Source organism: Gymnodraco acuticeps, unplaced genomic scaffold, assembly GCF_902827175.1.
Source record: "Gymnodraco acuticeps unplaced genomic scaffold, fGymAcu1.1, whole genome shotgun sequence".
In the NCBI taxonomy this organism is placed as follows: domain Eukaryota; kingdom Metazoa; phylum Chordata; class Actinopteri; order Perciformes; family Bathydraconidae; genus Gymnodraco; species Gymnodraco acuticeps.
In genome coordinates, this window is record NW_022991436.1 from 171,296 (window position 1) to 315,474 (window position 144,179).

General features: G+C 42.6%; 3 protein-coding genes and 1 long non-coding RNA gene across 13 annotated transcripts; 3 read left to right on the plus strand and 1 right to left on the minus strand.

The window, feature by feature from the left end:
* The first annotated feature begins 20,220 nt into the window (after window positions 1-20,220).
* On the plus strand, window positions 20,221-68,476 carry st3gal3b (ST3 beta-galactoside alpha-2,3-sialyltransferase 3b). Of its 8 annotated transcripts, none has more exons than XM_034196221.1 (14): window positions 20,221-20,375; window positions 22,090-22,225; window positions 25,675-25,821; window positions 32,516-32,578; window positions 33,045-33,086; window positions 34,423-34,465; window positions 35,969-36,061; window positions 42,844-42,938; window positions 47,575-47,638; window positions 47,736-47,831; window positions 49,646-49,832; window positions 60,564-60,710; window positions 62,260-62,406; window positions 65,350-68,476. In XM_034196221.1, the coding sequence occupies exons 3-14, from the start codon at window positions 25,704-25,706 to the stop codon at window positions 65,437-65,439; spliced, it is 1,185 nt and encodes a 394-aa protein (XP_034052112.1). In that variant the 5' UTR covers window positions 20,221-20,375; window positions 22,090-22,225; window positions 25,675-25,703; the 3' UTR covers window positions 65,440-68,476. The 8 variants fall into 8 exon arrangements, with proteins under 8 accessions (XP_034052112.1, XP_034052111.1, XP_034052113.1 ...); XM_034196220.1 differs by lacking the exon at window positions 20,221-20,375 and adding an exon at window positions 21,724-21,860; XM_034196222.1 differs by lacking the exon at window positions 20,221-20,375 and having other exon boundaries at window positions 21,795-22,224; window positions 25,673-25,821.
* Window positions 68,477-72,271: 3,795 nt separating this feature from the next.
* On the plus strand, window positions 72,272-91,988 carry LOC117532751 (artemin). 3 transcript variants are annotated; one of them, XM_034196228.1, is made up of 5 exons: window positions 72,272-73,357; window positions 73,977-74,288; window positions 88,220-88,290; window positions 89,467-89,680; window positions 90,347-91,988. In XM_034196228.1, the coding sequence occupies exons 2-5, from the start codon at window positions 74,177-74,179 to the stop codon at window positions 90,850-90,852; spliced, it is 903 nt and encodes a 300-aa protein (XP_034052119.1). In that variant the 5' UTR covers window positions 72,272-73,357; window positions 73,977-74,176; the 3' UTR covers window positions 90,853-91,988. The 3 variants fall into 3 exon arrangements, with proteins under 3 accessions (XP_034052119.1, XP_034052120.1, XP_034052122.1); XM_034196229.1 differs by having other exon boundaries at window positions 72,272-73,353; XM_034196231.1 differs by lacking the exons at window positions 72,272-73,357; window positions 73,977-74,288 and adding an exon at window positions 79,289-79,304.
* A 1,286-nt stretch (window positions 91,989-93,274) lies between these two features.
* ptger4c (prostaglandin E receptor 4 (subtype EP4) c) lies at window positions 93,275-94,836 on the minus strand. The gene is made up of 2 exons (XM_034196277.1): window positions 93,994-94,836; window positions 93,275-93,871 (listed from the first exon to the last, which is right to left on the minus strand). The coding sequence occupies exons 1-2, from the start codon at window positions 94,834-94,836 to the stop codon at window positions 93,275-93,277; spliced, it is 1,440 nt and encodes a 479-aa protein (XP_034052168.1).
* A 37,749-nt stretch (window positions 94,837-132,585) lies between these two features.
* LOC117532768 lies at window positions 132,586-133,651 on the plus strand. Its single transcript, XR_004566916.1, has 3 exons — window positions 132,586-132,670; window positions 133,025-133,116; window positions 133,499-133,651. It is a non-coding gene; the product is annotated as an uncharacterized LOC117532768 (long non-coding RNA).
* The last annotated feature ends 10,528 nt before the right edge of the window (window positions 133,652-144,179 follow it).

The window sequence follows — 144,179 nt, forward strand, 5'->3', positions numbered from 1 at the left end:
GGCGGGACAGACGCTGACGATGACGGAAAATCACCCAAAGTGAGGAATTAACAGGGCCTGAAAGGAAAGACCAGAGGTAAGTATAAAATAAAACAGGAAATGGGAAAACGACACATGACATGAAATAGGCAGACAAGACATGAAGTAACAAGAAAACCTGACTCTACATAGAAACCTGACTAGACTTGGAATTACATACTTGACTAAACATGAAGTGACAGACATAAAACAAACACGACTAACACAATTGACGAGACACCACAACCTTAGCCAAATTCTTCCCTGTCGTTGAAGACACCTCATATAGACCTACAAAGTCTTCATGAGGGATAAGGTCATGATCCACATAACGGATACATTGCCTCTTGTTCAACTCCCGAAACATCCTGAGTTCCATCAATAATAATGGAGTACTGAAGTGCGGGCAACCCCTGTACTGTATTTGTAATCCTCCTAACAATGGAGTTGGCCATGATATTCAAAACCTCATTTTGAATTACAGCATTTGTGTAATTGTTTGAGGGCTTACTCAGCCATCTCTTCAGCACATCATCATCTCCTGATCTGAGTCGTAGATGCTGCCATAGGTTGCCTTCATCACTGTCATGGCCACGCAGAGCTAGACCCTGACGAGCAAGAAAGCAAATTGACTGAACTACTTTGAGCAGACATGATCTCGCCTCTCTTTGCTGCTGTTCCTTGGCTGTGGACAGCTGAGTTACAACACTTTCTTGTTGGTATGTGTGTGTTGTGATTGTAACTTTGTGTGCTTGACTCAGTTGGTGGGTTGAACATTTCTCAATTGCTTTTCTCCAGTTTTGAAAACCAGTGAACACAAAGGCTTGATCCATATTTTTTGCAAGTGTGCTACTCTGTCTTTTGAAGGCTTCCATGCAATAATAGCAGAATACGCCATTTTCCCTAGGAGAATAATGAAGCCACGGAAAGTCCCTGAACCACTTCTCCTGAAATCTTAGCGTCTTATTTGGAAGTTGCTGGGGTGGAATGACTCTTGGGTCAGGATGATTTGGCTTGCTATATATCTCAGCCTGGCTCTCACTCTCGTCCCTCTCAAACTGGCTCTCACTCTCGTCCCTCTCAAACTGGCTCTCACTCTCCTCCCTGTCTAATCTTGCCTTCTCTTCTTACAAACAAAAGTGAAAAATTGAATAGGCCATACATTTTTTATACTGCCAAAAACGTAATATTAAGGATCCCCTGTGTAAGATTTTCATAATTTCTAAAACATAATATTTGCATTGTGTAACATATGTTGACGCCGGGCTGTGTTTCAAAGCACTTGATTACACTCTCTGCCATTGTGTGTAAATAAATTACAATGATTTGAGGGTGCATTGTGGATTTACAGTTTGAAAGTGAGCATAGCCTAGGGACGTATGAAGTCAGATCAGTCTCAATATTAATAAATGCACACAAGGATTCACAGATGTATTTCGGGATTTATATATAAATGACTCTCTCCACAAAAATATTTTTCAATGCACACAGAAATATTTATTGTTGTATATAAATGTAAAAAAATCCACAGATAAAAAAGTTTCACAAATATAGGCATATTTCTGACATATAAATATTTCTTGTTTTAAGTAATGTAAAAGAAAACCACAATTAGTTAGAATTTCCATAGTTTCCTGTTAAAAATATATGCATTTGTCATTTCCGTCAGGGAAGTCTCAAAAAAACAAAACACAAATGCAGAGGTTCACAAGAAAAGCAGTTTAAATACCCATTTTTTGTACATTTATATACAACAATAAATATTTGTGAGTGCATTGAGATATATTGTTGTGGAGTCATTTATATATAAATCGCAAAATACATTTGTGAATCCTTCTGTGAGCATTTATTAATATTGAGACTGATCTGACTCCATACAGATTAAGTTAAATTAAGTTAAGTTCACCTAGGAATGTATCATTGACTTAAATGTTGCTCTTCTGTCTATATTGGTCATATGATGCCCCTTGACTGAAATGTTTCCTGTTCAATATCCCCACTGATTTCCTTACAATTCTGGGATGAGAGTCCACATCACAATTTCCTCTAAACTGTCATTTCCCTTTCATCACTCACCTCAGCAATGGACCTCTCTCCACTGTCCCTGTGTTCTGCCTCTGACTCACTCTCAAGCGCCTATGTCAAGAGAGGTGGTGAAGTGATCATTATTTATTGAGCAGTATACTCTTTCACATTGAACCATAACAAGTCATACTGAATGTAAATACAACTGACTCTAAAGTAAGTCCCAGTCTGTGACATTGGACATTTTGAAGACTCAAAGTCCCAAGCAGTAGGTAGAATATTAGCTAGTCTATGTAATGTGCACAAAAAATAAATAGTTAACTGAATACTGGGATGGAAATAGCCTATAAGCACTCAGTAAAACATAAACACACACAAAAAGCTTCTAAATGATAAGAAGTATAATTCAAATATAATGCACATTACCATTTTGAGAGAGAGTACCGAAGTTAAAGAACTCAGAAAATAATCTCTTATCGAACTGAGGCTCCAGTAAAACACACTGAGCACAGAGATCGGGTTATTCATGTTCCCTGTTTACATGATAAATACTAGTAACCTGGAATTTCGATGCCTTTTCTCATCTAAACTATTCAGTATTTGTATCTCTCTATCATGACATAAAGACGAAACTCTTCTCCAGAAGTGAGACGCTTTTGCCGCCATCACTGTTAAATGATTAACTGCTACCAGCTGATGACTTACTTTCCTCTTCTTCGAAAAAAATGTTCTTATGTCCATGTTGTCTGGGGGAGAAAACATATCAAACCAAGAGATCGTCAGCTTTGATTTTCGCTGTATTAACCATTTCCTGAACATTTGGTGAGTGTGCCTTACCTCCGCTACCGGCATCGCTTCATACAACAGATCTGGGGCCTCATTTATAAAGGGATATACGCAGTGGCGGCGCCAGGGTATGGCTGGGGTACGCTATAGCCATACCAAGAAATGGCTTAGCCCTACCTTAGCCCGACCATGAAAAATTATGTTAAAGTAAGCATGTTGAAAACACGGATTGCCAAAATCTACCGGTCGTGTCCACAACACACAAACTGATCCTGAAGTGCACGTTACTGACGCAATATGGTTGAGACCATTTGGGCGTATGCTAGAGGGGTGTAAGGAATAGTCTAATGGCGCGTTTCCACTGCAGCGGGTAGCTCGCTTTAAGCGTGCCGAGCCGTGCAGGGCCCATTTTTGGTTGCGTTTCCACTTGGCCTAGTTTCGGCCCTGGGCTACTTTTTCACCTTTTTTCTGGCCCGACTAAATCGTGGTTCTAGGGCCAGGAACAACCAGGCTGAGTATGCTAAACTAGAGAGAGAATCGCTGGCAAGGGGGCTACAACTACAACAAGATGAACATATTTGACCGTGATTTAATTGTAATACACGTTTCAAAATGATGCCGAAGTAACAACATACTGATACCGGTTAGTAAAAACCATGAATTAATGCTTTGACAAGTCTGCAGACAGACGGCAGGCGAAAAACCCTTTTAAAATGCGTGTTTTCTAAATGTAACTTGGCTAAGCTAACGTTATATATGCTCCGACCGTCCACTCACAACAACGGCCTATACAGACATAAATAAACCAGCGACTGTATTCGCCATGACACAGGCAGTCTGTGGTTTGTACTTTGTACAACTTTTGTCTAGTTTCTGAACAGATATGAGGAGCTGTGTGCTCTGAGTGCTAAGAGCTAACGGCTGTGTTGTTTTTCTGGGGCTCTCATTTAAGATGACGTCACGGTTCCGCCTACACTGCGTTACTATAGTAACTGCCCCAGTTCCTAAACTGTAATGGAAGCGCAGCATTAAAGTGAGCCGGGCCTAATAAGGCCTAACCAAACCGAGCGAGGCCTGCAGTGGAAACGCGCCATAAGCAGTGAGGGAGTTTTAAAGGTGTGAAAATTCTCTCGCGTTATAATATCAGCGCGGCCGCGGTCAGATCAAAATGCATACGAATTCAATTTTGAATAGACCTACAGCCAATCAGAGCAACGAAACGTTGGGTCTGCTGCGTCATGCATTACTGATTCACGTTCACAGTGAAAAGTCCCCAAACTCGCGCCGAGTAAATTGCAGACAGACAGCAGAACTTCTAGGATTAATTGTATATTTCGGATGGATAGATTTGTTCTTAAACGCCCTCGCATTGAGGTACAACAAGTCGAACAGGCGCTTTAATGCGACCCTACAAAGATGACTTTACGGATGTACACAGACTCATATGCATCTCCCTGACTGCGCTCTGCTGGCGGAGAACGCAGCTTCTCCTGTCTCCGTCGCATCAATAATTATCTAAGAAACAGCAGTGGTGATGCACGGAACAGCAACCTGGGCCTGCTGGCTAATGGCTATCAATAAGCAGAGGAGTAGGCACTGGATGTCCAGCGTGTCATTGACATTTTCGCTTCCAACCACAACAACCGGCGGATCGTGCTGCTTTGAGAACGTCAATAGTGAGTTTTGAATATATTTTGTAATAATGGGTCATTTGAAAAAGTGGCCACCTGTCTCCGTGTCAATTCTATATGCCAACTTTTCTTGTTTCTGCCGCTGCGTAGCATGCTGTAACAACGTGGAATTAGCAGAATAGGCTATTGTATTGTTTAACTCACACCTGTTGCTCTCGATGTAATTTAGCTGATAAAAGCTAATAAAAGCCTCACGCGTGGCGTTTCACTGTCAATGGGTGCGATCGTGCGATATAGCGTGTATGTAATATTACATTAGGCTACAAATACTGACTTGAGCCCCACCACTGTATGGGTTAGCCCTACCATAGACTACCCAACAAAAATACTCTGGTGCCGCCACTGGATATACGCTCAAAAAATGGCGTACGCCAGTTTCTACGCAATGTTTGCGATTTATAAAATACTAATTTGGCGGGAAAATGTGCGGTCCTCCCTTTATATATACAGTCTATGGGTCCTCCACGCAAACTCTAACCCAGGGGTAGGCAAGTCAATTTGGCCGTGGGCCAACTTTTTGCTGAGCCACAAGATGGCGGGCCAGAACATAATCAAAGCCTAATTCAAGGAATTGATTTTGGTAAGATCGCACATCGCCCCTGTTCCCTGGCTCTGATATCGCTGATAACCCTCCCCATCAACACTCTGATGCGCAGTCAGATCCGCTGATTGGTTCACTGATGATATAGGTGCCCAATCCAGAGCCTCTGGCTAGACCCGCCCAAAGGGAGGCTCGTCCTCTCTAGCCCCATTTCAGTCCCAAAGCCAGGGCTATTATCTGTATTTTAACAGACGTATCTTTTAAATTGAGGTGTATTTATTGTTCTCTTCAAAGTAAATTTTTCTCTGAAATGGTAGGGAGGATGGTCCTCCCTTTCCTCAATGGACGAGCCTCCACTGAGTAAAGTTATTAACTAGGTAGCAGTGTTATTTAACATACTTTTATTCTGATAAGTATTGTCAAGTTCTCTGGGTTTTTGGCATTTATTTGAGTGTTTGCCCACATTTGAGAGGCTTGAGGGGCGACAGAGGACGCATGGACTACTCAAATCCTTTTTCCTTAATCTTTATTTCAACTTTTCAAGGACACATTAGGATTCTTTCAGGTTGAAAACCTTTAAAAAATACCAAAGGACAAAATAAATCAATTACAGCATGTTTTGCTTTGCAATTTAATATATTATAACCTAAATTAATCAGTAACCAAGTATTTTACTCAAACTCAATGTATTTAATAGTTAAATAAGTACTTTAATTGACCTGGTTCCCCACAACCACACATTTGCCATATGTGACCCGCTCTATCGAAATCAGTCGAAAGTCGCAACGGCTCATTTCAAAATAAACGTGGATTTGCGTAAAAAAATAGTTTTTCAGGGTTCGGGTGTTTTGTTTGATTTTAAATAAACAAAGTCTTGGCTTTCAGAATATGAAACTTTTATTTCCAAAATCACACGATAAATACATGTTTGAAGCTTGTAAAGGGAAGATGACAGCTCTCCCTCGCCACTCTGCTCTTCCACAGCGCCACTTTCCCTCCCTCCGCTGACATTATGAATGTAAGCGGTTATGTCAGGACAGAATTTATTTTACCGGACACATTTGAAACTTATCGGTCATGTTTCAATAATAATAATAATAAGAATGGTGTAGCAAAGTTTCCGTTAGCAGGTAATCACCGGACTATGACCGGATATGCTGATGTTTAAAACTCAGTTAATGGGGCTCATTTTTATATTTCTTCAGTTTATAATCGTTACAGATCGAAAAATTCAGATTCATTTTTCAATAAATGATTCCACAAACAACAAACAACATAATTATTACATTCAAACAAACTACTTTTAGTAGATGAAGTACATTATTCAAAAGTTTACATTAACTTTGGATAATAACACGGGAGAAACGGATCCTCTCTTTTCCCCTCTCCCTCCCTCTCTCTCCTGACAGCCCGTCAGTTTCTCATGCAGCGCGCTAAATAGTGGGCGGGGCTTCAGGTGATTATGCAGCAGCTGATCTGATCTCTCTCTCGGTCCGGTTACACTTCACTCGCGTTTATGTCCATATCGATCAGATCCAGCTCTCCTGATCGGCCTTTATAGAGAGCACTGATCAAACTATTAAGAGTGAATATCGGCCGATAATGACCGGCGGCCGATCGATCGGAGCATCCCTAATTATTACCAGACATTTTGACCAGCAGGTTTTGAATTTACCGGGTTTTAATGTATTTTACCAGATAAAAACCAGTGATTACCGGCTAACGGAAACCCTGATGTGCGACTCTCGGTCCTATGTTGTTAAAAAAAAGAGAACATTTTTTATTTTATTTTTGATTCTCAAAATTACGGGCCAAATATTATTGCTGGTGGGCCAACAATGGCCCGCGGGCCGCCTGTTGCCGACCCATGCTCTAACCCATGCGTACGCAGTACGCACTAAGCACAAAAACGGGAGAGACGAGAAACTGCGACACCGTTGGCAGAAGGAAGAATGGAGAGAAATATGTGGAAATAATACCATAAACAAAATGTTACCTCTCATTTGTCATATGAATAATTCATTTTAAAACATTGATTAAAGCCAATCTTAAAATGATTAAACAAACGCCTGTTTGAGACTAAATAATAAATAAATACGGATATGTTATTTAAAACCACCTCGAATATGTTGTGTTAATGTTATGAAATGTTTTCTCATAAATGATGCGGTTTTGCATTTCTATAGGTTGTACAAGCATGGTTTTATATACTATCATGTTTAATCATGTTGTATGCCGTTTGCTAAGACTTGATAAGTTGCTCATAAAACACAGGAGGTATTCTTTCACACACACACATACGGGTTTTGGGCCGAGGGCGACACCGTCCTTCCGGTATCCGCCATTTCACGCGAGGTGCAAGCAGAATATCATAGTCTATTGCCTTAATCAATATAGTCAACTCTAAAATACCACATATATGCATTGGCATGATAATATTATTGTGACAAGTGGGGTATTCACCTGGGGCCTCATTTATAAAGGGATATACGCTCAAAAGATGGCGTACGCCAGTTTCTACGCAATGTTTGCGATTTATAAAATACTAACTTGACGAGAAAATGTGCGGTCCTCCACGCAAACTCTAACCCATGCGTACGCACTAAGCACAAAAACGGGAGAGACGAGAAACTGCGACACCGTTGGCAGAAGGAAGAATGGAGAGAAATATGTGGAAATAATACCATAAATAAAATGTTACCTCTCATTTATCATATATGAATAATTCATTTTCAAACATTGATTAAAGCCAATCTTAAAATGATTAAACAAACGCCTGTTTGCGACTCCTCAGTGCACACAAAAACATAACTTGGAGAAATAAATAAATACGGATATGTTATTGAAAACTACCTCGAATATGTTGTATTAATGTTATGAAATGTTTTCTCATAAACGATGCGGTAAGCAGAAGGACAGTATTACGTCTAAACTGACGCCGTTTTGCATTTCTATAGGTTGTAGATACGAGCATGGTTTTATATAGCCTACTATCATGTTTAATCGTGTTTTGTGCCGTTTGCCAAGACTTGATAAGTCGCTCGTAAAACACAGGAGGTATGGAAGCTAAGAACACCATATGTGGTAAATCGTACAGCTAATATAACACAACACATTAGTTGTATTTCCTTTAACTGGTGGATATAGGGTTGCTGCGGGGGGGGGGGGGGGGGGGGGGGGGGGGGTTGAGACGCAAAGGCTGCAGTGGAGACGCTGCGCACAGCCAGTGGCGCCTCCAGAAATGTTTCATAGGGGTGGCCAAATGGGGCCACTGAAAATCTTGGGGTGGCCCACCAACACCAATAATTTAATTGTTGTAAAAGTATAGACTAGATGAAAACAATGGCAAAGAGAATCACCTACTGATATACTTTGGTTTCTTATGTTACATTTTCTGATACTATTCATCTGAAGTGAATATAATACGGATAGTTAACATTTTACTTCAAACAACATTTAAAAGAACCTTGTTTTGTGTTATGTATACATGTGTTGGTGATTTATTGTTTTGTTTTTTATATATGCTAGTTGTTCTTTCCTTTTTAAAAAGACAAATACAGCTTAATTTAATTAAGTTCCTTTATTGTAAGGCACAAAATGTTCAGCATTCTCAACACATACAATACACAACAGCAACACAACATGTTCTTCAGTTATATTATGTCTCTAGGTTATAAATTGTTTTAGACTGAACAAAGCTGTTTGTGTCACACTGGGATCAAAGATGATTGACATGACTTTATTAAATCAAGTTTTAAAACATGACTATTGTATTTCAACAGGACCCAAAAACACAAGGGGTATAACATGGTAAATACATACTGTGATTGAACACAAAAACACCATCTATTATTGACCTTTATTGCAAATTCAAAACACCACCTTTTAGTATTAGACAGAAAATAGGTGACGAGACATATTGCTATTTTTTTTTTAGATTAGTCCACTGTGGTGAGAGTAATACATATAGCTTGTATTCCATTTGTTTTGAAAATGTATATTTATACTTTATAAACAAACTGGTTACCCTTTTTTTAATTAGCATACAGAACATTATGAAAACAAACTTGACTAATGGTCGGCTCATAACCTCTGAACACAGAAGAGGAAAAACTGCATAGATTCTCGTTTCATTTTGAAGGAGCTGCAGACCTAAAGTGTGTAGAAGACTTAAATGATTACTAAGGTCACAATCACATTAATAAAACTGTACTTAGGTTTTAGTTTCACTTTTACAAAACAGAGTTCCACATGTACTTTCTAGCATGTATGGCCATCTCCTCACTACCCCTATGCTGCTGCTCCCCTGCCAGCTCTGTCTCTCCTTTACTCATCTTCATCTTAAAATAAGAAGAGATGTCTGTTGACTTTCTCTTCATTTTCTGCAAATTGACATTACACACAGCAGTGATTAATAGTAGCCTACGCATTACACCAGCCCAGCATACTAACATCAGCTAACGTTAGCTTAGCAAGCTAAACTAACGCTAACTAGGATAGCTGCCAAAGTGTGTTTACAGACGAATTATACCTGAAGTCAAGCCAGTCTTTACTGAGCCCCGAGCCTGTTTTCCAGGTCTTCCAGCGTTTTTCTCGTTTTAATGCCATTGAACACAATATTTGATCAGAATAACAGCTAAAGGTAAGCATATCTCCGTTTTTTGCTACCTAAAGCTAACACACTAAAGCCTAAAGTGTTGTGGGGCTTAACAGGAAACAAACTTATACGACCTACCTTCTAGAAGTCTGGTGGATTTTTGTCAACTCCAGTCCAGTCAGTAGAAAGAAACGTTTTGCTGCAACCTGCTGCTGTCTGTGCGAATCTCAGAGTGGTGCGCGCAAGTATCAGAGTTGTGCGCCGAGTATCAGAGTGTTACCATGGTAGCAGAGGGAGAGGGAGGGGCTGCAGTATGAGCGTTGGAAGCTCAAATCAAGCGACTCGCTGGCTGTATATTTGTTGTTAAATATCAGATAAACTACTGCGCATACGTGACTGGCGAGGCGGTGTGTGTGGTGGGGGGGCCAACAAATATATCAGGGTGGCCATGGCCCCCTGGCCCCCCCCTGCTGGCGCCACTGCGCACAGCTGGAACACAAACCACCAAATACAAAAACTAAATTCAGATCCAGTCGTCATGACTCCACACCGGGGGGATTCCCCGTTCACTTCTTACAGTTTCTCATCAAGGGGGTGTCTCCTGTCCCCGGTACAAACACACTGCCTGAGGAAGGCTATGTGTATTGTTTTTGTCATTAACATTTTTCGGGCCATTTATTTATTTATTTTGGTGATGATCCGACCTCCATGCTGCTACTCTGGTTCAAACTGCATCCACCAAACAATATGATAAATCATATTGTTAGAGATAAATTGATCTCGACCTCCCCAAAATAACCAAAATCTGATGTCTTTTTTTAGCTGTTCTGTCGTCATTTCCTGCTATCTTCTTCATAAAGTCAGTCAAAATGAATGAATGAATGGGCGTTTCTTTGACTATTTATAGGCTAATATGGGCGTTACGTGAGGCCCACAAAAGCTGCACCGCATTTCGAGTCGGTTGTGATTTATAAAGGGAAACCGGCGTAGGAAGTGCTGTATGCACTTTCCTCGCCGGTGCGCAATGTTTGGTGAATCGGAAAATGTCGGAAAATTTCTGTACCTATTTTTTAGATTTCTACTACATAAGCAACCTTCCCACGTGAATCCTACGCACGGCGTTATAAATGAGGCCCCTGGTGTTTCCAGAAGATAGACGTAGATGCTGCCAAAATCGACCGAAGGCCACTTTCGAGGGTTGTAATTCCATACATTGTAAGGGCAATCCGACAACCCACACAGCTCTAGTTTACTCTGGTAACGACCTAGAGCACACCCCTCAAGTCCAGAGATGTAATCCGAAGACATGCAGCGATTTATTTGGTCTTAATTCAGAAAAAAAACCTAGTGCGCTCTGCCTGGCAACGTTAGCTAGCTGTTTATATTAGCACCTCCAGGATTTTTGCACCTCCAGAAAAATTGTGTATTTATATATACAGTATATATATGGCGCGCGTTGCATTGTGGGTAGCTCGTGACGTCACTGTGTGTGAAAGAATGGAAACTAAGAACACCATATGTGGTAAATTGTACAGCTAATATAACACAACACATTAGTTGTATTTCCTTTAACTGGTGGATATAGAGTTGCTGCAGTGGAGACGCTGCGCACAGCTGATCGACAGCTGGAACACAAACCACCAAATACGAAAACATAATTCAGATCCAGTTGTCATGACTCCACTCCGGAGGGATTCCCCGATCATTACAGTTTCTCATCAAGGGGGTGTCTCCTGTCCCCGGTACAAACACACTGCCTGAGGAAGGCTATGTGTATTTTTTTTTTGTCATGAACTTATTTATTTATTTTGGTGACGATCCGACCTCCATGCTGCTACTCTGGTTCAAACGGCATCCACCAAACAATATGATTTATCCCAACCTCCCCAAAATAACCAAAATCTGACACGGTGTGAGATGTATTTTTTAGCTGTTCTGTCGTCATTTCCTGCGATCTTCTTCATAAAGTCAGTCAGAATGAATGAATGAATGGGCGTTTCTTTGACTATTTATAGGCAAATATGGGCGTTACGTGAAGCCCGCAAAAGCTGCGCGGCATTTCGAGTCGATTGTGATTTATAAAGGGAAACCGGTGTAGGAAGTGCTGTACGCACTTTCCTCGCCGGTACGCAATGTTTGGTGAATCGGAAAATGTCGGAACATTTCTGTACCTATTTTTTGGATTTCTACTACGTAAGCAACCTTCCCACCTGAATCCTACGCACGGCGTTATAAATGAGGCCCCGGTCCCGGTTTCCATTCTGGAATGGATTTGATAGTGAAGCACTGACACAGCGCTCTACAAAGTGCGGCGAGTGGATAGACCGATTCACAGACTTTCCACATGGTAAAAGTGGGGGGTCTAAACTAGTGTTGTCACGATACCAACATTTTGGTTTCGATACCGATACCAAGTCAAGAATTGCCATTCCGATTCTTTTTCGATACTTTTCTTAAAAAAAGGGAAACAGTCTTAAATGTAATTATTGTGCTTTATTTCACACCAGAACCATAACCATAACACACACTTTTAAACAATGAGAACAATAAACAAAATAAATGACAAGAATTCGTATTAAATAAAATTAAGCATCATCTAAAACAACTTTTTTGTTTTATAAAATATAATTTTTTTATATTATATTAACATGTAATAGTACAGTAATATAAATAATTATTGACAAAATGTATATTGCAGATGTTAGCCACATTGGTAAGTTAGCTAAAAAGATAGCCATATTAGACCGTTATCATTGCCATTAATTGCCTCGTCAAACTACGAAAACGTTCGTTTGTCACAAAATAAATTACACTTGTTTGACTTAGATTTGAGGGCATGGGCTGAGCATGATGTAATTATGTTATCTATCACATTCGCTAACCTGTCTGTCTTTAAATTCTTTAAACAGCTCTGGATTCCGGTCGGCGGGGTGCTTAGCCAAGTTTGATGTGTTGGCTCCCTTGGTTTGCAGGGATTTAAAACGTTTCTCACAGACAGGCCTCGTGGTGTCCGTAGGCTTGCCCTCACTGTCAGAGATATCGCTCAAATACTTCCAAATTTCGCTTCTGGCGTCTTTTTTGTCAACAAGCCGAGGCGCAGCGGCAGTTGCACTCCCACTTGCAGCCATGCTTCTCCTTTTCTCACATGCTCTGGCAGCTAGCGCGTGCACGAGAGAGGGGAGGGACTTAGAACGTGCTTGAGAGGGGCGGGACTGCAGGCACGGCTGCAGTGCAGGGAGTGGAAGCAGAGCGCTGAACACACACGGCTCTTATTAAAACAGCGCTTTCTCACCGGAGTACTTTTCCCCGTCATTCTTAAAGTACCGATACTAATGAAACGGAGGAATCGTACCGTTTTTAACGGCAGGGTATCGCGGTACCTTTCAAGTATCGGTACACCGTGCAACACTAGTCTAAACTAATCATTTCAAAAAGTGGGGGGGACTTGTCCCACCCTGATATAATGGCTGCGACGCCCGTGGCTTAAGATGCCCTCACAAATGGCCCGTTGTTGTTACGATCAGAGCCGAATTTGAACATTTCCTTTATCGGGTGTCAATTTCGGGACAGTGTGACGCGGGCTTAACAAATGTTTCTGGACAGACTGTGCTGCTTGTGTTGAATCGGTTTAATCTGTGACTCCTTTTCTCTGTTTTGCAAATAGTCCCTGTAATTGGTTAACTAATGTTTGCAGAAAAGAGTAGGAAGGACAGTGATGACATTAAAAGTTTGTTTTTAGAGAGACTGCTGTATGTTGGTGTTTAATCATTTATTCTGTCATCCAGGGGCACTTGGCTGTTTGAGACTCTGGATTAAGGATTTGACAGACTAGGAGCAAACACAGTAGTGGTGGCTTAAAGCCCACCTCTGCTCCACGCCGTCCGTTAGATGAGCCTGGTCAGATTTAATAAAAGAAGTTCAAAACACCGGCATAAAAGTTATAACAATAATCTGATTTTAATGGTAAAAAACACAATACGAAATCAGTGGCGTAGCCAGGAATTATTGTGTGGGTGGGCCTGGAGAAATGTAGGTGGGCCAGGGGGAGACATATTAAGCGTGGGGTCTGAGCTGAAACTTCATTAATGATTTTAATGATTTTTTAATGCACTAATAAAACATAAGGATAAATTAGCAGTGAAAACAAAAAACATAGGCACGGCGGCCTCAGAATGTGAGTAAAACTGACATCCACATAGGGTACACAACGGTACTATTACTTTTATCGATAGCGCTTATGCTTATGCTCCAGGTTCAGTACCAACCACATCATAAAGTATGCGGACGATACAACAGTGGTGGGACTCATCAGGGACAACAACGAACAGGCCTACAGGGAGGAGGTGAAACATCTGACAGACTGGTGTAACACCAACAACCTGATCCTGAATGTCGATAAAACAAAAGAGATCATTGTCGACTTCAGGAACAAAAAGCACCGTCACCCACCACTCCACATCAACGGCACAGCAGTGAAGACTACAGACAGCACCAAGTTCCTGGGGGTGCATATCACAAGCAGTCTGACCTGGTCCACTCACACTACATCACTATTTAAGAAGGCACAGCAGCGCCTACACTTCCTGCACAGCTCCCCCCTCCCATCCTCACCACGTTCTACCCTCACCATAGAGAGTTTGCTGACCAGCGGCATGTCCATCTGGTCGAGAGACTGCAACGCCAAAGACTGGAAGTCTCTGCAGAGAGTGGTTAGGACAGCAGAGAAGATCATCGGAGTTTCTCTCCCTCCCATCAGAGACACCGCTCAGAAACGCTGCCTGACAAAAGCCCAGAACATTTGTAAAGACCCCACTCATCCTCACCATGCTCTGTTCTCCCTGCTGCACTCCGGCAAGAGGTTCCGCAGCATTAAGAGCAGAACAGCCAGATTCTGCAATAGCTTTTTCCCCCATGCCATCAGACTGCTGAACAGCAAGTAGACCAGTAACACAGAGATTACATTACGCTGTGTAAAGAGCACATATTTGTTATATAGTATGTCTATTTTATTTATATGTATAGTAAGTCTTTATATTTTAAACGCACACTTTATCTTTAATTTTATCAGCACCACGTCACTATTATTTATTTATATGTACAATTTTAGCAAGTTTTTATATTGTCCTCTTCCTGTAAGCCAGTACAATGAAATTTCGTTTTAATAGTACACTCTGTGTCTTGCTGAAATGACAATAAAGTATGTCTATGTCTATGTCTTATCGATCCGGTCCTTTAACATTACTTTTATCGGTTCTTTTGGAGAAAAACATAAGGTAAACTAACTAAACAAATTGTGAACAAAACTAACATTGCTTTTTATTTAAATTAAATACATAATATTTCACATCAAAAGAAACAACAATGTTTTAACAAATCGTATTAAATAATGTGATGACAGAATTGTAAACAGAATAGCTGAAACTTTAACAAAATAAAACTCAGTTACCTCTAATCATTAACCCATGTTTGTATAATGGAGTTAACTCCGTGTGTTGCTGCTAGCATACATAACATACCTGACGTGGAAACGTTACTCGTGGATGGGGCTACAGAGCTACTAGAAAGACAGTCGAACCCGGTGCATTTCTCCGTCTGAATGTGGTGCACTTTTGCTAAATGTTTAGATAAATTGCTCGTGTTACCGCCCTGACATGCTAAACACTTATTCCACTTTTGGTAACGAGTATTGTCCACATCGACACGGCTATAGTTTAACCACACCTCGGAGCGCGTTCTCTCCGCCATCTCCTCCGTGTGTGTGTGTTGCTGCATGGAGCAGCTGCGTGTGTGTAAACTGCCCCGCCCCCTCGCTCATTCACTCACGGCAAAAGTTACTTTACTTACTATAAAAACTCACGGTAAAAAAATGCACTCCCTATTCCATTGTCATGAAGGTGGAATCTAACTATATCCAGAATAAGTTTTATTGGATCCAGACTAGACACATGTTTATTTCTGCTGTAAAGTTGGGCATTTTAACATGGGGGTCAATGGGAATTGCTCCTTTTTGCATCCATCCCCTGTCGGCCACTAGATGAACTGCAGTTTGTGGCACTTCCTTCTGGGCTTCCCGGCTCTGCGCTATGAAGCGCAGATTGGCTGTGGGTGGGCCAGACGTGCATGTGGGTGGGCCCACCCACAGCTACGCCACTGTACGAAATACAGAGTGCCCTGTAACAGAGCACTCCGGGCTCCCCGCTCTACTGCCGTGCGATACAGATATCGGGACCAGCCAGTCAGAAACAGGGGGCATTTTTGCATGAATAAACAACAGTATATAGACATATTTGGGGCGGAGTTGTGTGTCGGCTCTTCCGTCCCATTTTACTCCTAAGCGAATCAGAGAGTCTGTGGGGAGGAGTTGGGTCGGTTGCTCACTCCCCTAGGTGTTCTTACTGGTTGGATTCACTTTGGGTCGGGCCCAATACAGCGAATCAGAGTTCTGGGAAAAAGTATTTTTCTTCTGAACAGAGCGTGAGAGCCTCGGAAGTAAACAAGGTCAGAGTCACTTTTTATCTTATACCTGGGTTCACTCCTTTACTTTCCCAAGGAATATTTCACACAAACTCTATTCTTTCCCAGACAATCAAACATTGTACACAGATATATTAGTACATTACTTCTGAACAGAGCGTGAGACAGAGTCAATCTTTATCTTCCACCTGACTTCACTCCTTTACTTTCCCAAGGAAGATTTCACACAAACTATTCCTTCCCAGACAATCAAACATTGTACACAGATATATTGGTGCTTGAGATTATATTGGCCCCAGAAAGAACCTTGAAAATAATGTGTGTGTGTGCTGGTGGGAGGAGGTGTATGTGTGTATGTGTGTGTGTGCTGGTATCTGGGTCAGTGAGTGTAGGTGAGCAAAGAAAATGTGTGTGTGCTGGTGGAAGGAGGTGTATGTGTGTGTAGCAGGGTATCTGGGTCATTGAGTGTAAGTGAGAAGGTTTATATATATAGGATTACTTTAATACAGTTCAAGATAATACATGTTCACTTTAATACAGTTCAAGATAATACCTGTTTACTTTAATACAGTTCAAGATAATACCTGTTTACTTTAATACAGTTTAGAACAATATCTGTTTACTTTAAGACACAACTAAAAAGGGTAATGAGTGTTTACCTGTGGGGAATTTTCGGGTCATTAACAGAGACATATTTAAAGAATTAAACTTTAAACCATGGCAATATCAGGCAGACATTAAAACCACGTTCTCATTATTGAGGCACCACTCAGCTAATCCATTCATATTAAACTATCAAAATAAGAAGGGTGAAAACAAGTTCAAGATAAAAAATAATGCATATCATATCCTAGTGTTTGTTTTTCTGGAATTTCCCCCCCCCCATGCAATCTGTTCAAGATACAGTATCTACACAAGGATAACTGCCTAAAACAAAAACAGGAATTCTTTTTGGGCCAAGAATGAATGCATGACCTTGGCCGAGTGTGGCTTAACACAAAGAAGAGCGACTCTGAAAGCAGTACAGCTCACAAGAGAGCCACATGTGACATTGTCTATTTTCCAGTGATTTTTTACTTTAACAATTCTCACATTTTGGATGATAGTCAAACATTCTTTTAAATAAAACGTACAGATATCTTTGCAGGGGTTTTTAGGAAGGGATGGCCTTTTTATGGAATGTTATTAATGCTAACTTCGGATGAAAATTAACTGCATTATCAGTATTTAAACAAAAAATGTAAACTTAATATGTTGATATATTAGTGGATAACCTATAAGTGTATAACCAAGACCCTTGATTTCTTGTGTTTACTTTAGGCGGATCCTTAATAGATAGGACACATAACTTTTGTTTAATTAAGTCATGCATGGGAGAGAGATTGGGTGAAATAGTTGGAATGGGAGATAACAAGATACACTTTGAAGGAGATAAACAGAGAGGGAGTAGAGAATGTGAATCTCCCAGGTTATGCCTTTTTAAAACTCTTAACATCACTTAATTTGTGAGATTCCTGACTTAAAAAGGTATTTATATTAAAGTGCATTAAAACAGTATCTGGACATGTTGATCCCTGAGTATGTAATACATGACTGTGTTTCCATAAAACGCCTGACCTAAATTCTTGCAACTCTAAAAGGGAGTTTTGTTCATATCAATTGAGAGAAAAACGTCAATTATTTTTACAGGATTTTGTCTAGTAAGATAACTTTATAAATCCAAAAGAAATGTGCAAGCACTAAATAAGTAGGTGTAGTCAAGACAGCGTGTAGCCCAGTAAATATATAGAATAAATAAGAAGTGTATGCAGTCAATACATTTTTCCCCTGTAGGATCTATAAGTATCCCATTAGGACTTGTCCTGCTTCCTGCTTCACAGAGCAAAAGCCACACTATTGAGCAGATACTTCATCTATGATTCAGGATGACAATAATACATTATTTATATTTTCCACAGTTAAGTCTGGCTCTACTTTTACTCAGAGTTTCAATCAGACAGATAACACGATCAAATGTTACAAGTCGGTTTAAAGATGTGGATATTCTGTTGAGCAGCAAATATCAAGTTACTTACAATAAGAGTACACATGTTAATGGTATAGTTCACCAGCATTTCTCTGTATGCTCAATGAGATGAATCCATAATTCAATTGGGGATTAATGACTTTGTTGATACAGGGGTCAGAGGTGACTGTGGGTGAAGATATGATCAAGGTGTTTACGATCTGAGTTATCTGCAATATAGCTTTTGCTCAGGTGTTATCTTCCAGTGTTATCACTTTATGGTATACCATGAAAGCCTTAAGGAAACAAAAAATACACAAAGGTGTTTTAATTCTCCTAATGATCTCATTTGTTTCCATTCCCCATTCATCTATTGAACCTTCCATCTTTTGGTGCAAACCACAATTTGAATTGGTGTTCTGATGTGTAAATGTAATTGTTCATAATTGAAGCATTGGTGTGAATGGGGTGTGACAAAGGAAGAGCTGGAAATCAATCAATTGTAAATGATTGAGTCAGGTTTCACATCCAGATGGATCAAACTGGTTTGTGTGTGGTTTTAGCAAATGCATTACAACCCGAGGACATGTAAGAAAACAGTCCTTTCCCCTTCAGATACCCGGTTCTTTACAAGTAGACAGACAAATAACAGTGCGCTTCGCACTACGGTACGAGAATGGAACATTTCAGCTCCTTGCATTGTTGTTCTGTGGCCATTGATCCTTCCCTCGTGTAAGTGCGATGTAAATGAATGATCTGTGAGCCAAAGGCCAGGAAATGGAGCCAAGTTACCAGGAGTCCCACAGAGCTTTGAAAAAAAAAGGAACAACTTTAATAGGCTTGTGTATTACCCCCTAATCCCACCAGGAGCGTCTGCGCTGCGCTGCGGCGCGGCGTTTTTTAGCGATCGCGGCCACTCTAGTCAATGGGTGCTATTCCACCAGACCCGCTGCACCTCGCTGCGCCGCGACTCGAAGCAAGGAATTTCTAAAAGATAGGATGAATCCTATTTTTGACGCGGCGCAGCGCAGCGGGTCTGGTGGAATACTGCGAGGCTGCACACACGACGCTCCGCTTCCGCAACGTTTTGAAACGCGCCTGGTGGGTTATGACGCAGGAGGAGGTCGCGGCGCAGCTGCAGCCGCAGCAAAGACGCAGCGCAGACACTTCCGGTGGGATCAGGGGGTTATGTTTGTGTGTGTGTTGGTGTTTTCTTGTGTTTATTATCCTGGCTCCTGCTGATCTCCTGACCCCAGATGGAGAGCAGTGGGTGAGCAGATTGTATTTCAATCAGGAGAGACTTAGTTGAAGTTGATAACATTGTATTGCCGTGTGCGCAATAGTGTTTTTGGAGATTAGACCCCATCATACTGTGATTAATTAGGGGGGAGGGGAAGCCGACTAAAAAGAGAAACCCCCCCGGGGTCTAGACACTGGTGGTGGTGAATAGTATACTAATACCTCATTCACACCAACGCAACTCCGGTTCAAGCTCCGTGCTAGAGCTTTTCAGGTTCAGAACCGGTTCTTCGGTTTAGTGGAGGCTCTTTTCACACCGCCCAGAGTCCGACTGGTGCTGCGTCATTGCGTCATCGTTTGCGTCATGACGTAACCGTTTGCGTGCCTGCTTCATAAAGCCAAACCGCACGGAAACCCCTCACAGCTGATACCGACAACAACAACAATGGCCGATTTTGCTCCAGCTTCCTCTGTACCTCTTCGGAAGACCAGATTCCCAGTAGGTAGCTGGTCTCTTCAGTGGACCACTGCTGTTTGTTAAGTTTCTCCATCGTTGTGTACAAGCTGGATAAAACGCGGGCTTCTTGTTGTTGTTCAGGAGTTGATCCCGCCCCTGCCCCCGACTCGACGTAAGCGTGACGTATGTGGTGCTTTTGCTCTGGCCGGACAATTTTTTGGTGCTTGAAACGAACCGGATTCCGGAGCTAAGAGGCTGCTCCGCTGCGGTGTGAAGAGGAAAACCCGGTGCTTTTCAAGCTCCAGCTCCGAACCGGCCCCGAAACACTGTTGGTGTGAATGAGGTATAAGGGAAAATAAAATCCGGATTGATGAGGGTTCTTCTGGGCTGTCCTGCCTTGGATCTGAACAGCTGGAGGTGGAGGAGGGTTGCATCAATTCTCCTGAACGATGCTGACGGGGGAGAGAAGAGCGGATTTAAACGTTTTGCCTGGTGTGCTGATTGGCTGTGAGAAATGAGACGCAGCCGATTGGTTAGCTGGGGTGAGTTGCGCCTTTTGCTAATTGAGAAAGGGGGCGAGTGAGTGAGGGAGAATTGTGAATGAGAGCGTGGGAACCAGTCTTCCTGAAAGAATTTACGCTGAGCTTCATTTCCTGCTTGATTAAATATTAATAGATCGGTGTGCTTCTCTGCCACACTCTTTGCAGGGCAAAAATGAAAGACGGTACACCCCTCACCCCCACCCCCCCCATCCTACCTTGGCTCTCTGCCCAACAACTGCTAATGTAGAATATGAGGCCTTGTGTCAGGGCACACATAAGGTGTAAGATCCGGGAGGAAAACTGAATTAGCAGAGTAACCTGAGCAGGTGGGAAGGAAGGGACTATGAATTTGCAGCCGTACAACAATCAGCCACATGATAGGTCCCCGATGGGATTGAGGATTACACACAAGGCCTGCAGGCTCCATGTTTTTTACGAGCAGAACAGATATTATTTACATATAGTACTATTCTTAGAAGCTTAACAAACATAGCCTCTTGTTTTCGGTGTGAACAGTTTTGAATGAAATTGACAGCTTTGAGTGAGGATTGCTTTCAACTTCAGAAAAGTGGCCTGAACTTGCCTGTACATGTGACACAGGAACCTGTTCTGAACATCTGAATTATACACTTACAGAATGTCCCTATACAATAATAAGTGATGGCATAATGTGGTTTAACTTTTTTTGGCAAGATTTTTATAAAATAATAACAGAACATTTGAGGTATATTTGTATTATATCCCAAAAGAATATTGGTTAAAGATTCTCAAACAGTTTTCTCAGTTGAAATAATGTTTTAAACATCTATCATCTGGCATTAAAAGAGCTATATTTGAATAAAATAATCTTCATTAATCCCCATAGATTCAGGTGTTTGAGCAGCACAAAGACAGAAGGCAAATATTTTTGCTATAGTTAACCCTGACAGCGTTGAGTGATCCCTGTTACTTGTTACTTATGAATTAAAGTGTTAATTGTTTTCTGTATGGCTGTGTGTATATCCGAATGAGTGAGATCAAAGGGGCTTTTGTAGACTTAGGTGTAAGTAATGATTGTGTGTAGTCCTCTGAGGGATAATTAGAGTTTAACATGTCAGGAATCCAAACTAGTGCACAGTCACCAATGACAGTCACTGGTTGACGGTGTTTTCTATATTAAGACTGTCAATGCTTTTAAAAGGTCTGTTCGATATTGATTTACAGTATTTAACACGACAAACAACCTGTGATAGTTGTACTGTCAATTTAAAAAAAAGTGCTGAAGGAGCACATCTAATTTACAGTGAGGGGCAGGCAGTTCAATCATCTATACAACATTACATCTCTTTTATTGCTTCTGAGCAAGGAATGTTACATTTGGATGGTGGGTGGGGGGCGGGTGGTTTTTACTGTCTGCTATAAATGCAAAAGAAAACACCGCTACAATGCAATTTGTGACATCTGACATGCTGAGAGTGAGCACCACGTGAAGAACCAGACGAAAAGGTGCATTCATGTTCCTCTGTTAAAATCAGGAGTGGGCATAAGAATTCACAGAGAAATACCTATACCTCATGTGACTCTGACCAACTGTGTTGCTCCTGCCGCTGCTGATGAATATGTTGATGGAGGGGGTTGCTTGTTCGTCTTCTTCTGCCCGTCTTGATGTGAACTAGAGCTGGTGGTGAGACAGGAGGGGAAACACGCAGTCAGAGTGGTTGTCTTGTGCTTTCAGAGCCAGGGCACTTTCACGGATTTCATCACGATGGCTTGGAGAGGAGGGAGAACACGGCCGTTTTATCGACACATTCCTTATTTAAACTAAAGACGGGTGTTGTTTCAGACCCGAGGACTGAGAAGAGAAAAAAAAGGTAATGTCTATAATCAACTGGAAATTACCATAACATGTTGCTACGCCGTGTTTTATTCGACAATGGTGGTGGTGGTGGTGGTTCCTATAGGGAAACCGGTGCTTCTCCTAACCTCCGCCGCGATCACCACAGCATTGTTCTCTTGTTGACTTATCAACAGTGTTTTTGCCTTTTATGTATCCTACATGTGTGCGCTGTTTTGGTGAATGATTGATTTAGATTTTTTTCTAGCCACACATTTCCACATTCAAAGGTGTTGTTACGCTGCGGGCCTGCCGACTGTATGAAGGCAAATTCCCCCTCGATGCCAACGTAGCGTTGTTAGCATAGCGACAGGCTAAGCTAACCTTAGCCGCTTGATAGTCGTTGGCGGTGCTTACCGTTACTTCAGCCCTCTGTAAATAAGTGGTAACCGTTAGTCATGCTAAAAATGTACCATGGCAACTCCAGCGCAATCGTAGCCTTTAAACTAATATAAGGTAAATGTTTAATATTGTATCTTGAGAGACTGAGGTTAGCTTTGAGTTATGGGACATGAAAGTTCCGTTATGTTTGTCTTGCTAACTTGGCTGCTGCGTTTCTTTACCTAGCATAGTGAACTTTTTTTTTTCTTCAGCTTAAGTTTACACGACTAGCTTGATAACGAAATAAATTAACGCCAGAGACATAACCCTCGACATGGCCTGAAATACAATGCTTTTGCAACTGCACAACAAACAAATGTGATTTAAATGGACAGCCACTGAGACCCTGACAGTGTTGTGGTGGAGTTAAAAATCAACCGTTGTGGTTTTTCTCTCCTGTTTGATATTTCCCTGTCGAAAACAGAGGTGGAAGAAGTAGGCTACTTGGATTGTGTAAAAGCAGAACTACCAGAATGCAGGATTATTCAGTAGTAAGAGTTCTGCATTAAAGTTTTATTAAGTGAAAATACAAAAAACTCAATGTACAGAAAGTAAAAGTACTCATTGTGCATATTGGCACATTTAACAATGATATATATTATATGTTTTGATTATAATTATTGATGCAATAATGTGTTTATCACAGCTGCTAAAGGTGGAGCTAATTGTAATTCCTGTGTATAGTGCAAAGTAACTTGTAGATATACTCCAAAGTCTTATTTAAGTCTTGAGTACATTTCGTATCCAAATCCAAAGTTGCCTCTGAATTGTAGTGGGGTAGAAGTACTAAGTAGCAACAAATGTAAAGTACAGGTCTGTCAGAATTGTACTTAAGTACAGTGTACAATTGAGTACATGTACTTAGCTACTCAACATCACTGGTTCGAGAATATAACCGTTTGTAAAAATCCATTGAGTTGTGTAACGTTAATGTGAACAACATATTCTGTTGCAAGAGGTTTCTAGAAGGGCAATATCTGTAGGCGTAAATTAAACCTGTGATTGTACTTGACTCCCTAGAGTTGTACCAGTATAAGCTGTTTGCTTGTGGGTACTTTTTTAATATGCAATGGATGCTGTCTGTCAGTTAACTCTTAACATTGTGTGTGCAGTTTAACTAGTTAACCTAGAGAATTACTGGTTGAAAAGTGGAACTTTCTGTAAGCAATAGTATCAACAGGTTGCATTTTATAAGAGTGTAGGCCGAGTATTTAAAAGTGTTTTTTTTTTTTATCTTGTGACTCTATTGCCTCAGGTGGATTATAAACTGCCCTTTTTCAAATGGGTGTTCTTTCAGATATATCACATCTGAGCTGAACTCTGGTCTGACATCCCGTGTGCTAAGCTTCATAATTCCTCATGTATACTTGCCTCCAGATGGAATTTGATATAGGGTTTATTTAAAAAAAAATTAAACCTGTCACATCTGATCAATTCTTTGCAGCATGCTGTTTCAATGGGGGCTGTTTTTATTTGTATTAAAGCTTTAGCTAAGGACAAAAACATCTGTGTTGAAAGCAGTCGCAATGCTGCTGGTTTTCTTTTGATAAAACATTAAACAACCCAAGCTAACTAGCCTCACAGATTACATATGTGTTATCTTCTCTGCGGTCAGGCGACTCTCACTGCACAGGATTCACTGCCTGTATTGCGCCATGTTTTTGTTCGTTCGATATCTGTATAACCTAGATGTTCCATAACTAGATCTTACATGCCACAGACAGGGTAACTGATATGCAAGATTATTGGATAAATGGAGATGTAATTGTATATGCATGTTTATGAATCAACCAACAAAAATAACAGGGGGACATGGATCTTCTTTTAAGCATTATGCCTTCTGCAGCAGTGAGGGTGTGGTTTCCTGTTAACTACTAATAACATTACTGTATTGGAGATGGGCGTTTGTAACGGATGCTTGGCGAACTGATAAGTGTCAACTACTGTCGAGACTGTTTCACTAAAACAACATGAACAAAAGTGCTGACTTTCTGAGTCTCCTTTTGTTGAAACAGGTTTATCAAGACTCAAAAACAAGACAGCTTTTGTTAAAATTAATATCTTTTTTATTACCTAGGACAAGATATTTACTAACTGTATCCTCCATTCCACTCTTAAGTTATTTGTCTTCAGTTTTGACTCCACCCTTTCCCTCTCTACATCGTCCCTCCCTGTGTGTGTGTGTTTGATAGGTTACTCTTGTGGGATGTATCAATTAGGGATGGGAACGATTAATAAAATATTCGAAATTATTCAGGTATTCGAATATGAGTTATGAATTATTTTTTTTAGGAGGGGTGCCTAAGTTGATTACATATAATTCAATGTATACGACAGTGTCATAGCTAAATGTGTTAGGTCTAAAGGTGTGTTTTGCTCCGCTCACCGGTCCCTCACAGCGGGCAGAGCTGCAGGTGCTGATCTCTCTCTCGCGTCCGGTTATACTTCACTCGTGTTTATGTCCAAATCCATCAGATCTAGCTAGTTCTAGCTAATAATATGGCTGCTGCCCCTCCCTACACGCAGATCACGCAGACTCAAACCTCATCTTATGCCCAAATTCCAGCTGAGAGGGTCTCCTCTACAGCTGGCCTGATTGTGAATCGCCTCCGCACCCGCCTCTCCCCTGAGTAGACATGCTCATATTCTTAAAGAAGAATGAGTATTGAATAGCTGCATTCTGTGCATAGGCCCTGTTATAGGTTGCTGATCTCTGTTGTAATAGGGTTCGTGTCTGATCCCTCTTTAACTTAAAAACCAAGTTATGTTTTAAGCATAAAAGCTGTAGGCCTATAGCTATCAACTGTTCAAACTGTGATCACCAGTTCAATACATTTGACAAAGTCGACTCTATACTTATTTGAACATGTATTTATTTATTTTTCCAAATTCTTATTTATTTATTTTTCCCACATTTCTTTTTGTATAGGATATGTACATTTCGGTTAACTGTTTTTTTGGGGGTTGAATATTCAAATATACATTTGCTTTCAAATTCCCATCCCTAGTATCAATACTATGTCCCTGCACTCTCTTGTCCTTCAGGTGATGAGCTGGATGGTGCCATGTGAATAATGAAGACCATGAAGCCCACACACAAGGCGCTGTTCATCCTGTGCCCCACGCTGGTCCTGGGCTTTATTTACTACTCCTCCGGGAAGCTGCATCTACACGTATGGGGCCCGAAGCCTCGTAAGTGACATCTCCAGTATGACTGTTTGTAATGTGACTCATCTCCTGATAATCCATCTGGACTCGTTTAAAAAAAAAAAAACTATTAAGCAAATGTGTTTGACACCTGTCTCTGTTTTGCTTCTCTGCTGACTGCCTGTTAACCGTCTGCCTATTTCCACCTGTTTATTTGGTTTTATTCTACAGTCTTTCTGCTGAACCGTATGTCATGCTGTGTTTCTCAAAACCTGTCTCTGATATTGATCATTCACATCACCAGAGAACCGGAAGTAGTGGGGAGCGTTAATCAGGTTTTCTTGCCGGTTGGGTTGCTCTATCTCTACTGAAAATCATCCTGTGCAGGTCGTCTGATGGAAATCTACTGTCAGCCCTATCACTCGGCTTAGTAAGAACCTATGAGTTAACCAAAGAGATGGAAACCTTTGCTGACTGTCTTAGAGACAGCATAGCATACTACATGAGTAGGCAATAACATCTTGAGATTTCCACACTTAGATGGTGAAGATTCTGTTTTGCAGTTCCCTTTATTACATACTAAAAAGGCACGCCCTTTGGCATTGCATTTAAAAATAACCATGACCTGTTTGTGGTGTTGGTTATGAGTCAGTTGGATTTCCTTTTAATGTTGGATATCCGGAGGATTTGAGTTTATATTGAGAACTGTTTGCGGATGATAGACCTGGCCTTTTTCTATTTGACTTTTACCTCATTCACACCAACGGTGTTTCGGGGCTGGTTCGGAGCTGGAGCTTGAAAAGCACCGGGTTTTCCTCTTCACACCGCAGCCTCTTAGCTCCGGAATCCGGTTCGTTTCAAGCACCAAAAAATGGTCCTGCTAGAGCAAAAGCACCACATACGTCACGCTAACGTCGAGGCGGGGGCAGAGGCGGGATCAACTCCTGAACAACAACAAAAAGCCCGCGTTTTATCCAGTTTGTACACAACGATGGAGAAACTTAACAAGCAGCAGTGGTCCACTGAAGAGACCAGCTACCTACTGGGAATCTGGTCTTCCATAGAGCTACAGAGGAAGCTGGAGCACAATCAGTCATTGTTGTTGTTGTCGGTGTCAGCTGTGAGGGGTTTCTGCGAGGTTTGGCTTTATGAAGCAGGCACGCAAACGGTTACGTCATGACGCAAACGATGACGCAATGACGCAGCACCAGTCGACTCTGGGCAGTGTGAAAAGAGCCGGAGCTAAACCGAAGAACCGGTTCTGAACCTGAGCTAGCACGGAGCTTGAACCGGAGTTGCGTTGGTGTAAATGAGGTATAAGAAGTGATAACCGACACAACAGGGGTTTGGTTTCCATCACACTGTGTGGGCACCCTGAAACAGCTAGTAAACTCCACCAGAGGGGGCTAGAATATTTCTAACACCTCTTTGCCAGTGCCATATATTTTCTATGAAAACATTCTCAGGGAGAGCTTTTGGCACGGAAAACACAAATATTAGTGTTGATGGCATAGCTAAAGGGACAGTGTTCTGTCAAAAGTGTCATGCTTTTTCTTCCTGGTATTCCTTTATTGATGCCTATCATTGTTCACTACACACTTCTTGTGCTAAATTGCAACCAGTATGTAAATGTTTCAAATATTTGTATTGAGAAGAAGCACTTAGTGTAAGCAATAGTACAGACTTCTTTGGGGTGGAAATCATGCTTCCCTTTTTCAACATAGAAGACAAACAGAACAGCCAACAAGAAATAATAGAGAAAAACATGGCATGACAGGAATACCATACATAATGACATACATAGTCCTAGTGGGAAAGAACATACACAATAGTATATATAATACAAATAAATAAATAAACTTAAGGGGTGCAAATGAGCCCAGACGACCCCCCCACCCTTAACCAGTATGTACATTAAACCATTTCTACACATTACACTGCAAAATAACTTCCAGAGAAAGCTCTTCTTCATCAATGTCATTACTTTCCTTTCAACTCATCACTTTTCTCCATCATTGCTCCCACTGTGGTCGAAGTAGGGCTTCACATTTCTCCTCATATTATATGCCAGGAATGCAAGCATGGATTTTCTCTGTGTGTGTAGAAGTATGCTGTTATATTCGAACATGGAGCTCCACCATAACAGACCTGTGTGAAAGTCCAAAAAAGCAATCCGAATCAGATGTGCTATGTTGCCGTCTGAAATTGCTATTTAACCAGCACTGAATATGTTTTAAATAATGAGTCAGTGCTTAACATGTTTGCCTTTTTCAAGTAAGAAGCGTTTCTTTAATTGCAAACTGTTGATAGAGGAGGAGGGATGAATCATGTCACAATGTGTGGGCGCCCTGAAACAGCGGTTTAAATCTCGTTTTCCATACACAACAAAATCATTTCATGCCTGTTCCAGCATGTGATGAACTTTGTCCACATTGGGATGGCTTTTGAAAACTGCCTTACATAAATGTGTCTGGATTAATGCTGTCAAAATTATCACGTTAACGGTGGTAATTAATTTTTAGAATTAATTGCATTAAAATATTTAACGCATTTAACGCATGTGCAGAATTGCCCGCCCCATACATCCCACCAGTGGCAGCGCCAGGGTATGGCTGGGTAGGCTACACCCATACCAAGAAATGGCTTAGCCCCACCATGAAACATGATGTTAAAGTAAGCAAAATAAAGTCCGCCAACTCGCGCCGAGAATTGCACAGACAGCAGAAGATTGATTTCAGCAGCCACTTGTCTGGAAATACCGAAGACCAGAAACGGTTTTGAAAACTTTTGTCACGTAGTGATCGTCTTCTCAATTGAACATCTTTGATAATGTCTTCTGGCCAATCAGAATCACGATAACGGCGTGGTGTTGTTTCAGGAAGTCCCGACGGAGAATACTTTTGCTGTAGTACAGGGGTGCACATAACTGGTACGCAGGTTATGTGCGTAATCTGAAATGCGTACCGTCACTTGTGTCACAAAGCGCATTTGCGTACCGACGTACTTGTGAAGCTTTTCCAGAAGGCGGTTAGATCACCGGACGACAGAGTCGGTCTCCGTGTGCACAGACAGGGCTGCTGTTAACGTCGGTCTGTACAACGGAATTGTGCCAAAACTACGCCAACCGGCTGCGGAGGGAGACTCCCCCCCCTTCACTGGAGAACTGCGCTAAAACAGCTGATCACAATGTTCACACTCTGTGGTCACGAAGTACTCCACTAGCCCCTCCCCCGTCGACTTTCCTGAAGTACTCTCCCGTTTGTAGAAATCAACACGTAATGAATTAAGACCCCACGGTTTGATGATTGATAGGTGCTCTCTTTCATTTTGACGCACAGAAAAATGTTACAATAAACATGTTAAATGGATATATCCGCCTTCTTTCATTTATCTTTCCATTCCCACAACAATATACATAAAGAAATGACATATTTTGGACATAGTTCGAATGGTGATTAATCATGATTAATACATTTTTAAGCTGTGATTAATCTGATTAAAAATGTTAATCGTTTGACAGCCCTAGTCTGGATATTACTTAATTATTTTATAACATTTTTATATACTTCTACTTTTTTTGGAATAGTTGCTTCTTTCTAACATAGCATTTGTCTTGATCACTTTAACGCCTCCTCTTTTTGTATAGGGCACCACTGACAGTACGTGTCAGCTGTCCTTGGCTGCGTTTCATATCTGATTTCTCAAGCTGTGACCAAGGTCTCTGTATAACTAGGCTCTTGTTTTATGTTGTGAGTGCGACACTTTCCATTTTGTTCTTAATGCATGATCAACATGCATAACTCCCTAGCAGTGAAGTAATATGCTTTCAACCTTGTATGGTCACCTGCATGGGACTGAAATGAGAAGCAGTACGTTTATTTTAATAACAGCTTGACTCACCTTTTGATGTGAAAAGAATGGGGCTTATTTCTTTCTGACTTGCACTTCAATAGCACAAAGCAAAAGGAGAGGAGCTTTGATTGCAGTGGGAAATATTGGCTTTCTCCCTTACTGTGGTGCCAGATGTTCGGCTTAAAAAAGGTCAAAGGAGAAAGAGGAGAATGTGGATGCTCTCTCGCACCCTCTGTCATGGTCAGCTAAGCTGCGCTGAGAGGATCACATCTGGATGGTCTCTTTTCCTCGTTCTTGAATTGTAATGGTAGAGACTCAGTCAGCGCTCCACAGACAAATGGAACATATAGAGGATTATCTCCTGCTCGTCATATCTGCTTATTCATCGGGCTCTTAGTTTCTGTCTTCTTTGCAGCAGAAAACAAAGGATTGTGATGCACTATAGTATGACATCCAGGTGAAATATCTGGGTATTGAAATTGGGGTACAAAGGAAAGTGATATTTCATCAGGGCCTCTATATCTATAGATCAGATCAGCGCTGAATTCTGTTCCCTTTTACTATATTTGTGTTCAACCAAAGATCAGATTCAGTGTTCCCATGGTCTGTTTGTTTTACGCTATCTTTTGACTCTGCTCTAGAGTGTCAACATCAGAGCAGGTTCATGTGACCATGGTCATTCCTCTATCAGCTGCAGTGTTTGTCTCTCGTAAGCTTGGAGTGTTGATGTCAACTGTCCACTCTTCAACAATGGTCCTCTTCTCTTCCCCAACACATATATATTTGATCTACTAGTTGTACTTATGTGTAGCTCCTAGGAGGGCTCTTAGTGAACAATTTCAAAATGTTGTGTGCCCGACACACAAGAGCCTCTTATCTGCCTTGTTCGCTGGCTTCATTGTCTCATTCAACTCAAATGAAAATGAAAGCCCTAAGATGAAATACATGAATACAGCCTGCTCAATTGCTGTGTGTGCATTTAAAATGTAGATGTAGAAGCAGTTCGATGATGTCGGTCCGCACAGACATGAACGTTGTTGTTATTGAAGCAAACATTCATTTGCCGCCAGATTATTTTTATGGTCAATGAAGGCAATTACAATACAACTGTTGTCATTGATCCGCTTTCATGTTGCGAGTTTTAAACAGAGATTTCATTGACTTTTCCAGTTCAGCAGGGCATGGATTATTGTTGACCTTGTTAGAGATGTGTTAGTGGACACTAAATCGAGTATTTAACTGTATTGATGCATACTGTAAGGGATGGAGGCTACAGAGATAGGTTTAAAATAGCCGAGATAAAGTCATCATGTTAACCAGATAAATGCTGATTATATATTGCTGTTGTTCTACTTCCTAACAATTTGCCAGAATTTTCCGCCACATCTCATGGGTTTTATGGAGCAGATGGAGTTTCAAGCCTCTGTTTTTAAAAACGATGTACTTGTTACAACATACGAAGCATTGTATTTTGGTCATGTGATAACAGGTTTTTGTGTTTTAGAAATATGGACGGTGTAGAGGCAACATAATGTCGTATACTCACCTTGCGTTGGGTCCATCTTTTATTTCTTAGGGCAATCATTGTTACCGTTCTCTTATTGTGTTAATGTTTCAAGTGTGGGTGAAAAGCATCAGTTTAAAGAGTTAGTTGAAAAGTTGTTCACACGTAAATGTTGTTTTCAGACTGTCCCCCGTTGTTGCACAGATGTTCCAAACAGATTGGCCAACACTTGTCGTCTTCAACCTTTGACAGAAGCGTTGTTGTGCCACACTTCCGTTTGAGTTCAGAGCCACCCAATAGTCGCTTAAAATAGTTTGCTTTGAGGTTTGTAACGGGAACAGTACCTCATTGGGGTTTGTCCTTGAAATGAACACCTGCAGGGTGAGAACTACATTTCTTCAACCAGCCAAGCTGCATTTGCACTTGACTAAAGTAAAACAATGAATTTGCTCATAGAGATGTTATGACAAAGAAACCAGTTGTTGGTTATAACAAATCTCTAGTATTTTCCTTTATGTCATTTTCAGGGCTTTGTTAGTGGTGATGTCTGAATTTGCCTAGGGAGCAGTCTCTAATTATTTCCGACCCAGTTTGGTTTTCATCATCAGGGATTGCCTTCTCTCGTGGTCAGCAGGGATACGCCTATACAGTTTCAGCTGGAACGGAGTTTGGCGCTTCCTAATTGGGGAATTTGATCTGCCAGAAGCCCTCACACGGAGAGGGTGTGTGCTTACTGCTTTTAATAAAAGAATGCCGTCATATTTGTTCTTGCTCTGTTTTCTGACTGGGCTTTGTAGTTTTGCAATATGTAATCCTGGATAAACAACGTGGTAGCTGTCCTCTGATTGTCTTGATTGAAGCGAGAGACATTTTTGTCTTTTTTACCCTCTAATACCTGTGTAAGGTTTCTTGTTTGTATCCATTCGATAAAGGAAAGTAAAATGATTCATCTAAAAGGGGATGTAGAGTAATAGCAGTTTCTTAATTCACCATAATAATCATGGCTTTTAGGATGTTCAGAGTAAGTCACAGTCATTCGCTGTGGGTCTGACGGTGCGGTTCCCACAGCTTCTTTGCAAAAAAAGTGAGAAACTCGTTGTTCTGAGATACTTTCAGATTCAGATTCAGATTCAGATACTTTCAGCTAGTTCTCCATGAATGTCTACTGTGATGGCAGACATTGGAGGATCAGCATTAATCCTTTGAAGTTTTGTGTCCTTCATCTCTGTCTGCCTTTTGTGTGCATTTGTTTTTGTGCGATGCCACAGTCTGTGTTTTGCTGACGATGTTGTTGCTTTTTTTTAATAATATTCTCAGTTCTTTGGTCTTGGTTAATAGTTGCTTCCACATCTCCACAGTGACTTAACCCCCTTTTGTTTTCAGAGAGTGATGCAGAAGAGACAACTGTAGTCCTGACTAAAGGGGCAGAAGTGAAAAGAATTCCAGGTAGAGGCACTGAGACCCTGCCCGTTTATGACTGGGTGACTGTCAAACAATTTATTCGGGCGACTTTACACTGGGCTGTTTTATTATTAAAAACATTTCTTGGAATAAACATCTCTGCTAACTCAACCATGCAGGCTACAATTGCTCACCACTATAATATATTTATTTAATTCAAAAATATTTTAGTGCTCAATCACTCATTGACCTTAATTGGAATCTTTCAATATACGTTTGCCATGATAATCTCAAAAACACAATGAGGGTTATTTCCCCTGCATTGGACTTTCCACCTTTGAATAAGATTGACAATTGGTAGCTTTAATCCTACTGGGCTGCCTTTTTAATTCTACTATCTCCTCCTCTTTCTCTGTAATGTCGGACATTTGCAGTTGGCTTTAATTTCAAGTCCTTTGCTGCCATGACAGGCTGAGCTCAAACGGTGCTAACTGACCATTTTGTGTTTCAGAGTTGGAAACGGAAATCACCGGGGGACGAATAGTAGGCTCAGGTACATCTGCAGGCCCACCAACCGAACCCCCACTCATCTAATTCTCCCGCAACCTTTTAAAAGAAAATAACAAAACCTCTTTTAAAACCCTGCGATACTTCAGCAGCCACATTTGGCTTGAAAAGCTAGTCATTTGCATCCAACAGTTACTATCAGGGGAAATAATTCAAAGTCAAATCTGACTACTAGTGAGGAACTCAACATCTGCTCAGCTCTTTCTCCACATGAAGTGTGATACAACACTGCCCTCTATTGTCCTGGCTCAGTAACAAAATGGTTGGCAAGTGAAGCAGTCTGCAGGCGTTTTGATGCATAATACTGTTTCCACACAACAACATTTGTGTTACTGGTTAGGACCCTGCCGCTTTGATTTCTCCCAAGCTGCTGCCTCGGCTTGGCCCTCTGGCTGCTTTATGCTTCTCAACAGAAACATAGTACACACACACACACACACACACACACACACACACACACACACACACACACACACACCACACACACACACACACACACACACACACACACACACACACACACACACACACACACACACACACACACACACACACACACACACACACACACACACACACACACACACACACTTGCTCTTCTTGGCTGCTATGGCTAAGTCCCAATCCTCCAGGGCAGTGCTTGGATCCTTCCCTAACCAGCCGTCACGCATTCCCATTGTCTTTTTCTTTATCTTTCTCCTCCAGCTTCTCTGTGAAGACAAGATCCGCAACCACAGGAGTAATACCACGCTCTTCCTACTTTCAACTAATACCCATCTTAAACGTAGCCTTCGTCATGCTAATCACAGCATTTTACTGACAGAAATTCATATAACTTGTTAGCACTTTTCTGATCTATCAGTATAGAAAACACAGTATAGATGCTCAATCGATAACATTGAGAATAACGTTCTAATCTCCCCATACATATTTACCTCTGTGCTTCTCTGTCTTCTACCTTAACGCTTCACCAGGCACCTATTGGCCGCCCCTTTGGTTGTCTATAGGTGATCTCTAACTTCTTTTTTTCTAACTTTATTTTCAACAGATTGTTTTGGCTGGCTTCTCCCTAATCGCGCTTGTTTTTCTTTCCTCACAAATCCTTAATTCTAATGCTTTATTTTCTTTTACATTCGCCATTTTGTTTTCCCCTGTGAGCGATGCACAGGTTGTTTACAACTACAGCCAATGAGCTGATAGTTGAAAACGATGTACATTGGATGAGCAGTACTAATGTTCCGACTATATAACGTTTTCAGATGCCGTGCTTTCTATCTTTGTAGATCTGTGCGATAATTTCTATCTCTGTCTGTCTTTTCCAGTGTATGATAAGCAGGGCTTTCTGCTGCAGCTGGACACAAAACTGTGAGTACATGTCTTTCTAGAAAACATTTCTGCCATTTCAAATATGGTATATTTATCACCTAATATATTTAGAGCAGTTGAATCCCCAGTTGCACTTTGACTCCATTAATTTGGATTTGTTTAACAGCTTGCTCCACTGAATACTTATTCATGCCACTTCTAGTTGATCGATTGGAAACATGAAAACGTAAATCTTCAACCAATGAATCTTTAGTTTTTTTTTTTTTTTTAAATAAACATACATCAGTTCATTGGTGTTCTAACCAAAACCTGGTGACAAATGCACACGCTTAATTTGTGCTCTGAGTAATACATAGGAAGATTTGTGGAAATTGAGATGTAGTTGGTCTTTTTCCCCTTTTTATTCCAAACCGGCTGTAGTTTGTCAGGCTGAGAACATGCTACGTTGAGTCATTACCCAGCTGTCATTGTGTCAGCGTGTCTGTTGATATGTGTATAATTCCCTGAATTGGTTTGACACTCTGGCTCTAAACTGCCACGATAAGGCCCTCTCTCCAGCCCTCCCATTAGCATGCAGGCAACAATCGTAATGCTCCCCTCACCACCCCGACTCTCACAGGGCACATCTGTCCACACTCTGCACCCCCACTGTAAGCACTGTGTCAGCACACACGTTAGGGTGGTTTTCACATGGCTTCAGTTTATCTAATACTGCTCCTTACATTATATCTACAGTCTCATTCATTACTCCGTTAGAGCACATGTGTAAAATGGGGCAATCCATCTTAAAACTCTTTATTAGTTTTTGTGAGTTGTAATTCCTGCTGATAGCCTTCATTCCTAACAAACCACATACCAACTTAAGGCCAAGCTTTATTGTAGCATACTTAAAAATATTAATTTAGTGCAGAAAAGTTTCAAATTTGTGCACAAGCCCTCTGCCAACTCTGATTGCAAGGCAATTTATATAGCAACTTCAACAAAAGGCAATTCAAAGTGCTTTACAAAATTGAAAATCGTTAAGAGCAAGAGCTTTAACAAAAAGTGTAGCGAAATCACTACAAAATGGCTTTTAAAAACAGCCATTAAAAATAAAATAAACATAAACAAGCTAATATAGAGTAATACAGCTATAAAATACATGAATGAAAGTTACAGTGCATACATAGTTCAATTAAAAGCGGCAAAAAGACAATTCAATTGGGAAGGCCTCACACAGTGCCCTGACTTTGGACTCTCCCCCTTCTCCCTGTTTATTTGAACTAGATTCATGGCCTTCACCAGGTTATTAATGATCATGCTAGTAATCGGGAGGTTCTAGCTTTAGCACCGCCTGTGTGATTATTTGAACAAGGCCCCTCTGCTTTGTCTTGCCACACACAGGTGATGCTGAGCCCTCCAACTTCCTAAACCACCCGTTTTTCTCTTGAGCACGTTGTTTGACAAGCTCCGTTTTCGAGGCTTAGATATATGTCAGTGTAATTGATAATCAGTTATCACAATGTGTCTGATTAATCGCTCCCTCTGTTCTTTAATGTGCAGGCCACAGGAGTTGGCGTACAAGTATGGCAACCTCAGCGAAGGAGCGTGCAAGCCAGGATACGCAGCAGCCAAGATGACCACCATCTATCCTAAGTGAGAAGGATTTTTGCTTGCATAACTGTGTGGAGATAGATTTGGATCCTTTCTTTAAACTTGCTCTAAGAACTTCACATACAATCACAAGCTTCACACAGTAATCATTCTAATTGGTTGTCAGCGTAGAAAAAGCTAAAACTGTCGGACATACCAAGAAGCATGATGTCACTCCTCCAAGCCAACTTGGCCTTAAGGGTTTTGAGTCAGACACAGAGAAACCCACACATTCCTCTCCAATCTTTCCCCGTTGTTATCATGTTTCTATCATCTTCTCCCCGCGACAAAACACTGACTGTGTTCTTGTGACCCCGTTGTTAAACAAAAGCACTTTTGTCACACGAGGACAAGATCTCCCATCTTTCTCATATCGCAGCGGACAGCCTTCGAGGCTTTCTTCATGAACGGCACCGACCAACTTCCTGTCTTGACTCATCACCAGCTTCCTGCTACACAAACCACACAGTCCACGCAACCCTCATCGACCCTTTTCTGATGTCATTGGCTTTTTTGAGTTTTATATTTTCCACTACTTGCCACCAAACAGCTCAATCTATAGAGCATTGTCCCAGCAGGGGCTAAGCTAGTAGAGGGGCGATTTACAGCATTGCTGAACAATAGTATGTCAAAGCCAGTACAGAACTAGTTATAGGATTTGACTAATTTCTTAGAATTAGTATTGAACAAAGGATGTATCTATTGACTGAGGATGAACAATTACGCTCATAGCTATACAAAATAAAGTAAAGAATATTTTCCTTTTCACTTTTCTTTACATATGGCTTTGTCTCTCTGCCTGCCTATTCTGGCCTAATATTCTGTTAAAATAAGTTGATCTCAAAGTCCTAAGTTAGTCTTTTCAAACCGTATGGCATTATATATTCAGTATATATCAAATTCATTGACAAACCAACTTTAAAACATCACCCTCAGCCGTGCACTGTCAGCTATAATGTGCTGCTCAACAAGACTGAAAGCAGTGGAAATGCGCCAGGGCCTCGCCCGGCTTAGTGCGGTATAGTTAGGCCCATGGATGTATAATAAGAACTGGATACAGCGTGGGAGGCGGGGTCTCGTTCTTTCCTATGAAAGCTGCTCATAGGCACAGGAAGACAAAATGGCCCAACTTTTGAGAGAGCGAAACGTCACAGATTACCCATCATGCCTGGCTTTCAGAGAAGAAGAACCTGTATGTGCGCTCACAGAGCATAAGCCCCGCCCCCCGAGCTCCCACTCTCGGCTCAGTAGAATGAATGGAGACAGAAAATAAATCTAGATTCGGCTTTTAGTGCATTTTACAACTTTAAGGACCTAATGATTTTAATAAGGGCTATAAAATAGTCCATACTGGGTAGTTTATTTAGTTAAAAAAAAAGTATCTGCTGATTTACAGACGTTTCTTTCCCGATGTTAGTCAATGGGAAAAAGTCTTTCTGGGCCCAATGACGTCACGGACTGATACGGAAATTGTAGTACCGCCGTTTGGACACAACGAATATTTTCATCAGAGTCCGGCGCACTTCCTGGGGGCTTGCTTGGTAGGCCAGGCTCACTTTATGCTGCGTTTCCATTACAGTTTAGTAGCTGGGGCAGTAACTATAGTAACGCAGTGTAGGCGGAGCCGTGACGTCATCGTCAATGCGAACCACAGAAAACCAACATCAGCCGTTAGCTGTTTGCATTCGGAGCTCACTGCTCCTCATATCTGTTCAGAAACTAGACAAAAGTTAAAGGGGACCTATCATTCACTTTTGTACGTCTTTTATATATGAATACAGTTGCAAGAAAAAGTATGTGAACCCTTTGGAATTACCTGGATTTGTTGGTCATAAAATGTGTTCTGATCTTCATCTAAGTCACAACAATAGACAAACACAGTCTGCTTAAACTAATACCACACAAACAATTATATGTTTTCATGTTTTTATTGAACACACCATGTAAACATTCACAGTGCAGGGTGGAAAAAGTATGTGAACCCCTAGGCTAAAGACTTCTTCAAGAGCTAATTGGAGTCAGGAGTCAGCCAACCTGGAGTCCAATCAATGAGACGAGATTGGAGGTGTTGGTTAAAGCTGCCCTGCCCTATAAAAAATACACACCAGTTTTGAATTTGCTATTCTTAAGAAGCATTGCCAGATGTGAACCATGCCTCGCACAAAAGAGCTCTCAGAAGACCTACGATTAAGAATTGTTGACTTGCATAAAGCTGGAAAGGGTTACAAAAGTATCTCTAAAAGCCTTGATGTTCATCAGTCCACGGTAAGACAAATTGTCTATAAATGGAGAAAGTTCAGCACTGTTGCTACTCTCCCTAGGAGTGGCCGTCCTGTAAAGATGACTGCAAGAGCACAGCGCAGAATGCTCAATGATGTGAAGAAGAATCCTAGAGTGTCAGCGAGAGACTTAAAGAAATCTCTGGCACATGCTAACATCTCTGTTGACGAATCTACGATACGTAAAACACTGAACAAGAATGGAGTTCATGGGAGGACACCACGGAGGAAGCCACTGCTGTCCAGAAAAAACATTGCTGCACGTTTGAAGTTTGCAAAAGAGCACCTGGATGTTCCACAGCACTACTGGCAAAATATTCTGTGGACAGATGAAACCAAAGTTGAGTTGTTTGGAAGGAACACACAACGCTATGTGTGGAGAATCCAAAGGGTTCACATACTTTTTCTTGCAACTGTATGTGTTCCCGGTGTGTCAGGGAACTCACCAAGTGTCAGAAAACACAACCCTCTCTCTTTTCCTCCATACCCAAATCTCTAAAAACGGGGCTGCAACTGATACAGACTGATCCAGATTTGAAATATCTCTGACGTCAGAAACGAGGAGCTCCGCCTATATGGGCAACTCTCCACCTATCAGGAGGAGACAGCCACGGCCATTGCCGTTCGAATGCGCTGGAGACGCTGTAGTACATATGCCAGGCCTGTAAGTGTTGATGTAGTCTGCCACAAAAGCAGCGAAGAAGACTTCTCAGATTCAGCCCTTGCAAAAACAGGGCTAAAAAAGAGCAAATAGAGCGAAATGAGGCATGGCTAAAATGCATGATCTGTTTGGTATTTTGAAAAAAAACTTTGCAGACATGTTTTATATAGGTATGGCCCTACAATATTATTCAAATATAGCATGATAGGTCCACTTTAAACAAGTAAAAACCACAGACTGTCTGTGTCATGGCGAATACAGTCGCTGGTTTATTTATGTCTATATATAGGCCGTTGTTGTGAGTGTGGACGGTCGGAGCATATACTGTGTTAGCTTAGCCGATCTCCATTCAGAAAACACACTTTTAAAAAGGTTTTTCGCCTACCGTCTTGTCCATGGGAGCCTGCCTGCAGGCGCCAGTCTCAGGACACCTCCACTCTCAGGACAGGAAGTGCATGCACGCTAAGAATTACAAAATAAAATCGCCACTATCAGTACAGCACCACTTTCCGAACAGGAAATACACGCTAATACAAAATGCCGGGAACCTCCACCCCGCTGCGGGACCCGTGGTGGGACCCCTAAGTCAGACGGTGCGTCTTGGTCACGCTTCATATCGGCCGGCCCGGGAAGGAAGAGACACGCAGAGTGGGGGGAGTCCCCCACCCCAACGCAGCACACCCTCCTGGCCATCAGAGTCGAACCCGCAGTTCGGAGGAACAGACCGCCAGAGCACCGGCACTAGGCCGGGCCGGTGGACGCCCTCCGATGGTGGGTCGCGTTTGCTTTTGAGAGGAGAAGAGAAAAATGTTAATATATGGATGAGTTGAGGGGGAAACGGCTGGACACAGGCTGTGGGGGGACACCCGAGACTGGGCAGTGTCCCCGGTAGAAGGAACCAGGTGAGAAATAGGGGGAAAAGTGAAAAAAAAAGTAAAATAGCCACTCGTGAGGCGGGCAGAGTCCCCTGTCAACTCCCGTTACATTCCTCCATGGTGTCGTTTGAGCGAAAAATGGCTAAGTCAACTTTTACGAGAACCAGATAGGGGGGGTCAAAAGGGCTTGACCAAGGCCGACCCAAAGTGCATGGTGAGCGGACTCATCACCTCCGTGAGGAGTCTCCATTGTGATTTGAAAACTAACATCAGACGAGTCCTTCGGGGGGCGGGGGAAAAAAAGCGTTCGTCATGGATCGTCACTTCCTGTACAGAGAGTGGAGGTGTACTGAGAGTGGAGCCTGCACCGGAACTGTCCTGAGAGTGGAGGCCTGCAGGCAGACCCCTCTCGTCTTGTCTGCAGACTTGTCAAAGCATTAATTCATGATTTTTACTAACCGGTATCAGTATGGTGTTACTTCGGCATCATTTTGAAACGTGTATTACAATTTAAATCACGGTAAAATATGTTCATTTTGTTGTAGTTGTAGCCCCCTTGCCAGCGATTCTCTCACTAATTTAGCATATTCAGCCCGGTTGTTGGCCCGGAAAGAACCTGGATTTTGGAGAGCCAGAAAAACTGTGAAACAGTACTCGTTAGCCGGAACTACCCCTGGTGGAAACGCACCAAAAACGGGCCGGGTTTGGCACGGCACGCTTAAACTGTGCTACGCGCTGCAGTGGAAATGCGCCATTAGTGGACTGCCCTCTACCTATACGAGAGGCTACTTGTTAACAATGTCCTCCCTCTTAATGACTTCCTCTAATCAGCCGCACGTGTCAGATCAAAGTTCTGCACAACAATGAGCCTCCACTGGGAGCCCGCTGATTACCACCACCTTCAACCCAGTCACACATAGGTCAATGAGCACAATTAATGCAGCGCTTGGTGTATGTATGTGTTTGTACGAACGAGTGTTAGTGTATGGTAGAACCTACACAATCCGAGCAGTTTGTGATTAATCACGTCCTGTGTGAAAAGGAGTCAACCAATTAACATCTTGTTTGTTCACTCCGTCTGCATTGTATGTTTACATGGCCAAAACAATTTTTAAAAGTCCTTGTTAGCATTTTGTTAATAGGTGTGGCCCAGAGTTCAGCCGTTAGAGAAAACCTACTTAACCTCTCGCAGTGAGGTCCGCTTATGGCCCTTCCTCTAATCATCTCCTGCTTCCTCCATGTTTGTCTTCTCTGAAGCCCTCTGCCCTGCAGAATCCAATTTATTTTCCACCCCTCACCTCCGCTTTACCCAAAACTGTTTGTATTGAAGCCCTAAATCAAGTGTTGGCAGTGAACTTGAAGAGGCACGGTTATGAAAATATTGCCTGTGAGAGATAGACCTAGCAAAGGAAATGAGCACAATGCGTCCGTGCCTGTTGGCTGTTTTGGGAGCCCTCTCTTTTGATCCAACAACAGGCAGCCCCCTGTCTCTCTGCTCTCTCAGGATGTCAGTGACTGACTGTCAGTCAGGGCTCAGTGACTTGCAGCGGTCCTGTGTTAATTATAGCCACTTCTGGCCTCAAAAGTCTTGGGTTGAATGAATCTCCATTTGTTTTGGCAGGACAGACGTCTCTGAGTGGTTGTGCCCCTGTTGGGTGAGGAGATAACGCCCTCTCCCCTTGTGTCATCCCACTACTTTCAAGCTTTAAACCTGGAGGATGATGAGGGTATCAAGGACCGATTAGGGTGCTCGGAAGAGCTTTAAGCTAACGGGAAGGCTTCCCAATAATGTCGTCCATGTTTGGTCATTCACAGCTCACATGTATTTCTTGTAAACCCATGGAGGTATTATGGGAACGAGCTATCCATGATTCCTGCTGAGAAACAAGGGAGTGTGATCCGTCCTGATTCCAGTTAGAAATGCCATTGCATTGTTATTGCATAAGAAGTCTTAATTTATGGTTGGTGTTAGAAAGAACCGCCATGCGAGTATGTTCGTGTGTGTGCAATTATTATGTCTCTGCTAATCTCTGTGCAACTGTCTTCTATTATAAACAAAATAATGAAAACCAGCTCAATAGATGTCTCTGAGGCGCCTAGCATTGTCTTTTCTGTGTGTCTCCTGATTGATTATTTAGGTCTGACAAGGAAAGGCAAAGAGCTTTATGCATGTTAACGTTAGACAAGAGACAACGGAAGAGGCTGTCTCCCCCCCCCCCTCCAGCTTTACAGCAGGTCATAAAAACACACATTCATCCTGGAGCCACACTTGCAGAAGTGGCACGTAGCCCAGTATTCGGGTCGCAGGCGTGACTAAGAGGAAATTGATTATTTTGATTTCAGAGCTGAAATGAATCAAAGAGGGACACACACGCACTTATACAGACACACAGGATGAGGAAGAGGCATTGCTGGAAGTAGCCTTTCATGGGGCGTTAAGAACACAGTTACAGACGTGTCTTTGAATATAAAACTCAATTCGTTTTTTAATGTGGCAGAAGTTTAACTTGCCTGTTCTTTGTCATGAGTGAAAACAAACCCCACTTCGAACACTCACATTCAGTTTGTATAAACAGTCTCGGCTCAAATCATTTGAGGAAAAGCATTCTGGCAGGAGTATGATGTCCCAGCAGATTTATTGAAACCAAGTGTCAGCTGTGATTTAGGCCTGGGTGGAGAGGTTATGTTGATGAGTTTTTGAGCACACACACACACACACACACACACACACACACACACAGTTGTTTTTATGACTTTAGCAGGCAAGGTGGGGATGCGATTCGATCAATGACAGTGGAACAAGGGATTTAATGTATCATGTTATGGCTTAAACGTTGCCACAGTCAATATAGCTACTGTTCAAGGTGGAGCTGGTTTCATAAAGAGGAGCAAAGGTATGCGAGGGAACGCACAACAAAAAATAATAACTTCCCTTTCTCCTTCTCCTTCCTTTCCTGCGTCTCTTTGCAGGTTCATGAAACCAGCACCCATGTTTCTTGATCGAAACTTCAAACTTCTTGCAAAAGTCAGCAATTACTTACCTCCATTTGGATTCAAAACACAAGGTAAGAATGGTTCTTGCTATCTGTTGCCTTCTGTTTGTGATATCTACTGTACTGTCTACTGTATTTGTTTAACAATGCCTCAAAGGATGTTGCCTATACAATACAATTACTAGTATTAGATTTGATCCGGTGTGCTTAAAAGCTCAGAAGTGTTGATACAGGAGTTTGACATCGGCTGCATGTTACAGTATTTTGTGCCTGCGATGCCTGGCATCTCAGAGTAATAAAACATCTGATTGAGTTGGCACCAAGCCCAGATTTGTGTGTTTTTAATATTGCTCAGATAATTTACAGTTTTATCAAACAAGTCCAATATTTGTATTTAAGTAAGGGCTGCCAACCTTGTTCCCGTATCCTTATTCATCAGCTGGCTTCCCCTACTCTATCTACTTGTCGTCATTGTAAATTCTGAGACTGTTAAACAAACTGTGAACGTCTCTTATGAGGCAGGTTTTCTATAGTCTAATGTTCCCACTGAAATTCATTTTGTTGCTTCTTTGAAAAGATTGTGAGTAGCTATTCAGAAGTATGAAATCAAGCTGGTTATTTTGTCCAAATACTTGCTATTTTTAAACTCTCCCCAAGGTTTCACGCTGATGGTTCAGCTGCTTGGAATGCCAGTGTCACCACTTAGCACTTTTCATTATTTGTCATCGTTGCAGGGCTGATGCTTTTGGCAGAATATAATCTGCCTAAGGTTTCAGTTTGTTACTCTGCCTTATCATAAATTAAGAGTAAGTGAGACATGTCATCCATTACGGTGTAATTGAACTCACATGCAGTATTTGCCAAATGTATGCTATCACGAAAAATAAATGGGACTGGGTTTGTTTTTGAAAGCTGAGATTTCAGGTGAAATGGCTAAACAGTGCAAGGAATTTTCTAATATTTTCAGTATCCATGTGTTATTGTATTGAATTTTGGATCCAATTCCTGGTTGGCTAAATACTCAGAATTGTAAAAACCTGATGCTAGCTTTTCTCATATCAAGCCTTTTATCGGTCGTCACGCTTTTTTATTAGCAAAGAGCAATGGAAAACAGAGAGGCAGCAGGCACATTCATTTAGTAATGTTCTTTAGTTAATGTAATTTCTGCAGCTGGTGTCTGTCTTGATCAAACATCACTTTTGAGTGATAAGAAACATGTCTCTGTAGCACCTCTTGGTCTGAGTGGACTGTGCGGGGTTTTTTATTATTCAGTAATGAAGTGACAGTGGAGACCCTTTTTAAACTAGAAAAACGATCTGATCGACTCTTCAGCTAAATGATCTCAATCAGGACCTTCAGTTTTTTGAGTTAGTAGCAGAGTTAGTGCAATTAGTCTACAGCTGTTTATTGAAGATGTCAGATACATTTCACTAACCTTTCAAATGTTGCTCACCTTTGAACTAACCTGCTATATATTATATTAAATGGATGTTTTACTTTGGACAGTTATAAGCCTCAAACTCTGACTCGGCTGATTCTATAACCTTCTGACGTAAATCTTAAGTTCTCTTAATAAAGTGTAAAATGTATGGCCCTTATTGATATTCATTTGTTTCTTAGATTAATTCTATCTTTGGACCAGGGAACAACACTCCAGCTTTAATGTTTCCACACACACTGCGTGTACTTGTTCCCTGACCTTAACACACTCCAGCACTTCAGATATCAAACCAGCACACAATGCCATGGGAACTGAAGAGATAACATTAAACTGACTTCAGTGACATGCTCTGTCACATATTTTCCAATACTTAGAAGGTACAGTGAATGTTACCTTTGTGCTCTGTGCAAGTTCTCCGCTGTCACATGAACACACACAGACACACACAGTTTGAGTTGCTATCAAAAGAGCACACCCTGTGTGAGTGTTACACCTGGTTTCTGTTTTCTCCACGGACTGCCATGGCACTGGGGTTTCCCTTTTAGTGGTACTCATGTGGAGAGAGGATACGTGTAGATCCTGAATAGAACGCCACAAAGGATTCCAAATTGGGAACATGGAGTGGCGGAGGTGGACGGGAGATTTATTTTTACTTTTTATTTTGCCATGAGGTATCTTTGGCTTGCATCAACCACATCATCAACATTAAAGCTGTTTTGATTCGGTCTCAGAGAAAGAAAATAACGTCAGCTCTGCAGGATGCCAGTCAGCCACTGAACAGTCAGTTTGAGTAATAGGCTATATTTTGCACCAACTGTTACTTTGGTTTGTTACTTTTTGTAAAATGAAACCAAATGATATCTCTTTCTGAATTTCATCCAAAGAGAACTTTAGTAAATAAATAAAAAATAATCAGCAGGCAAAGGATTATACAGAAAAATGAATTGACTCAATATATTTGGAGAAAATCAACATTTGGCTAAAGAGATTTAGCTAACGGAAATAAGCCTTTATGCATTATTTCCTTCTAGCAGTTGTTGAGTGCAATGTTTTATTTATTTTGATTAATAATTATAGGAGTTTGATGTTATTGCACTGCTTTTTCTTTTGTGTAACATGAGACGAGAGCAGGTGCACAAATCTATGAGTACATTCATAAAACCACTGTTAAATATATGAAATAGTCACCACAAAAAACAACACATTTGCTTAATTTCAATAGGGCCTTGAGTATTGAACCTAAATGTCTTTTCAATAACAGTTTCTCTTAAATTATTCAGCAGATCGATGAATCATATTTCTGGGCAATTGGGTTTTCACTGTGGATGCGATTGTTTCAGTCTCAATTTCCCCCAAACTGAAGTCCCAAACAACTTTAGAATTAGTAAGGATGCAACATGGTCCAGCCAGAAAGATGTTGAAAAGTGCTACCATATTTTATTTAACGTTTTTCGGCGTACGTACAAAGTTCAAATAAAGACTGTACCACTTTGGTCCCTACAGATATGTTTCAAGATTTAGTTATCATTATCTTTGATAAACGAGTCAACGCACCACAGTCAAATTATAGATGTTTCCCATTTTTAACCATGGCAGTTGATGCTGAGTAAAAAGTCTACCAAAGAGCAGCTCTGACAAATATCTCCCGCTATCATCACAATATTCAATTCTATTGTTTAGACTACGCTCTTCCCAACAATGTGTCTGTGTTTATGTATCACAAGATGCTTCCTATCTTCCACTGTTACCACTAAAGATTTTTGCCATTTCAAGAGTTCCTTGTTGGACCAAAGTCTGAACCTACAGCCATTCGTCTTCGGCTCTACCAGGAGACATACTTCGCTGAAATGTTTACCCCGGGTACTTATAACAATTAGCTTCCATGTCGTCCTCTGGAAGAGAGTCCTGCCCATTGTGATTTTTCACTTTTCACCCGCTTGGATCCAGGTGTGGTCCTCGGCGTGTGTTTATGCTGTTCGGGGTGATGCTTGATGCCAGACATCGACACCACATCCAAACAATGGGCTGTTGCTCTGCTCGCCTCTCCTCGGCAGGTTAATCATTAGGATCGTTAGCTCGGGTGAAATATGCTGCAATATGTCTCTCAAACTGCTCGGAGGCCCCAGTCCAAACTCTCGTTCTCACTCTGCCTTGACTCTCACTTTTTCTGTTTCTCTTGGCCCCCTTTGCAGACTATGTGCTATATGGTGATTATATTAAGTGAAGTAGAGAAAGCCATAAAAATGCCTTTTAACTTTTATTAAATGTGACACAGGGAGATTTCTTTTCATGCAATAAATAGAATAGAATTGATTGGAATAGAAAACCTTTATTGTCATTGTACTTAAATATACAACGAAAAATAAAGGACGGATGATTAACTGCTATAATTCAATCCAAAGACAACCCTTCTTTGGTGCTTCCGCATAACTGCAAACGTAACTTGGATCAAAGATAGAAACAACTGTAATGGATTCTGCACATTTTGGACGTCGCGATGATGAATTAAAAGCATGAGGCCTAAAAATGGTCAGGAGGGGGGGAGAAATACATGTAATATCTAATACAGGAAGCATGAGTCGAGCAGCATGCCCCGTAGAACATGGCAGGAATGGCTAAACATCCCCGATTCTCACCCTGCGATCAGAGGGGTGCTGGCCGCGCAGGGAGACGAGCTCCACATCGCCCACTTAACCAGGAGAATGTTCTTGTTTGAAAACAGCATTCCTCCCAGAGTGCTTTTATGGGAGAGTTTCTACACACACACGCATACCATCCCAAACCCTGTATGTCTGTTTCTACCAGATCCACTCCCCTCAAGAACACAACAGCTTTCTTCTCTCCATCATCCCATCAGCACTACTTCTGTGGTGCTGATTGGTCGCTCCTTATCTGTGACTGAATAAACGGAGAGAGGAGTTCTCTCCTCCAAAGGTCTTCAGACCACCTAGATTGCTTTATTTCTAGTGGTATGTCAAAGTCCTTGGCAAGGAGACATTCCCTCACTTGTCTTCTTCTCATTTCATTATTAAAGTCCATAAGGAGTGCTTAAGGAAACACCTGTATTTGGCATTAGTTGTACCAAGTCTCCAATTCATTGCCAAGAAAGCAATTATCCACCAATATATAAATACACAGACTGCTGCGGAGAAAGAAATGACCTGTTTAAGTATTTATTTTTGGCACGCTCATGTAAGAACTGAAGGTGACATGTTATCTGAATTGTCCTCTCACCATGGATGCTCATTTTTTTCCTTTCCTCTGCAGAGAAAGTCATAGACAGCATTCTCACTGCCACAAAATATTATGGACTCGGGGAGCATCTGGACAGGTAATTTTTGCTGCTCACCCAACATCAGCAGAAAAGTCCTGTTTAGTCTATCCATCACTTCTTTATGTTACTAACGTCTGACCCTGCTTCCCTGCAGTCTCAGCTGTAAAAGATGCATCATTGTGGGCAACGGGGGAATCCTGTTCAACAAGTCTCTGGGCTCCCGTATAGATGAATACGATGTCGTAGTGAGGTGAGAATATATATTATATATACTGTATTTATTATGATATATCTTGTTTATTTTCATACTGTCAGTCATGCACAACCCTAAGAATATTTTGCACATAAAGCTACCCAGCTTTCCACATTTCATTACAATACTGCACATTTTATTATATTTTTCTGAGTCATATTATACTGTACGTAATTTTTGTAATATTTCTCTATATTCTAGTGTTATCATTTAAAAAAATAAATATTTTGTATAATTGTTTTACTTTTGGGTCGTTTTTCTTAAGCTTTATCTTTAACTGTGTTTATGTTTGCACCATATAAATCAAAGCTAATTCCTTTACACAGCTTTCCGCTTTTAATTTAATATTCCACATTTTATTTTATTATCCCGAGTATTATGTCATTTTAAAAAAAAAAAATATTTTCGTATAATTGATAAAAATGTTGGTCGTTGTCTTACAATTTATCTAGTTTAACTGTGTTTATGTATGGACCATATACATCAAGGGAAATTCCTTGTACGTATTAACCTACTAAAATGCTTCGAATATGAATGTTTCAGCAATTTGTCGCCATACACATTGTGGAAACACTATACAATAGGGATGCTCCGATCGGCCGCCGATCGATATCGGCCGATACTCACTCTCTGCCGATCGATCGGTGCTCTCTAAAAATGCCGATCGCGAGAGCCGATCGCATGACGTAAAATGATGACGTAAAATGATGATGTAAAATACATGACACTTTTCTCTGTGCGCGGCAAAACAAGCTCGCCAAAATGGCTTCACCGGTCTGGCAATATTTGAAGGTGTCAGAAAAAGACAATAAAATAGCGGTATGCAACGTGTGTGTGAAGCAGAAATCCTGCAGCTCCACCCGCTGTGACGGACCGGTGAGCGGAGCGAAACACACGCTAACGGCCCGTCCACACAGCGGCGCGCGTTGATAGCTTCACCACTTTGAATGGGGTGACGTCACTTTTCGCCGAACTGCATTGTGGGAAGCTGAGCTTTGCTGGCGTGGCTCGTTGCAAAAGTTGAGCAATGTTCAACTTTTGAAGCCTCGGCAGAAGCGTAACGGCCCGTCCACACAGCGGCGTGCGTTGAAGCTTGCCGGCGGGGTGTCTGAAACTCGACCAACAACCAATCACATGAATCTCCCGCCCCTGACACACAAGCAAAAGTTGAACATTGCTCAACTTTTGCAGCGAGCCACGCCAGCAAAGCTCCGCATCGCTTCCCACAATGTAGTTCGGCGAATGGTGAAGCGTCAACGCACGCCTTAAGAATTAGACCTAACACACTTAGCTATTTTATCTACCTCTGGAACTAGCTAAACTAGTTATAAATATATTTATTACTCACTGTCGGGTCGCTCATTACTGGATCAGCGAGCTGCATGAGACGATACTGACAGGCTGTCAGGAGAGAGCGAGAGGGGGAGAGAGGAAAAGAGAGCGCTTCCGCTAATTTCTCCCGTGTTATTCTCCAAAGTTAATGTAAACTTGAATAATGTACTTCATTTGAATGTAATAATTATGTTGGTTGTTGTTTGTGGAAGCGCCAGTGAATGAGCCCCATTAACTGAGTTTTAAACATCACTTTAAATGGAAGATCCCCATAGGCCCCGCCCACTCGATTTGGGGCCGATACTGATTCCGGCGATCGGAGCATCCCTACTATACAACAAGGCAACACTTTACCAATATGTGAATGAACAACAGTTGATAAATAAAAAGAGAAAACATCCCAGGTGCTTAACTTCTGTGCAATGGGCTTTTTTAACTCAAATCCCAGTCACTAAGACATTGTTTTGTTGTGCTGGCAGGTTGAATGAAGCCCCGGTAAAAGGTTACCGCAAAGACGTGGGGACCAAAACCACCATTAGGATTACCTATCCAGAGGGAGCGATCCAGAAGAGCGACAACTATGAAAAAGACTCCCTTTTTGTTTTTTCCGCTTTCAAACCACTGGATTTCAAGTGGCTCAGACAGATGGTCTTCAAGGAGAAACTGGTAAGGATTTTTCTTTTTAAATCATTAAAGGATAAAGAGAAAATCGTGAACACATTAAACATGCATGAACACAACCCTGAAATATAATCGGAATGATGACTCACAGCACTGCGTCTCATCAGCTGTCTTCCTCATTCAGCATTCTTCCACATTATGTCTGTGCTCACGGAATTACACTTTAGAGAATTTCTATTTCTGAATTTTTGAGTTATGTGTTTTGTTTTAGCAGATCATATCGTTCCAACCCCAGATCACATTCTGTACATTCCTTCCTGTGGAAATGTAAGCCGTTTCGTAAATAATTTGAGAAGACGACTTGAATCTAAACTAGATGATGCAGTGTTTTAGATGGTTTGCTTTTCTGTGGAAAGGATAGTTGTATACAAGTTATGTTGTCTTCTTTCTCCGGCACCCGAGTAGATTTTCTTCATTATCCTTTGTCGTTTTCTCATCAATAATAATAATACTGATTATTTCTTAACCTGTTCTCTCACATTTTTTGATTAATTTACCTAAAAAATACAAGACCATGACTCAAAAATACTAAATATTCTCAGTGAACTGGCCTCTTAATCTCGAGGGTCAGACTGAATGACAGAGCTGGCTTATCTTTTTTAAGTACAAAAGGCTTGTCTGTCCTTTTTATATCCATTGTCACAAAAAAAGCTCCTATCAGCACTTCCATTTGTTCTTGTTGAACAGTCTCTAGTATCACTAGTGAGGTTTTTTTGGGTCTATTCAACTCCAGGATGGCAGGAGTACTCAGTTAAAGCTCTTTATGAAATAAAAAAAGCATTTTAATAAAATGTTTTATAGATGGAAGGACCATACTAGTGTCTTGCTTTAGTCCATTTACTAGAACTGACTGTTTTCAAAAGAGTGTTTAATATCTTTAACGTTTTATTTCAAACCATACCTCTTCCAATTTATCTTAATGACATATTGGTTTCCCAGTCAATTTAAAATATTAAATGTAGTATAAAATAACCTTACATCACAGGTGCTGTGTAGCAAATGGGCTGAACCATTTAAAAACATATTCCTAAAGGTCCATACAGGCAGAATAGCTCAACTAATTGACCCCTTTCTTCGTGAGGGATGCCTCCGTCTAATATGGCAAACGAGAATTCAAGAAAAATGCTTTATTTTCCAGCACAACTGTGTGACTTTAGGGAAGCAGCTGCCAGCTGGGGATTTCACAAGGTGACATTTGTCATAATCGTATGAGTGAGGGAACGGGGAGAAAGGAAATATAGTGGAAAGCACAATACTGTTATAATAGGCGATGGAAAGGGAAGCTCAACCAAGAAATGGTGTGAAGCTGGATTAAAGGTTGAAAGAATGGAAGGAAGCTAGATGGAAAGGATAATGTGAAAAGGGATAATAGCTGAGGAAAAGAAAATGAGCAGTGGAAGGTAATAGTAAAGTAAAACGGAGGAAAATAGCTTGGCTGGCTGATGGCCCCTTCGGCCTTTGATAGGGCCCAGATTTGTCTGGTGTGTCAGAAAGAGAGGACAGTGGAAATGGCTGCCCGGGATAATTGATCCGGCCCCCGGCGCCTGACTCAGCCCTCTTTGATCTGCGGAGGAAGGAAGAATGTTTCTCATGGGTTAAAAATCAGGGAACAAAAAAAAAAGTCAGTGTTGTTTGGTCAGAGCCTTGATGATAACATGGAAGAAGAGAACTGACAGATGTGCAAGGACCCAAGCGGACCTATTGATAGTTTTCCACAATAGGTAGACATTATGAACATTTTGTGTCGTACATACACATAGAAACGTCACACACACATCACACAACAGTTTTTACCCCACATACTAAGACTCTAATGGCAATGTTGGTCAGTTGCTTAAATGTTCTGTATTGCCTTTTATACCCTGTTACTTTTGCCATTAGATATTCTGTTAAAGTATAGGTGCGATTTGTTGTATCAGATGGTTTGTGGACAACTGTATGTCCAAGTATTTATTTTATAACGGTAATAAATGCATTTTGTTGTAGGGCTGCAGCTAATGTTCTTTTACATATCGATTCATCTGCAGCTTGTTTAATAATTAATTGTTTAGTCTATACATTGTAAACATGTGTGAAACATTTCCATTTCAGTTTCTGAAAGTCAAAGTTCAATACAATGTTTCCTCAGTAAAAAAATATAAATATATTCAGTTTATTATAATGAAAAAACGGTCAAAAGTGGGACCTTTTCAAATTTTAGGAGGGGGTACAGCCGTTTCTAACATTTTTGTATGAAATACGAATTGAGCAATTTCATTAATTGATTAGTTATAAACTCATTGCCAGTGTTAATGAGTTATTTCATATAATGGATCATTTAGACAAACTCATTTAAATGAACACATTACTGTTTCATTCGTTCTGATTCAAATTGATCACTTCAGGAGAACGCACAAAGAAACAAGCACTGTGTTAATGTGTACTTTAAAGCAGCATGAAGGCTGACAAAAATGTTGAAATTATAATCTCTCTTAAAAACCACATGTTACCGGGGCAACGGTATGTGTTGACTATGGAAAGTGGATTTTCAGTCTCACCACAACATGAAGGGAACTAAAGTCCTTAAAGACTGTTATCCTGGCTTCATTGTGTCAGACTTACACCTAGCCCAGACTAATGCAGTGGAAACACACACATGAAGAGGTGTTTATGTGTGTATGTACATTTCTTATTTTATTTTTAACTCGAGGGACACTTCTCCAAAAAACAGTGACTCATACATGTTTTATTTTATTACCAGACAATAGTTATCCTAATCAATAAAAGCAAATTAGTTTAAAAAAGAGATATTTCATTCATTAGGATATGCAGCATGACATTGTCACTTTACATGACATTGCATTTAGCTGACGCTTTTATCCAAAGCGACTTACAATAAGTGCGTTCGACCAACAAAATACAAACTTGAAGAAAACAGAATCATATAAGTACATCAGGTTTCATAGAGCCAAACATTTCAAGTGCTACTCAACTGGCTTTAGATAAGCCAGTCCTTTATTAGTATATAAGTGCTTTGTTAGTACCGTAATTTTCGGACTATAAAGCGCACCTGCATATAAGCCGCAGCAGCTAAATTGAATGATGTGTACATATATAAGCCGCACTGGACGATAAGCCGCAGGTGTTTTAATGTTTAATTACCATATGTAAGGGTTCGTGCACAGAGGGGATTGTCGGGAAAGAGATGGCTGTTTGAGGAAGCTCCCATTTATTAACATTTCAACAAACAAGTTGCATATTTGCATAACGTATTCAAGTGTTACCATTTAGTGCAATAGTAGCTACAGAACATGTACTGTGCTGTGTAAACTGTACTGTATCACATAGCGTTTCAGACACACACATTTTTCAACTTTCAAACTTAAACGGTGCGCTCCCAGCGCACGGACCGGCAGGGTTTGTGCATGAAAACTTCCTTTGCACAAACTGTCTCGCTCTCGTAATGTCTGTCTGTCTTGCTCTCGTTCTGTCTCTCGTACCACTCTCGGTTCCACTTTTACTTTGGCGCGCTACCTGTCTCGCTCTTTTCCGGCCTCCAGCTTTTCCTGCTGGAGCCCGCCGCTTAAAGGTGGCGGGCGCGGACCGGTCATAGAGCCCATAGTGTTAAAGGTGGTGGACTGTAACCTGTAAAATCCATAGATTTAGGAGGTTCCCTAGTGGCCGTTAGCTGTAAAAATCCATAGATTAACCGCACCGTTATATAAGCCGCAGGGTCGAAAAAAGGCGCGGCTTATAGTCCGAAAATTACGGTAATTCTATCGCTCGAAGTGGAGTCGAAAGAGATGAGATGTCACCATGTAACAACAAGCATCTCTTCCTTGAGCCTCACATCCATTCAGTCCATCCCAGACAGAGACATCATGTGACTCAGGACATTTGTCCTTCGGGAGCTTTTACTTCTCTCAGTCCAGCCGAGGGATTTCTTTGTGTACGACGCACACTTGCAGCTGTGAGGGATGCTTTTCACTCTCCTTCTGCGGTTATGAAAGCAAGTGTATGTCCTTCTCTTTTTAAAAGGTTGGTGGGTGGTACACGGTTGTTTTGAAGCCGCAAGTGACTCACCCCATCCAGTTGTGAGAGTGCTCGACTTTCCTGCGCTATTGTGCCTTTTTTCAAATGCCTACAGCGCGTTCTTGGATGGCTGAACTGAATACAAATTAGCGAGGCAGTTTCCCAATCTGTTATTTACTGTTTTTGTACACTCAAAAAGACACACTCAAGAACTCCCATTCACTCACACGCACAAGTCTGAGATTTGCAAACTTGACCTTGATCAGATCTCTGGCTTGCAGAAGCAGCTCTGTCTCTGTCTCTGAACGTGTCTCACATTTTAGATGAGTGAAGCTCTTTGCTACATATACAATTACATAGCTGCAGCATCAGAAGGCATCCGACTTCCCTTATCCCTCATTACTGCAGGTAAACCTGATTACCACTCAGCTTTGTCACCCCGCTTTAAAGTCGGACCCCACAGACGCAGCCGCCTGGTTGATTGCGCAACTACGCGCTGTTTACAAACGCACTCAAACACGATTTCCACAATTGTCGATATTGTCTTTATTCCTATAAGTCTAGTTTTCAATTTTGCACTCATGCACAGCAGACCCTCGTGGTTCATGCACACACAGCCACAGTTGTTTGTATATGCGGGGATATTTTCAAACAGAGCCAGCGAAGGATATACAGCCGGTGGTAAACACGGGGTTCCAAGGTGGAGTGCCGGTGTTTTCGCTCTGCTGTTTGTTTACAGGAGCTCTCGCTGCTAAATGATGGATGGAGACAATTTAAGGAAGAGACTACTTCAACTTTAATAGAAAAACAGCCACGGGTTATTAGTCAGAGGTTTGAAAATATTGTAGTTAAGCCAATATTTGATAAACACTGCATGTCTCTTCGGAAGAAATTGAGCAAGGAATTACCAAAATAGCCAGTTGCTCCACATCACTGATAATTCCCAATTTACTCCTTTCCCACAAGAATATTATTATGAATCGTATCCTTTTGTTAATCTCAATATAAAAGCCATGAATTCTCATTTTTAAAGACAGCGTTTTAGAAAAAAGATGGTATTCTAACTCTCTAAGGATGCACCGTGGGACAGAAATAACCGCTATAAGGCTCGTTTCTTTTTTTACGCCCAGACATCTGTGCAGAAGCCCAAAGTAGCATGCATACATGCATTCATAAACATTTACATACTTGTAAACATGGTTTTTGAACATGATCCAAGTGACTAACATAGGATCCGGATGTCACTGATTACCGAGTGTTGTGTTTCAAAAATGAGTCACCTACCTACCCTTCAGTGATCAACACTCCCTGCTTGTGAAACCATGTTGCTCTTACAAGTCTTCAGGGTCACTGTGCTGTCAGGTTTGGGCCCTGTTTGACGTTTGTCGTCATGGGAGTGTGGAGACAAGGGTTTCACACACTGGGTATCCTGCGAGAGGCCAAGAGTGGAGAAACCACCATGACCTCGATGGGTGCAGAGGTCTTGGTATGTGTCAAGAAAAGCAAAGGCAAATTGGTGAATGCTTCAGATTCCTGTGTAACAAACTGCAATAAAATAACCACAGCTTTCCAGAATTCCACCTCTAGGATTTTAGAGACTCTTAATCCCAGGCTGCTAAACCCCTCTCCTTTTCAAACATTCTTTGTGAAATGGTTCTCCTCCAGTGGAGCACTTATGTGGTGAGACACTGTAACTTGTAAACTGAAAGGTCTAACATGTATACAGTGCTAATCACCTCCAGAACAACCTTAATTGTGATCCTTAAAAGTTCAGCGCTGCCGTTTTTGTTTCCAAAACTGCTTTAAGTCTGCCTTCCGGGATTCAGTCCTCCTCTCCTGAGTCTTCCTCTCCACAAACACATCCTCAGACAGCTAAATTGTATGATAGCTGCCTGTCAAGGAAGGAAGGGCTTCTGTGTCATTGCAGCCATATTATGAGATGATCCTGGTCACACATAGGAATAGGTTGAAACTTTGAAAATAGACATACACTGTATCTGGTGACAAGATGGTCTGGCTTTACTACTTGTGGCTAACTGAAAGCTGGGGTTTGTCTGTATTTGTTTACACGTAAGGGCTTTGAAACCACCTGTAGTAACCGGGCAGATGTGAAACTCTTTCTTCTTTCCTCTCGTATTACAGCGCTCCACTTTTCTATATTTTCACTCACTCTCTCGGGAACTATAAACTAGCTTCATTCAATGCATAGACAGATTTCTGTTTAAAAGGTGAGTTACATTTTATTGGCAACACTGAAACAACCACGCTGAAAACCATAAACGCACGTTGGAGAACTCCAGGCTCTAAATCAAGCTGTTTCTTATTTAGGCAACTTCCATTTGTGAAGTGCAACTGTGTCGTTTCTTTTTTAAGTTTTCTGCAACTGGAGAGGGATGCATGTCATCACTTTTATGCCAAGCCTAATTTTAGTCTTTCACCACCACAAAACCATACTTATTTCTTAGTAGTTTCCCAAATTACCTCCATTGTGTCAAGATGTACGGAACAGATACATGGCGGAAATCAAAAGGTATTTACTTTTGCATATTCAGGAAGCTGTACATTTTGAATTCAGTATAAGTATTGTTTACTTCTGTATCTCTCAAATAGAGCTACACTTTGTTATTATCATTACGTTGATAATCTGGGGTTGTCTTTTCCTGGGTTTAAAGAATACAGTAAAAAGAGGTCATTTTCTGAACCCACGAGATTCTTTTTAGCTTTGCTATTATTTGCCTTTCCTCCCTTTTTCATTTACACAGTACTGATGGTTACTTATCAAAATGCTCAGTGTGTAAATATTTAGTGAGAGAACCAATATCCACCCTATCATATTGTCTCCATCAAACAAGAATGTTGTGATATTTGATTTGCTTCCATATCGCCCAGCCTTTCTTAGTCTGCATCACTTTTTCCATGTGTTTGATCCCTCACTTGTCTTGGCTCACAGTAGGTCTTCTCCTCACCCTCTCACATTGCCTTGCTCTAATCCTGCGCTTTAAGCTCCTTTGGTAAGGGTTTGAATAGCTGTGATTTTCCTCCTGCTGTGAAATGACAAGACACTCAGCCTTTGCAAAAGCTTCTGTTGTAACTGACAACACTGACAAAGAGTAACTCAGCGCTTCTATGGTCTAGCCGACTCTAAGTGATGCATTAACGGTTTGTATCAATAACACTTAGAAAGCAGAGAAACTAAAGGGATGTCGTCATAAGAACGATAATGTCATTACTCGAGGAAATATTTAACTGGCTAAGAAGTTTACCTCTTAGTGTTTGTTCAAGGCTCCTTAATACTTAAAACAACAAATATGGCCATTAAGTGTTAAAAGGTCAACCCCGGATGTGTTTCCGTCCACTTGTTCTCATTTCTAAATGTGCTCATTAAAAAACCTGAGTGGATATGCTGCTTGGAGCACATTTTTTAAATAAAACGATTTTGAAAAAAGCTTTGGCAATCCGCTGAGGTGAATAAGTTGATGTCGAGTTAAACGCAACATGTGACACAGTGCAAATGAAACAGACTTAGGGTAAAGTAACTTAAATCTCCACTGAAGCTTGCATTCCAAGAAGAAACTAAAATGTGTGAAAACCAAGAGAATTGTTTGACTGGAGTCTTTTGAATTACTTTGACTCGTTGCACCCTTTCTCTTGGTTTCTGTGCAGTAGTTTAATGACACCTGACAGGAGGATTACTGCCACCATGTTAGTGAGGAACCTCCTAATATTCACATCACAGTAGTGGCTGGAAATGCATATGACTTGAAAACTTATTTTGCGCTATATTTGGATGGAAACTTGACTAATGTCAACACAAGGGAAATTGTAACGTCTCCGTTTACTTTCTTCTGACTGAGTGATGTCGACCTCTCTCCAGTGTATCCCCTTCCATTTCAAACAATTAACTCTCCCAGTTCAAGATTGTTTTAACAGGTGCCTTATTGGAACACACAGCCTTGCGCACACACTTAAATCTAATAATCCAGACCAATTTAACCATAAAGCTGTCGCGGGAGAGGGGAAACAGCCATTTCCTCTCTGACCAAAGCCGGGCGGCAGCGCCAACACCAAAGCCGCACACTTCAGTTCACCTTTTGAGCTGTGTATTTGTGTGTCAGGGCTTAGGGAGTATGTGGTGCAAGAGCACTCTGCCGCTTCCTGCTCTGTAATGGTCAAATGCCACTGGCTCAACAGTGTTTCTCTTGACAAACTAATACACACTTGTGGAGAGGTCAGTCCCTAGTGGAAGCCACATCCTGTTCACTGGAATTGCTTTGAGTACTTCAGTGCTGTGTAACATTTTTAACGAAACATTTCCAGCATTGCTCATGAAGTTAGTTAGTTTGAACCTTTTCGTTTTCTCTATTAAAGCTCACATAGTATACTTGCAGTCACTCTACAGCTCCCTTGGAGTAGTTTGAGGGTTAAACGAGGGTGGAGTGTTAACTTTCCCTCTCTTGTCCATCCTAACTGGTGGAGGTTTGAGTTGGTGACCTTTCAATGTAAGCAACTTCCCACATTCCTAAACTCCTAACAGCACCCACAACGCCCTCCCTCCTCACAGGCCTGAATCCTTACATACTAATTGCTCATCCATTACTCAAAACCACCTGTACTCTGCCTGTTGTCTGAATATGTTCAAAGAGATCCCCACCCTGTGACATTTGTGTCTACGCACACACCGGGTCATTGCAGTGTAAAGCGGAGGGGCGTGTGTTGTGTGTCATTAGCTTCTCCCCTTCCTAGAATAAAGAAAAAAAAATGCATCACTCTCTTTTATTCGGAGTACACAGCCGCGCACACATCCAAACAGCGCTGCTAAATAGATTCCTGGCAAACACAAGCTGTGTTGACAGGAGAGATGAGCTGCTGTTCCTGTCGCAGCTTGCCGAAGGCACAGAGCCGGGCCCTCGTTCAAAAAGAGCCGCCACTGTTAAAGCCACAAAGCCAGCAGACTTGTTGCTACTGCCTCTGCCAACACACACAAATACAAACACACACACACACACACACACACACACACACACACACACACACACACACACACACACACACACACAGTCGTGCATAGCTGCATCAAAGGCGGTCGGGCGGGTGTTTGACTATTTGAACAGGTGATTCCCATTTACATCTGCTGACTGTATTGGCTTCATGCCTTTAGGAAGTCACACCGTCAGGCGAGTCAATCATGCACTCCTAGTTGCACGATCGTTTAGCTTATCATTGGAAGTGATGTAGTAAAGGGGACTGATTTGTTGGAGGTGTAATCTTCTCAACTAAATTGAGTTAAGAAATCTGAAATGAGTTTTCATTTGCAAGGGCTATAGATCCTTTACAGTTTTTGTAAGTTACTCTCTTGTCTGATCAGTGGCTGTTCTTCTAGTATGACTGAGTTGAATAATTGCATTTCCCCCGAGCTTCATCATTTTATTGAGATGGATTCGTCGGCCTATCTGACAGATGCCCTGGTGACTGATGATGATTGCCAAGTTGTAATTTGAACCATTTCCATTCAATTGCCATATTTAACAACGCATGTTTAATTGGGACATGGTTTTTGAGGTTTTGGATTTCCCAACCACACACCACAACAGCAGATACTTAATGTAGGCCACGCAACATCAACCTACACTCTACTGAAGTTTATGAATGTGCATCCTGTCTGATGGGTGCACACGCTGTGATCAAGAGGCAATCAATTAATATTTAAAGCTTAAAGGTGGGGTAGGTCATTTTGGAGAAAGCAGCTCGAGTGCGCTAGAATTTGAAAATACACAACCGGAACAAATCTGCCACTTCCTTACAGAGCCCCTCCTCCAACACACACGAACGCGCACATGACCAATGAGGGCACGAGATAAGTTTGTGCACAGATGGAAGGCTGACAGGCAGGTAGGCCATCCAGTTACTTTAGCCGGGCCGGCTAAAATGATTGGTCGTGCTTTTTACAGTACCACGGCTTCCACAGATGACATTTTTGTATGGATTTTTAGTCAAAGCACTTAAGATATTCATTGCTATCGGGATGTTAAGAGCATTCCATGGAATATAACAAAAGTGTATCTCGAGCCGGTTTCTCAAACTTACCTACCCCACCTTTAAATCATTTTTCTCTCTGGTGACTGGTTTCAAAACCGATGGAAACAATATGCATAGTAATTTCATTTATTTTAATTATTGAAAATACGTTTGTATCTGCTGTTACTTGAAAGATACTACACTACATTTTCAAAAGTGTTTTTGAATAATCGTTTTTTCCCTAAAACGAGACAAATAATCGTAAAAACAACAGTAATAATAAGCTCCTACATATTAATCAGTCTGCAACCCTTTCCCCTACAACTAATGAAACCTTTAAAAGGTAGACTGTAAAGCACTCCGGGGCAGCTGCACCCCTCACCCACTGCTTGATTCCCCTCCTACCTCAGTAATTACCAATGTCCTGCGAGCCCCTCACCCTGACTTCATCCATTAAAGGCCCAAAAGCCATTTCCCTAATCAGTGCTGGTAGGGGTCTGGCTCCTGGTTGGCTTCTGTGTTTTATGTCAGTGTTACAGAGGATAATCTCACTTTGATGTTGGGTTGGTAAATTGCAGTTGACCGTCCACCGTGGACGTGCCATTTATGTATTTATGTTGAAAACCACTAATTCACAATGTACTCTTTTTTCCCCCCATGTTCCTGTCCATTTCCTTACCTATAATTCAGAAGGGGACAGAGGGTTTCTGGAAGTCGGTGGCTCACTATGTGCCTCGGGAGCCCACAGAGATGAGAATCCTTAACCCCTACTTCATCCAGGAGGCTGCCTTCCAGTTCATTGGCCTGCCCTTAAACAACGGCCTCATGGGCAAAGGGGTAAGACACATGCAGGCATCAGTGTAACAATATCATTTAGAATAATCTACAAGTGATAGTGTTCAAACTTAACTATTGAACTGAGAAATGTGGATGCTGGTCTGCTGTTTCATGGTGCATATGTCCTTTATTTGATCAGGTATGTGTATCACTCATGTAAGAGGGAAACCGTAGTACCAAAGCTATATCATTGGGATGCCGTTTTTGTCAAGTTTCACAATTTTTCTAAAGTTCTAAAGGATCTGCTCGCCAGTATTTTACTCTAGTATGTTTGTCCTTTAGTTTTTGTTTCTGGAGGACGTACTTTACCTCTGAGTGGCAGTATTTCTTTCAGCGTTATCAAAATAAAAGGAGAACGAAAGTACATTTAAGAGGAAATACCAAACAATTTCTGATTGTTGACATTACTACAATATAGAAAAACCTGCTTCAACCCTTGTTTGAATTGTACAATACTCCATTGTTTTTTTTAATGTTAGAAGTTAAGGTATGTGCTTTGTTAATGAAACATGTTTGTCTGGACTTGAGATGGTGACTCAGGTCTTGACCAGAGAACATTTTGTTGGATAAATACAGTTTCTTAACTGGTGCCAACAACCAGGCTGTAGGAAAATACAATGATTATGAAGATGTAATGCTAAAGGGTAATATTAGAGGACTAACTCAGAGAATTGGAGAGATGTGAGGAGTGTATCACCGTACCTTTGCCCTCTGGGGCCACCAGAACACCCCTGCATGAACTCCGCTCCGCAACATGTGTTCAACATGTGGGCATCTGGCCTAAGAGTGTGTGTGTAGGAGAGAGAGTGAGAGGGTCATTTGTGTGTGCACGTTTGTATTTGTGTCTGGGTGTTTGCAGCGCTGTCTCATTCAATACAGGCTGCAGAGTTGTATGATTTGGCACATTCTCTCCCCAGCACACTCTCCTGTCCGTCTTCTGACCACCGTAGTTTATGTTTATGTATGTGGAAATTAATGAGCAGGCCTATTTGTTATCCCAGTGTTTATGTTGAGTGTGTGTGCGAGTGTGTGTGTAAATTCATCTGTATTAGAACACGCAGTAGGAGGTTGGCCAGCTGCTGGTTCAGCTCCACCTACCCCGAGGGCTGCAAATCAGGGTAATGATTTAAATGGGGCCTCCCTCCGCTCTTTCTTCTGCACCCACTTTTTTTTTCCAACATCCACACACACGGCCCCCTGTACCCCCCCAGATCTGTGGCAGCCCGAGGCGGTTAGGAAGCACAGTTCAACCCTGTAGATCAGTGTGTCGTAGCAGGGGTCGCGTCTTAAAGGTAATAGTTAATCACCAAGTGCTCAAAGTCAGTTAGCCGCAGTGGAGCAGAACAAAGACAGAGGTACACGGGAGGGGGGGGGGCAGATACATGAGAGGGGTCGGACATCTGTCTCTGTGTCAGAAACCATGATCAGTTTCAAAACGGTCCTGAAAATGATCATACTGCACATGTTTTTGTCATCATTAATCATATAATAAATCATAGAAATGCTCCTGGCGTATGACAGACTGCATCTCTGTTTTATTTTATTCCAGAACATTCCAACTTTGGGAACAGTTGCTATAACGATGGCGCTGCATAACTGCGACGAGGTTGCGGTGGCTGGTTTCGGCTACGATATGAACACGCCCCACGCGCCTCTGCACTATTATGAGACCGTCAAGATGTCTGCCATTAAAGAGGTGAGTTCTGAGCACCGCACTTACTTTTGATGTGTTTCGGTGAGAGCCAATGAAAATGTACAAATCTGTTCTACAAGAATGGCACATTTGTACGTTATCACGGCACTTGGCTGTAACATTCTCTCCATGCTAATGAGAACAATATTTTCTGGCTTCTCCCTGGCCACTGTAGAATAACTGAAGAAACAAATGACTGTAATCTTTGATGAGGCGGGACCACCACTCCTGTGGAGGAGAGGTGAACTGGCCTACAGCCAAAATGCATTCACTACAAAGCCCTCACTGTTTAGGCTGATGGTGATATTAGTGTAAGAACTATGCATGAATTGAACTTCTCAGCTCTTGTATTTGCATCCAGAGATATGAGCGTTTCAAAGTTTTCAGCATGAACATTGTAGCACAACGTGGGGAGTCGCACTAATAGCATCTGTCTCAGGCTGATCAGATGCTCGTTCTGACAGATGAAGTCATTCATACATACACAATATAACTGTTAAGGTGGGAGGGAAATGATCTGCGGTGTGTTGCAGTTTCGCCTGTAGTGCTTTTTCTATATACAATAATTGTTTTATAATTTAAAGTATGCATTAGGGCTGAACGATATACCGTGTTTGGCTTGGGTTTCAATTTAAAACAAACAAACTGTGGGGTAAACGAAAACTTAAAGAACAGTTACACAAGGTGTAAAAGCTGTACCTGGTACATTGAACTGTTTAAGGATCACGGCCAAGTTATAGTATCAACATATCGGAAGCCTTTTTGGCAAGCTGACATTTTAATGAAACATCTATTATGGTAAACATGCAGGAAAATGCCTGAGCGAGTAGTTAATCAATAAGAATTCATCTTTACGAAAACAAATTAAAGGGGCCCAAATATCATTTTGGGGTTTTTCCTGAAGTGTGTCATATAGGTATTTGTGCAATGGTCTGCAAAAGTTAAAATCCCAAACTTCCCTCGAAGAATCGCCTCGATTGGACTCCTTTGTTTACTTCTGTTAGATTGTGACATCACTATATATGACTCGCGTTTCTATTGGCAAGCGCTCCAACACATTGTACATCACGTACAGGTTAAGGGGCGGGATATTTCTAAGCAGTTGACCAATCACCACAGAGCCGGCCAGCTAACCAATCAGAGCAGACTGGGCTCTGGTTTCAGACAGAGGGTGAAAAGAGGTGCTGTAACACAGGCAGTATGAGACAAATAAAGAGCTTTTTGAACATTAAAGCATGGACACATGTCACAGTGGAGGCACAAAATACAAATATTAAAATATAAGAAAATTAGCATAATAAGGCCCTTTTAAAATGTTGACTAAATGGGAATAATATTATTTCAAATATAATTGTATAATGCAAAAAGTTTAGTTTTCTAAGGTATAAGGTACATAAATCCTGCTGTTTTTTATTGTGTGTGGTTGTTAATGTGTTTTAATGTAGCACAGGTTTGTTCAATGCTATATGTGCATCTTTTTGTATTCTCTTACATTAGGGGTACTGAGGACACAAAACTGTATATTACACTAAAACTGAATTTAGTAACTCTAATAAATAAAAACTAACTATAAGAAAAAGGTCAAATCTGTATTTCCCCCACGCTGAAGCGACACTGGTCTTTCATCAGTCGCTGCATCGTACTCTAAACGGGCTCATGACGGATCTCTCTCCTCTCCATCAGTCAAGTCTTCCTCTCGGTGTTTACACTGAAACCCAGTGGAATCAAAGATGTCACCCGTGTGCTGACGTGTGTAAACCATGAGCTCAGTATGATGATAACCTTTGTCTAAACTCCCAGTGAACCTTTGGCATGTATTATCATCATCAACATGGCTATCATCAGACACACATGGTTAATTAACGGGAATACTTTTTTGTTTGGAAAACGTTTAACCACCGCCACTCCCTGGGGCTGTTTGATTCTCTGGAAGCACGTGAAGCGCTCCACTCATTGTTCCACTTCTCTGGAGATTTCTGGACCGATGCTTAAATGCTCCACGGAAATTGTGTAATTATCCAAGATACACAGAGATTGATGATTAAATGCTACATAAATCACCTTATGCAGCGCGATGCTACTAAGGTCATCTCTTGTGGTGTATAAGGCACTCCATTTACCTCTGTTATAGTTTGTGTCTCTACTGTGACATGTTTACACGCTTTAATGTTCAAAAGGCTCTTTATTTTTCTCATACTGCCTGTGCTGCAGCACCTCTTTAAACTTCTAATATCTGTAATTAGTAATTATATGTCAGTCTTGTATACACAGCTTGTTTCTGACTTTCAGACCTACCTCAAATGATAGCATTTCTTTCTGCTACAGCATAAGGATCTGCTCTGTAGAAACCTTAAGTACCAAATTGGAGAGATTAACATTTTAGATTTTCACAGTGTGTGGTTACCAGTCCAAATAATGTCTTTCCTGTATCTCATGTCGATCATGTCCAATAAAACTGTAGCTTATTGTTCCTTGTGGTCCTGCTGCGACCCATCAGGCAGTGGTAGGAGGTCCGACCCAGACAGGCTCAGTAGGAGAGGACAGAGCCGAGGCAGCTGCAGGGCCCAACCTCTCCAAGCTCTCCACTTTCTTTCCCTCTTCCTATTCCCTCCTGTATGTTTCTTCCTCCACCTTTGTGTCCTTCATTTGCTCTCTGGCTGTTCTCTGCATCCCAACGCACCACACAGGAACCACCGGCTCTGATTACATGTCGGCCCACCGGACTGGATCCTCATAGCACAGCAGGGAGGGAAGCTGACCCAGTGTGGCCTTTCATATATATATGCACATATGAACACCCACACATATAGACACTGGGAATAGGAACAATCCAATTCTAACCTACAGATTTGAGTGCATATAGCTGTAACGTTGCATTCTCACATGGATCACAGGTTATTTTCTCTATCGCTCTTGATTAGTTTTTTCTTTCTGTTTGTCCTGCAGTCATGGACACACAACATATCCAAGGAGAAGGAGTTCCTGCGCAAGCTGGTGAAGGCCAACATCATCACAGACATGACCAACGGTATCTGAGTTTACAGTCTCCCCTCGCCTTCCCCAAAGGACTATGAAACAGGAAACTGAGCAATGGATCGAACCCTTTAGAATCCGGATGGCCTGTCTTTTTCATATCAAAGGAGATTATTTAACAGGAAAAAAAAAATACAGATACAGGAGGTTTTCTGTGGAGAGATGTGCCTTCTGAACCAAAGACTCCTGCTGATTGAAGCAGGGAGCGGGGGGGTGGACACGGAGGACTGGTCCTGCCTGTCGTATCGAAGGACAGCGGCAGCAAGGCTCTGTGGCCCGGCGCCCTAAACGTTTACCACTTCATCCCCTGGAGTATCACATGAGTGAATAATAAAGAGAAGTTTGACAGATGTCGGGATCCAGCTCACTGGCTGACATGTTGAAGGGACAGAAGAGAAAGGAAAGAGGAGAGCGTTGGGGGGGGTGGGTCGATTATTAGCAGTGCCAAACGTACCTCGTTCGGGGGAGAGGCCGTCCTCCTTTTGCTGCCTGAATGTATTCACTTTCCTCAGTGTAAATATCAAAGATTTTTACTGTGCTTTTTAACAAGCTGGAGCAGCATCCCCCCCCCCCAATTGCCATTTGTCCATTCATTCACTTTTTTACTGCCTGTCTAGGGTCCAAAATGAACACTTGCCAAACCAGTTGACAGTAGATAAATCAGCGGGGGTCACCTGCCACACAGACTGCTGTCACTTCGAGTCGCTAACAGTCGAGTGGGTTACATTTGTTCTCAGTTTTCTCTGTAAAGTCTTTGTAAGGGAATAATATCAGAGGCTGTGTAAATGAGTTCTTTCTGCGACACAGAGCGGCTGTGTGAGTTATCCCCGTGTGGCTCTCACATTAGGTCCCCAGAAATATGAAGCTGAATGAGATTCTCTACACAGGGGAAATGTATATGAACTAAATTATTTTTATTTTGGGATATTTAATTTAGACGCTCCGCCAAAGTTAAATTCAGACATCTTCCTCTCTCAAGTCTCTTTGTAAATCCCTCTTCCTCTCTCCCCGGCCATGTCACAGTACTGCCTTCATCTCTTCATCAGCTGTAGAGCCTCCGGGCCGCAGCGCAGCCGCACAGCAGCGTGTCCCGCCGCGGTCAGGGAGAACACGTCCTGTATCCCTCCTCCAACTTCCCGTTGCTGCACATTTTCTTGTTCTTGGGTTAATGGTGAAATCTCGGATTGTAGAATGTAAATATATATTTTTTTGTTTTTCAGTCAATATTAATTATTTATTTTGTATTGTTGCGAAGTCTCAACTTCTTTCGGTCACAGACAGGGCTGCTTTCTGTTGTTGTTGTTGGAAGAAAAACAACAACATTTAGAATTTTCTTTTCACCACCGTGTTTCCACAGACGGCATCATCTTTTAAGTTTGTGGCAGAAGCAGTGTTGTGCGCTAACATTTATTACTGAAACGATTTGGCTAGACAGCTAACCTTTATGACCGTGTTCTAGTTAACTGGAAACATAGAAGCCCCTTTCTTTAAATCGAGGGAATCTGGGTTGATAATTTCCACGCTCAATCTCCAATGAGCACGATAGACGTGCTGAAGGTCTTTGCACTTTGCAGATGAAGGTACCACACTCATTTTAGTATTTCAACTCTGCATGCACATAGAAAATGTTCAGTATTACACAATCAATCAATGTGGTAATCATCTTTACAGTGATGGTGCATTTGAATACTGCTTCATCAAAGCAGGGATTTAAATCATCTAAATGAGGTTTTCTGTTTCTACATCTTGCATATTGACAGTACACACAGATTCTCTTCCATTCCTGTCAATCTGCTGCAGTCTGTTTCATTGTTCCATACGTTCCTGTTCCCTTACACTCTCTCTCCGCTGGGCTGTGCAGCAGCGTGTGTGTATGTCTGTGTGTGTGTGTGTCCCCGGTCCCTGTTGAGAGCGAAGGCACGGGGAACAGCTGACCATTGCACTATCACGAGGCGCTCTCAGTGCCTTACACCTCATCTCCTGGAAACTAGCGAGGAGAGCCGCCGCAGCTGATCCAGTGTCTGAGATCAGCTCCGGGTTAGGACTGGTCAGTCTTCATTTCTGTGATTTGGGACCAGTCCATTTCATATCTGTGCTGTATGTACATTATATACAGTGTGGGAAGACCTGCAGCTCCGTACTTGTTGTTTAGTGTGTTTTAGCCCAACTAAATATTCCAGTTTCTGATTACGGCAGCTTTCATGATGCGAGAAATGACTAAACCAGCTTCCTCTGTGGTTCCTTATTCCTGATTTTAGGCAGCATACATTATAGGGGCACTACACCAATGTACCAGCCTGTAGGAATCTGTAATGTCTGTAAGGTCTGAGGAAATGTAGCATATTTTGTTTGTTTGGAGTTTAACTCATATTGGGGATTTAAAGTCTGGATATTTTACTCTCTGCTGCTACGATTTTGATTCAATTCCTTTTTTAAATCGGTCTGTTGAGAGTGCAATGCCAGATCACGGGAGAACCTCTTGAATTCTTGAACGTGAACACATAGTCTCTGCCGACTGCCCCAGGACCGTATCGCTATAATGTGACTTGACAAAGAAAAAAGGAGACTGTCATAGAATATGTCCAGCACACAGGTCAGATGTATAGTGTACTGAAATGATTTGAAACAAGTGGCTCCTTTGAAGGCAGAGAAATCCATCTGAAATATCATCGTGTCTTTTGGAAAAGGTCATTAATAAAGCATGTGAAGTCAGTGGGCTAAAACACACCAAACCACCAGTACGGTCTTTAACGCTCTGAGACTAAGCAGACCCTCAGTTGGAGTTTCTTCTTCTGTTTCTTCTTCTAGGTTATGAATTTGTACGCATGCTGGAGGAGTTCAAATGAGTTGGACCCAAATCGCCTCATCTTCATAACCTGTTCATGTTAAAGCAGAATGTATTCGCTTTGATCATCGATCATATCTCAAAAGATTTTCTTTTTTTCATTCCTCCATGATCAGAAGGAAGTCAAAGTGTTACCGTTTTTTTATACAGTTATAAATGGCTCTGCAACCTAAATAAATATGTTTGTAATGGATATTTGCCTTTGCATGTTTGCATCTTTTGATCTGTGTTTTTTGTATGTGTCTTTGTATGTACATATTTCTGTACACTGTGAATTTTCAGTATATATATATATATATATAGTAAATATTTTTGATGTATTTAGTCTCTCTTTTATCTCCAAAGACATTTCCTTCTTTATTTAGTATCCTCAGAAGTCTTCTCAAAGCACATCGTGGCCTTAGGTGCCATGTATAGTTGAGTTACATCAGGTGTTCTTCTGTCTGTCACTTAGTGTCTTTCAGAGGTTACAAACGGCAGGAAGTGCACAGTAAAGATGGAGCAGCGTGACGGAGGGGATTTCCTCTCCTGCTCTGTATCTCCTACCTGCAGAGCCAGAGGAAATCATTTTTCAGTCCTCTATCAACCGGACTTCCTCCCTAATGTACTCTCCTTTTTTTCTCTAGTGTTTATATCTGTCCCTCCTGGACTCTCACTCCACTCCTCTTCACTCATTCTTTCCATTCTGCTGTCTGTTCCCATCCCGGTGCCGTGTGTTTCTTTCTGCTGCACTCTGAGGCAGATCTGGTTTCATTGCTGCAGCCACGAGGGGCCTATTGGGGACACACACAGTTAACACACATGCCATGAATCTCTCACTCACTTTCACACACCACAACTTCACCATAAACAGAGGAGCTTTACAGAAAATGAGTGAGAGCTGGCCGTCCAGCTGTGGCTGCTGTAAGTCAGTTTTTGATGTGAGGGAGAAGACGCTGAGGGCCCTTAAAGTGCCGCTGGGCCGTCCCATCCTGCTGTTAATGGGGTGCCAGAAACTCTCAGTCATGCCTCGCCGCTCACCAAAAGCACCCGGCTACTCTTGACTCGACAGATTTCATCCACAGGGCTGGATCGAATGCTCGCTGCAGGAGGATATGTGCCACCTGGGATCTCGCCGAGGCAGCTGTCCCGGCTGGAGGCGGTCGTTCCCGTTTGTCCGGCATTCAGGGGTATGAGCACGCCTGCACCTCTTCAGCCGACGGGCCTTTTATTCCCTGCGACAGGTTCCCCGCCCCACCTCCTCTCAGTTGGATTGGAACGGAGGGGCCACGACCTCCGGGGCCTGAAACTTGAACTCCTCGTAAAAAAGAGTTGGAATGAGGAGAGAAAACACCCTTTTCAGGCACCCGTTTCTTCCCCTCTGTTTACTTAATGTCGGGTCAGCTGAGATGTGGGAAAACAACATTCCCTTATTTACACAATGTCCCACATTCATCTACCTTTTGTCTGCGGACGGGACACACCTACAGGCCTGTCCTGCACATGTATCACTCAAGGGCTTGTTCGCCTGTCAGTGGCTCAACTTGCACTTCTAGACGATATATTTAGATGTATAGATTCAGAATTACACACAAGATTTAAAAGACAAGAGGACTGTTAAAAGATGTCAGTGTTCCTGATCGTCAGTCTGCCTGATTGGAACACAAACAAGGCCTCAGAGGCAACACATACGTCAGAAACATCTGTAAATTAGGAAACACTTCTCAGTCAGCCGTGGCCTTTAGGATGAAGTATGAGGAGGAGAAAGTACAACTACATTGTTTGTACAACTTTGACAGTAGTACAGAGTACTTTTTGCCACACCTTGCATAAAATACGGCAATTAAATAAATAAATGTCGTTGAAGTTTTAATCTGCCGTTCAGAAGCTTCAGCAGACATGAGTCACTTACGTCATTGTTTATACATTAAATCGGACAGCTTTTGCTTTTATTGATGCACTTATATGTATGCCACCTGAACCAATCTTGATTTGTTTTGGTGCAATATTTCAACATTTACAGGATTTCCTGTACTTTCATTCAGGTATTTTAACGCACACATTGACACTGTGAAGCTCTAGAAACGTGTCTTTTGTTGGCATGTCAGTATATAGGCAGAAGTAAATCTTTACAAACTCAGTATTGTTTCTTCGAATATACCCAAACGTTTATTTTATTCAAATTATCATTATTGCTGTCCATGTTTGAAATAGGACTGAAGCCAGAGAGACATCTGAAGTGTTACCAGTAGGCCTACACACTGTTGTACTCTCTGTGTACTCTGCTCATTCTCCATCCATCCGCATAATAACGCCTCTAATCAGGCCATGTGCCGACACTTTTCTTTATGGTTTGTTTATATGAACAGGGATACAACAAATATGCACGACGCCTGCAAGAACGCGCCTTTGAAATGCTTGGATGAAAATATAAATCACAGCAGATTTATCCGTGCTGTATTCACTCGTTTGAGCTAATGTGAAAACACGTTGTGGAGTACACATTTGTGCAGCTCCAGTCTGACGTTGACCCACAGGTTTGGCTTTTGTTTTACAGATATTGGCCTGAGGGTTTTGGACAGTGCTGGATAAGGGGAGTTCCTTGAAAAGTGAAAACAAACTTTGAGATCTGGATCAGGCCCAAGAAAAGGAAGGCACCTTAAGATGGAGAGGCACAGAAGAGACTGAGACCTGTGACCCAAAAGAAACACGAGGAACCTCAGAGGGAGTTTTAAATACAGTTAACTGTCCATCACAGCTTTCCTTAGCTTCACCAGCCAAAATCAAAATCACTCACCCTGTCCCCCATCAGGTCCTCAACTTGTAGGGACTAAGCAGCTCCAAACCAGCACCCTGCTGTATCCATGGAAACAGCTGTGTATATACCTAACAGTCAACTTTCACCGACAATAAATCAAAATATAGCGTCTTCAATTCAATTCAGTTTATATGCTTACAAGGAATTGAAAAATGCCACAGCTGCCATCATGTTCCTGCAGCTCTCAGCAGACCAAACCTGTGAATGTACTTGTGTGTTTGTTTGTGTGTGTGTGCATGCTGGAGATGCGTGTGTGTTGTGCTTGCATGGGGTGTACAAACAGTGTCATGCTGCAAATCCCTCTCACAATGCCGTACAAGTTCTTCGGCATTGCTCACCGTGATGGATGATGTAGACACACTTCTGAAGTTGTGGCCCTGGTTGCAGTGCCGTGCCGTCTGCTGGAACACAGTTTACACAGTGACTCATTTTATTGAGGACATTTTGCTCTGGAGGTTATTATCTGATCTTTTCAAGAGGAGGACTGGTATTTTTGGCAGCCAACTCGGCTTGATGTGTGTGGTATTGTGTGTGTAAGGAGTAAAAGGGGCTCTTTCTGGGTTATATTATAGGTGTACAAAGCCATCTTCTACTAAACAAGTCCCAAGTCATGGCCCTAGCAGGTCTTTCGTCCATCCTGTTGCTCTTGGGCTTATTCTTATTATGTGACGGTACATTCCTGCATGTCATGCACCTCAGCTGTGTGCATTGTTGCCTTGTTGGTTGCTATTTATAGCATCGGTGCAGAGCTCAGGGATCCTCCCTGCATTTGTCTCTGCCTCGGTGCGGAGAGTGGGCCCATGCAGAGGAGAGCGAGGAGCTGTTTACCAAGCCTTTGTGCTCCGCGGGCCTCAGTGTTTGCCCTGCAGGGAGTGCCTCAGCCGGAGGGCCTTTCCGGGCTTTGCAGGGTGGCAGGACGAACCAACCTGCAGGGTGGAGGGGGGCCGGGAGCTCAGCTGGTGGGAGGTGTGTGGCTGCGGGTGCAGTGAGCAGAGGGTCCGTGGTCCGTCTTTACTTCACTCATCCTTCAGGCCTGACAGCAGGTGCCTGGTAAAAAGGTCAGGGCAGGACTCACTGAGCAAATACATGAAGCAGAGTGGCAAACATGCATTAGTGTGTGTGTGTGTGTGTAGGCCTACAGCTGCGTGCAATCAATCACAAAAGTTCACATGGGAGGATTTCTATAAAGGTTCTACTGGGAAGGGTCTCAAGGGGTCAATGGGCCCTCAGGCCAGAGCCTCTGTTTGAAGCGACTGACTTTCAAACGAGAAATACTAACCATCAATTAAACAGGCACAGAGAAGACCAGAAGAACAGACTCACAAAGAGACACCGGCAACAAAGACACACAAAACAACCGCAAAGAGATACAAATTGACCACAAAGAGACTTGGCTGCATCTTTTGTAGTCGATCCGTGTCTCTTTCAGTCAGTCCTGTGTAGGAAGGGTGGGGGCCTTTTACATGTCTGTGCCCAGGGGCCCATTGTATCATTATCCACCCATTCATGTATATATACCCATGCTCCATGCACATGTCTGTAGTGTGCCTAAAAGTGGAATATAGTGAAACTCTCTAAATGTATGAGTCAGAAAGTGTAAGTCTGAAGGACAGATGTCACTTTCTCCCACTGGAAGTATTTTCCAGAAACGCTCCATGACCGTCCTCCTGTGTGACAATCAATCCTCTCCCTCCTCCCAGCATAGGAACAAAAAGACATCTGAGCTATGTGTTTGGATGGGGAAGAGAAATCGCAGCACTTTGTACAGCGGCCACCGCACTCCGGTTTCACAGAGCCTCTGACTGGCGGAGCGGCGCGCTGCTTTTACGCATAGCCTCCAGCCCTGCGAGGCATTGTGAACATTGTTCAGTCACTGGGTAGTAGACTCCTGAGAAGACACCGGAGCGGCACATCTCTAATAACTGGATACCTGCGGCCGAAGGAAGAGATCTTTGGAATGGAGACTCGGACTGTGGCTGCGTAAAGGCATGATGCTTGGATTTTTTACGTTTAAGTTAATATCCTGACGCGTTGTTCTTCTAGATTGAACTCCACATTTAAATCCGCGTTTCCACAGGCTGGCGCGTAAAAGAAGAAGAAAACAAGACTTCGGTTTTTAAGTGTTTCAGAGTCGTTCCTCGGACCTTTTTGAAACTCTGACGACCTTGACTTCTCTTTAAAGTGACGCAGGACACGTTGTGAGAGATTTCCCGAGTTGTTATTTACTCATTATTAACCTGGCGAGCTGTTTGGAAGCAAGACTGAACAAGTTACTGTAGGTAAGGAAAGGAAAGCGGAGTCATGCCTGAAAAACTGGCTCTAATGCATTAAACGATGGTTGGATGTGAGTCAGCAGAGACAGCACGAGCTGCTATGACAAACATTGTTTTGCTTTTGTGAATGTTTGACTTTGACTTCTCTCCCGGTCACAGTGTTGGAGTATTTATGTCACCGCATACAAACTTCTAATTAGGTTTTATAAAGGCGTCTCTCTGCATTGCTCCAGTCAGTTGTAAAGTTTCTTTTTACCTGGTCTGGATAGCCTTCGGTCTGCAAGAAGTCCATCTAAACAAAACATTCGGTCTTATAGTAAATCTTAAAAAATATATTTCTTTAGAAAATTGAAATAGATAACTTCACATATTTCCAGTTGGACACAAGATAAGCAGTGACAGATGAACACATTGACTGCTTTGCTCTTTATTTGCTTCAGGAAATGTGTTGAATTTGTTTTTATTTAAAATTAAGTACAGCCAGGTTGATATCTCGCTGGAACCATAAATCACACTTTTTAAAAGTAGCTTTAATGTTTCTTTAACTTTATATTTCGTTGTATGACATCAATTTAGATCGCAGCTTAAAATATTCCCAATCTTCCCTCTCTATGTGCTTGTCCAGGGTGCTGAGACTCTTCATGAAGCCGTGACAGGACACCGTCCAGAGAAAAAAGGATTTTTGGCCGCGCAAAAAACGAGGAGGAGGAGGCGCCTCTCGCGTTGAAGCAGAACCGTTTTAGATGGATTCTTCATGTTTGCTTCAGCCTCAGTGGAGACAGCCTGCTCTGAACACTTCCGAGCCGTGACAATAAGGTGTAAAACATGACACATCGCAGCGTATGGATAGCCAAAAACATGAGCTGCTCCCAGCGTGGAAGAAGCGGCTCTGTCCTATCCGGTGCGCGCTTGGAGCAGAATGCGCACAGGACATCTGGTAAGGGGCCCTTCAGATTTTATAAAGTTGCCTTGAATGTGATTTAAACCATTTTAAACAATATTGCTGGATATTTTGTTCATCAGTAATGGTGCAGTGAAAGCATACCTCCTCTTGTCTTCTGTGTTTGCTGTGACAACACTCTTTGATGTTTGACTTCTTTTCACGTCTATGCCTTTCTGCTCAGCACACGCACCTGCCAGCTGTCTTATAGGCTCCTCTGACTCTGGGGGGGACTGTGACCTGGATTCAGCGTTGTAATTAATTTAGTGTTTATTGGGAGTGACACGCATCCCAGGAGGAGAGTGGTGGAGGTGTTTGTTCTCTGTGTTTTATGAAGTGAAGTGTTATGGTTGAAGTGTTTACAAAGCGCCACGAGGTGAGTTGGAATTGTGTGTGTGTGGTGTGTGTGTGTGTGTGTGGCGTGTGTGTGTGCGTGTGTGTGTGTGTGTGTGTGTGTGTGTGTGTGTGTGTGTGTGTGTGTGTGTGTGTGTGTGTGTGTGTGTGTGTGTGTGTGTGTGTGTGTGTGTGTGTGTGTGTGTGTGTGTGTGTGTGTGTGTTGTGTGTGTGTGTGTGTGTGTGTGTGTGTGTGTGTGTGTGTGTGTGTGTGTGTGTGTGTGTGTGTGTGTGTGTGTGTGTGTGTGTGTGTGTGTGTGTGTGTGTGTGTGTTCATATGGATGAGGAGAAAACAGTGGCTGCCAGGAAGTGTTCAGTGTGATCCTCCTCACACACACATACATACATACATACACACGCACACACACACACACGAGGAAATTACATTGACTTTACATTCAAATGCAGTTTTCCCTCAATATATGAAAAGATGTCTGTCCCCAGAACACACACACACACACATACCATGTATACATCACTTCAGGGGACATTACATTGACTTACATGCATTTCCTGGAGACTTATCCTAACCTTAACCATAACCAACACATGCCTAACCCTAACCCTTACCCTAATCCTAACCCTAACCAAGTCTTCATCCTAAAATTAATGATTCCCCTCATGGGGACCTCCAATTTGTCCCCATAAGGGAGGCGAGTCCCCACACGTGACTGTGTAAACAGATTTAGGTCCCCACAAGTATAGTAATGCTAGGCCACACACACACACACACACACACACACACACACACACACACACACACACACACACACACACGGATCAAGTCTTTAATCTAAAGGACTTTTGACATGCTGGAAATTGAGTGCATTTCTTTCAAGTTTCTGAAGAAACTGAGTTGATTGTGTGGAGGTATATCTTTAGCTTACTCGACCTAAAATGTGCAATTAGCCAAGATTGATCCTTTCACTGATGCAGGAAAAACTGCATGATGCGTCAGTGAACTATCATGCTTACTCTCTGACTCAAAGGCCCTGAGTCACGAACACACAAAGTCAGTCCTGCACGCATAGGGGGCTCGGCCACAGGACGGAGGCTTCTGATGTTCAGAGCTGAATCCTTCTTTTGATCCTTTTCTTGTCTCGTCTTTGCATCTCAAAGCTGTTGTAGTTGATGTCTGCGTGTGTGTGTGTTAGCTTTGGCATCACCTGAGACATGTCACACTTCTCCAGAAAGCGCCTCTTAGCGCCAGTAGAATGTGTGAAAACATGTCGTGAAACAACCTTGTTTTTCTTTACCCATGTCGTTCGAAATTGCCAGTTTGTTCTCAGGCGGAATATAAGAGCGTCTCCTCTGCTTCAGGCATCTCACACTCCCCCGTCACGCTGCCACAGCTTTCACTTCCTCCAGTCAAAGGTCAGGGGGTCAGCGGCCCTGCTGAGGGTCAGGTACGGCGTGTTTCTTCGCCAGCAGCCTCCCGATGTGTGGTCTGGTTTGTTTAATCTGGCATGTGGCTTTACGAGAACTAGCATGCCGTGTGTTGGTGTTCTAGGTTTCTCACAGTGAGCCAGATGAACACTCGTAAGCATCCTCATAAACACCCGGTGTATCTCACCCAGTGGACTTCATAACTACAAGCTTTCAGTTGCAGAGGTTATTTAAAATATAACCTATGTATATATATTATTAAAGACTTTGAGACATATTGAGGATAAACCCACTCATTCTTTGGATATTACAACTCTGCAAGATTGCATTTTTCTCGTCAAATTTGCCAAGAAAACACATAATTTACTTCACCCTACAACAGGAGTCTCAAACTCAAGGCCCGGGGGCCAAATCCGGCCCGCGACTTCATTTTATGTGGCCCCACAAGAGCTTGCAAAGAATATAATAAGTGTATTATATGGTTACATGCCACTTTACAGAAGCAGGTTGCCCATAAACTACATGTCCCACAATGCATCTCGTTTTGTGACATGCTACCAATTATTTGCCCTGGACTTCTGCTTTCAGACGTAGTTAATTACTAAGTTATTATCCTATCCCATAATAATCCAATTCAGAGGCAATAATGTAATATAATACATTATTTTATATATATATATTATATAAAATAATATAGTTACAATAGGCCTTTGAGTGCAACCTTTATGCGAATGTGGCCCGCGATGAAATTGAGTTTGACACTCCTGCCCTACAATGAAGAGGAATGCATTGGAAAATCAGAAAGAAACATGCAATTCAGTTACTTTTAAAGCTCAAAAAACAACTTCAAACATAAACAGCCTTTTTCCAAATACTTTATAATTGTATGATAAAAACATGTCTGCCTAATTTCCAAAAAAAGAACACTCATTAAGTGTAAACGTAACTCCTAAATGATCGCTCCCCACTTCTTTCATGTTTCTTTTAAATCTTACATTGTTGAGCAACATATTCAATTGATCCCCATGAACCACATTTGCAAAACATAGTTACAAAATAATGACCTATTGTTATTGTTAAATAATCAAAATTAATACACAAGTTACAATAAATAACCTTAGCATTCAGCTAGTATGGACTCATCTTTGTTTATTTCTGATTTACATGATTGTTATCGATTGTTTACCTGCTAAGACCAAAGGTGCCTTACCTGTTGTATTTGATTATCTTCGTTTTTTTACGTCACTTTTGGGGAAATTAAGCTCAAAATGTGCACTCAAGGTTAACATTGGTTCATCTTGAATCTGGACTTCTTCATCCAGCATGTGCGTGTTGTGAGATTTTAAGAGAACAAAGTAGTGTGTGATTAATTCGTAAATTCTTTTAAGGATTCTGCAAACATTACACTATAGTTTCAAAGTTATACTTGCGCACACAGTGATCAAATACATACAATACAATCCAAAACAGTTCATACAAGACATGACCAAATCACTATGCAATTTAGGAAGAACACAAAACAGTCAGACAACATTAAATTCCTTAGTCTTTAATAAAACTTAAGTTGTTCTGGATAACATAAAGACAGAAACTGAGTGTCTCTAACAGTGTTGACACAAGAGGTCAAATGTATAGATTCCTCAGTAGGCAAAACATTTGAAGGGACATCATCAAAGACAGTCGGCAATACAACAGATTCAAGTTCATTCATAGCAGCCTGACATTTTAAAGGAGGGTGCAATCCGTTTAGATTAGCAGAAGTCTGTCATTGAAAGATGGACGCGTGCTGGGAGCCCCGTCCTCTGCGTCTCGCCCTCAGTGTGTAATGTTACTCTAGTTGTTTTGTCCCAACACTAATGGAGAGAGTGCAGTGAGAGAGATTGATTATGCAACGTGAAGTGCCACAGGGCAGCTTCAATCTGGAAGTGCTTAAAGTACGCAGCCAACCACAGTGATTCCCTCAGGGCAAATTGAAGGAGGCATGATCTGACAAAAAGGAATTTCAATTTGTTAGATGTATTCTTTCAGACAAATGTTTCCCATGCTACTTATATTTGCTAGGTCCTTACTTTTGTAGCGCTGGACATTCTCGTGTAAGCACGCCAACAAGGGGAATTATTTTTGTCTCTGATCTTGATTTGTTTTGTTGTTGTCGAACATTTTGGCTTCTTCAAGTTCAAACGGCTTACATTATTCAGAACAAAGCAGCAGTAAATACTTTGGAGCCGCTGATGAAACATAAAGAGAACTCCTGTCCTTATCGTGAAATCTCGCTCCTTAAAAAACCTTTTTCTCGAAACACAGAAGAATGTTAACTAGTGTTTGGGTTTTTTTATACAATAAGCTGTATTCTTCTGAAATTAGCAGGTCACGTTCATTAATCATAGCGTCTGAGGGCTGCTTTGAACTATCAGGCCAGGTCATTAAACTCGGTCTGTCTGGGGCGAGAGCGGGCGACACGGAAACACTTTGGAGAGCGCTGGTTCACCCACAAGACACACTGATAATGACCTGTGTGTGTGTGTGTGTGTGTGTGTGTGTGTGTGTGTGTGTGTGTGTGTGTGTGTGTGTGTGTGTGTGTGTGTGTGTGGTGTGTGTGTGTGTGTGTGTGTGTGTGTGTGTGTGTGTGTGTGTGTGTGTGTGTGTGTGTGTGTGTGTGTGTGTGTGTGTGTGTGTGTGTGTGTGTGTGTGTGTGTGTGTGTGTGTGTGTGTGTGTGGTGTGTGTGTGTGTGTGTGTGTGTGTGTGTGTGTGTGTGTGTGTGTGTGTGTGTGTGTGTGTGTGTGTGTGTGTGTGTGTGTGTGTGTGTGTGTGTGTGTGTGTGTGTGTGTGTGTGTGTGTGTGTGTGTGTCACAGATGGCCAAGTTTCTGAGTGCTGCTATCAACTCAGTGTGGGCTTAATTTGGAGGAATAACAACATGAGATGGGAGCAAGGAAAGGTCGCAAGGGTGGGAGAGGGGATTTGTGGTTCTGTATGAAAGGTTAGGCGTCCTGTGAGCAGGAGTGTGCAAAGCCACTTTTGTAGTGACAATGTCAGTTGAAGTGTGTTGAGAGAAAATAGGCGAAAAGAGATTGTTGAATGTGTGTGTCTTATCTTTCCCTCTCCATCCCTCTTTGTTCTTTCTCTCCATCTGCTTTGTGGCCTTTTAAGAGCTGTCCTCCTCGCAAACATCAGAAAGTGAAATCCTACCCTCTGATCATCGCTCCAACACGGCTAAAATGTGTTCCCATTTAAGGTGAGGCTCGCCCAACCGCTCTCTGTGTAGCTCCCTTTTAAAACCAACTTAATCAGGCAGGAATTTGGGTTATTAGGGTCAGGGACACTGGGGGAAACTGCCTTAGCGAGAAAGAAAGTAAGGAGCAGCGAGACATTGAGGACACAGATGTGTCGCATCGCAGCGGGCCCATGATGCGTAGCGGATGATGTTGTCCCGTCTAATTGATCTGATTGGGTCACATGACGCTGGTGCATTGTGGTTTTCTATTGGCTAATTAGGGCTAACTGCACATTAGCTAAACTTTCCAGTGACCCTTCACACTTAATCTGGTGGAGGTTGTTGTACATTGTTGAAGTTACAGCTGCTGTGGAAACTACAGCAGGGTCATTACTGAAATCTCTTTCTCCCCCAGCGGTTTTCATTTTTCTGTGCATTAAAGAATAATTGTCGTTTTTTACAACTTTGTCTCATTCTTGTAGTTTTGGCGCTCATGCCTGTCATAAATAATTGGATCAACCAATCGAATTCCCAAAAACTGGAAAAAATGTGATGCTGAGGAAACCTTGAAATCTTTTTGAAATCTGCTTTCATTGATATGTTAGTCACACTGTTGTTGTGCAAATTGCAATTGGCTATACACACCCAGCAGGCTAAGAGCAACATCACCATTGCGTCCAAATGGAAAATGAAAGTCAAACATTTATACCACTTTTAGATCTCTCTTTTGCCCCCACCAACTCCTGAAGGAGGAATGTGGCTCTTTATCTGCTGAAATCTCAGCTATATATCAGCTGCCGGCTTGGTCATTAGGGATTGTTGAGTTAGGGTTATCTCTAATTGAAATGTTATTGACAGATTTATTGAGACCGGTTTCATGTGATGATGAAAGGGAAGCCAGAGCTCCTGGCAGGAGTTCACATCGTATATTGTTACAGCTATTTTTGGCAAATGTACAAAAGAAGCAGTAATTAGTCAGTCATGTAGAAGAAACTGAATTGTAGGCTACAAACACGAAAGGAAAGGTTTGTGTGGTTTATCCGTCACATGAGTGTATGACATATCTGCGCAGCTAATTGAACTCCATTTAGTTACCTGGAGATCCGCGTTTCAGACTGTATATGGTCAATTTCCTCCACTGTGAGCTCTATTACAGCCTCAGCTCTCTGGGGTTTGTCTCTAGCAGCTTCACATGTTTCCTTCGAGCTTTCCAGATGTCTCTCTCTCTCTCTCTCTCTCTCTCTCTCTCTCTCTCTCTCTCTCTCTCTCTCAGTGTGCCTTAATAACCATCATGGCTGCAGCTCGAGGTTAACATGCTGGTCACTTGCGACACTTTAATGCCCCGCGGAAACTGGCATTTTATGGAGCTTGCTGTGACCCGCTGATCCCGCTGTTTGATGACCCTGCAGTAACTCTCCACCTTTTGGCAGCTCTCGGCTGCACGTGTGAGGGCGTTAATCCAAAACGGTTACACTTCAAACACATTGTCCTCCACTAAAAGCGCTTCATTTCACCCAGTGAAGAACCATTAGAGAGAAGGCTGCAGGGTCAGCGGTAAATTACTGATCACTCAGCTTTATTATTAGGAAACCAATAAGTTTACCACTAATAGGTACTTCTAATGAGATCCAGGGTGTGCTGTTTAACCCTACAGGCAAAGCTTTAAAGAGGTATTGTTCTCCATAATCTGTGGCTAGGTATCCCTCCTCAAACTGATAATCAGCTAGAAAATGGCCATAATATTCAAGATATATCTTAAAGCTTATACATTCATTTTTTGGCTTCATTTGGAGTCATGTGTAAGTCCACCTAATGAGGTTATACATATAGATATCCATATATATATATATATATATATATATATAAAAATGTCTCTCCTTTTTGCTCTAATTTGTATTTAATCCTCTGGAAATAACTGGGTCTTTATCAACTTGATTTTTCTTGTGTTGAAAGTCAAGCTGTTCTACTCAGAGCTCCACCTAGAGGTCCGGAGAACATGTGTCGTGTTGACAGGATATGCAGCGCTTCTCTGTTGCATTCGACGTTTGTGTGTTTTAGTTTCAGTTTTTGAGGCTTCTAATGTATTTGTCTTTGGTTTCTGTAGCACATTTTTCATTTACAGCATGTCTCCATTGTTGTATTTGTTTTAGATTTTGTATTGTGTTTTTGATTTGGTGTTCTTTCTAAAGCTGATCCATATTTATCTAAATTAATATGTTTTGGGCCATTTTCAACCCTACTAAATGCTCTATTATGTTAAGTGCAGCTTCAGACACACTGATAAGAAGAATAAGAGCAAACTAAAATAGTAAAGCAGCCATAAAACCAAAACAATGAGCTGATGGGCGCTAAAACCGGTTGTAGCTCAGAGGAACTGCTGAGTCAGGTGACCTTTAGAGAGTTTTTCACTTCTAGCAAGGTATTTCGCATTTCTTTTTAATTTATAAAAAATATTGACAGCAGCAGCCGTACAAATGAATATCTCAGTATCTATGTAAACAATAATGTATAGCCTTCTGCCAAATGAATACCTACACAATAACAACTAATAATATACTTGAAACTAGTTCATTTCCTGAAGTTGATTAGTTTCAACAATACTAAACATCACGAAGAGTGTACAGCCATGCTAATCTATTGGTCAGATTGAAATGTTGTCCAGATGGTGGTGATAGATGGAAAGTCAGGGAGTCACAGAGGTCAGGATAGGATTCATCCTCTGGGGACTCTGAACATCTGTACATCATTGCAAGGCAATCCGTTAAACAGTCACTGAGATATTTCAGTCTGGACCAACACTGTGGACCAACCGAGCGACAGTTGGAGTCAGACTCCGCTCAGTTATTCACCCCCCGACTGATTATTCCTCTCAGCCCACCAGAGTCCCAAGCATTACTGTCTCTCACTGGCCCAACAGTATCTCAGACACCTTCAGGCTCAGATGCTGTCAGTGGGTTAATAAGACTGTCACAGAGGGGTGAGGTCATTCGGATCCCCTCCTCTCCTCACCATCCTCCCCCAGGCGCTATAGTGTCCACACCTCTGATTACCCCTCCCCGTGTGTGTGTGTGTGTGTGTGTGTGTGTGTGTGTGTGTGTGTGTGTGTGTGTGTGTGTGTGTGTGTGTGTGTGTGTGTGTGTGTGTGTGTGTGTGTGTGTGTGTGTGTGTGTGTGTGTGTGTGTGTGTGTGTGTGTGTGTGTGTGTGTGTGTGTGTGTGTGTGTGTGTGTGTGTGTGTGTGTGTGTGTGTGTGTGTGTGTGTGTGTGTGTGTGTGTGTGTGGTGTGTGTGGTGTGTGTGTGTGTGTGTGTGTGTGTGTGTGTGTGTGTGTGTGTGTGTGTGTGTGTGTGTGTGTGTGTGTGCTGAAACAAGTGTGAGGAATATGATAAATATGGGGTGTATCATGTGTGTTATTGTTAAAAATTATTATGAGAAGAAAAGTAACGACACAGACAGTAAAAGCATATGTGTGCACACATGTGTGTTCGGGGGTGTTTGGGTGGGGGGCCTCTCCACCTATCTGAACCGAGGCATGGGACCTGCTATCTGTTTCTCATTTCGCCGGCGCTCTGTGGTTTTCCAGCAGTGACAGGCCTCAGAGTGGAAACTGGCACTAACGAGCAATTACATCCTGCCTGCCTGCCAGGGATTATGGGATTACAGAGTGACCGGGCTTCAGTCTGCGCTCTCTTTCTGCACTTTCATTTTGTCCTTCCTTTGTTCACCTTATCTCTGCTTTTAGACTTCTCCCATCCACTGGTTCAATTATATTTTTTCCACCCTCTGGACAAAAACCCATTCTCTCATTTTAATTCTTCTAACTCTTATCATGTGATGTCTTTTCATTTTGTACAATCTCGTTCTTTATGTTGCTTCTCCTCTAGATTTTTTCTTCTAAAACGTTGTGGCTGCCTCCTCGCATAGTTAAAGCATGCTGTCGCTAACCGCTGAAGAGTGAAATTGTTTCAGTCGCAGAGGGGCAAAGAGCACATTTTACAAGACAAAAAGACATGAAGCTTTAACGAAGCATGATGGAAGGAGGAGGGGATGAGAGTTCAGGAAAACATGCCTCCTCAACATATAAAAGTCTACATCGTTTTATTTACGTCCAAAACCACACATTTCTCCCAAAGGACTTATTCAGACAAAAATCTAAGTCAGAATTTGCAGACTTGGCATTGCATCTGAAGCCTCCTGTATGGCGTATTTCTAAGAAGTCTGTCAATAAAACGCTAACAGCTAAATCAAAGCAACCCAACTAGTTGTACTCACTGCTCTGGATGCAGATATGCAGAGCTTTGGGGCACATGTAAGTACAGAAGTTATCATCACGTTTGATGGGACCTCCGCAGGTTTCTCAGAGTCTGGCAGTGATCAGGCGGCTCTCCTGGTGTTCTGCCTCTCTCTCTCCTGCATCTCCTCTTACACTGCAGGTGTCTTTTATTGAGCCAGAGGTGATTTACTGTACTCTTGTTTTTCTCCTCGCTGCCGCAATCAGGCACCGCGGTAGTGACAGGTTGAAGCTGGAGGTCAGATCTGTTCACGTACGTGCACACGCTCACTGCAGAGAACAGAGCGCGTCTGTAATTGGAGGTCATTATCAGAAAAGTTTGGCTTTTAGAGGGAGGCGAAACACCGGAGAGCTTGGAGCTGACTTTTTTTTCTCTTTTTTTACAAGGTGAGAGGTTTGTGGGATCTGTGTGGGCAAAGCTCAGCTCCGAGGGTGTAATTGTATACAGTAGACATCGAGATCACTAATCAGAAACACATTTATAATGTCGCTCTGCAAAGATCTGTTTCTGTTGGAAATACCAGTAATAAATACAACTAAATATGAACTACATCTTTGATAGCAATATACATGGAGTTATTGCATTAATTACATCCTAGTCAGAGCAGTCACAGTGAGGTTGAGAAGAAGTGTTTGGAAAAGTGCAACAGATACATAAGATGTATCATTTGATGCGATTATAAAACGTAGTCACAGACTTTTAGATCTGGACAATCATAAAGCAAATATTTTTCATTGTTGACGGTTTGAACTAATGAGCAAGTTTAACACATTAATCTTAAATCAAAATGCATTTAAATACGAGCTAAAAATCAACAATGATGTGATTATTCCTGGACCCAGAGGCTGGAGAGATGGTAGTTGCTGCTATTCTGCTAAGAAAGGCTAGTTTTCTGAGTTATAATTCAATTGTATGTGGACTAAAAATCTGAGTTACTAAAACACTTGAGCATCACAAAACTATTTTTGAACTTCTGAAAACACCCATAAGCTACCCTTTTCTAGCTGGAGTACCTTGGATTTTTCTGTGTCTTCAGCTTTTACACAATGTTTTGTTCCCCTTACTGTGGATTAGAATGACCACCGCTCCATACATGCAGTGTTACACTTTGTTAGCGCTCTCTGTCAACAGACCATGAGCATAAACTTCACATTCTATTTGGTAAAAGATTGCTTAAAATACCTATTTACTGTGTAAGGTTGATATTAAAGGATGGCTGTAAAATGAAGGTCTAACAGCGGGCTGATGAATGACATCTCTTCCAAAAATCCTGCTTTAATGCATACTGCTGCTTCGTGTTTATGACATTCAGTAAACTGATGTAAACCTTTATGCTGGCAGCCCTTGCTTTAAAGCTGATATCCTTTTCTTTCACCTCATAAATATCCCCCCAAACTAAATCCTCATCATTCCTCTCCAAGCACTTAAACTGTATTTGTAAAAGCAATCCAGAGAAACAGAAGAAGCTCTGGAAATAGAAGCTGGCTCTGGCTTTATTGTACTTGCTTCAGGAGGGCTTTCCCACTTAACTAACTGTGACGAACAGCTGGGGCGCAGAGGAGCAACAATGCAAATGAAAGGTGACAAGAACTCCGCTCTGCCCCACCGCAGACATCCAGCCTGATGGACAAACCAGAGGCTTTAATCAGCCAAACAAGGAAGAAACACATGCTGGGCTTTCCAAACATGCACGCTGTCGGGGCTATGTGCAAACACTAGGCTCGTGGCACTCTTTACACGACCAGTGTCCTGCAACCCTGGACTCCCCCACCCACCTCATCCCAGAAAAAAGGCTTGAGGCGTCGGGTTGAAGTGCCAGAGTGAAATGAACCAGCAGACAGGCGTGTAGACTCACAGCGCGCCGGGCTAAAAGCAGCTAAACACTCCCAGCTGTGTGAGGGACTCTGCAGACGCAGAGAGGATCTGTATTCCTCTGTCCTGCCTCACACTGTTTTAAAGGTCTCCTATCATGCCAAATGCACTTTTTTTGTCTTTTATACTAAAAATACGTGTCCCTGAGGTGTAAGGGAACTCCTCTATCTTTTCCTCCGTACCCAAATCTCTAAAAAAGGGGGGTACAACGGAACTGTTCCAGATTTGCTGCCGATATGATGTAATATCGGAAACGTGGACCCACGGCAACTATCAGCAACTTTGCTATCAGAAACAATGCCCGGCGTGTTTTGGACGTAATATGGTCTTTCTTTATATTAGCAAGCATCGCTAACACTCAGAGCTAACTTGTACTGGAGAGAGTATGTGTAAAAAAGCAGGATATAAAAAGGAACTCACCTTGTGGTAAACCTGTGAGAGAAAGCATTTGAGCTCCGTACTGTTTCAGAAATAATCCTTGATGTGGTTTGGAACATGATATGGTTTTTCATCATGGCAGCATTTAGCTGAGAATCTCTCAGTAGCATTCTGAGCAGGCATTAGCGCCCCCCGTCTTTTTTCTTTTTTAAGCTAAGGACCCGGAATCAGCACTTCTCTAACAGAGCTGAAATAGAGGGGTATGAGGCATGGCTAGAATGGGTGACATGTTTGGTATTTTGAGCAAAAACACCTCATAGACATGTTTTTAATATAATTTGATATACCTGAGACCTATAAAATATATGTTTAAAAATAGCATGATAGGAGATCTTTAAATCAGCACAGAGACAAGAGGAGATGGAGGTTTGGTGAAGCAGTTTGGTTTTAGGTTGCAGCAGTGGCGTGTTCTCTGTCTGTGAGGCTGATTTATGCTCACTTTGTTCCCCTTGTCCTCGCTTTCCCTCTCCCACCCCTCAGCGTCTATCTCTGCTCTCCTTCGACTGCTTCTCTTCAGCTAGAACAAGCAGGATTGTAAAAATGCATCAACAGGTCTTATCCTGACCTCTGATCTGATCTTTTGTCAGGTTTCCATCTCGTTGCTCAGACACAACCGCTGGGATTGTTTTTGACTGTTACATAAACAAAGCACACCACGTATCGGCCAGATCTTAAAGAATACACGCTTGAATACGTTCAGCGCAGAGGTTATTCAAAGCATGTGAGAGATGAAAGATGTGGTTTCAAAGATGTCGGAGGTGTCTGTAGGCGGAGGTCTGTTTCAGAAATTGGTTGTTAGTTTGAACAGATCAGACATGTTGATAAGTTGATTAGCAAGCAAACGCTAACTTTGTACAGCATTTATCAAAACAAGAGTACAGTATTAAGAGATGTGAAACTGGAGTAAAGGAGGCAAGTCAGCAAACAAACATCTGATTTAAAATCCTTTTTAAAGACTTGTTTGGAACCGCAAGGAATTTTCCTTTATAAACAATGACTTAATTACTAATTACTTCTTAAATGCATAACACGCTTTTTAAAACCAATATTTGGGCAAATCATGCAATTTGAAAAGGTTCAATTGAGCTCTACATAAATTGTGATAGATATTTATATCGGTTTTCTGAAATGTTTCAGTCATAACCACTGCAAGCATCCCAGCAAGGAGGGCAGTTATTATAGGAAGAATGTCTTTTTTTAAAGTGCACAATTTTCTTTTTAAACTCTTTTCAAAATGTTTATTTTCCTGGCCATCTCACCTTAACAAGCCTCTAAAAGTGAAATGGGAGGGAAACAAGAGAAGTAAACATCCCTTTATTTAATGGGTCACCAGCCAAAAGGGGATGAGAACCTCTGGACTTAAAGAGGCAAATAAAGAGCTTTTTGAACATTAAAGCAGGTTAACATGCCACAGTCGAGACACAAATTACAAATATGAAACCGGAAAATGAGCACAATAGGGCCCCTTTAATGATTCTTGAAGATGGCAGTGTCTGTAGGTCGATCAATCACTTTGGTACAGAACAAAATATCTTAACAACCATTGGACGGGTTGCCATGTAATTTCCCACAGGTGTTCATTGTTTCCAGGGCATGTTTCCTAATTACTTTAGTGATCTCTGTATACCTTTTCGGATGCAAGATAAATTATTTTAAATTACCTCTCTGGTTTCAAGGTATGCCCTTACCTCCGCTGAGCTTTACTGAGGGGTTGGGGTTGGGGGGGGCATGAAACAACCTGATGACCTCATGTTACGGGATGTGTGGTTGCTCTGCAGCCAGCACAATCCTCCACACTGCACGTACCATATATAAACATCTGCATCCGTGATACCTCTTATCACCTGTCCTGCATCTCTGTGGGTCTTTTGTATGGGACCTCCGCGAAGTGCTCCCGCTATGCCTGGTTCCCCCTGCTTGTACCTCTGCTGCCACAGAAATAACCCTGAAGAATGCCTTTGACAAGTGTATCACAGATGTTGCCTTTTGTTGCCGGACTGGGGCTGTTTGCATGGATGTATGAAACCGACAAGCCAACACTAGCCACGCTAGATGGCAGCAAACACTGGTCTTTTACCGAAACAGCAATAAACAAGCCGTCGTCGTGCATTGAGGACGTGATTTATGTGACATGTCGGCTTTCTCAGGGGCCCACAGCGCTGTTTTTATTTATTTTTACAGTATCTGGACCATTGTGAATCCATAGACATCACATTACCCGCATGTTGTGCCTTTTAGTTTATGTTAAACTTTTCAAAGGGAGTTCTGGGAGGAGGAAAGTTGACAGAGTGACGCTTGTTCTTGTTCTTACATTCCTCTCTGTCTCCCTCGCGCCAGGTGGGACCAGATGGAGAGTTCGGAGGAAGGATAAACGGGAGATTACCTCTGTAATGTCAGAGAAGGCCAAGGTTTGTCAGAAAGACACATCGTTGACACAAGCAAAGATGTCTTCTCCTTCTTCTGCTTCCTAACATCTTCTGTCACTTCTCATATCCATCTTTTTCTCATTCTTTGTATTTGTCGTTCTTCCTTATAATGAAATCACTGTCTCTCCAAATAGCCTTATCATATTTCATATCCACTGTAGAGACCACTATAAACCAGTGGATGAGTTTTATGTAGGTATATCAATTGTTAATGAAATCCATCCCCACAAGCCTCAGAACTGAGCTTTCCATAAAGCCATGTCAGCACCAAAGCTTTCATCGCTAAATGATAAGCCAGTGGACAAAGCGTGATCCAGTGCGGAAAGGAAGCCGAGTTATTTGACTCAAGTATTAGTGAAAAGTAAGTGAGATCCCATTTGATGAAATAGGCTTAACACAAAGCACTTTGTAGCTTGAAGCTTTGAAGGGATGTGGGTGTAATGTGCTCTCATACGTATATCATCTCATTTTCTTTATCGTTTTTATATCTGCACCCTGTCAACTTCTCATTAAGTACATATTGCATATGGAAGCAAAAGACCAAATACCCAATGTCTCTGGTGGTGACCAGGATTTCATTGTAAGAAAAGCAAGAGAGCTCAAAGCCAAAAGCAAACCTGCACACCACTCTGTAAATATTAACTTTCAAGAAATAGCTGAGAGCAATGCCTCGTCAAAAATCTACTTAAATATCACTGTCATGGTAGTTAGCAGCTTTTTAGCTTAGCAAAAAGACAGTCAACTAGCCTGGTTCTGTTCACATCCAGGTTTTATAAAAATACAACTACCAGGAATGCTTAAACTCTTTATTAAAAGAGATATTCAGATATTTAATGTTTGACAAAGAAAGGCTAATGTATCTCTGTGTCTGCTGGACATGTAAGCAGTGGATCGTTTTACCATGTCAACTTCAAGGTGATGAATCTCAATGTTGAGCTTTATTCCCTGCCAAAGAGTGTCCAAAAAAGTTAATTAATGCAGATAAAACAACTATCATTTTTAGGTAACTGAATGAAAGCTTTTTAAAAACAGAAGAGATAATATGGTTTGCTTTCCATGTCCTGGTTCTGTCCTCTTCACTCTTTTGTTCATTGATTAAATCAATGAGTCCCTGGAATATCTTTGTGTCAGCTAACATCTGGCTTCCCTCTCCTGTAGGTGCTGCTGTGGGTCCTCCTCTCTCTGCTGCCTCTGGTGGAAGGAGCTCATATGAAGGGCGGTGCTGCTGGTCCTGGATCAGATTCGGGCCCTGGCGTGGGGCTGCAGGCAGGCCAGGAGGAGCGAGAGCTTCCTGTGACGCTGTCAGAGGTGGTGGAGGACGAGGAGCAGGAAGACCACACTGACCCCTACTCTACTTGGCACGCTCTATATGGTACTGAGGCCCTTATGAAAGTCTTATTTACAGCTTCATCAAACAGTATTGGAATGGAAAGAGGGCATGAGCCCGGGATCTGCTTTCTATCTCAGTCATCATGATATATTTACAGGACATTTAAAGGGTGACATTTTAAGGTAAAAGGCGGACATGATAGATTTCAGAGATATGGAAGCCCAAAGAGGGCTTCATTCAATTGAAAATGAAAGTGCAATAATCCAATTCACATTTTTATAACCATAACAAGTATAAATGGAAAGGCTGTGTGACATTTCGTTTTCTAAACAGTGCAAAGCTACATTTGAATTAAAATGCTCTATAGCCAAACACTCCTTCACTGCAAACCAGATCAAATTAATATGTAATACTTTTTTATTTTATTTACCATTTTAATATTGTCCACTCTATGACTCGGCATGTCTTTTCAGATTACAGATGTTTTTATTAGTCATAGACTGTTATATGAGAATGTGCAAATTGGATTATAGCTCTTCATTTTTACTCACATAATGTGGACAGTTATAATGCTTTATGAAATCTTCATTTACATTAGAGTGTACATTACCATTTAAACAAAGTCCCCTATGCGCCTGCTGAAGATATTTGCATGTGTTTTAACTTTCATTGAAACTCTCCCTGTCTCCTTTTTCCTCTCCGTTTTAGACCCCTTTGTGATAGATGAGGTGGATGACCATCCCAGTAGTCGCTGGGCGGGACGCTTGCCACGCTCCTCTGACCCCTCAGAACCTCCACCCAAGGGATCACCAAAGAAAAAGAAAAAGGGGAAGAGGAAAGAAAATCAGGAAGAGGCAGGAAAAGCAGATAGGAAGGGTAAAGGTAAGAGCAAGCAGCCAAAGAAGAGCAGCAGGGACTGCCGGATGGAGAAGAGAGAGATGAAGGTTCGGGACCTGGGCCTGGGCTTTGACTCGGATGAGATTGTCCTCTTCAAGTTTTGCGTTGGCTCCTGCAAGGCCTCCAGAAAAAACTACGACCTGGCGCTGGATAGGTTGCTGGAGAACGGCTCTCTGCCCCGGCGCACCGCTCGCAAGCTCAGCAGACACCCCTGCTGCCGGCCGGCCGAGTACGAGACGGTCTCCTTCATGGACGCCCAGACAGCGTGGAGGACCATTGACTCGCTATCAGCCGCCAGCTGCATGTGTATGGGCTGAAGACATGAAGGAGGGAGAGGAAGAGGGGTGTCACCCATCCTGAAGCCAGTGGAGTTAGAGACGAGGGTCGCTCTAACACACACAGAGCACGGAAGTGACCGAGGCCACTTGTTGTGTATTTCCTGTTGAGGAGGAATCGTTTTGGCGGGAAGACTGAAGGTCAGAGACTGCCATCAGGGAATCACCATCTGGATATATCGTTGGGTCTTCAAAGAGTGAATAACTTTTACTGAGTAAATAATGAAAATACTCCAGATAATACACATTAAAGAGACTCTATATGTGACATCTTTATGGGCGAGACCTGAAGGCCGAAGCTCGAGAGATAAGACACATCTAAAGGACACTGTGTTTATATTCTGACTAAAAAAGACTGATGTTCACTATCACTCACAGTTAAGCCAGCTGCTCCCAAAAGGTATATCATTTTCTCCACATAAAAACAGGGACATGACATTGTTTTGTTTCTATGTTCAGGTGAACTCAGCCAAATGGATGCCATGCATCTTCCTGTATTACTGTATAAAAGTAACATATATTTATTTCTGATAAATTATTTATTTATTATAGCTTCATATGAGAGCTGTTTTTATTAACTCTAAATTGTAGATACATATCTATTTATTGCCAAGATTCAGATTTCATGTTGACAGCTACTTCTACTTCTTGCATGTAGTATGTGTTTTTTTTATTCGGGTCTCCACATTTATCCAACGCCTCATGGACCTATGGACAGCTGATTAAACGCTGCTATTTGTAAGATTACATTGGATAAAACAGAACCATGATCCAAAATCTCAGATTGATTTTTACATTTTTTCCAGACAGTAAAACAAATCCTATTAAATAACAGATTGACCTACATTGAAATGATGTGGAATACTTAATAAATATATTTTTTCAAGAGCACCTCACATACTTGAGCTTTGGCAATGATACCAGCTTTTCCACAGCACAGGTAGAATGTATGTACAGTAAACAGGTTAAACATCTACACTACAGGACCTCAACATTTCTCATCTTAAAGTTCATTCAGTATGTCACGTTATTATCATTATTATTATTATTATTTTATAAAGTTTTTTTTATTTTTGTATGGCATTATCCTCCAAGGGAATAAAGTTTTTTTTAATATACATCTTGTAATTACTTCACTGATTGCACAGCTTGACTTCAGAAGTGTTTTCTCCTTATGACATCCTTACTTATTTTTTCTTTCAGCAGGATCAACACCTCTTTAGTTACAATTAAGTCTTTGTTAATGTTGTAGAGCCACCTGCTGGTCTAACATGTGAACCTGTTGTGGAGTTAGACCTGAAATAAGTCTCTCTCCTGCCATCTGTCTGTTCAACTGTGAATGTTTGAGCAGCTGATTTCTTGTTGGTAAAACAGAGGAAGAGGAAGACCTCGGCAGTATGCTTTCTTCTTTATTTCCCTGCACAGACCCACCAACACATCCAGCAAACACCACAGGTCATACAGCTCACAGCAACACTATTTGTTTTTAAAAGGTGACTGAATGTTAACATTTGCAGATATCAAAACATGATGTGCAATATAAAACAAGATTGAAAATGTCTACATTCAATTTCCTCTTCATCATGCAACACAGGCAGTAAATTAGCAGCATTTCGATACAAAAAAGTAAAATCAAGTGTAACAACAATACATAATGAATAAACATGTATTGCAAATGGCACATATTGATTAATAGTGTGTAAAACTCTCAGAGTGTAAGAACATGTTTACCCATAGGGTATAATTATAGATTGTTTACATTTCCATATTTGGAAATTGCAACAATTGGCAGTGTACTTTTAGCAGAATTTGTAAAACTGTGAATCATTTTCAGCTAAACGTTTAGCTATCGGTTAAGTTAAAATAGTGAGCACCCATAGACCATAGTAAGCCCAAAAATGCCATCCCATCTGTGACACCTGAAATATTCTCCAGTTTCACTGTGAACACAACACAGCTGTGGTAGGTTGGGGCAGTGTGATTTCCTGGACCTTTTCTGACTGAAGACATGTTTTAGTTGATATGAAGAAGATGTACATGCACATCAACTATTGTACTTTTTTCAGATCCTGAAGTGATCACTTAACCTTTAAATAAAGCCCAGAATTGAAATGTTAGAGAGCTCTGTGCAGCAGAATGAATAACAAGAGAGTGACGTTTGATCGAGTGCTTGAGATCATTTCAGTCGCAGTCACAATTGCTGTTTCAAGTGTTTCATTCATTTGAGCATATGGCTCTTTGGTGGTTAAAACTATCAGAAGAGATCTCATTGAGTGGATTTTTCCACTGGCAGCATCATTTTTCTCACAGTTGAATTCACATGAACCACTTTGCTATGCACATGAAGCACCTACCCACATAGGAACACTACACTGGTGTTGGCAGTTGAATTGCCAAGTGTTCATCAAAGGCATTTCGCTGACTGGCATGAACTCGGTGTGCTAAACGTGCAGGTGACAATGTCCACCTTTCTCACGTGCGCAGAAAGGGGCGGCGTCGCGCTGCCTCGTGAAGACTCCTTGACCTCCACTTCCTGTTTGGAGCCGGTTGCTTCTTCCTCATCACACCCGAGGATCGCCGTGCTCTCCACGCTGAACGGGTGAAAGTTGACCCGAGCGGTGTCGTACTCCCATGCTTGTCTCATGGCGAAGTCTGTGAAAGATTTATGATTGATGGATACACGTGCTTCCACATCGTTCCTGAAGCTGGCTGTGCGTAATGACGCGTAACTGGTATCATCGCTGTTTAGAGACGGAGGGGAGTGTTGACCTCCCACCCAGCCGATGTTGTCCCCACGAATGTCTTTAGTGTGCGACATTGTCCTCTTTAGCTTCTCGCAGCCCTTCAGCAGCAGGTTCTTCCGGCACAAAATGTAAACCCAGGGGTCTAATATGGGGTTGAATGAGGCGAAGCGGATGGCCAGCATGTCGCTCCGGTAGTCAGGCCTCCCCCCAGCAGAGATGTAGGCAGGGTCGTAAAGCTGGTTCACGAAGATCCGCACCTGTCAGATAAAAGATAGTTCGAAAAAGGGTGTAATCACACAAAAGAAAAAGCATAACTAAATGCAACAAGACTTTAACAAAGATACAGGGTCAAATAAAGTAACATTAAAGTTGTCCTTACCACTAAAGGGATGGAGCAGACCAGGAACACGATGGTCATGAAGATCATCAGCCAGAACATCTGGATCTCCGCGGCCGAGGTGACCGAGGGCAGCCGGGGGAAGCGGCGACGTGACCCCCTCTGCTCACAAGAGGTCCTCTGGTTCATCCCCACCAGCGATTTGCACACGGCCAAATTACACAAAAGTGTCACTGCGATCAGCACCACCATCACTCCGCCGTACAGAAAGGAGTAGCATGCTCCGAGTGAGTCCGTCGCCCTCCAGTCCAGAAAGCACCAAGTCCCGGGAAAGTGCCTGACGTGCTGCCCGAAGCCAAAGCTGGGCATAATGCACAGCACAATGTTAGCCAGGTAGGCGGCCAGGAGTGCAAATCGCGCCATGGTCCGGTCTATGTGCTGGGAGTAGAAATACGCATGGTTTATGGCCAAGTATCGCTCCACAGCCATGGCGCACAGGATGGACATCCCCGCAGAGCCGAAGAAGAGCATGGAGAAGGAGAAAAAGTGGCACAGTAACACTCCTCCCGGCCAGCGGTTGGCCACATATGTGGCGATCACCACGGGGCTGGTGAAGCATGTTCCCAGCAGGTCCGTGATGGCCATCCCGCACACCAGAGTGTAGAAAGTGGTCTCTTTCTGCTCCTTTTTGGAGATGCACAGCACGACTATGGCAATGAGGTTTCCCAGGACTCCCACGGCGAACATGGTGGCTGAAGTGACCAGAGACTTGGACTCCAGCCGGAGCGCAGGGAAAGCACTTTGGTTGTGGCTGAGAGCAAGAGGAGGCAAAGGCGCAGAAACATTCGTGTCCAAATCTCCAAAGGCAAGTGTGTCGTTGATCATTATTAAAACCAACACTACACAGAGGTACAGTGAAATTAACTTTCCGCGTTGTTTAGAAAACTTGCTCTGGAAATAAAGTCAAAATAAATCCTTAACTGTAACATGACATCCTGAAGTTTTCTCTTTCAGACGGAGCATGCAGTGCATTGCTTTGGACTGCTTGTTCTGTTCAGGTTCCAGCAGTGTGTTTGTCTCGCGATGCGCCCCTATGAAGGTGTGCCTGCTGTGTTTACACCGCTCGGTGCTGCTGGCATTTAAGCTGTGTGCTGATGTCAGGAGAATGACGTGCGGGATGTGAGCTCAGCGACCCAGGGTTCCCAGGAACACATTTCTGCATGCAAGAATCCATACTCCTTACTTTTTATTGCCCACTATTTATCAGCCTGAGAGGTCAAGTGCCAGCAGCTTTACACACAACGGAACAAACATAATTAAAATGTGATGGCATATCACACCATCACTCAAACACCTGCTTTTGTTTATTAATTTTAGGATTAAAAGACACCATAACCTGCCTTAATTTGCTTTATATTTTCTCTGAAACAACTATTATACAAACTACAATATCTATGTTGGTGATAACACATTTATAGTGTCCCCACGCCCTAATGAGGTAATATACAAGTAAATGTGAGATACACAATATTATAAAAACCTATGTGTTTTAATTTGAAAAATAAATAATCTGTGAAACCATAAGGTCCAGAAATAGTATAAAGATATAATGTCATAAAACTTCAGCACCATGGTCAGCGCCTTAAATACAATCAGCACCACACTCAGAGATAGTCATCATCACTCCGCTGCTGTTTAACCCCACACTAAGCATGTAACCCTTTATTGATCACTGTGTGCCTAATGAGGTTGAAATCGATGGCACTACAAAGACCACTGCTTAAAAGCACTTAAAGTTCTGCATGAATCAGAACATGTTACTAAAGAACTGACAAATGTATTCGGTGCACACGATGAAAAAGAGCTTATAACGTCTTGTTGTTTTTAATAGCAGTACAACCCTTGAGCTCTATCTGACTTGTTTTGACTTCCGGTTATTTGTCTCATGAATGCAACCTTTTTTCAGACGAAACAGTATCAGTGTGCCTTAGACAAGGAATCACTATCAACAATTATTTTGTGAGTTGCTTATTCCCCACAAGCCTTTTCAGATAAATCAATCATAGCTAAGCAGAGCACATGTAGTGTTTGCATTTAAAAGCTCCTTTTGATGAGTCTGTGGAGGTTTCTGTACGCTTATTCTTTACTGAACATCCTCCCACTGAACAAAACACTGCTGACACACACTATACACTGAAAGCTATCATGAGGACAAACACTACAACCGACGTCAGTATAGAGCCATGCTTTCTTTTCACTGTCGGAAGTGTTTTGAGTTTTACAATGAATGAACCTCAGATCCAGCTGATGTATTTTTGCACCTGCCGTTTTGTTTAATTTAAAATGAGTGTGAATCACTGATGAATATGTCCCTGGGATGTTATTGTAAACCAACAGGAGTGTTATCCTGGAGCTTGATTACAACATGCAAGTTACATGTTAGACTTGATTATTGAAATACTGCACTGTGTAATCAGGATTAAATAGGCTATAGATGGTTATACGGATTATCAAATTACAATTGTGCTCTTCTCTAAATAGACTATTCTCCATCAAAACCTTTTAACCAATGAATTAACAATGTGCCCTGAGATGTTATTGTAGACCTAAAAGAGTATTATCCCGTATCTTGTAGCTTGTTCCTATATTTATCCAAGTTATATCTAAGACGTTATTATTTAAATACTTCATAATGAGACATACAGCAGTTTGGACAGTGTAGTGTGTACAGTAGCTCTTGAAAGCTGTACTCCATGATTTCAGAACACGATGACTTGCATCGTCTTCGGGACTATTCTTCATCGCAACCTTTTTGAAATGCACTACAAGGTAGTACCTAAAATAATTACCCTAGATTGGCCAAACCGCATGAACACTTTTATGAGACTTGCTCCCCAACGACTTATCATAACCTTTGCCATTGGAGGTCAGTGCCCCTCTTTAATAATTTGAGCTCTATTCCTATTTGTATCAATCTTGAGTTTTTTGCTCACCTTTTAACACCACCACACCACAGGGGGGTTTCTGGTACTCGTTGATATCTGGCTCAATCATCATTTTCTCCTATAGGTTTTTTCATGGGCTTTATACTGTTCTCCTCCTTATTTCCTTATTTGGAGTTTGTTTAATAAATCATACATTTTAAATATGCTCATATACATTCAATTTCATGAGTAATCATAATGAATGAAATCACTCTTTCCTATGCGGTGTTCTATAGTGCATCTCCTCTGGTTAACTGGTTCTCTAACTGTACCTTCTGAACCTTGAGACTTCTCCTGCTATGCTTCTTCAGCGATGAGTGATCTGTCAACCAGGGGATGATTTTGTACGGATTGAAAAAGCACAATTATTGTGAAATACACCTCAGATGTGCTGTGAAGAGCTGGCCTCAGGTGTCTTGATAGCACAAACATAGCCCTTATTCATATTCATAAGAATCGAGTCACTGAACTGGAACACGTCGGAAAGTTTTGTTATAAGGTTTGGTTTATGATGATTTTGAATAATATAGTAAAATGACTCAATGCAGACACATTGCGATGTACCGAAGCCTATATATGACCTTATATCATTATTAGTATTTCACCTTTCTAGTTGCTGGAGGAGACACTATTGTTTTAACTGTTAATAAGGTTGGGTACTTTAAAATATAAAGGTACATTATAATTCTATATCATCGTATCATATATGTCATTTTATGTATGTATTATGGTTGAGTAGAAAGTACAATATTAACCTATGACAATAAAAGTAGCATGTAATGGGTGTGCTCAAGTAAAGTAAAAGCACCTCAAAATTGAGTAAATGTATTTTGGTTCATTCCACCCCTGTATCTTCAGGGGTGGAGCATATACTGTACAATGTTACCTGCATAGCATAACATAAAGTCAATCAATTAAGAAATAGTCAGTATATCCTATTCACACACACATATGAACACATACACACACATACATACACACTCTTAGTAGTAGCAGCAGCAGATAATCTAATCTTTGAAAATGAAAGAATTCATCATATAAAATGAGATAACAGTCTCTCTATTGGTGGATGTTGCTGGATGTTGTGGCTCTCTATCTCTGTCTGTGTAAGTGGATTCTTCTCCTCCTCTCATGGACCCATGCCTCCTGGGAGTGTGTGTGTGTGTGTGTGTGTGTGTGTGTGTGTGTGTGTGTGTGTGTGTGTGTGTGTGTGTGTGTGTGTGTGTGTGTGTGTGTGTGTGTGTGTGTGTGTGTGTGTCTGTGTCTGTGTGTCTGTGCGGGTTTTACCTTGCCTCTGTGCCGTAATAACCCGAAGCTTTCATACGTCAGCGTCTGTGATGCCCACACAAAGAAATACACTCTTTCACTCTCCACACACACAACCTGAGGGACTCATGGCCGCCCACACTGAGCAGAGTGGAGAGGGTTTAATAAAGTTTCCTTCGGTGTGTGTGTGGTTATATATATATACGTAAATGTGTCATTGGGCTACTCGCCTGGCACATACCATCTTTGGGGATTCCCCTTTCAAATTATAGTACTTTAATCTATTTTCAGGCCCTTAATAAAGTGTCCGTGTAGGGTATGTGCAGTCTGGGAGGATGCTGGGAAACTGATACACACACATTTATTAGGCTGGCTGTAAGGGGAGATATAGGTGATTTATTCTAGAAACTACACTGCCTGGTTTGAATGGTTTAAGTGAGCCTCTCAGTTCTCACCAAGCAATGACGCTCAAGCTTTTGAAGATTGTCACTGCTTATTACGTGTATCTCACTATAATCGATATTCTCTGTTGAGGGAAATCAATAAGCAAGTGAGGTATTGATCCGTATATGATGTGTTCGGAATCAAAAAGTCAAAGCTTATTATTTTGGCCCGACTGTTGACATATAACTAGCAATTATTTGTTAAAAATGAATTTCATCATACAGTATGTGACCTGTTATTTAAGTTGGAATGCATTTTTTTGAGCTGTGACCTTTTCAACTAGTTATTAATAATACAAAAAAACAATAGCTTGTATTGTATTGGTTCAAAAACATCTTTACCTTATTTTTTCAGTTCAACCGTTTTGAAGGCCGGTGTAAAAAAATAGTTAAACATTAGGGGAAATGCTCTTATTTGCTCTCTTGGCGCAAGGGGGGGTTGTTAGACCCCACTCTCATGTAAATATTAAGCAACAGCCAGGAGACGGTTAGCTTAGCTTAGCATAGCATAAAGACGGGAAACAAGACAACAGCTGGCTCTGTCCAACATTTTCTGTATAACTTCGGTTAACTCCTTAAAAAAACAAGGAAAAAATATACCAAGATTGTTAGAAATGTACGCTTGTTTCTAAGATATCATTTCATAAATAATGAGATTCACATTTTTTTTAACACATTCATTAAATAAAAAAAGGCACTCTTTTTATAATTAACAGTAGTGCAGCTGCAGTGGTCCCATCAATTCTATACCAAGGCCATTTGGCTAAAAGTCAGTTATTCAAACCGCCTACAGAAAGAAAATGAGTTGTTGAAATCTCAAACATTTCATATTTTAATAGACTTTACAACCTTTTCAAAAGAACAATAAGATAAAAGAGTATTCAAAATCCCTTTTTCTTTCTCCAAAGAGAGTCAGACAAACCCACCCAGGTGCCAACACTTGTTGCTTTGCATGACGGGCCTGCGGTTAGTCACAACGTTGAATAGGTCTAGGTGCGACTTTGCAAAAATGTGTTGCTTTCCTCTGACGTAGCTGAGCCCTGGGATGGTCTCATTAAGATGCCAATTTATTCTGTCAATGATATTAGCCTCCAGTTCACAAGCAATAAGGAATGTAGTAATAACAAGAGGTGCTTACAATAGTTAATAATGAGAAAGAGAGAGATAGAAGACAGGTGAAATTAGCTATAGCCTCTTTGTTTCCCCGTTTTTGCTCCCGAGGGTTTCATAGTGACGCCGAGTTTCCTTCATGGGTGAAATGAAAGACTGAGATGAGTTGATGGCTATATGTTAGTGACGTCTGCAACAACTGCTGTAATTTGATGATGATGCTTTACTGTCTTTATGCCGTCATGCCACTCCGTTCTGGCGGGGGCACGGACCGCTGCGATGTCATCATCCAGCTTTATCAGATTTGTCTTCTTCCACCATCACTGCCTCTCCACACAGGCGTCCAATCACAGTGCTGCTCTTGCTGCAGCCTGCCAAGCTCATTACACCAGGAGCTGAGGCTCATTTACTGTCGCTGCACTACTCCATGGTAATTCTTCTTCTGCTCCTTGGGTCCTCTCTTTTCCCTGTCCTCTAATTAAGTCTTTGGATGTCCAATCTTACTTTATTTTTCCTTTTATTTTAATATTCCACATTTGTAATAAGGTGCAAGTATTCTTCATTGTGTTTTATTGTCGGCTTTCTAATACAGCTGTTGGTTTTTCAGTACATGTACGTCAACAGTGTGGTCTGTTGTACATTAGATGGCTGTGATGGACCTCAGGGGGGCCACACACATCTGTTCCTCCCACACACAAAAACACAGATGTGCTCGAAGAAAACAATGTTACTTGGAAGTTAATTTGTCATGTTGTTTAAATGCTTACATCCCGCTACATGTCAGCTCCGGTCAACTGCATGTTTTCAACTCAACTGTATATGTGTGAGTCCCACACATCTCCATCTTACAGAGTGTTAGGGGACCTGGAGCGCACAGTGCCATATTAGTGGTGAACTTACCTCTGCGCTGTTTGAGGCGTGTCTAAGTTAATTTAAATGGTATGTCTGATAGATTATTCTTGAATTGTCTGGAATGATAAAAACCAACACATCCTCACTCCCAGGTCGGCCTATGTTGACGTTATGTCAAGTCCCCTGTCGGCTTTTTCCAACGCAAGGGGGGGGGGGCCTTAGCGTCCATTTTCAACGCAAGGGGGGGGGCCCTTAGCGTCCATTTTAAGCTTTCCGGGATGTCCATATGCTTCTATGGACGCTCATGGAAGCACGGCGTTCGTTTGTGTCGACTGCCCTTAAAGGCAATGTGAGCGTCCATTCTCATTGGATAACGGAGAATTGTACACCCGGAAGTAAGTATTCCCCTAACTGTCGATTGATTTTACAGTGATATCTGCACTACTCATCGACTAAAAAACACCAGATTATCCTTGTTAATTACACAACATTGATTGGTTTAAATTGTGTGCAATGCTTTTGTATTTTTCCCCTTCGATTCGGAGAAACAAATGTTTTTTCGGAGTAAAGGATGGCAGAAGACACTACACTACCCAGAATCCCCAGCTATCGTTTGGACTACACCATGTGCTCTGTTTGACAAACCCCGTGATAGTCCTCAAGCTCTGTGATTGGAGAGTGTGCTCCGAGGGTTACGCCGAGCCTCGAACAGCACTTGAAATGGGATGGAACCACGCAGACTGTCCAAAACTGGATTTGAACGGGTCCACCGCGTCCCCCCTCCCCCACCCTGTCCCCAGAACTACAAATGCTGGCTATTCTGTTTCGCAACATGTTATGTATCTATGGCACGTCTCTACTGGGAGTTGTAGTTTTAAAAGACGTTTTCGTATTTCCCATAATAAGAAGTTGCCAGTATTAAACTGTGTACATCCCTGGAGGTTTAGGGGATAGGAAACACTCACATTTAAAACATATAATTAATAAATGGGTGAAAATTGCTTGTGCCCATAATGGGCAGCATTAATATATATATATATACACACATGCCAGCTAAGGTCAGAAGAGCGTTATTTAACAGCTGGTCTTATGTTTGTGACCCCTGTTGTTAATTGATAACATTACATTAATTGATAAGCCTGAAACATGCACTTGTTAAGGTTCAGAGGCACATTTAGCAAATATGGCAGTATAGCCATCGATCAGCTTAAGATAAGATATACTTTATTGATCTCAAGTTGAAACATTTGCGTTACATCAGCATGTGTAACAGTTAAATATGCAGTGGTGTTTATTTGTAAATCATTTAGTATAATCACACAAATTCTGTGTTTTATATTCAACAATGCTGTGTTCTTTATTTATTGATTGTTCAATACCTGACAAGGTCGGAGATGAAATATCTACATACATCTTATAAGAGTATAATACATTATGTATAATATCAGTTAAAATAAGTGCTTCAACATAGTTAACATTGCTGGAGGTATGCACAAATATTGATAGATGTCTTGTAATGCACTATTGAGGAACCTGCGACCCAAGTTTTTCATTCAATGCATAACTACACCATAGTTGTGTAGGCCTATATGATATGTCAATAAACCTTAGAAAATCTTGAAAGGGATGTGCAAAATAGTCATTATATACAGTCTTTAATGAACTATTAGTAGAGAATAACGAGTAATTAATATACTTTATAGGGATCCTATTAATATCTAATGATAAAAATAATGAAATTCAATAACATGCTTTAACCACTAGGTGTCCCTTTATATCAGGTGTGCACCTTTATGGTGTAAATACAGCCTATCTACCAATTGGATCAAATATAAAAGTCAGCCGAATTAGTGTTGATACTGCAAGGAGACGTATTGTGTGAAAATAAATGTAAGATGTTGTTTAATGGCTGATATATTTATGATCCACGTCACGTTTTCAGTTCCTCATGTTTGTCTAGAAGTCTTCTCACCAGGGCTCTATAAATACAGAACTACGGCAGATATGTAATATTTAATGCAGCCGAACCGTGTATTACAATGCCGTTATGTGATGACTTCCAAAGAGAAAAGCAAGCACACTCGGAATAAAGTATTATTGTATTTTTTTTCAATGTTTTCGGTCTGTTTCCGTTATTTGTTAATGACGATGTGCTGTGAGATGTGAGACTGGAATTGCACAGGGGAAAATAACGTAGGCTATCTTTAGATGCGGATTTTGTTAAACTAATATGTTTTCGCTGTGGACCAACACTATACATTGACGGGGAAGGGGGTAGCAATAAAGATAACACCATTAAACAGTTACACAACATAACAGAAATAATATCGATAGCAGCGTCCCTAGCAACCACCTTGGTAACAATGAAAACGTTATGGACGCAATTTCCTGAAGTAATCTTCGTAATAACTAGCAAACTAAAGATCATGTACATCCACTGCATACATAATCTGAAATAACAACTCATATTTCTCGCATCAAATGACATCAAAACGCATTTTAATGGCCAAACTAACTTTAAAATAGGCATTTTCCATCGAGAATAAAACGAAGTTCGGCCATGTTTTTTTTTTCTTCAAGGAGAAATTTGAAGATCACGTGACGTCAAACAGAGCACATGGTGTAGTCCAAACGATAGCTGGGGATTCTGGGTAGTGTAGTGTCTTCTGCCATCCTTTACTCCGAAAACATATTTGTTTCTCCGAATCGAAGGGGAAAAATACAAAAGCATTGCACACAATTTAAACCAATCAATGTTGTGTAATTAACAAGGATAATCTGGTGTTTTTTAGTCGATGAGTAGTGCAGATATCACTGTAAAATCAATCGACAGTAAGGGGAATACTTACTTCCGGGTGTACAATTCTCCGTTATCCAATGAGAATGGACGCTCACATTGCCTTTAAGGGCAGCCGACACAAACGAATGCCGTGCTTCCATGAGCGTCTATATGGACATCCCGGAAAGCTGAAAATGGACGCTAAGGGCCCCCCCCTTGCGTTGAAAATGGACGCTAAGGCCCCCCCCTTGCGTTGGAAAAAGCCGACAGGGGACTTGACATAACGTCAACATAGGCCGACCTGGGAGTGAGGATGTGTTGTAAAAACACACCAAACCTTAAAAGATGTGTGGAGGGGGGCAGTTAAGTAGTATTTTGGAGAGTGGTGGGTAATTTCTATTACAGGTTTTGTGTCTGAGTGCTTGTGCTCTTATATTTATGATATGAGAAACTTTAACACTTTCCTTCTCATTTAGAGGAGACCCCCCACCCCCCCATTCCCTCTATCCTTTTCCCTCTCTGTAGAGAAGATAACTGGCTGCTCGCTGTATCCATCAGTGTTAATGGTCCTCCATGCTGTGTGTTTCACTCATAAAATACAACCAAAAAATACAACTTTTTATACAAATACACACATGCTCTCTACTGATAGACCTGTGCCAAGTTTTTGAATAACAGATGTTTAATATGTCGGTGCAGCATGCAAGTCTACTTAGTGCCTTTATTTCTATTGGGAGTAATGCTGTGAAAGTGCTCATCTGGGGTGTGTACGTGTGTGAGGAAGTTGGTGTGAGCGCATCAATTCAAACACACTACCAGAGTTTTGGGGTTTAATTTCAAATCCTTATTACATTTTAATGTTTGTCATCTGTTACACTGTGGGTGTTAACGTAGAGGAGTGTCATATTGATTCACAGCTGCCTCAACAGCAAGGATGAGTAATCCTGTTTATCAATGGTGGGCTTATAGTTTTCATTTCAGACTTAGACTGCACCTGATGAGTTTACACGATAACACCTTGGAATGGAGGATAAATCGACGGGTGAAATAAGCTGGTTTTGAACCACTCTGTATCTGCCTTTATGCAATAATCCTTAATATCCACCGTGTTCCCTTAAGGTTTCCTTGAGAAGAATTGAAAAATGAGCTGCTGTGTTACCAGTGATTTTCATTTAGATTGGCAAGTGATAGTGTAATACAGTGGAGTGATGTGTTATGTTTTGCATGGGGCTTTTGTTGTTTTTGTGTTTTACTTGTTGTGTGCTCCTTTTACCCCTCACTACTCTGTCTTTCTGTCTCTGCAGGGCTGGTGTGTGACAGGGGGGCGTGGCTGGTTACTCCTGGCTGCAGATGAGGCACACCTGTCCCCACTCACTTGATTACCTGCTCTTTAAGAGCCTGGCCATCACCTCACTTCTCTGCCAGAGTATTTTTCATGCTGTCCCGCGGTCCGGAGTGCCTTTCTGCAGCCTGGAGTCTGTTGCTGTTCACTTTGCAGTTAGTTAAGGAGTTCTTTTTGAGTTTTGGTCGGGACGTTTTCCCGCAGCTTTATTTTTGGATTTACTACGGCCAGCCAAGCTCCCTGTCGTCAGTACCTGCCTTGGACTACCGTTGTTTATTAAACTAATTGAAACTTTATTTTTGTCAGTCTCTGCTTTGGGGTCCAGTAGTATCTAAACGTCACAGAATACTCTGGCCAATATGGACCCCGCAGAGAATGAGAGACTCAGGGAAGCGCTTGCTGCTCAAGGGGCAATGATAGGGCAACATGACAGAGCTCTGAAGAAAGTTATGGAAGCGATTCGGGATTTAACCGCCGGTGTGACCAACATCGGAGGCCGTATGGAACAGGTCGCAGCACATCTCTCCACACTCCCGCTGACTGCCGATGCTCAAGCTACAGACCCTGCTCCTCCACCTCAAGCTGATCCGGAACGACAGCCCGGCAATCCTCGTGAGCCCTTTATCCCCACACCCGTAAGGTATTCAGGAGATTTAGGGTCTTGTAGTCAGTTCTTACACCAGTGTAGTCTTGTGTTTGAGCAACAGCCTTTCACTTATGCCACTGATAGAACTAGGGTTGCTTTCATCATGAGCCTACTGAGTGAGAAAGCAGCAGCATGGGCCCTTGCCATATCTAACAGCAACTCGCCTATTAGTCAGTCTCTGTCGTCGTTTACTGCAGAGATGCGTAGAGTGTTTGATCATCCAGTGAGGGGGAAGGAGGCTGGTAAAAGACTCCTTTCACTCCACCAGGGTTCAGGCTCAGTTGCTGATTTTGCTATTGATTTCCGCATTCTTGCAGCTGAGAGCGGTTGGGGAGACATGGCTTTGCTGGGAATTTTTTATAAAGGGCTTAATGATGAGTTAAAGGATGAACTAGCTGCTAGGGAATGAAACCTCCTCCTTAGAGGAGTTGATTTCTCTAGCGATACGACTAGATAACCGCCTCCGCGAGAGGCGTAGGGAGAGATCAGGAAAGCATAGCTCCACCTCCTTTCCCCCTCCGTCCAAGTTTCCTAGTCGGCCGGCATTCTCTGGACCTTCTCGCCATCCTCCTGACTCCGGGCCTCCCAGACCTTCTCCAGCTACCCAGGTCTCTCCCTTCTTTATGGAGGAGCCCATGCAGCTGGGAAGGATGACGCTTACTCCATCAGAACGTCAACGCCGTCTTCGTCAGAGACTCTGCTTCTACTGTGGCCAGGCTGGTCACGTCAGCGCCGGTTGTCCCTCTCTGCCAAAAGACATGGCTCATCAGCGACAGGGGGAGCACTGGTGAGCCACACTTATATCAACTCAGCCTCCTCCAACCGCATCCCAGTCAAAGGTACTATTTCCTGGTCTCAGAACTCTGTTCCGCTGCAGGTCTTGATTGATTCTGGTGCGGATGACAATTTCATTGACTCTGACTTTGTGATGCAGTCTAAACTCCCTTTTGAGCCTCTTCCAGAACCTAAGGATGTGTTTGCCTTAGATGGGAGACTCCTAGCCCAAGTCACTCACCGTACTGCTCCAGTTTCCCTCAAGATCTCTGGCAACCATCAAGAGATAATCTCCCTGTACCTTATCCCCTCACCCATGTCGCCACTCGTTTTAGGTTTTCCGTGGTTGAAGCTCCATAACCCCCACATAGATTGGGCCAACTCGTCTATCATTAACTGGAGTTTATTCTGTCACTCTCATTGCTTACACTCTGCTGTACCCCCCACAGTTACTAGAGCACCAGACCCCCTCAAACCCATTGATCTCACCTCTATATCCCCTGAATATCACAGTGTCAAGGAGGTTTTCAGCAAGGACCACGCACAATCCTTGCCGCCTCATCGGCCCTACGATTGTGCCATAGATTTTCTCCCTGGCACCCCCTTTCCGTCTAGTAAACTGTACAATATCTCTAGGCCAGAGAAGGAGGCCATGGAGAGTTACATCTCTGACTCACTCGCTGCTGGGCTTATTTGCCCCTCTTCATCGCCTATGGGCGCAGGTTTCTTTTTTGTGGACAAGAAGGATAAGACCCTACGCCCTTGCATAGACTACAGAGGGCTTAATGAGATCACAGTCAAGAACAAGTACCCCCTTCCACTCATAGACTCAGCCTTTGTTCCCCTTCATGAAGCCACCATCTTCACTAAGTTGGATCTTCGCAATGCGTACCACTTGGTGAGAATAAGGGAGGGGGATGAGTGGAAGACTGCATTCAATACTCCCAGGGGACATTTTGAGTATTTAGTAATGCCTTTTGGGTTAACGAACGCACCTGGGGTTTTTCAAGCTATGATTAATGATGTATTGCGTGACATGTTAAACAGGTTTGTTTTTGTGTACCTTGATGACATCCTTATCTTCTCTCGCACTCTTCAGGAGCATGTCCAGCATGTTAGGCTGGTACTGCAGAGACTTCTTGAGAACAGACTGTACGTTAAGGCTGAGAAGTGCGAGTTTCATGCCTCTTCTGTGAGTTTCCTGGGTTTTATCGTCGACAAGGGACAATTAAGGACTGACCCCGCCAAGGTCCAAGCAGTGACCGAGTGGCCCACTCCCTCTAACAGGAAGCAGTTGCAAAGGTTTCTGGGCTTTGCAAACTTTTATAGAAGGTTTATTCGGGACTATAGTAGGGTAGCAGTGCCTCTGACTAAACTCACCTCTGTCAAGTTGCCTTTTGAGTGGTCTCCTGCAGCTGAGGCAGCTTTTGTAAGACTGAAATGTTTGTTTCCCACTGCTCCTGTGCTCTCTCATTCTGATCCAGGGGTCCAGTTTGTGGTGGAGGTGGATGCCTCTGATTCTGGAGTGGGGGCAGTTTTATCCCAGCGTTCCCCCGCAGACCAGAAGCTCCACCCTTGTGCGTTCTTCTCTCGTCGGCTGACCCCTGCTGAGAGGAATTACAACGTTGGTAATCGGGAGTTGCTGGCAGTGGTTCTGGCCCTTCAAGAATGGAGGCACTGGCTGGAGGGAGCCAACCATCCTTTTATAGTATGGACGGACCATAAGAATTTGTCTTACCTTCGCTCTGCACGCAGGCTCAACTCATGCCAGGCTCGGTGGGCTCTCTTCCTGGGACGGTTCAACTTCACCTTGACCTACCGGCCTGGCTCCAGGAATGTGAAGGCCGACGCCTTGTCCCGGCAGTTCGCTTCCCCAGTGGAGGACTCAAGAGATGCAACCATTCTGCCATCTTCCTGTGTCGTGGGAGCAGCTAGATGGGAGATTGAAAGGGTGGTCCAGGAGGCCCAGGAGGACCATCCAGCGGCTCAGGATTGTCCACCAGACCGGTTGTTCGTTTCCCCCGATGTTAGATCTCCAGTGCTCCAGTGGGGACACACGTCCAAAGTTGCCTGCCATGCAGGTTTTCATCAGACCCTGGCCCTTATTCGACAACGCTTCTGGTGGCCCACTATGTCCGCAGACACAAAGGAGTATGTCTCAGCTTGTTCCGTCTGTGCCGGCAGCAAGGCCTCACATCAGGCCCCGCTGGCCTTCTTCGCCCACTTCCCATTCCCCACCGGCCCTGGTCCCACATTGCGGTGGATTTTGTGACTGGTCTCCCACCATCAGACGGGAACGACACTATTCTGACCATCGTTAGACCGTTTCTCTAAGGCTGTGTACTTCGTCCCCCTGCCTAAACTACCTTCTGCCCTCGAGACTGCCACTCTTCTCACCCAGCATGTTTTTAGGCTGCATGGTATCCCTCAGGACATTGTTTCAGACAGGGGTCCGCAGTTTTCCTCCCAAGTTTGGAAGGCCTTTTGTCGGGCATTGGGGGCGTCGGCCAGTTTGTCCTCTGGGTACCATCCCCAGACCAATGGCCAGACGGAGCGGGCCAATCAGGATCTAGGAACGGCTCTTCGTTGTGTTGCCTCTCGAAACCCAGCCTCATGGTCTCTTCATCTGCCATGGGTTGAGTACGCCCACAACTCCCTGGTGTGCTCTGCCACGGGTATGTCACCCTTTATGGCTTCCAACGGCTTCCAACCTCCCCTTTTCCCGGTTCAAGAGAGAGAGGTGGCAGTTCCCTCGGTACAAGGGCATCTTCGGCGAGCCCGCAGAGTCTGGCGTGAAGCCCGGGCAGCTCTTACCCGCACCTCCGCCCGGAACCAGAGGATGGCGGATCGTCATCGACGACCAGCTCCGGATTACCAACCGGGCCAGAAGGTTTGGCTTTCCTCCCGTGACATCCCTCTTCAAACGGATTCTCGGAAACTCACTCCCAGGTACATTGGATCTTATGAGATAGAACGGGTCATCAATCCTAGTGTGGTTAGGCTTAAGTTGCCTCTTGCCTTGAAGGTGCGCCCCACTTTTCATGTGTCACTCCTTAAGAGAGTTTCCTGCAGCCCTCTTTGCCCTCCGACCAAACCCCCTCCACCCCCCCGGCTCATCGACAACCACCCGGCCTTCACTGTACGGAGGTTGCTGAAGGTTCGTAGGTGGGGCCGTGGATACCAGTATTTAGTGGATTGGGTGGGGTATGGGCCAGAGGAGCGACAATGGGTTTCTCGCTCGCTCATTTTGGACCCAAAACTCTTGAGAGACTTTTATGTCCGTTTCCCGGATAGTCCTGGTAGGCCGCCAGGAGGCGTCCGTTGAGGGGGGGGTAATGTTATGTTTTGCATGGGGCTTTTGTTGTTTTTGTGTTTTACTTGTTGTGTGCTCCTTTTACCCCTCACTACTCTGTCTTTCTGTCTCTGCAGGGCTGGTGTGTGACAGCGGGGCGTGGCTGGTTACTCCTGGCTGCAGATGAGGCACACCTGTCTCCACTCACTTGATTACCTGCTCTTTAAGAGCCTGGCCATCACCTCACTTCTCTGCCAGAGTATTTTTCATGCTGTCCTGCGGTCCGGAGTGCCTTTCTGCAGCCTGGAGTCTGTTGTTGTTCACTTTGCAGTTAGTTAAGGAGTTCTTTTTGAGTTTTGGTCGGGAACGTTTTCCCGCAGCTTTATTTTTGGATTTACTACGGCCAGCCAAGCTCCCTGTCGTCAGTACCTGCCTTGGACTACCTTTGTTTATTAAACTCATTGAAACTTTATTTTTGTCAGTCTCTGCTTTGGGGTCCAGTAGTATCTAAACGTCACATGATGTGTCCCGTTGAGTGTCAGTGTTCAGTTGTCTTGTTGCTGTGCATGGCCACAGACGCTAACATTAAGCTGAGATAAGTTAAAACCTCAGTCAGGCTGCTTTGTATACCAACATCTAATTTTCTCTGCAGTACAGTTTAAAGTGCTTTATAAATAAAGCTGTATTGTACAGATGTGCACTTTTGCTGGTAGATAAAAACAAATACATGTTGCTGTTGAGCAATGTAATGAGTAATGTACTGTTAAGCAATTACATTTTGTACAATATAGATTATAATGAGTAATTTATTTACTTCCTTTACTTACCCAGCTCAGCTTCTCTACCTTATTAACAGTGGGGTGATTTTCCAACACATAAACTATATTTCAGTGTAAAGATTTACATATCAGAAAGTCTCAAAGGAAGTTCAAATAAGATCCTGTGCCATGGATTAAAAGGTTTAAGGAAAGTAATGTGAAGCATCAAAGTTCTTTCTTTTTCTGTTAGTTTTATCTTGAAAAAAAGACACACTGCAAAAACTGAAAATCAGTGATTGTTATGTCAATCTCAATCTTTATTTATTTATATAGCACATTTAAAAAAAACATCAGTTGACCAAAGTGCTGTATACATACAATATAGAATTACACAATGGGATAATGATTTTGTCTTTAAAACTAAAACTGACTGCAGCTTTTTCCTCTCATACCTGCTCACTCATTATTATCAGTCATATCACCTTGCTATTCCCAAATGACATTAAATACTACCTCCACAGTCTAGTCTGCAATTCCAAAGCATCGACTGTAATGTAAATCATATCTCGGTTCCTTAGTGTATCAGTTTCACAAGTGAGCCTGTAGGACGAAGAGATCAAATTATCCACACAATTTTTGACAAGTTTAATGAAACTAGAAGGTTTAATAAAACGAAAGTCTGCCACATGAGGGATAGATTTCATATCAGTATAGCAAATGAGAAAAGTCACATAATCTTTCATTGTGTGCGATGGAAACAATATCATTTCATTTTAGACTCTATGAAGGTAATTGCTACACACACATCGATAGTTTATAATAGGTTAGGTGACACAGACAGTGTGTGGTGTGTACAACACCCGATGTCTATTAACAACCAGAATGCAAAGCTGGAGGGAACAAGAGTTGAACTTTGGAACAAAAGTTCAGCGATTGTTAGCTCCGGTGTGTGTGTGTGTGTGTGTGTGTGTGTGTGTGTGTGTGTGTGTGTGTGTGTGTGTGTGTGTGTGTGTGTGTCTACCAAATATAGCATTGTCACTGTGAGCATGTAAGTATGGCAGCACCATTTACCAAACATTACTTGCGTCCCATCAAAAGGCCCATCAATATTGTTTATCAATCAATCAATCAATCAATGTTTATTTATATAGCCCAATATCACAAATGTTACATTTGTCTCAGTGGACTTTACAGTTTGTACAAAATATCAGTATGACAATACGACACCCTCTGTCCTTAGACCCTTCACATCGTACAAGGAAAAACTTCCGAAGAAAACTCACAGTTTAAAGGGAAAAATGGGAGAAACCTCAGGGAGAGCAACAGAGGAGGGATCCCTCTCCCAGGACGGACAGACGTGCAATAGATGCCGTGTGTAAATTGAAAAGATAATACATTTGCAACATAGGTAGTCCAAATGTTTGGAAATGTATGTGTGTATAATAGGAAGATGAATCCACGAGGATATCCATCCAGGACCTATGATCCAGGACCACAGCCATGACTCAAGATCCAGGGCTCGCGATGCAGGACACAGGACCGCAGGATCATCCATGACTCCGATCCCGGCGTATATAGACACCAAAAAGAAAGAAATTTGGGGAAGCTGGGTTAATCGGAACATGAGCGTACACAGGTATAGACAGAGAGAAGGAAGAAGTAAGATGTCCCCCGACAAACTAAGCCTATATCAGCAAAACTAGGGGCTGAATCTAATCAGCCCTAACTATAAGCTTTATCAAAAAGGAAGGTCTTAAGCGCACTCTTAAAAACGGATAGGGTGTCTGCCGCCCGAACACAAACTGGAAGCTGATTCCACAAATGTGGAGCTTGATAAGAAAAGGCTCTGGCTCCCATTGTACTTTTAGAGACTCTAGGAACAACCAACAACCCTGCATTCTTGGAACGCAATGCCCTAGTACAGGGGTGCCCAACCTTTTTTGAACCGAGAGCTACTTTTAAAGTTGCCAGTCTGCCGAGATCTACCAGTCCAAATAGAGAGGCGTAGCCATTACTGACAGCCTACTACCAGGTAAATACACACTTCTACTTGTATAAAACTGATCTTTGTACAATTAATACTTCATAAAATACTGCAGATCCTTTATCTTACCTCTTTCTAATCTACACACATACAAGTATTTAACTGAAGTTACACAACAGTGTTGTTGATACAGAGTTGGAGTTTATTCACACGTCACATACTACAGTGGGTAATGTTTTCAAGAAGCATTGAACAGTGCTGCCACATATGACACAGGGAAAAAAGAAAAGACGCTGAACCCTTTCTTTGCCATTATATACAAATAGTGTTGCTACAAAAGTATAAATGAGGCTTCCTAATAAGACAACTCAGATCTGAAGCTACACAGGAATCTGCTGCCAAAGTGCAATAAAAAAGACAAAATTAATAGAATCAAACCCTTTTTTTGTTGCATTTTAGTAGAGTATAAAAAGAAATGCCTTTTTAAAATAGGATGCAAGCAACACTAGTTTCTTAACCTGAATTGATAATAGACTATAATCAATTTAAGTTTTGTACAATAATTATAATGAATAAGTTCAAACAAACTAAAACTTACAGCAGATTAATAACGGTATCTAACTTGAGTTTTTATTATATCAAAAACCTGTTGAAATGCTACTGTTCTTTTTACTGTCCCCAAAAAGCTCATCGGCAGCCTCCATGAATGCTTCTTTCACAACTTTGCCGTCTTTGAAAGACTTCATGTGTTACGCAAGAACGTGACTGACACGTTAAGATGCTATGCCTATGGTAGCAGCCTTGCTCTTGTTGTTGGGAAAATGGAATGTGAAAATGGACTGCTGTGCATTTAGCTGTCATTTCAGGCCCCTCCCCTTTTGGGAGCGTAGGGCAGAATTAGGAGGGAATTCCGTCTCGTAGCGTTTGTGCACTGTTTTGAAATGCCGCTCCTAAATTACCCTTCTTCGATAAAGCCACGCTCGCATTGCAGATGAGACAGATGGACTCTGAATTGGAATAGATACAAAAATAATCATCCTCCCACTCGGAGTGAGAATTATATATGTTTTGCTTCTGCCATAATTGCGGTCTTGTGTGTGTGCGGACTGTCACTCCTGTTGACACGAACAACGTTAGCGAACTAGTGCACACTGCCCACTGCTCACCAGCCACGCCGGCCAGCCACACATGGGGTCACGCCGGCCAATCACAAAGCTTTGATGCGTTCAAGTGCATTATTCTGGCACAGGAAGATTATGTTACAGGACATTAATTTAACGATAAAACAGAATATTGTTGTTCTATTTTTAGACACATCTCGCGATCGACTGGGAATCTCCCCGCGATCGACCGGTCGATCGCGATCGACTGGTTGGGCACCCCTGCCCTAGTAGGACAGTAGGGTATAATGAGTTCTTTAAGGTAAGATGGCGCCTGCCCATTAAGGGCTTTGTAGGCGAGAAGAAGAATTTTAAATGATATCCTGTGTTCCATAGGGAGCCAGTGTAAGGCAGCCAGAACAGGAGTAATGTGGTCCCTTTTCCTAACTCTGGTTAGTACAGGTGCTGCAGCATTTTGAATCAGCTGAAGTGACTTGACTGACTTCTTGGTACACCCTGATAATAAAGAGTTACAATAATCCAGCCTTGAAGTAACAAATGCATGGACTAGTTTCTCTGCATCGTTTTGAGGCAAGATATGCCTGACTTTTGCAATGTTACGTAGATGGAAGTAGACGGTCCTTGAAATTGATTTTATGTGGGCGTTAAAGGATCAATCCTGATCAAATATAACACCAAGATTCCTTACAGTCTCACTGGAGGCCAAATGAATGCCATCCATAGTTAGTATATCCTTAGATAATTTGTTTTGTAGATTCTTCGGGCCAAGTACAATAACTTCAGTTTTGGTCATGTTTAACATCAAAAAGTTTAAGGTCATCCGCGTTTTTAAGTTCTTAAGGCAGTCTTGAATTGTATTTAGATGATTAATTTCATCAGGCTTGATTGATAAATATAGTTGAGTATTGCATCAGTGTTTAGAGCTAGCCTCCAATGCCGATTGCTTCACCCTGTAACTAGCGATGCTAGCTTTGAGTTGCAGCTCTTTGAACTGAACCCGACCTAGCCTATAGTCTGCGCAGTCGTGTATCGTCCGCCAAAGTGCAATAAGGATTTTATAAATGACTTTTCTGACTTTCTGTCCAGGATCATGGTGAAATATGATCGTGTCTTGATTTCCGGAGATTTTAATATCCATGTGTGTTGCGAGTCCAAACCTCTGGTTAGGGACTTTTTAAATCTCCTTGATTCTTTTGGTCTCACTCAGTCCGTGGCTGGCCCAACACACGAAAAAGGACACATTTTAGATTTAGTTTTATCGTTCGGACTGTCTGTATCTGTGGATGAAATCTGTGCAGCAACACATATCTCAGACCATTTTCCGATTCTGTTTACAACCTCGATCCCTTCCGCAGGGGTCGAGTCGCGAGCCCCTGCGCGCCTTCTGCGTTTGATTAACCCCTTGACTGCCTCACAGTTTTCTGATGTTTTTAATGTTTCTCCGATCTGTAAATTAGAGATGAACTGTGCTTTTAGTGCTGATGAGCTTATCTCCATGTTTGACTCGACATGTATCCTGATCAGGGGCGTCGCCTGGGGAAGGATGTTTTTTCTTTAGCCCCGGACAAATTCTCCCTCAATAATATAATACATTAACCTACTTTACCTATAGGATGGACGGTAGGATTGTAATTTCCCATGTTCAGTGAATGCAACACAGAGGCAAGACGACGCCACCAGACCAATCAGAGAGTTGCATGGAAATAAACGTGTTTTATTGGCTGACAGGTACGTACCTCTCCTCTGTGACAATGTTTAAACTTTAAACTGTCAGCCCCGGACGCGGAGATTCTGAAGATGGACATTAGACATTTCTTTAATAAAAAAGACGGCAATTCTCAAGTGGTGGCTCACACAACAACCCCAGAGCCACCACCTGAGCCAGATGAACAAGGTATGTATCTGTCAGTAAACTTACAAGTTATGCGAACATGTAAGCAAAGCATACATTATAGCTACGTTGACGTTACTTTGAATCGCGCGGGTAAGCTAAACCGTTAGCAAGTAGCTATAGCTAGCCAGATATATTAAAGGTGGGGTAGGTAAGTTTCAGAAACCGGCTCGAGTGCACTAAAATTTGAAAATACACAGCCGAAAAGAATCCGCCCCTTCCTTCAGACTTCCTTACAGAGCACCTCCTCCAACACAGATGAACGCGCACATGACGTCTGCAGACTGGTGAAAGTGGCCGCCTGGCGAGTCATTGAAGTACTGCTGCAATGCACGCCCAATGAGGGCACGAGATACATTTGTGCGTGCACGAGATGGAAGGCTGACAGACAGGGCGGCAATCCAATCCGTTTAGCCGGCCCTGCTAAACGGATTGGTTGTACTTTTTACAGTACTACGGCTTCCACAGATGACGTTTTTTAATGGATTTTTTGTCAAAGCACTTAAGATATTCATTGCTATCGGGATGTTAAGAGCATGCCATGGAATATAACAAAAAGTGTATCTCGAGCCGGTTTCTCAAACGTACCTACCCCACCTTTAAATAAACACTTTGTCATACAATCTAAATGTTGTGTTTTTTAGCGTTACTTGGTGATTTCAAAGAAAGCTCTCTGGGAAATGTTGACTTACTGTCTGTGTTCGACATGAAGCTAGAAGCTACCTTACAGTAGTACACAGTTGATCCTGATTCCTGTCAGTTAAAGTGTTTCATAGTTAGCTTAGCTAAGCATCAACCTAGCACTGAAATATATATATATATATGGATGTTATGTGACAGTATTTCTGAGAAAAAGTCAGCTGAAATGGTGGCATAGTTGCCACTGCTTTACGTGTCGACAGCATGTTTGAACGTATTTGCAGCAGTAAATGTGGCTCTCTGGCCACTGACGTTGCCATAACAACATCTGCATTTAAATGTGCAACCTCTTTTTGTGACAGATTTTGCATGAAAATATAATTCTTCTGATTTATATTTCCTATTGACAGCTAGTTTCTATGTGAACATTATGAGATGGACAGCCAGCTAACAAGCTTTTTATACAAATATTTCAGATCAAAGCCAATCCAGTGGGGCTCCTGAAAGGGAGCAAGGGACACTATGCTCCCAAATATTAAGCCTTGACCCGCATCTTAAAATTGATATGATCAAAAAATGATCTGCATTGTCGGAGGCCTTTTTTCCTCATTATCATGTCAAATTGTACAGCTTTCCTTAGTGTTGAATGCAGAAAGATGACTATATTAGAGTATTAAGTGAAAATGACTATATTAAAGTTTTAAGTAAATATATTAAGTGAATTACTCAAACTGCATTTGTATAGGAATGATTCTGTCCTATTGGCAGATAACTACTCTAACAGTGATATCTACAAGAGATGTAAATGTAACTATTTTCAATTGGTTAGTATTACATTTTGTGACAGTGTGGTGACACTCATTTTAATGAAGACAAATGTGTGTATCTTGAAATTCATTTATTTGACAGAGCTGGAAACTGATACATATTTGTTTGTGTTTACCTACACAGTCATCACAGATGAGCCAAACAGAGTAGAGGATGAAGAAAGGAGAACAGGAGAAAGGGACACACAAGAAGGAGATACAACCGACAAGAACGACAATGGAGACAACAATGAACAGGAACACCAGAACAGACAAGAGTCAATGAGTAACATGACTGATTTAGGGACTGCAGATACAGGGCCAAGGCAAGTGAGACATCACTGCTTTCCATCCAGCATGTTTGGCCAGCAAAAGAGATCATTTCAACCGCAAACAGCAAGTGATGAGGGATTATTATTTCCTCCTTCCATCCCTTTTTTCTGTTTAATCTGATTACTAACAACTTCTAATAATTTGACATAGTTTATAATTTAATTGGAAAATGAAGTGTTTTTAAATAATAGACCCATTTCTGATTCTGATTCTTTGATTTCTTTTTGACATATGGGTGTTGAGAGATGTATCCATATCTCTTAATGTTGCTCTCAAAGTGCACAAGATTGATGCATTTAACTTCAGTATTTAAAAAAAGTCTTCCTGGGGGACCCCAGAGGAGGTGAGTTCCCCCCAAAATAGCACTTTATCTCTGCTTATGTAACTCCGGTGTAGTGTCCCCTCGTCAACAGATCACTCAGAGCTGGTGATTACTTTCCTGCATTTCAATGGACAGCATATAAAAAGGACACGTGAGCTGCATTGCTTAAGAGATCCTCTCATGCTATCTCTTTTACAAAATAAGTGTCCAGTCAACAACAAAACATCAGTGATCGTATAGTGGTAGTATATTTTTCACAAGCAATGTGAAACATTAAACTTATACAAACTGGTGTACAAAACTCACATACCTGCGTTGATCTCCTGGAGTGTCTCTACTCTTTCTTCTCCACATCTCTTGTCCACCATCAGAGATTGCAAACATTTCAGAAACAGCTAGAGGTAGGGGACAAACAACTTGTTCGCTGGGCATGTCAAAAACCTCCCTGCTTTGATCAAGACTTTAGGGAGCCTTTCAGCCCCTCTAGTAAAGGGACTGGAAAGCAAGCTTTGAAAATTCAGTACCATCTACATGCTGTCATGTTCCAGACACTGCTCTCAACCACTCAGGGCCTGCACAAATACCTGCACAAATAAACACTTGACTTGGTGCAGGCAGTAGATTACAAAACAGCAGTTGAGAACACACTGAAAAGTTACCAAAGTAACAAGAAAGCACATGAGGTCTATGACAAGACCAAGGCCCTGTGCAATGATCTTGATATTCCCGAAACTGTGACACAGAGGAAGAAGCGTATACAAAACATGGAAGACTTTGTAGTCAAGGCATCATGTGGAGCAATGTGAAACATTAAACATAAATAAACTGGTGTACAAAACTCGCATACCTGCATTTCAATGGACAGCATAAAAGGACACCTGAGCTGAGTTCTGGTGCTCAGATTAGCTATTGATGATCACGTTGATAAATCATATAAAACAAATAGCCAGTCACACTAAAAACATGTTGCTGTGACTGTGAGCATTAAACAATTAACATTAAACTAAACAAACACAACAGTACGTTATTGTCCTTATAAAATAAAAACATACATTTTGTCCACCGAGATAATACAGGCACCTTACCCTCAAGAGATCCTCACGTGCTATGAGAATCTCCCACAATCCATTGCCGTAACAAAGCTAATGCAGGCACACGTTTGTGACACCAGATGGCGCAATTGTGTATGTGCGTGTGGGGAGTCTTGCAGTAAAAAATTTGACTGTAGCGCCGCTGTCAGTACCAGATATGTTCGGGCTACCAGATATGTTCGGGTGTATTTCCGTCGCATCCGTCTTCCGTCATATTCGTCATATTTTACGGCAACTCAAGAGGGCCACCACGGTCAAATTCCGAACATTTAAACATAGCCGACACTTCATTCTTTACTTTGTCCGTTATTATATGTAGAAGATTATACTTTTTCTCCGTCATGTTATTTCCTTAGCAACAACTTCAAACAGGCATAGCCTACACTTCATTCTTTACTTTGTCCGTTATTATATGTAGAAGATATTAATTTTTTCTCCGTCATGTTGTTTCCATAGCAACTACTTCAAACAATAACAACTAACCGCTAGCCGCAAAGCTAGCATCACAGCCACTGCTCCGTTTTCGGAGACTTTGCACACGTTTTTCACAAACATTTTCACACGCTAGGAGTACTTCCACTAGCTTCGTCTTGATCTGTAAATGTGATTTGATGTGTCGTGTGTCCCCCAACTCCTCTCCAAAGTTCAGATATTTAATAAAATACTCAGGGGAGTTTCCTGAATTTTCATGCCCAAAACCAAGCACTAGGCCCTGGGTAAATTAAGAGGCTGATCTCGGGCACTTTTGTCCACTTTCCCTGGTGGTCGAAACTCAAGCCAGACATCCCTGGAATCGTCTCAGAGAGTAGATGATCAGTGGGGCCTTGTTTTTACTGAATGATGTGTTTTTTTTTAATGGGGAATTCAAATATGAGCTTATTTTTAGGATTTTCGGAGACTTTGCACACGTTTTCACGTTAGTATATAGAGTATGGGAGTACTTCCATTCGCTTCGCCTTGATCTGTAGATGTGATTTGATGTGTCGTGTGTCTCCCAACTCCTCTCCAAAGTTCAGATACTATATAAAAATACTAAAAGGTAAATAAAACATTAAACATAATGACAAAATAAGAACCTGAAATATATGTATTCTATCTACACATTTCGTAATTATCTAATCTAGTGGCCTTATAAAAGTGTTGGCTAAAGTAACGCAGAATATATATATTTTTTAATTGTAAATAATTATAAACATTATTTATGTGCACAAGACAAGTACATGGGACCCCACCATAGCACCTCACACATAACAAGCTGTCCCGAGTTCCTCCGGCTGCAGTTCCACAGACGGCCGGTGTGTGGCAGCAGAGCGCTGGGAGCAGAGGGAGGTGAGTATATGACGGATGACGGATGCGACGGAAATACACCCGAACATATCTGGTACCCCGAACATATCTGGTACTGACACCGCCACTGTGGGCTAAGCCCCGAATGATTCCAGGTCCAGGCGACGCCCCTGATCCTGATACTGGACTCTGTTGCTCCTTTTACGCTTAGACGCACCAAAGTACTCTCAGAGCCATGGCTCAATGACTGTACTCGTGCTCTCAGACGCGCTTGTAGGCGTGCAGAGAGAAAATGGAAAAAGGATAAACTCCATGTCTCCCTAGAAATCCTTCGTGCTTGTCTTTCCGACTACCAGACGGCAGTCAAAGCAGCCAAAACAGAGCACATTTCTCTGTTAATCTCTAAAAACAGCCAGAAACCTCAGGTTCTTTTTAATGTCATCAACTCGATCATAAATCCCTGTGATGCTTCTTTGGTTGTGCCATCAACTACTCTCTGTGATAGGTTTCTTACATTTTTTAATGAAAAAGTATCTGCCCTTAGGCTAGCCCACACTAGTGCTATCCAAGATTCTGCTCCTTTTCTGTGCCCTGCTGTCCTCGACCACTTTGAGCCTGTATCCCTCTCTTCTCTCTCGGATGTTGTCAAGCACCTGCGGCCGACAAACTGCACCTCAGACAGCATTCCCTCTCGCCTTCTCAGAGATGTTTTTGATTCAGTTGGAGCAAGTATTTTATTACTCATAAACACCTCTCTTACCTCAGGTTGCGTCCCAGCTGCCTTCAAACATGCTGTGGTCAAGCCACTGCTAAAAAAGAAAAATCTCGACCCCTCAATTCCCGCAAATTTTAGGCCCATCTCCCAGCTACCTTTTTTATCCAAAGCCCTGGAGCGAGTAGTCTACGCCCAGCTGCAGTCTTTTTTAATCTCACATGGAATCCATGAAAAGTTTCAGTCTGGCTTCAAACCAATGCACAGCACTGAAACAGCCCTTTTAAGAGTTTTTAACGATCTGCTCCTAGCCGCCGACTCAGGTAGCCCAGCTGTCCTGGTGCTATTAGACCTAACAGCTGCCTTCGACACTGTGGACCATAGCATCCTGTTGTCACGGCTTGAACAGTCCGCTGGCATCACAGGCTCGGCCCTTGCATGGTTCAGATCCTACCTGACAGACCGCAGTTTTTCAGTGCAGCTAGGTGCCTTCTCCTCTGCAAAGGCCCCTCTTACTTGTGGGGTTCCCCAAGGCTCTATCCTGGGCCCCATCCTATTTTTATTGTATATACTGCCCCTAGGCTCAATCCTCACAAAACGTAACATTCCCTTCCACTGCTACGCTGACGATGTTCAGATTTATCTGCCTCTCAAAGGAAATGACAAACATTCACTACAGCAGTTGATGGATTGCCTGACAGAAATGAAGTCCTGGCTGAGCAGAAATGTTCTTAACCTTAACGAGAGCAAGACTGAGGTCATCTTTTTTGGACCCCAACCTCCAGCCTCTTCTGTTGACATTCTGGGTCCTCTTAAAACAAACATCCTCCCCTCTGTCATGAATCTTGGAGTGACTTTTACTAACACTTTTAAATTCGACAAGCAGGTCAGCAGCGTAGTGAAATCCTGCTTTTTTAAAATAAGAGTATTGGCCAAAACCAAGTCTTTTTTATCTTTTAAAGACCTGGAGAGGGTTATCAACGCCTTTGTGACCTCGAGACTCGATTATTGCAACGCTCTATACGTGGGTATGGACCAGGCATCAATTAAACGCCTGCAGCTAGTGCAGAACGCAGCGGCACGTCTCCTCACTGACCACAAAAAGCGTGACCACATCACCCGAATTCTGGCCTCACTACACTGGCTTCCAATTCGGTTCCGAATTGATTTTAAAATCCTTTTATTTGTTTTTAAAGCACTAAATGGGCTGGCTCCGGCCTATATAGCTGAACTCCTCCAGCGCTACACCCCAGCCAGAGCGTTAAGGTCTGCTGACCAGCTGCTACTGGTAGTGCCTAAAACCAGGCTAAAAACCAGAGGGCACAGAGCCTTCGCGGCGGCTGGCCCTAGGCTCTGGAACACTCTGCCCCTCCATGTGAGGTCAGCCCAGACCCTAGGGGTTTTTAAATCTAAACTAAAAACTCACTTCTTCACCCTGGCCTTCTAATCAGAGCAGAGCACGACTCATGACACTTCCCTGTGTTTGATTTTTATATTTGATGTTGTAATTTATTGTCTTCTGTTTACATCGGTAGGAATGTGTTATTTATTATCTGCATGTGCAGCACTTTGGCTCGACCGAAAATCGTTTTTAAATGTGCTATAGAAATAAAATTTGATTTGATTTGATCATCCGCATAACAATGAAAATGTACAGAATGATTCCTTATAATATTGCCTAACGGAAGCATATATAATGTGAACAAAATAGGTCCGAGCACTGAGCCCTGTGGCACTCCATGGCTAACTTTGGTTTGCGTGGAAGATTCATCATTGACACGTAAAAACTGAGAGCGTTCAGATAGATAGGACCTAAACCAGGTCCTATCTGTGTCTGTGTCTGTGTGTGTGTGTGTGTGTGTGTGTGTGTGTGTGTGTGTGTGTGTGTGTGTGTGTGTGTGTGTGTGTGTGTGTGTGTGTGTGTGTGTGTGTGGGTGTGTGGGTGTGTGTGTGTGTGTGTGTGAGCTTTAGAACAGTAAACTTAAGTGTAAATCTTAATTTGATTATTAAGAATAAGGGATGTGTGTGTGTGTGTGTGTTCACCCTGGATTTAACATTAACTGTACAACATGCTGAGTTAAATGTCTCAAGTCATCGTCCCTCGAAATCAAAGGAGTACATTTACAACATTGAAATTAAATCCATTACTATGAGTAAGAGAGCTTCTCTACGTTTATTGACTATGTAGCAATTACTATTTTTGTGATCAAGCACTGCTACAGTTTTATTTTTTTAATTTTTGCCCCTTTTGTTTCAAATCAAATCAAGTTTTATTTATATAACACATTTTTAAAACGATTTTTGGTCGAACCAAAGTGCTGTACATATAATAATTACCTTACAGTAAAGACACTACAGTAAATACAACAGCACAGTTTGTGCAGAATATCAGTATGATAAAACGACACCTTCTATCCTTAGACCCTCACATCGTACAAGGAAAAACGTCCGGAGAAATCACCCACAGTTTAAGGGGGAAAATTGGAGAAACCTCAGGGAGAGCAACAGAGGAGGGATCCCTCTCCCAGGACGGACAGACGTGCAATAGATGCCGTTTGTAAATCGAAGAGATAATACATTTTACAGCATATAGACCGAATGTTAGGAAATGTGTCTGTAATAAGAAGATGAATCCACGAGGATGTCAGCTACAATCCTGTGGAAGCCATCAGGGAAGCAGCATGACGAGACCCAAGGCAGGACCGCAGAGACAGGTTCAGCCACGACCCGAACGTCCACGACTTAATCCAGAACTCAGGATAGAGGATCCAAGACACAGGACTACAGCAAGAGGATCAGCCTCGACTCCGGATCCCGGCGTAGATATAGACACAAAAGAAAAAGAACATTTGGGGGAGGCTGGGTTAATTGGAACATGCAAATACACAGACACAGACAGGCACACGCAGGGAGCAAGGTCCCCGCTGGGGCCTTAGTTGGAATTGGTGAGGGATAAGGAGGTACGCTGTGACTACGGCATAACACTCCCCGGCCTTGGATAAGGACCCCTTTGCAAACCTGTTTCCCTCCAATGAAACCTCGTGAGGTCATGGAGGGAAAAGGTTTTGGATAAAGAAAAAATAGAAAGAGTAGTAATAACCTGATGTAGGTGAAGAGGCACAGCGTATCTGCATCAAAGCACTCTCAGTAGGTCATTTTATCAAAAGGAAGGTCTTAAGCGTACTCTTAAAACGGATAGGCTGTCGGCTGTTGTTTGTTTGTTCACCATGTAAAGCGGCATTGGGTCCCTTGAAAGGCGCTATACAAATTGTATCTTTTATTATTATTACAGTGTAATTCCCTCACACACTGCTGTCATATTGTCGGGCTTTTGTAACTTTACTAGTGCATGTGTTGCTGTTCCATTACTTATGATGTCATGATGCATCTTTGTGTTTCCTGTTTATTTGGAAAAGGCTCTCTCCTTCTGTGTCACATCTGTTTCATTTCATGTCTTTATGTTTTCCCTGGTTTTTGTGATTGGATTCTCTCCACCAGTGTTCCTCACCTGCTGGCCCTGTGTTTTCCACTGCCCTCTCCAACTGTGTCTTGTCAGTGTGATAAGTCCTGTGAGTACGTATGCCTGTCTCCCCTAGAGTCATCTGTCTGTTCACCCTCAGTGTTTCTGTTACCTGATGTGTGTGTTATATCTCTCACAGGCTCCGCCCTCTACTGGACTCTATGGGTACTACCTTACCCTGCGAGCATTCTCCCACTGAGACTTCTATAGACGTAGCCGGCCTTGGGCGGGCCTACCTGAATGCGCGCGCATCACACCGTATAAAAGGAGGCCTCACCTCCTGACTATCATCCTTTTCTCTTCAGCGGCGGAAGTGTTTTCACGGAGCTTAAAAAGACGAGAGAATAGAGAGTTATGGAGTCAGTTCTTGACCACAGGACCTGTCCGAAATGTCCTAACCTGATCGCGGGAGCGGATCCACACCCCTTCTGCTTCCTATGTATGGGGCCTGACCATGCCGTGAGCTGTATGGGCCCGACACCGGCATGCTCAGCCTGCCAGATGCTTCCTCGGCTCACACGTGAGCATCGTGGGCAGCATTTCCTGTCGGCGGAGGCCCCGCAGGAGGAGGTGGAGGATTCGGAGCTCGACGTCGTCGAGATGGGCGAGTCAGGAGAGGAGGAAGTGCCGTTCCGGTTCTCCCTTCCGTGGGGCCAGTCAACCCCGATTCCGGAGGAGGAGGACGAGGACGCCTCGGTGTCTGGAGGTCCGACTCTCAGGTCTGCGTGGAGGGATTTCCCAGCGGTGATGACCCTGGCGGCGGAGCGTGTAGGCCTACAGCTCCCCCCACCGCTGCCACCGAGGCCTATAAGCCGCCTGAGACAGGGGTATTACGGCCCGGTGCATCCAGCGCAGCCGACCTTCGTTTCGCCCCAGCTGCCTGATATATGGCGGTGTGTGGAGGCGACATGGCAGCAGCCATTTCAAACGAAGGCCCCAGTAGCCGCTAGGGCAGGCATCATCAAGGTGGAGGGCCGCACGGACACAGCGTGTTCGGGTGTGCTCCCCCTTGATGAGAGCCTGGCGGCCCATCTGCTTCCGGGGGCGGCTGGTTGGGCGGAGGGTAAGCGACCCCTGCCCCCGCTGCCCCGGGACCGAGACATACTGGAATATCTGGACAAGATGTTCAAGCTCGGTACGCAGATGGCGACTGCAGCAAACAATCTCGGCGTGTTGGGCGTCTCCCTGATCACCCCTCAGGCAGTCGCCCCCGCCCTCCTCTCTCAAGAGGGGAGCGATTATTCGGACCGCGCTATAGGTCAGATGAACAATCTGATTCATGGCGTGGCCGCTGCAGCAGGGTGGGTGATTTCCTTGGCCACAGTGGCGTCTCGTCACGTGTGGTTGGGACTCACTGCCCTATCTAAGAAGGACCGAGAAGATCTCCTCGGAGCCCCCGTGTCTACGGAGGGGTTCTTTGGGTCAATCTCCTCGGTCACCCAGCGATTCAGCCGCCTGGAGGAGGAAAGGGTCCAGCTTAGCCGGATGCTACCGCTGGCCCCTCCTCCGGCCCCGCTACGTGCTCCTCCATGCATTTCCATGCAGGCGAGGGAGCGCAGCGCGACAATGAAACGGAGGGAGAGGCGCCGGCACGGGGGTCCCGTTGCTGCGGCGCCCTCCACCTCTACGGCCCATCCCGTGGTGCCGACATATCGGCAGCCACGGGGACGGGCTGCCCGACCTCGGCAGGCTCCTCAGCAGCAGAGAGCGGCCGGGTGGGGTGCGCCGTCTGCCCGGAGCTGACTGGCGGGGGGAGGTAGCGTCTCGGCGGGGGGAGAACAACTCTTCGCCCAGGACGCAAGGGTGAATCCCGCCTCCTCCCTATTTAATGCACAGATTCCGAGAAAAACTTTCAAAAATAAAGAAAGGGTTAATCTGTATCCAAGTCTAAGTGTCCTTTGTTTCCACAATGCTACACTTACACATGATGTCTGTACAAATTCCCCACTCGCCGCCCCAGTCATAACTCCTGTAAGAGAGGAGGCTAGTGGGAGTGCGCAGATGAGAGTGATAAAACGCAAGCAAAACTATTGTAGTGCTATACGTGTACAGGGGCATTATGGCCGGCGTATTGCTGTTAGGGAACACACTAAGCCTGGGGCTAAGACTCCAATTAATGCAATTTAGTGGTAAGAGTTGCATTATGGCAGCGCCCGCACTCACATAGGAGCGCGTGGCGGTGCGTTCAGGGGCCTTAGTAGAAAGCACCACTCCTATAGGGACTCCAATTAATGAGGTCCACAGTAAAAGTGAGAACATAATTATAAGGGAGCGCGCGCTCACACATGAGCGTGCGGCGGTGCGTTCAAGGTCCTCAGTAAATAATCGGCCCTTTGTCGACCCTCCATGGGCAAATCTTCCCTTCACGGGGAGTTTTGCGGCGGGACGGGTCGCCAGAGAGTACCACAGCTTTATAGCTGCGGCTCCACAGCTGAGGGCATGCCCTTTAACACAGTGTTATGGGGAATGGAAACTCAGCTGTGTACTATCAAAGTGGATGGACAGGACGCTGAGATGGGGTTAATCACTCCAGTTTTGCAGCGTCCCACCCCCTTTTATGGGCATGCGAGAAGTGAATCACCCCATTCTGATTGACAAGCTAAAAGCAATTGGTTTTGATAAACTATCGGTGAGCTGGATGTAATCCTACCTGGAGGGGAGAGAACAGATGGTGGAGGTAAACGGTACTCTGTCCCCCCCCCCCCTCCCAGTGAGCTGTGGTGTTCCACAAGGAAGCATATTAGGTCCGTTACTGTTCCTAATTTATGTAAATGACATGTCATCAGCATGTGACTGCAACTTGTTCCTGTTCGCGGACGACTCAGCCCTGCTGGTCTCTGGCAGGAACAGGTTGCAGGTTGAAAAAACCCTCAGCTCCGAGCTCGGCAGAATCTGCACCTGGCTCGCCGATAATAAATTATCATTACACCTGGGTAAAACAGAGTCCATTCTCTTCGGTTCGAAACATAATCTCAGCAAATCCGAAGACTTCTCAGTTGCAGTGGGCGACATTATTGTCACAAGTAAGAAGGAAATTACATACCTAGGATCTATTCTTGAGGCAAACCTCTCCTGTGACAAAATGGCATCCAATGTAATAAAAAAAGTCAATCAAAGAACTAGATTCCTATACCGGATCTCCTCTCTGGTAAACAAAAACACCCTGAAAACTCTGGCAGGAGCACTCATTCAAGGGTACTATGACTATGCTTGCACGTCATGGTACCATAGCACCTCCAAGGCGCTAAAAATAAAACTTCAAACATCGCAAAATAAACTGGTCAGACTACTGCTTGACCTTTCATCTAGAACCCACCTCACCTCTGTGCACTTTGACAACCTAGGATGGCTTAGAGTAGACGACAGAGTACAGCTACTTGCAATGGGCCTGGTCTACAAGATCCACTACACCTCTATGGTACCCATGTACATGTCAAAATTCTTCCCAAAGGTCAAGGAATACCATGATCATAACACCAGAGGGAGCTCCACAAATCATGTGAAACCCAGATTTGGCACAAAAAAGGGGGAATACACGTTTCGCAATTATGCCACATCAAGGTGGAACGCTCTTCCCACAACTGTAAAGGAAAGTAAAACTATACTTACCTTCAAAACCTCTCTTAAAGAGCACCTTCGGGGGAGAGCATTGCAAAACTGGCCCCGGTAATGGTACAAATCTCAACCTGTCGTTCAATGGACAGCTTCCCCCCCCCCCCCCCCATCTATGTATATACTCGCATTTTAGACTCTGTTACTAACTGTATATCTGTAGACTTGGTATGTCTTAAATGTCCGGTTAGGATGTATTAGAACGAAATCTAAAATGAAAATTGTAAATAAGCAATCTGTATGTAAAAAACCACCTGTATGTAAATTGTAAATAAGCCATCTGTATGTCAAATATGTCTTATATGTCTTAAATGACATGATGAATTGGAAATGGGGGACCCTGATGTAAACAAGACGAAAGTCTTTCTCTGGTCTGCATCCCCTTAACAATTGTATGTTTTGAGCTGTACTGTACTGTACCCAATATACAAGCTGTTAATAAACTTTTCAATCAATCAATCAATCAATCTAGTCTCTCAGGAGGAGATGGGTTTCCTCGCAGCAGAGATTCAGGCTCTGGTGCAAAAACAGGCGGTATCTGTTGTGCACCCTCAGCGCATGGAAGAGGGTCTTTATTCCATGTACTTCCATGGTTCTCAAGAAGACAGGGGAATTCAGACCTATTCTAGATCTCCGCGGCCTGAATCGCTACATTTCCCGCAGGAAATTCTGCATGTTGACTGTGAAACAGTTACTGGGGCTTGTGCAGCCGGGCGATTGGTTCACCACCATCGACCTGAAAGACGCGTACTTTCATGTAGAAATTGCTCCAGAGCACAGGAAGTATCTGCGTTTTGCCTTCCAGGGAATAGCCTACGAGTACAACAGGCTGCCGTTCGGCTATTCCCTATCCCCACGCACATTCAGCAAATGTGTGGCCACAGCGCTTCAACCGCTGCGCGCACACGGCATGAGAGTTTTATTTTACATAGACGACCTCATAGTCATGGCTGGGTCACGGGAACAGGCAATGTTTTGCACAGCACAATTGATCACACACCTGACCAAATTGGGCTTTGCGATCAATTGGAAAAAGAGCACCCCCATACCTCACCAACGGGCGCTGTATTTGGGTGTGGTGCTCGATCGCGCGCCACCCTGTCAGAGAGCAGACGTGCGTCCCTTCTTCAGGGGGTGTGCAGGCTGCGACAGGGGGCAATAGTGACAGCTTTTACTGTCATGCAGACATTGGGTCTCATGGCGGCTGCTCACATGGTGGTCCCGTTAGGGTTACTACATATGCGCCGCCTGCAGAGGTGGTTCTCCAGCCTGCGCTTGAATCCCAAGAGGCACAGGCGGCGGCTGGTGACCATCCCCCCCTCAGTGGAGGGCAACCTCCGGTTTTGGGGGTCTCCGGATCACCTCCGGAGGGGGTCTCCACTGGGACGGGTGACCTCCTACATCACAGTGTTCACGGATGCATCCAGAACAGGATGGGGAGGGACCTGCCTGAAGAGGGCTATAGGTGGGCGCTGGGCTCTAACAGAGTCTCGACACAGCAACCTCCTAGAGCTACGGGCGGTAGTGTTAGTCCTCCAGCATTTCAGGCCCCTAATTCAAGGGAGGCATGTAATGGTCAGGAGCGACAACAGCACCACAGTGGCTTACATCAACAGGCAGGGCGGAGTTCGATCTGCCGCCTTGTTGACCACAGCAGAGGAACTGTGGTTATGGGCTTCAGAGGTGGTGTTATCTCTGAGAGCCCTCCATATCCCGGGACTGGAGAACAGAGGGGCCGACCTCATGTCGAGGAGCGGCCCCCTGCCAGGCGAGTGGGTGCTTCACCCGAGGGTGGTGAAGCAAATCTGGGCCCAGTTCGGGAGAGCGGAAGTGGATCTGTTCTTCAGCCGGCGAAACAGCCACTGTGCCCTGTGGTTCTCCGTGGCTCGGAGCGACGACCCACCCTTGGGGGTGGACGCATTTGCACACGAGCCATGGCCAAGGAAGCTGCTATACGCCTTTCCACCGCTGCGTCTCATTCTCCCCCTCCTGAGGAGAGTGAGGCGAGAACGTCTGTCAGTCATCCTAGTGGCTCCGGATCGCGTTGGGGCGCCGTGGTACTCAGAGATGACACAGATGAAGGTGGGCCAGCCCTGGGCGGTTCCCCAGTTCTGGGGGGCGATGTCTCAAGAGGCAGGTGCAATCGGGGGCGTTACCCACTCTCGGCCGTCCTCTCCAGGTTTGGCTCCTGAGAGGGACAGGCTGAGACAGGGTGGATTGTCTGATAGTGTTATTCAGTCTATCCAGGCAGCTAGAGCTGGATCCACCACAGCCTGTTACAGGCCAAAGTGGCTAGGATTCCAGCGATGGTGTGAGGAACGGAGAATAGAGCCCCTATCTTGTGAGTTAGGCTCTATTTTATCCTTCTTACAGTTACTGGTGGACAGAGGGCTTGCGCATTCAACAGTGAAAGTGTATGCAGCAGCCATCTCGTCCTGCCATGAGGGATTTGGCGGCAGGTCAGCCTTTAGTCAACCACTGGTGTCGCGGTTTTTACAGGGGGTCAGGAGGCTGCGCCCAGTAGTGCACGCCTCCACCCCACAGTGGGACCTGCCCCTAGTGCTCGAGGCTCTGGCCTCGGGGCCGTTTGAGCCTCTGGAGCTCTCCTCTCTGAAAGCATTGTCGTGGAAAACAGCTTTGCTTCTTGCCTTAACGTCAGCCAAAAGAGTGTCCGAGTTAACTGCTCTGTCGGTGCACCCGAGCTGTTTACAGATTCGGGGTGACCAGAGCGGCACGACACTCAGACCGAACCCCTCCTTTGTGCCCAAGAGCCTAAGGAGTGCGTTCAGGTCAAGGGCTATTCAGTTAGGGGGTTTTAGTCTTCCCCCCCCCATGGTGGGACCAGGGAGGCTAAACTGCACCTCCTCTGCCCGGTGCGTGCGCTAGCATGTTATGTGGAGCGCACGGCTGCCCTTAGACGCACCGAACAGCTATTCGTGTGCTTCGGGGGCGGGGTGATCAGGAAAGCTCTGTCCAAGAAACGCCTGGCAGGCTGGCTCTGCGAGTGCATTGCACATGCCTACGGACAGGCAGGGAGAGCCTGCCCCACGGGGGTTCGTGCACACTCCACACGGGCTGTGGCTGCGTCAACAGCCTTATTCAACGGTGTGAGTGTGGAGGATATATGCACAGCGGCGTCTTGGTCGACGCCAGGCCCCTTCATAAGGTTTTATCTCTTGGACATGTCGGGCTCTTTCTCCTCGTCTGTGCTTGCGGGGGCAACACAGGACTGGTAGGGGGGAGGGGGGTTGTGGGTCAGTTGGCATCTGACCCCCTCCCCGGACGTAATGCGCCCCTCGCTGTTCTCGGGCCTTCTGAGGGTCCCAGGAGGGGTGGGGGGGGCGCACTGGGCCCTTACAGGGCTGGAGGACTACTCTCCTCCTGTCGAGAGGCAGGAGGGGGGTAGCCCTCCACACTTTAGTCCACACACTCTGCACGGGGTCAGTGTTTGAGTGTGGGACGTGGGCTCTGACGCTCTCCCTGTTATCCTTAGGGATTCAGGGAGGCAGGCGTGTAGTGAGCCCATTCGGGGCCGAGGGGGCTCTCCCCATCCGTCTATGGGCGGGGGGGGGGGTCCCCCGGCACTGTTTTTTGAGCACACTTTCTGCGAGGTAAGCGCAGCAGGGTGTGCTCTGTCAGCCACAGCCCAGATGTCTCCTCGGTTACAACCGGGTTAAAGGAGAATGTGGGGCAGCAGCTGCTGACCATAAAAGCCGGTCAGGGGCAGTAGGGTGGAATATTGTTGTTGGACGACAGTGCGCGTATACATCGCGGCTCCACCCACTGTACCCATAGAGTCCAGTAGAGGGCGGAGCCTGTGAGAGATATAACGTCGGGTTACGTATGGTAACCCTTGTTATATTAGCACAGGCGGAGCCCTCTACCCAGGGCACTGTCTGTCCTATTCCGCTCGCTGAAGAGAGGTGTAGGATGATAGTCAGGAGGTGAGGCCTCCTTTTATACGGTGTGATGCGCGCGCATTCAGGTAGGCCCGCCCAAGGCCGGCTACGTCTATAGAAGTCTCAGTGGGAGAATGCTCGCAGGTTAAGGTAGTACCCATAGAGTCCAGTAGAGGGCTCCGCCTGTGCTAATATAACAAGGGTTACCATACATAACCCAACGTTTCTGCCCTTGTTCCTCATGCCTTCTCCGGTTTGTTTCTTGTTAGTTTTGCTTTGTTGTCTTTGTATTCTTTGACCTTGCCTAGCGCCTCTGTTTTTGTGTTTATCAGATTTGTTTCTCCTTTGTACCTGCCTGCTTTGTGTCTTTGAGTTTGGGTCTGACTTCCTGCTAAAATATGTGCAGGGGTGCACATAACTTGTTTGCCCTGGTTCTCAAAGGAGCACCTGGAGATGTTGCTTGGTGCTCATCCTTAAATTGAAATAAATAAACCGGTCTTTATTTGTCAGACACACGGCACAGAACACACAGAGGTGAACACAGAACACACAGAGGTGAACACAGAACACACATGCAGAGGTGAACACAGAACACACATGCAGAGGTGAACACAGAACACACATGCAGAGGTGAACACAGAACACACATGCAGAGGTGAACACAAGACAACATTAGCACGACCAGTAATCCTACAAGCTGTCATCACTACCCTCCTGACTGTTCTCCTCACTGTCTTCCTCTCTGTCAGACATGGTAGCTGATGATGTAGGCCTACTACTTTCTCTCTGGTTGAGTCTGCGATTAGCTGCTTGCATCCACAAGTCAACAGCTGGGTTTGGGTCGAAAGTCCAGTTTTAAAAGGATATGTTTGGTTACTGTCCTATAGTATACATTGGAATGATTTCAAACCTGTTTATCCCAATAATTATAAAGGAGTGCCTTGGAAATATGTGTTTATATAAATTGTGACCAAACCGTTTGAACTTAGACTAAAGTGAACTATCTAAACACTCAGAGTCCTTTACCTCACTGAGCTGTAGTATCAGCCTCTCAGTCTGACTGGAGAGGACTCTCCCTCCACATCATTGTAGAAACATCTTCTTCTTCCGTTAGAGCAGCTAGCACCAGATGCTAATAACCATAGATATATATAAACACTAGATGGCTCATGGGAGATTTTCCAGCGTAGCTGACCGGCCGCCATCTTGCTACAGTCAACAGTTACTCTGATTCGCGTTATGGTAGCTGTTGTAAGGTGAGTGATCTGCACAAAAATACTCTTAAATCGCTGAAATCTTGACTGATTTACAAACGGTTTGGTTTATTATAAACATTATTAGCATGGCTATGATACAGGATGCTTGGACATGTTGAAATTGCAGCTTTTCTTTGTGTATGTGGTTGTATTTATTAGCTGGCTAATAACAAGAGGCTGTGAGTGAGACCTAGTATTACAAAGTTGACCCAGCAACTTTACACCAGTGGGAGAGGCAGAACTGCTCTTTCTTTTCAACATAACTTAAGTTACACATGATTTCTTCCAAGTGGTTTGGCTTGTTAAAAACATCTTGCATTATGATACAGGAATTTGCTGGCTTTGTGTTTACAGAAGTACCTGACTATGCCGGACTTTTGTGCAGCCTACGGATGCTCTAATCACCGCAGTCTGCAAACAAGAATCCGTGGGATCACCTTTCACGTGTAAGATATGACAATATTATGACTAAAATTAGGATAATCGTTAATTACTTAGTGGATGTATGTACATTACAAGTCCTGCTACACAGGATCAGTGGGGCTATGTGAGATGATAGTATTGCAAGATTGTTGTTGACCCAGCCTCTTTAGAATATGTTGTTACCATTTCTTTACACAATTATTGAATGTTTCTTTTGGACACCTTTTTTATTACTCTTAGTGTGGTTGTCTTATTCTTAAAGTAGGCTATACATACATGCATACATACCAAAAATATGATAATTTCGGTGTGTATTTTTGTCCTTACCCTTAATGTTAAAGGAAAGAAGGGAGGAAAATGTTGACAATAATTTATATATCTGGCTACCTTTCTCATGTTTTTAAGGTTTCCCAAAACCGAAGAGAGGAGGAGGCAGTGGGAACTCGCCCTAAGAAGGGACATCTTCAGGTTCCATGAGACGCAGCACTATGTTCCCCACATATGTTTATGTTTGCTCAGTCTAATAAACCCATAACATGGTTGTGAAAGAATACCAAAGCTGAGGCTGGACGATGATTGATTGTTGGTGTGCCATGTGCCACCGTGTGTCTTATTGGTTTTGTGTTATACTGTATTTTATTGTGTGCAGCTGGTCCTTATCTCCAAGACACATTTAAAACAAATAACCTTGAACCTTGAAGCCCCATCTCTCCCCACCTGCTCCTGCTTCCTACATCCCCTCCACACCACACCAAGTTGTTCTTCTTAATAATAATAATAATACATTTATTTTGGGGGGCCACCTTTCATAACACCCAAGGACACCTTACAGGGGCATAGGGGCAATATAGGGAACAATTTAAACAGTGGATTTTGTGATATATCAGCCGGGGTGAGACAAGACAAACCACAAATGGACTACAGAAGGACACAAAAGGACACATTGTACAGTTTATATTATTCTTGGTCTTTTTTCAATAACATATTTCAAAGGTTCTGGATTTGTTTACAAATCTAGAAACTAAATACAAAACTAGGATGATATGAGGATCTCCTGTCAAAAATAATTGTGATAAATTAGACAGCACTGGCCTGTCTGTGAGCACATTTTATGTTGGTTTGGTTATTCTGATAAAGGTGTGAATATCTAAATAATATACCAACATTATGCTATTGTCATTAGTTGTGTCCCTGTTCTTCAAGCTAAGGCATTGCTAAATTAACAACTCTTGGCTTACAGAGTGGTAACATGAGACCGATTTGTATATATAAAATATAAATGTATTTTAATTTTATAATTTATTTTAAATATTAACAATATAATAAAATAAATGGAAATATATACACCGGCAAATATTTAATATAAATACCTTGTGTGTGTGTGTGTGTATATAGCTATTGCTTTATCTGATTAATGTTATTTTCATATGAAAGTCCATGATTATAAGTATGCAGTATCATAACTACATCTTTGATGTTTATAAAAAACCAAACCGTTTGAAAATTGGTTGAAAATTGAGCAAGCTATGGTTATTTAAATAGTAAACCATAGTGTTATGAATGAGAGAACTGCCTGTAGCAAGATGGCGGCCAAGTGGCAACGTCGGTCTCCATTGGCCAGCAGCGCGGGTGAGTCATCTAGTGTTTATATATATCTATGCTATTAACAACAGCGCCCTCCCTTTCTCCCTCGCTCACTCCCACGCTCACTCGCATTTTGGCTGTGAGCTGCGGGCGCCAGATAAGCCAACATCCCCCATTTTCATCACTTACAGCGCCCATCGTACAGGGCAAATGAAAAGTGTAACCGGGGTGAAAAGTACGGTGGCCCTGAAGTGCAAGACACTACAGCATTTCAGAAAACACCACAGCATTTCACAAAACACAACAGCATTTCACAAAACACTACAGCATTTCACAAAATGCCACAGCATTTCAGAAAACGCCACAGTATTTCAGAAAACACAACAGCATTTCAGAAAACACCACAGCATTTCACAAAACACCACAGCATTTCAGAAAACGCCACAGCATTTCACAAAACAGCACAGCATTTCACAAAACACCATAGCATTTCAGAAAACGCCACAGCATTTCACAAAACACCAGAGCATTTCAGAAAACACCACAGCATTTCACAAAACAGAACAGCATTTCACAAAACACTACAGCATTTCACAAAACGCCACAGCAATTCACAAAACGCCACAGCATTTCAGAAAACACAACAGCATTTCAGAAAACACCACAGCATTTCACAAAACACTACAGCATTTCACAAAACACTACAGCATTTCACAAAACGCCACAGCATTTCAGAGAACGCCACAGCATTTCACAAAACACAACAGCATTTCAGAAAACACCACAGCATTTCAGAAAACGCCACAGCATTTCACAAAACACCACAGCATTTCAGAAAACACCACAGCATTTCACATTGGACGGAAAGGGTATTCCTTTAGTGATGTTTGTGATTGGACAGAGCCAGCCAGAGAAGCACTGCTGTGATTGGTTGTTTTTGCTGCCAGTCAAGAAATGACGCTTCGTGATTGGTCAACACCCGACAGCGAAATATGTCCCAACACATCAGCCGTTAGCACACACTCAGAGCTCACAGCTCCTCATATCTGTTCAGAAACTGGACAAAAGTTAAACATGTACAAACCACAGACTGTCTGTGTCATGGCGAATACAGTCGCTGCTTTATTTATGTCTGTATGACGTTGTTGTGAGTGTGGACGGAGCAGCTACAGGTTAGTTTAGCCTGATGGATCCGATTCTATTCAGAAAAGACGCATTTTAAAAGCTTTTCACCTGCCGTCTTGTCTGCAGACTTGTCAAAGCGTTAATTCATGGTTTTTACTAACCGGTATCAGTATGTTGTTACTTCGGCATCACTTTGAAACGTGTATTATAATTAAATCACGGTCAAATATGTTCATTTTGTTGTAGTTGGTATCTCCCATAGGATTTACATGGAGATACGCCCCGCCCCCTCTCAGCGCCTCTTGTTTGAATGACAGGAGCAAACACAGCTGACAGCCGCGGTGAAACTCGAGCGATTAGAGCGATGCGAATATTGGGTGGTCTACCATAGTATTTACATGGAGATAAGCCCCTTAAAAACCATGAATTAATAAAGCATTAATTCTGTGTTTACTCCTGTCATTCAAACAAGACGCTGAAGAGGGGGCGGGCCGTATCTCCATGTAAATCCTATCGGAATCGGATCGATCAGGCTAAACTAACCTGTAGCTGCTCCGTCCACACTCACAACAACGTCATACAGACATAAATAAAGCAGCGACTGTATTCACCATGACATAGACAGTCTGTGTTTTGTATATGTTGAACTTTTGTCCAGTTTCTGAACAGATATGAGTAGCTGTGAGCTCTGAGTGTGTGCTAACAGCTAACGGCTGATGTGTTGGGCCAATCACGAAGCGTAATTTCTTGACTGGCAGCAAAACAACCAATCACAGCAGTGCTTATATGGCTGGCTCTGTCCAATCACAAACAAGAAGTGTTCTCCCTAAGGAATACCCTTTCCGTCCAATGTGAAATGCTGTGGTGTTTTCTGAAATGCTGTAGTGTTTTGTGAAATGCTGTTGTGTTTTGTGAAATGCTGTGGCGTTTTGTGAAATGCTGTAGTGTTTTGTGAAATGCTGTGGCGTTTTCTGAAATGCTGTGGCGTTTGGTGAAATGCTGTAGTGTTTGTGAAATGCTGTGGTGTTTTCTGAAATGCTGTGGCGTTTTGTGAAATGCTGTTGTGTTTTGTGAAATGCTGTGGCGTTTTCTGAAATGCTGTGGCGTTTTGTGAAATGCTGTAGTGTTTTGTGAAATGCTGTGGCGTTTTGTGAAATGCTGTGGTGTCTTGCACTTCAGGACCACCGTAGAAAAGGGTGTTACATTTACTTAATTATAATGTTGTTACATCAAGGCCGAAAATTAGGATGAGCACCAACGGGCAAAAATGTTTTTTTCCCTCCCAGAACTACCAGCGCTGCGCCTCCACAGATCTCGCGCCCTAGGCGAAAATCAACGCCAGGGCTACGGGCCGGCCCTGAGTTCATATGCAACTCGCAAATATATCTCTCTCTCTCTCTCCCTCTCTCTCTCTCTCTCTCCGTCTCTCTCCCTCTCTCTCTTCTCTCCTCTCTCTCTCTCTCTCTCTCTCCCTCTCTCTTCCCTTCTCCTCCCCCTCTCTCTCTCACTCTCTCTCTCCTCTCTCTCTCTCTCTCTCTCTCTCTCTCTCTCTCTCTCTCTCTCAATGTTGGTACGCAAATGCGCCTTTTTTCAAACGACCCGGTGCTCTTTTTTTGGCCGAGGTGCGCATGCGCACCTGCGCACCAGTTATGTGCAGCCCTGAATATGTGACTTTGAGCCACCACTTTGAGAAAACAGCCAAGCATCCAGCAACACAAATCAAAGCAAGCCAATAAAACTATTAGGGATTGTTTGCCAAAAGACTTCTGGGGAATTGACTTCGGTGTCAATCTTTGTATCTAACTCTCAGAAAGAAGTCCTTGGTACAGCATTAACAGAAGTAAGTCGTTGGAGCGAGAAGGATTTAGTTGACCTATACTAAAATAATCGACTCTATCGCACAGATATTATTTGTACACCTTAAGTTTTCAGTAGATAGAGAACTGAATCATGAGTGTATTACACAGACTTCCTCTTTTAAAGGAGGGATGTGAGCTGAATCCCTTTTACTGGCAATTAAAAACAGTTTGAGACATCTATTAACGAGAGCATATCAACAGAGAGAGGTTATGGTGCCACAGGCAAACTAATTAATTGATACAAGAATACGTTGCTTATCTGTCATCATTATCCTCACTGCCAAGGAGCTATTCCACTCCACTAATTGCAACATTTGAACTGTGAAATCATCAGAGACCCAAACCACAGATGATGCTACTGTTGGGTATTGACTTATTTTTCCTCTGTGCTGGTGTTTCAATCGCCCCCTCCCCATATCAGAGTCATTCAAACAGATTTGTTTGGCCTATATTTTCCTGAGAATCTTTTTGACTTATTTATAATTGTTCTCCAATGAGAAGTGAGAGAAAACTCAAGTCATTACTGCAGACAGACTGTCAGCTCTCTGGCAGCAACTGACGCCTTACTGGCTGCTAAACATTTGATATGACTTTTAACTGTCACAACATTTCAGAGGTTAGATACACTGATCTGAAGTGTGAAAGATGAACTTGCTTTCAATATGAGAGAACTGAGCTGGTATTCTCAAAATGTAAATCACTGCTAAGACCTTAAGACCCTGCTATTAAGTAGCTTCTGGTGTTTGTCGGTCATCAGCACTTTGAAATTATGCTGCAGATGTTTGTGTTGAGCCCTGCAAGCATAGATTGCCAAATGAAAATAGCAGGCACTGAAGATGTAGCGTTTCCATGGCGATGGTCTAATGGTTTGCTGAAACCGTATTAAAATAAAAGGGGCCCTATTATCGTCATCTTCAGGTTTCATTATTTCGTGCCTCAAGTGTGACGTGTACATGCTTTAATATTCAAAAAGCTCTTTATTTTCCTCATACCTATTTACCTCTTTTTACCCTTTGTCTGAAACCAGAACCCAGACTGCTCTGATTGGTTAGCTGGCCGGCTCTGTTGTTCAGCTTAGAATATATAATATGAGCATTATACAGCTTTTATTTTTGACCTTGGAAACACCAGTTTGACGCAAACGTATTAACTGAAGGTCACTTTAATCCCTTTTTCTACTAGCTAGGAAGGCTAGGCTAAGGCTACACTTTTCAAAAAAAGGACTACGCTTAAATCTGAATCCAAACTGGAGATACAATGCTTTTATAGGACAAAAGGGAACACATATACACGTTTACTGTATCATGGTGAATATAAGCTTTACATTCACATGCTTTCTACAAAGACGGGTTAACTATATATTCTTTGCTCGTATATTTTTATTATTAACTTACAATTTGAACCTCCTGGAGCAGCCTCATTGGCGTTTCATCATTAATAAGAAGCCTCTCTACAGCGTCTCCCACCGGGCTCTGTCTGTCTGTCTGTCAGTGTGATGTTTTCCATGGCAGCCTGGTGTCACTGTGACAGAAGCATTGCGCTCAATTATGACTCTCAGCAGGGGTTTTCTTCACTGCCAACCGGTGCAGAATAAGCTGTCAGTCCGAAGTATTTTTCTGAGCACATTTATAAACGATTTTTGGTCGAGCCAAAGTGCTGTACATATAATAAAAATAGCCTACAGTAGACACTTTACAGCAAATACAACAGCACAGATTGTTCAGAATATCAGTATGAGAAAAACTACACCCTCTGTCCTTAGACCCTCACATCGTACAAGGAAAAACTTCCAGAGAAAACCCACAGTTTAAAGGGAAAAATGGGAGAAACCTCAGGGAGAGCAACAGAGGAGGGATCCCTCTCCCAGGACAGACAGAGAAGAATAACAATCAGAAGCTGGAAATGTCTGCTGTCCCAAAAGGCAGAGGTCATCTTTTTTGAATGATGTGAACCAGAAAAAGAACAATAAATCTATTTGCTGCTTCTCACAGATGAATGTTCAAACTCAGGATCCTCTGCTGCTCAGGGAATTGATACAGCGAGTAGCGCTTGAGGTGAAATCTGAGAGAACAAATATATGACTTTCTTTTCTTTTATCTTAAAAAAAGTATGTTCAAAGATATCCAGTTGAACTAAATTTAACTAAACATTGGACAAACATTACTAGGACATTTTCTAGAATTAATTAATGTTACCCAGTGGATGCCTCCTTCCCTTATGACTCTCCAGAATAAGCTGAATATGTGTATTTTCCAAATGCCAAACCATTCCTTTTAATCAGGGGAGTACATCGTGCCCTGTCTGTGACAACGGGGCTGCTAGGTCAACAATAAAAAATGTGTCTTTCGGTAGTGCAATTTCAAAGCTTTGTGTAAGACATGTATAATCCCCCACAGTGCTTTGCACCAGAAGACAATATTAATACCTGTCTGGCTCTGTGGCTTTATATTGGCACAGGGCATGTAGCAGCTTACCTTGGTGGTACCTTGGTTTATATTTACTGTACGTCTGTAACTGTGCTTTTTGATGGCTCAATGTTGGACAAAGATGATCCTTGTTGTCATGTATAGGCGTGTGTGAGATTGGAGTTTTTCTTCAAAAATACAGAGCGTTTATCAAAGTGTCAGGGTCATTTATTTTAAAAACACATGATTGCTTTTGGTTTCAGTCTGGTTTGGATCCTTTGGAGTCTTCTACTTGTATTTTTTTGTTCTCATGATGAAGTGACCTTTCGTCCTTAATATCTCCATTCATCCTAATTTACCGTACAGGCTTTCCAAGATACATCCCTTCCCTCAGAGGCTCTAATTGCCAGGGCTGGTCTGCGATGGGAGTAAAGGATTGGGTCATTACTGTACAGGGCCCAATGTCACAGTCTGCATTTGCATACTCAACTATAACAGGGTGAGTCATGAGCCATATTGTTGAAATAATGAGCCATTATTATTCAGATCTCCTATCAGGCACTACTGTATATGCTTCTATATGGCATATTTCATTTCATTTTCATTTCAATCTTTATTTAGAACAGATTAAAAAAATAACAAATACAAAATAACAAATGTGAAAAACAGAATACCGTATTGTTAAAATACAGTATTTATCCACATTCATGATACAAAAAGTCTTCATATTAATAATAATAATAAAAAAATCACATGTGTCCGAAAGGGAGTAGGAGGAAGCAAATGCTTATTAATTCCCACCCCTTACTTGATCAATGATTGTCCTTTAAATTATTATGCAAGTTATTCCTACATAGATTTACATTTATACATACATATACAATAATTTCTCATCTTCAATCACCTCTCTTCATTCTCATCTTTTTCCAAAAAAGTGTTTCTGTACATCCTTTTAAACTGAATTATGCTTGTGCTTTGTTTTAACTTGTGAGACTGACCGTTAAGCGGCCCAGACCAAGCAAGGAGGCAGAGGCAGAACGTCCAAAAATATAACCCGACGTGGGCATTTATTAAAATCATTTGCACAAAGTTCACAGCCTCAATCCTGCTGTTCTCCTTGCACACAACCTGCAGCCACAAGGATCTCACACACACCCTACCAGCCTCCTCAACAGACAGGGAAACAGAGCCTAAATACACCTACTCTAATCAGCACAACAAGACACAGCTGAGGGGGGAGGAGATGACACCAGGTGCACACAATCATCAGCCACAGACATCAACATATTATTTGCACCCTGATTACTCTCAACCGCTGTCATCCTTACACCAGCATATCTACTCTCGGCGCTCTCGCAAACTCCCCTATCTTTTCAGGCGGAGCCGAGGACCCGACCAGCACCTGCCAGACAACATTCCAATAAATACGGTTTAATCAGTTAAAATATACTACCTCAATAATTAGTATAAATTATGTGCAAATATGTAATGTCAACTGTACTGTGCAATCACGCTAATAAAGTGCAATATTACCCGGCCTGAAGCCGTCAGTCCATAGTGACGAAGTTACCTTCGTCACATAACTCCTGCTCCAAATCATTCCATAAAATCACCCCACAGATTGTTACACTCATACTTCTCAGAGTTGTTCTGACCTTGAGTTGTTTAAAATATTGATTTCCTCTCAAATTATACCCACCCTCTATGTCAACAATGTTTTTAATTTCCTAGGAAGTAGATTATGTCTTGCTCTGTACATGATTTGTGCCGTTTTAAATTTAACCAGATCAGTGAACTTCAATATGTGTGACTTCAAAAATAATACATTAGTGTGTTCAAGATATCCAACATTATTGATAACTCTTATAGCCCTTTTTTGTATTGTGCATAACGGCTGTAGGTTGGTTTTGTACGTGTTTCCCCAAATCTCCACACAGTAAATCAGATATGGCAATATTAGTGTGTTATATAGAGTATACAATGAGTTATAGTCCAGAATGTATCTGGCTTTTCCCAATATTGCGATAGTTTTAGCCAGTTTTGCTTTTACATGAGTGATATGAGGTTTCCAGCTGATTTTGTGGTCTAAAACCACACCAAGGAACTTCATTTCATATACTCTTTCTATGTGTATGTTATCTAGTATTAATTGTATCTGTGGATTTGTATTATGTTTTCCAAATAACATAATCTTTGTTTTGCTTATATTTAATGATAATTTGTTTGTGTCAAACCAATGTTTTACTTTAAGCATTTCTGCTGTTATCACTTCCATTAGCTCTTTCAAATTGTCACCGGAACAAAAAATATTAGTGTCATCTGCAAATAAAATAAATCAATATATTTGATACTCTGCAAATGTCTTTGACGTATATTATGAACATCTTTGGACCCAACACGGACCCCTGAGGTACTCCACAAGTTATGTTCATGTATTCTGATTTATGTTCACCAATTCCAACAAATTGTTGTCTGTTGCTTAAATAATCTCTCACCCAGTTTAATCCCACCCCTCTGATGCCATACCGTTCCAGTTTTATCAGTAAAATATTGTGATCTATGGTGTCAAATGCTTTTTGTAGGTCTATAAATATTCCAACTGCTTGTTTTTTATTGTCCATACAGTTTGCTATTTCCTCACTTAATTCCATTAGTGCCATAAATGTTGATCTATCTTTCCTGAATCCATATTGACTGTCGTCCAAAGTCTTTTTTTTAAAAGCTTTTCAAGGATCTTGGTAAACTGGGAGAGCAAAGAAACAGGCCTGTAATTTGTGTAATGGTGTTTATCCCCATAATATTGGTTAATTTATTCTTATATCTTTTATATTTATTTTCTGCTTCTGAAGTTCTATATTTTATGAATTGTCTATATAGTGTATTTTTCTTTTTGCAGGCATTTTTTAGGCCATTAGTGATCCATGCACTGTGAGTTTGTTTGTGTCTCTCTCTGCATTGTTTCACAGGACAGTTTTTGTCATAAAGTGCTTTAAAGATGTTTAGAAATTCATCATAGGCCTTGTCAATATCGTCTCTCTCATATACTACCCTCCAATTCTGCTTTAGTAAGTCATTCTTTAATGCAATTATGTTATCTTGAGTTCTTAATCTTTTGTATTTTAAATGGCTGGCGACTTTCGGTTTCTTAGAACTGCAGTGATAGACAATAAAAACAGGTAAATGATCACTTATGTCACTATATAATAATCCGCCTACTGTATTGTTTTCCATAATGTTTGTGAATATGTTGTCTATTAATAGCAGAATGAGAAGTGATTCTACTAGGTCTGGTAATTTTAGGATACAAACCCATACTGCACAATGTATTGATGAAGTGTTCTGTCATTTTATGCTTATTTGGATTCAACAGGTCAATATTGTAATCCCCACAGATGAATATAATTTGTTGTATATATATAGTATCATGCAGGAGAAAGTGTTGCTACTCAATAGACTTAATGAAATGTATTTTGGCTGGTGCTCTGTTCTTTGCTATGGTCTAGGGGAGCAGCATCGGAGAAGACTCAATAAGGCTGGCTACGTCATCGGCTGCAAACCAGGCACTATTTTGCACCACAGGCCATAAGACTGCTAAAAACCTGAGCTCTGTTAAGTGCCTCGATAAACATTCATCTATTCGTCATCTTGCAAACTACTTATTCATCGAAATAGTTATCACCGCGATAAACTGTATTTCATTTTGTCTTAATGTACAATATTTAACTTCACATTCTGTTCTTGTATACATCATATTCTATTTACATGTACTGTATATAGACTTCATGCACTATATATGTTGCATCGTTGGAGGAGCTCGGGTCATAAGATTTTCATTGCCCTTTCTACACTGTAGCTTATGTGCATATGACAATAAAACCTTTGAATCTTGAATATATTAATCTTGTGGGGGAGTGAAGGACCCTAAACAAAATGGTTATCTATTATTGATAATCCTGACCGCCAGCTGCTGGACAGACAGGGGGGACCTTGTCATGCAGACCAATTCAGGAAATCATTCCTGCCAACAGCAAAGTCCCTCTGTAACAGCTCAACTAGAGCTAGCAGAGAAACATACAGTCGTTCCTTTAGTTGATCTATATCAATAACCCTAAA

Excerpts from the sequence above, each read along its gene's own strand:
- st3gal3b (XM_034196221.1), top strand. The coding sequence starts at position 25,704 with ATGAAGACCATGAAGCCCACACACAAGGCGCTGTTCATCCTGTGCCCC. Across the intron at positions 25,822-32,515 it reads CGTATGGGGCCCGAAGCCTC|AGAGTGATGCAGAAGAGACA; the intron begins GTAAGTGACATC and ends TTTTGTTTTCAG. Across the intron at positions 32,579-33,044 it reads AGAAGTGAAAAGAATTCCAG|AGTTGGAAACGGAAATCACC; the intron begins GTAGAGGCACTG and ends TTTGTGTTTCAG.
- LOC117532751 (XM_034196228.1), top strand. The coding sequence starts at position 74,177 with ATGACACATCGCAGCGTATGGATAGCCAAAAACATGAGCTGCTCCCAG. Across the intron at positions 74,289-88,219 it reads GAATGCGCACAGGACATCTG|GTGGGACCAGATGGAGAGTT; the intron begins GTAAGGGGCCCT and ends CCCTCGCGCCAG. Across the intron at positions 88,291-89,466 it reads TAATGTCAGAGAAGGCCAAG|GTGCTGCTGTGGGTCCTCCT; the intron begins GTTTGTCAGAAA and ends CCTCTCCTGTAG.
- ptger4c (XM_034196277.1), bottom strand. The coding sequence starts at position 94,836 with ATGATCAACGACACACTTGCCTTTGGAGATTTGGACACGAATGTTTCT. Across the intron at positions 93,872-93,993 it reads TCTGCTCCATCCCTTTAGTG|GTGCGGATCTTCGTGAACCA; the intron begins GTAAGGACAACT and ends TTTATCTGACAG.